Genomic DNA, 133,105 nt, shown 5'->3' on the forward strand with positions numbered 1-133,105 from the left:
TGCGAAGCCACCGATCAGCTGTAGAAATCGTCATCTTACGAACAAACAGTTCACGAAGCACAGACCAAATCGTCGTCAAGCAAAAATCGCCCATTGGAATGACTGTTTTGCGAATCGCTATAGTGATCACAAAAAGTCATCGTTATGCAGATTCATCATTTAGCGAGGTCGTCGTCTAGCGAGGTACCACTGTATCTGTCTCTTTCCTCTACAGGTGGTTATGAAATTTGAAGTTCCTTTGATGTTGGAGAACTGCTCAATATTGATGCTAAGACTTGGCACTGAGTAAGTACTATATAAGAATAAAGTTTGGATCTAGTGGTGGTAAGGTAATGGTATTCAATGCTATTAGGTCTCCAGCTGATACTGTTACTGTAATGGTTTATTTCTCAGATGCAACTGGTTTTGAGGTCTTATTTCTTTTTGAGAGGACCTCAATAATGAACAAGAAGTAGCCAAAGAGTGTAATGATGGTGATTTAGTTGCCTTCTCTTTATCTTGCTCATGACTGCCAGGAGATGGAGACCAGAATTTCAAATGTCATTTGGAGTAGTCATGTTTTCTATCCTATACAATGGGCTTCTTCTATCACAATAGCTACGAAATGTTTCTCTTGACTGTGCCCTACTTTCTCTGTAAGACCTAGGAGAAGGCCAACCTATGCTTTTATATAAATATGGAGACAGGCATAAAAAGGGGGCAAAAAGGTTCTTTACAATATCTTGAATCCCTAGAAGACCATGAATGACTATAGTCTATATCACAGTATTTGTGCGACAGAAAGGGATGACAGATCTTCCAAAACAACATTGTATCTGTGACACAGTGGAAAATTAAAATGGCTGCTCATCACTGACATCCTCATTTAGGTTCAAACCCAGAAGTACAGAGCACTGAAGGAAGGTGAAGATATTTGTGGTAGAAGAAGAAGGGAATCAGGAATATGGCTATGGCAAAGATAATAATAATAATTCAGTGCTGTCAAGTTGATTCTGACATGGTAACTCTTCCAGTATTTCCTTGGTAGACAATACTCAGAAGTGGTTCACCATTCCCTTCTTCTGAGACATCCTGGGACTGCAGCCAAATACCCAAACCACTGAGCTATCCAGCCAGCTCTATGCCTGCAAATGAAAATGAATTTTGGAGAGCCTTAAATGTTCTCTAGATGTCCTCTAGACACAGACAAACACAGAGGCACACAGAGCTGAATTTCCTGTCAGCTCTGATAGACTGATCCTGCATCACCATTATAAAAAGGGTATTTCATTCTAGGCCTGGGTAGGCTGCTGTAGAATCACTCTGATTTGGCTGTAAGGTGATTTACCAAGTAGAAAGACCACCCACCCCACTTTTTAAGAATGCCCAGCAAGGACACTGTCACAGTTTTACATGGTCTGCTAATTTATGAAGTTGGTTGTTGCAATGTGCTGTGTGGTGGAGGCAACTGGGAAGCCTCAGCTGATTTGTGGCATAACTCAGGCCATTACACAAAACCTGGGACAGCTCAAATGGAAACCATTACATAAACCTGGGATAGCTTCCCTGTCCTCTCCCCCCACCCCCCCGGTTAGTTTTTGGGCTAAATTCAAAATGTTGTTTTTGATTATTAAGCCATGGTCTGGGTTTGGAATATCTGAGGGAATGATTGAATAACTGTATGAGCTACCTCTATCCCCAGAATAAGGGTTTATTTTTGAACTGTTATGAATATCATCATAATCAGAGGCAAACAGCTAGAAATAGGGCTTTTTGGTGTCAACTTTCATTACATGAATTCTCCCCACAGATAAACATGCCAGATCTGGATGCAGAGATGGGAGGGGAAGTAAAGAGCCTTAAACTGCAGTTTGCTTTATTTTCAACAAAGTCATCTGGTAATTTCTTATGGGGTTGCACAGTTAAGCAGTGACAGAATAGCTGATGTGTCTGTTTGTTTCTTTGTTTAGTATCCTACTCCCATTAGTGTCACAACACTGGGTGGGTTACAATTCATAAAATAGAAAACAAAAATAAAAATAGAAATATTAAAGCCAATAGTAATAACCCTACAAAAGAGAGAGAGAGATACACTGACTAAATCCCAGAGCGGATGGAGGAAAAGAGGGGAGGGAAGAAGAGGAGTGGAAAGAAAAAAAGTGGGCGAAAGGTGGTCAGCTGGGTTCGGTGTGGAAAGCCTCCCTGAAAAGCAATGTCTTTAATTGCTTCCTAAAAGTCCACAGGGAGGGGGCTAGGTGGAGCTCCTCTGGAAGCTGGTTCCATAAAGTTGGAGCCATTGCAAAGAAGCCCCTACCTCTTGTAGAGTATTTATGGGCCTCTCTCGGGGTGGCCACCTGGAGGAGCCTCGACTGGTATGATCTTTCAGGTCATGCAGATGACATAAAGGACATTCTGACAAGTAATATGTGCCCAAACGATGGAGGGCTTTGTATGTGTGTGTCAAAACCTTGAAACTGATCTAGGACACCATGGCCAACAAGTGGAGACAAGCCAGAACTGGAGTGATGTGGTCGAATTTACTTGCACCAACCACCAGTTTGGCTGCTGCAGTCTGGACCCTCTGAAGTCTCTAGATCAGGTTCAAGGGAAGCCCCACATAGAGGGCATTGCAGTAGTCAATCTGGAAGATGACCAGGGCCTGCACCAAAGTCCTGAGGGAGTCTTTGTCTAGGTAGGGGCAAAGTTGGGCAGTTAGCCTAAACTGGTTAAAGGCTGATCTGGACACTGCTTTAATCTGGGACTCACCAGAGAGAGCCGGGTCTAGAAGAACGCCCAAATTACGCACTTGGTCTGGAGAGAAGTACCATCCAGCCTAGGGAACACCCCCCCAAACTATTGGAGGTCCCCCCAAGGAGCTAAATCTCTGTTTTGTCTGGCCTCAGTTTGAGCCTCTTAGCCCTGGTCCATTCCAGTACTGCAGCCGGACAACACTCCAGCATCTGGACAGCATCCACTGCAGAGGTGATATGATAACAGAGAGATCTTTGCCTTACACTAAAGGTCCTGGTGACTTCTCCCAATGTCTTAACATATATATTAAACAGCACTGGGGATAGTGCCGATTCCTGAGGAATCCCACATAATAGAATCATAGAAAAGTAAAGTTGTAAGGGGCCTATAAAGACATCAGGTCCAACCCCCTGCTCAATGCAGAAATACAATCAAAACATATCTGCCAGGTGATTATCTAATTTTTTCTTGAATGCCTCCAGTGTTGGAGCACTCACCAACTCCCAAGGTAACTGGTTCCACTGTTGTACTGCTCTAACAGTTAGGAAGTTTTTCCTGATATTCAACTGAAATCTGGCTTCCTTTAACTTGAGCCCATTGTTCCGTGTCCTGTACTCTGGGGTGACTGAGAGCAGATCTTGCCCCTCCTCTGTATGACAGCCTTTCAGATATTTGAAAAGTGCTATCATATCACCTCTCAGTCTTCTTTTCTGGAGGCTAAACATACCCAATTCTTTCAGTCTTTCCTCATAAGGCTTGGTTTCCGCTGATCATCTTTGTCACCCTCCTCTAAACTTGTTCCAATTTGTTAGCATCCTTCTTGAAGTGTGGTGTCCAGAACTGGACACAATACTCAAGGTGAGGTCTAACCAGTGCTGAATATAGGGGGACTAGCACCTTGCGGGGTTTGGAAACTATACTATACTTCAATTAATGAAGCCTAATATCACATTTGCCTTTTTTGTAGCCACATCACACTGTTGGCTCCTATTTAGCTTGTGATCTACAACAATTCCAAGATCCTTCTCTCTCATAGTTTTGCTGAGCCAGGTATGCCCCATCTTGTAACTGTGCAGTTGTTTTCTTTTTCCGAGGTGCAGTACTTTGCATTTATCCCTGTTGAATTTCATTCTGATGCTTTCGGCCCAGTACTCCATCCTATCCAGCTCATTTTGAATGTTGTTTCTCTCTTCTAGGGTAGTAGCTATTCTGCACAATTTGGTATCATCTGCAAGTTTGACAAGCATTCCCTGCACTCCCTCATCCATATCATTAATACAAATACTGAAGAGCACTGGGCCGAGGACTGAGCATTGGGGTAGCCCACTAGTAACCTCCTCCCAATTAGAGAAAGACCCATTAATCATCATCTTCTGAGTACGATTCTGTAGGCATCCTTCAGTCTCAAGAGACTATGGTAATGTGCTCTGAATAGAGGTCTTGGAACAGCATCTGGTGTGGCTGAGAAGGCCAATTCAAGAGTGACAGTCCCTTCCACACTGAAGACAAATACAATCTGTCCCCTGTCCAGCTCCTTGATTTTGCTGCTTTCAGGACTGCCTCTTTGCCTCGGCCTGCTGGACAAGTGTATCTTCAAAATTGAAGAGGCTATTATGTTACTTGCCTCCAGGCTGACTGCTCGGATGTCAAGGTTTCCCATCTGTTGAGGTCCATTCCTAAGGCCTTCAGATCCCACTTGCAGATATCCTTGTATCACAAGTATGGTCTCCCTCTGGGGCGCTTCCCCTGCACTAATTATCCATACAGGAGATATTTTGGAATCCGACCGTCAGCCATTCTCATGACGATTCTGTAGCCAATTATGTATCCACCTGACACTTGATCTATCCAGCCCACACCTAGTTAGCTTGCTTATCAGGATATCATGGGGCACATTGTCAAAAGCTTTGCTGAAGTCAAGATATACTACATCTACATCATTCTCTCTGTCTATCTGATCAAATTGATCTGATCAGGTGACCTGATCAAAAAACGAGATCAAATTAGTTTGGCAGGATTTGTTCTTGACAAATCCGTGTTGGCTTCTAGTTATTACTGCTTTGTTTTCTAGGTGCTTGCACAATGACAGCTTTATGATCTGTTCAAGTTTTTAGCTGGGATTGATGTCAGGATCCAAGATGGCAACACCTCCTCCCCTATGCATCTAGTGGTTCTAATATGTAACTGAAATCTGGGATAAAGATGAACTCCCTAAAAATGATATTTCCTGCTAGAAATGAGAGGTAACCTTTCACAAAGTATTGAGGGTCCCATCAAAAAGTCTTTATACCTGTTTGAGCTTAACTGATACAGTACTGGGAGAAGTGCCTGAATAAGTGGAGTTTTTAAAAAATGCAGATGTCGCTTGATAGCAATTTCACAACATGTATTGCCCTATATAATGATAACATGTCACCTTTTGTATTTTGGAAAATAAGTAATAATACAAAAATTTTAAAAAGGCACAATTACTTTGCAGCATTCTCTCTACTGTGGTAGAGCACATGTTTTGCATGCAGCAGTTCCCACATTCATTCACTGTCGTCTCCATTCAGGGCAAGGAAAAACTCCGAACCCCAGGACTTCTGCTGCTGATTGTCTACCTTGCTGGAAAGCAGCTTCCATAGTTTGAAAGTGATGCTTCTGTTAGGACTCTGCGGCGGAAAAAATATAACCTGGTCTGAGCTTTCAGGATATGATGAGATTGGGGGGGGGGGGGGGAGAGAATGTAAACAAACAAATAATAACAGACCTCTTGGTTCCCCCCCACACACACACACAATTGTACTTTTCTACAGAGGGATAACAATCAAACACACAAACATCCAGAGCAGCTGTTCTCTGCTTCCTCCGCTTTGGTGTACTTAGTAGAGCTCTTTCAGCACATTCCATTCATGCTCAGTATAAATAAATAGCAAACTTTTCCCTTTTCACTGCAAGCGTATTTGGCCTAGAATGAGCTTGCTTGGGTCACTGGACCCTGTGTGGAGTCTGAAGGATGGTGGTTTTTGGGATAGGGAGGGAGGGAGGAGCAGCCTGCCTGAGAAACTTGGCTGAGCCACAGACTATTTCCTCCCCAAATCTCCAGCTGCCAATTCAAACTCTCTCCCCCCCCCACCTTACTCTTTTCCAGAAGGCCAGTCTGTGTTTAGTGCAGGGAGAGGCTGCTTGCTTTTTTGCATCCGCTGGACCAAGGGAGCTGCTTTCAGACCAGGACTTTGAAACCATGCTTTACGTTCGGCCTCTGCTTTTCCTTTTCACACTGACTGGACTAGGATTGGGTAAGTGCCTCAAAGTGGCAAAGGGTCAGCATTCTCTTCTAAAAGAAAAGTAACTTAAATCAAATGTAAAAGGGAGTTCTTTTTTGCTCTGAATGGGTCGTTTTAATTGGTGAAGTTCACATAAGCCAAGCTTTCGTAGGGATGGACTCTGTTTAACTAACAAGCGTGGCTCACAGAGGTGGAAAACATAATTTTACAGGGCTCTTAGAAATAGGCAATACTGTACATTTATCTTTTGCCAAATTAGAGTAGTATGAACAAGGTGGCACATTGATTATAGTGCCATCTACCTCCGTGGATGCAAATGTTGATGACTGGTTTAGAAAACATTCTGTTGGTACAAAATCCTAAGTATCCCTGGAAACTAAACAAAAAGAACATTATAAATCTGTCTCTAATGTTTCCCCCCCTTCTCTGTTAATAATGCTTCATTCTCCAGGATTAGGTGCTTGTTATATCATGTAAGACATTTATTAATTGCAGGACGGGAGTAATTTGCAGAAAGTTAAACTCCGTGTTTGTGGAAATACTTTTACAATAATTTTCCATCAAACAAATGCTGTTATCAAGTAAAGGGCAACTGTAATCCTGTGCATTCTTACTTAAGAATAAGTTCTGTTCTTAGTTGTTAGTTCTACTGGGTCTTACGTAGTTCTGAATAAGCCTGCATAGCATTTTGCTGAATGTCTCATTTATTTATTTCAAGATAAGGTATATTGCAAATCTTTCGCACTGAAATGAATGAGGCATAAAAATGCTTGCCATTAATTAGATTCTGCTTAACCTCTGCAAAATAGGGTTTTTTGCCTTCTGTCACACAGCCCTCTTGTGGTACATTGCCCCCCCCCTCATCTTTTTCTGTATTGAACAAATAGATTAGTAAGTTGTGTGCATGCATTACATATTTGTTGAAATCTTTAGAAGTGAATTACTCTTAACCAGATGTTTAGATGAAGTCTTTCCAGGCAGCTGAGGGACTCACCTGCAAGACCAACTTGCAGGAATTCTTGCATGGAGGTCCTAAGGATGGGAAGGGAAAGCAAAAGAGTCCATTTCAAATGAAATGGTCTTTGAGACTTCTCAAATACAGCATTTCTTAAACTTGCATTCTGGATTGCAAAGCTACATAACAAAATGAGAAGAGCAAAATCGGATAGACCTTTTGGGTTTGGCTGCATAGAAAAGGAATATTATCTCTGATTTTCTTGACTCTTCTGCAGTTAAGTTGCACACCTAAACTAAAAAACAGTTTCCTTCTTTCAAGCCTCCTAGTGATTCATTTTACAGTTAGGTAAAACAGTAATTTAAACTTCCAATTAACACCTACTCTGTTCCATGCACTGCTAATTTACAATATTAACTTTGTCCTCAACCCTTCCAGTGTGTCTGCATTCACCTGCATATCAAAGTACTGTAAAAATAAGCTGTAGGTACTCACCAATAGTTTCCCACTGACCTCTGGTGAACAAGGTCTAGCCATTGCACAGAGTGAATGATGCAATGGTTAGGTTCAAGGAAATAATCTGTAAATGAGGAAAATTCCCAGTTCAATCAACTATCCTCTCAACCACAGTCCCAAATTTGCAATATGGGGATACTGGAGGCCTGTTTTACAGGATTCTGGCATGGATTATAGTGATATTTTGAGTATTCTGGAAATATACTATAGAACCAATCCAACTCCACTCACATACAGACTGAATACTGATTGTCTGATTAATGGCAGTGGACTAAATTTGTTGTTATGCGCGGTCAAGTCAGAACTATCTCATAGCGCCTCTAACAGTGAGATATTTAAGGAGTCATTTTACCAGCTTCATTCACCCAGTGATCTTCCATGGCTGATTAAAACCTAGTGGGGATTCAAACCTAGGCCGTCTGACTCCTAATCCATTGCTCTAATCACTGTGCCACGCTGGGTATATAAATGAAAAATGTACCAGTCACTATCGGGGGGAAAAAAACCCTTTTTCTTGAACACATACACTGGCAGATTTCTATAATCTTCTAACAAGTTACAAAGAGTTAAATCACTGATCACTGGACATAAGTGTCTGCTACAATAGTGCTTAGCCTTCATGGCTCTGAACAATTCTCTAGTGAAAACTAAGGTGGGTCTGGAAAACCATTTCTAAGTGATATGGGTGTGGGGCAGCAATTCAAAGGTTTATATTCCCAGTGTAATTACAAAACCTTGTTCTACAGTGTCCTCCAATTTCTAATAATGAGAACCAATCAGAATTTCATACCCAAAGTAACTTCACAAGAATGCCTACAATTCTGATTTTATGAGACAGAGGGCAGGTTTTCATTCAGGCAAAACACAAAGTGAATAAGCAGCACTTGGGTAGAGAGCTGACAACCTTCCAGTATTGCTGGGTTTTAGCTCTTGTGTTCTGATCTCATCGTTTAATGTTTAATTACTGTTTTAAATGTCTGCTTTAAATTGTTCTCAGGGAGATAAAGGAATCTCTTAAATCCATTGTTGGAAAAAAAGTAATGTATGTGAAGTACGCTGAGCACTCTATTATTACTACACAGTGTTACATTATTCCAATCCATCTCATAGGGAAGAGCAATTGAAGGCATTATAATCCTGATAAAACACTTCTATTTAATGTATCTGAACAGCAATTAGTTTTTCTTTGCACAAATATATAAATCAAGTCACAAAACGACTCAATTGTTTTTGAGTAGACACCCATAAGAGAGTTGCATTGTGTGTGGAAAACAACACAACACAGAAGTCCTCTCAGCTCTGTGGCTCCTGTGTTTGGGTTAATAGTGAAAGAGATTGTATCTGGCTGTCTTGACTATCAGGGTACACCTTCCACACCGATTGGCCAGTGTCAAAATTCCTGTGCATTGGGGAGGATCTCAGAGCCCCTTCTAAGGCAGTGCTGTCCAAAATATTTCTAAACAGAGGGGCTCCTGGTGCTGTCAATCAAAAACTGTTGTACAGTTGTACTGTCTTTCCTTGGGTGGGAAAGATGGAAGATGGAACTATATATATCAAAGACTGCATCTTCTAAACCTGCATAACTTTCCATGAGGGGACAGGACTGTTAGATGATGTGAGCCAGCCACTTCAGGTAGTAGATTTTGAGCATCTCAAAAGGGAAGCAAATAGTTAGCTTATTAGTTTGTTCTTGTCAAATTTTTATTGCTAGAAGTGGGGAAAAATACAAGAGAAATTTCCTAACTTAGGTACCCAAAGAACTTGGCTGGTTTCATGTACTGTGTACCTGGACACAGGGGATTTGACACAAGGAAGGGATTTGCTGATTTCCCTTCAGTGGGGAAATTACTTGGACCACTTCTGTGAACATGCATGCAGTTGCACTACATAAACCTTTTTGGAAATAGCCCTTTTTTTGCATAGGAATCAATTACGCCTTTTGGGATTTCCTGTCACCCTGTCTGAAATGAGAGTTCCTCAAAGAACACATGCAATGCCTGTACTTGTCTATTTGAAGAAGGGAAAGTATATTAGTGAAATTTCAATTTATATTTAAGGGAAACCTGTCCACTGTTAGTAATTCTTCTCATTGAGGAACTCCCCTGCCCATCTTCTAAACAGAGACTTCCCTAGAACACAGTTTGACCACCACAGTCTTAACAACAAAACTTAAAACAGGCAAGCATATAAACATTTGAAAAACACTTGAAAAACATTTTTCTGCATGAATCAAAAAAGCCTTTGTGTGAGAATGATCTCAGCAGTTTAAATTCCCTCACCACAGTCACAGATTTCCCCGCCCTTGGCTGAAATCCATTATTAAAAGTTTTTGTTTTCTTCAGATAAAATCCTGTGTTCCACCAGGCTAACTCACACTCAACCACAGAAGATAACCAAAGGAAACATCCTTGCCTGTCTGATGGTCAAGAGGAAAACATACATGCCCACACCAGATTTGCCATCATTTTACTGGCTCTGCTCCCATACTTTTCATCAGCAGGCTGACACGACAGAGGAAATAACAGATGAAATTTTCTTGGCATGGAGTTAAACTGATGGCTAGAACCTCAGTCACTAAAAGCATGTGAAAGATTTCTGGGAAAAGAAGGCAGGGAGAGGGAGAGGCTTTGGGTAGAAGAGAGTGTTGCAGCTGAGTAGGGTTGCAGGGCAGTAAGGTTCCATTCCTAGAGATTCCAGGGCTCCATATGATGTCACAGGAATGGGGCTTTGTGGTGTCAGAGGGCAGGGCATTAATCATGTCATAGAGGCAGGGCATAAAAGGAGTGGGGACCAAAACTACTCCAGGGCCAATTACGCTGGGTAAGATTAGGCATCCTTCAGTCTCGAGAGACTATGGTAACGTGCTCTGTATGGAGGACTTGGAACAGCGTCTAGTGTGGCTGAGAAGGCCAATTCGAGAGTGACAATCCCTTCCACACTGAAGACAAATACAATCTGTCCCCTGTCCAGCTCCCTGATTTTGCTGCTTTCGGGAGTGCCTCTTTGCCTCAGCCTGCTGGACAAGGGTCTCTTCAAATTGGGAGAGGCCATGATGCCTTGCCTGCCTCCAGGCTGAACCCTCAGATGTCAGGGTTTCCCATCTGTTGAGGTCCATTCCTAAGGCCTTCAGATCCCGCTTGCAGATGTCCTTGTATCGCAGCCGTGGTCTCCCTCTGGGGCGATTTCCCAGCACTAATTCTCCATACAGGAGATCTTTTGGAATCCAAAAAGATGGGTAAATGGTCACAAAATCTATATAAAATCCAGCTGAACTGAAGTAATATGGCAACTCAAAGCTGAGTGGGTTTTTAAAAACTTGTTTGTTAGGTGGCTGGGCAGGCAACAAAATGTGCCCTGCAGCTGTAATGGTTGTTGCCCTTTTCTGGCATGGCCAGTGTGTTCCCCTGCAACTCCCCTGTGGCATTGTTATGTCCCTGTGGCAACCCTAGAGCCCTCAATTGAAAAGGGTTCTTTAAAATATTGCCAAATAGTTCTGCTTCTAGTGTCTTCAAGAGCCGTTGTTTTTGTTGTTGTTTTGGAGGGTGGGTATCAAGAGTCTTGGAAGAATCCCCAAATGTCCCTTCCTTCCCCAAACAAAGACTGAATCAGGAAGTGCCTATCGGGGGACCTCCTGTTTACATTTTTAAAAATGGCTTAAACCAGCTATTCATGGGCCATCTGCAAGTTGGTCTGGATGCTGGGGAAAATATTTGACCGTCACATCCTCCCCACCCACCCGAGTTTCCCACATAGGCATACACACTCCCCACGCAGGGCTTATATCCAGTATAGTCTTACCACACACAAGACACGTCAGAAGTTTTTCGAGGCACAATTACTGCTACTGCTGCTGCTGCTGGGACTTAATGAGCTTCTCCCCAGACCCTGTGCCACCGCTGTCAGGTCATCTGCACCAAAAAGGCCCATCATGAGCCCTGACCCTGGGACAAACGTCCTGCTTCTGTCCAAATGGCACAAGTTTGGAGCACTCGGGCACCCGCTCTGTCCCCAGGCACCTTCCCTTGTTCGTGTCATTTTGAGGGACTGACACTACACAGGCATAACATGCACACAAACACCTTTGTGCGGAGACTATGAGTTCAGCAACAGCTAAGATGGGGAGGGATTCCATGTGATGTCACAGGAGTGGGGCACTGGTGGAATAGAAGAAGCCAAAATAAACATCCTTACCCAAGTGTGTGTTTGGAACTGAGTGGAGGTGGAGAAGGAGAAGGAGTGGGGAAGGGTAGCTAAACTCTAAAGACACCTCACACATAGGAACCAAATTCTCTCCTCCTCTAACAGTGCTCACCCTGGGGTGTATCTCCCAGCCTCGAGAGTCAGACAAACCCAGCAGTTCTCTAAGACTTCGTCTGGTGCCATGGGATCTAGCTAAGGTGCCCTCCCCACCTCTTCTCTCAGGAGGAGTCCTCTGCATCTTAGGATGTACAGTATGTACCTTCTGAATGTGGAACAAATCCAGTTCAGCCCAAGTTGCCTTTTTAAAAGGCAAGCAGCAGTCTCCCCTTCCTCAAAGCAGTGCTGTTATCAACAGACCTTAACACACAGTGCTACTGATGTATTCCATGGGGTGGGACCAGAAGCAATTTCAGGACTAGTCAGATGTCTGTGTGACTAAATTGTACATATACTGTATCAGAGATTAAGTTTTTTAATTACAGTGGACCCTTGACTTACAGACAGCTTGACTTACAGACTTTTTGAGTTACAGACTTCTCTGGCCGCAAAATTTAGGTTTGACTTGCAGACTGAGATTTGACTTACAGACCAGAAAAAAACCAAAATGGAACAAAAACGGCCTGTTATGGGATTAATCGGTTTTCAATGCACTGTAGGTCAATGGAGACTTGACTTACAGACTTTTTGACTTGAAAACCGCCTTCCAATACAGATTAAGTTCTCAAGTCAAGACCCCACTGTACTTTGATTAAAATAGCCTTTAGCAACACATAGTCTACACAGTACTTCTTTGTCAATTGGGGCAGTAGACCACTTTTGGCATAATATTCCCAGCTTCATAGATTATGTTTTATGAACTTAGGAAAAAGCATTGGCCCTATGCACTCCTTCTTACTGTGCTAGCTTTGGTGTAGAGATGTTGATACATTTGTGATGGGAGGATGGGTGAGGATATCTGAAGCTTAGGGCTTCATGACCTCATAAAATATGAAGCCAGGAATGTCGTGCTTGAACTGGCCTTACAGATTTCATTTGGAAGAAGACTTGATTGGTTGTGCTGTGTTCATGTCGTATGTCATTACATGTCCAAAATCAGACCTGTAATTCATTTTCCCTCCTTATCTCTTTTACGTAATAAATGAAAAAAACAAGTTAAACTGGCTGATGTTTTCCCAGCATAACAAAGAGCAAGAATATCTTAAACAATCGGGTCTTGTTCTGAATTATCTTAAAAGCAATGAAACCCGAGGGTAAACTGGAAAAAAACAAGAACAAAAATTGCCTCATTTTTTTCTTCAGTGGCCAAAGAAATTCCAAGCAGATGTTGGTATCGCATGTGGAAATAGTTATTCTAGTTGTGTACGCCTGATGCCTGCATGTGGCTTTGTATCACAGAGACAGAGAATTTCTCTCTTAAGTATAACCCAAGAATTAAGATAATTTCACAGGAAACATGTTGTCTATACATACGTTTTCTTCATCCATGTTTATTGTTGAACAGATTATTAGGAATATTGTATCTTGATCACAATGTTGGAGATTCAGGCTCAAATATTCATAAAACTGATGGTGATCAAGTGTTTGAAAAGTGCTGTCATATTTCCCCTCAGCCTTTTCTTCTCAAGACTAATCATGACTAGTCCTTCAGTTTTTCCACATAGAGGGCTTGGTTTCCAGTCCCCTGATCATCTTTGCTGCCCTCCTCTGAATGTGTTCCAATTTGTCCTTTTTAAAGTGCAGTGTCCAGAACTGGACATGGTACTCAAGATGAGGCCTAATCAGTGCCAAATAGAGGGGAAGTAGTATTTCACATGATTTGGAGACTATATTTCTGTTACTGTAGCTTACAATAGCAGTTGCCTTTCTTGTAGCTGTATCACACTGTTGGCTCATATTCAGCTTTTGATCTACAACAGTTCCAAGATCCTTGCATGCAGTATTGCAGAGGCAAGTATCCCTCATCTTGTAACGATGCATTTGGTTTCTTTTTCCTGGGTGTAAAGCTTTGCATTTATCCTTGTTGAATTTCATTCTGTTGTTTGATGCCCAGTGCTCGATCCTATAAAGACCTTCCCCCCCCCCCCACACACACACACATCTTCCAAGATACGTATTAGTTGTTAACCCAATTTTCTGTCATCTGCAAATTTGGTAAGCATTTCCTGCACCTGCTCATCCAAGTTATTAATGAAAATGTTGAAGAGCACTGAAACCTGGTTCCCTGATTGAGAAGATACAACCAATAAGGACCCTCTGAGTATAATTCTGTAACCAACTGTTTACCTACCTGACAGTTGTTCTATCCATCCCACGCTTAGTTAAATTGCTAATCATAATATCATGGGACACTTTTTCAAAAGCTTTGTTAAAGTCAAGATATATACCATCAGCAGCATTCCCACTGTCTACCAGGGAGGTTACCTGATCAAAAAATGAGGTAAGATTAATCTGATAAGATTTCTTCTTTACAAATCTGTGTTGGCTTTTAGTTATTGCTGCATTGTTTTCAAGGGACTTAGAGTCTAATTGCTTTATAATCTGGTCCAGATTTTCTCCAGGGATTGAGGTCAGACTGATTGGTCTGGAGTTCCCAGTTTCCTCCCTTTTGAAAATACGAAAGACAACATGATCTGTCCTCCAGTCATCTGGCACATCACCCATTCTCCATGATTTCAAGAAAAAAATAGGCAGTGGTTCTGCAAGTTCTTGTTCCTTCAACTCTTGGATGCAGTTCATTGGGCCCTGAAACCTAAGCATATTGAAAGTAATGACCTAGTCCTTGACTATTTGTCTGTCAGTCTTAATTTGCAACCCTGACCCCTCCACGTGTACTTCACATTTGCCTGAAGGGTCACAGACTGTCTTCTGGGAGAAAACCAAGCTAAAGTAGGAATTTAGTACTTCTATATTTTCTTTGTCCTTTATTACCCTTTTCCTATCCTCACTGAGTAGCTGAGCCACTATTTATTTTCTCAGTCTTTTGGTACACATGGACCTGAAGAATGCTTTTGTTGTTGTTGTTGCTTTCACCTTTTTTGTCGTTGTTGGAATTGTCTGTAATTGTGCCTTTAGAATTTCCTTTTTTAGAAACTACCACCCATCTTTTTATGATTTGGGTGCTTTCTGTTCATGGGTAGATACATAGGTCATTCATATGTTTCTTTGCTTTTAGCCACCCAGAGTGGCTCCCATATTTCTTTTGTTTTTGCCCAGTTATTTCAATCCAAATGCTCTTAACTTTGTATATGCAGCTTCGTTCTCAGCCTACAAAACTGTTTTGGGATTTTCTGTGTTTCTGAAAAGATTGCAGAGCCCTGTAACAAAACATTTCTTTTAAAAAATGGGCCTTTGTCTGGATATTTAAAAAAATCATAAACTGATTTAAAACTACGGGCAATCTGTCTTTTAAAGGAATCTTTACCACCCTATTGATTTGTTTGGCAGTGTAGATAACAAAGACACTGAGAAGATTAAGCTTGTACTCCATGTTTTGCTAATGTGGAGTCCCAAAAGCAGTGGAGGGGGAAATGGGGATGGATGTGAAGTGGTGGAATGTGAGCAAGAAATAGGGGAGCAAAGATCCCAGGCAGGGATACATTATGGCATGAGGACCATAAGATGCTGGGGGTGTCTGGGGAGGACAAAGAATTGCACCACAGCTGAAAGTTGAGGAGGGCAGTCATAGCATGACTGACAATAGGAAAAGTGGGTATTTTGGCATTTGAATGTATGGAAGACTGATTTGAAACAAGGGAAGGGCCAGTGGAAAGAAATTTGTCACACTGCGGATCAGATTCCTAAAATACAGATACAAAAAACCAATTTTTACAATGTTGCTTAGTAACAAACTATATAGAGGGGAGGTGTTTTGTACTATCACTCCCATCACCCCAGAGAGTACCTGTGATGAAAGTTACAGTCCAATGGTTTACGGCAAGCAAGCTATAGGGAGGAATGTGGTTAAAAACTGTTGTACCAAGTTACAAAGTTGTTGGCAGTTTACATTTTCATCCACTTGTTTCTTCCATTTATTTTATACTGACATCTTGAAAAAAATCAATAGTGGCTTCTTTCATATTCAGTCAGGAATGACATTATACAGATTTGCCCGTTCTCCCCTGTCTGACCTGGAAAACATTTCCCAAAGCCCACTGGTGGTTTACTTTTACACTCACTTTCATCCACATTCCCTGACTTCGAGACAAGTCAGTTTCACATAGTTTTGGTTTGCACTCATCGTTCTGGAGTGGGTGGGGGCTCCGCTAAAAACGTTTTAAGGTTTGATGCTTGGCCAAACATTTGAGGGCCTTTCCCCTCTACTTAATTACATCTCGTTTTTCTTTCCAGAAGGCCTTTAAAAGAGGCCTTGTTTTGCCATATATGAGGCAACAGCTTCCTTCAGATAACCACAAGGCTGAAGACAAAATAGAGAAAGCACTGTAAATAAATTGCACTGAAACTACAGTATTTTATGTAAGAGCAAGGATGCCCCTACCATTAGACAGAGTAAGGCAACTGCCCAGGGAAGCAGATAGTGGTGGTGGTGGTTGGGGTCGTCACTAATGGCAGCTCTTTGGCCATTCCTGCCGAGTTCCTCAGCCATTCTACGTTGAAGGACAGAGGTGAGTATACCACGTGGCTTGCCCCATGCTCCCCACACTAGTAGAGTAGCCCTGCTAGGATGAATAAATCATCTAAAACCTGGCTCCTCCAGCTTCTATTCTTATATTTGTAAACATATTCATTTGCATTGAAGCACACATGACTAAATGGAGATTGTCTGCTTTTTGTAGATAATGTCACTGGCAGCATCTTGATGTGGGGAGACAACAATGATTATTGTAATGATTTTAACGCATCAGGTTGCTGATAAAGACCAGTATTTTCTTCTGGTCAGTTTGCAAACTAGTGTACAAATCAAAAAGTGCTCTAGTTCCACTTTATAGCAGGAGGAGGCAGGCAGCCATTAGTGTAACTTTCTGAGGTACTGTACTCATTTCAGCAGGTTTTGCTGCTTCCATTTGAACCTTGCTTAGGGGATCTATGAGTGAATTTTCCCTAGAAAAGCCTCTATATTAATTTGCTCAGGCACATTCCTTCTTCTATATGGGGTCGTGTTTTACCAGTGATGTTTCATTATTTATTTTCTTTCTAAATAATAAAAGAGAACTGTCGGCTTTTGGGTTTTTTTTTTATGAATTAATGAAACAAATTCAATGCCTACTGAGGCCTTTCTAGGGGAAACAACTCACTAATTCCCCTGCCAGTATCCAGAGAAAGAATCAACATTTGTTGAACCTACAAGAAATAACCTGTTGATGTGAAGTTGCCAGGGTCCTTCATTCAATAGAATTTACCTGTGAACATACAACGAAAATGATATTTTTAATTATGTTAGATGTCTTGTAACTTCTGCTTCTAGCTCAGCATAGCAAAGAAATGTGTTCTGCTGTGAAAACACTAAACTTCATACATGTGCTGGTACCTTGTTTTAATCCAGGTTTAATGATTGCATGCAGTGAGGATAACTTAATGGGTAAAGAGTGTGAACTGTGCTTCAAATCTCTAGTCATCCTTCAGACTACTCATGGGCATGAGGCAACCTATCTAATATCTGTAGTAAAGATATAAAGTCTTCCTTCATCCCATATTACTATTGTGAATATTACTATAATCTCTGTGAAGCTGATTGAACACAGGAAATGTGGTACATAGGTCTTTTGAGTCATTTCTGCAGAAACATTTTCTTTTACTCTCCCTCAACCATCATGTAGTGGCAGCAGTTTTGCATATTGTACCTTTAAGTTGCACTAGGGAGGGAGTGTCACTCTGACTAATCATCCATGTTATAATGACCTTCTGGCTTCATTAGTGTTAGCTTCTGACATACAGAGCCTTTGGCATTTTAAACTCATTTTAAAATAATTTTTAATCACTTAACAACTATTTTAAATAAAATGTTTTTGTTGATTTAATTGTAAATCATTTTGATGGCACTTGTAGGCAAAAAGCAAAGGACAAAATCCTGTTATTTAACTATGCTACCAGAACTATGGTAGTTATGCCATATGTGTCAGACCTCTAGGAGGGTCCCCCAGGAGTCCTACAAAGATATATAGACCCTTTGGCAAATGTACACTTTATAGGTGTAATGCCCAGCATACCTATGCATGCATTACTTTACGTTACACCTGCACAAACAGGATTTTGCCCAATAAACATTTTGAATAAATAAATAATGTATAATCCCTACAAAGAACAGCAGCCAACTATTGTGCTACATCACTTCTGATGGATTTTATATCAACTCCCAAAAGCCCTGGTATTTTTGATGGCCTGGAATTATAGGAATTGTAGTCCAGATAGAGGGGTAATCCAGTTTTATATATTAAAGTAGACTAAAGAGATTCCAACTGTACTAAATTATGGAAACCTTAAGATTAGAGCTTTCAGCGGCTATTTCCAAAGATCAGGGATTTTTGGAATTCCTGCAGAATGTAACAAATGTAGAAGTTTGCTTTTAAATAATTAAAAGTTTTAATTTTTTCATTTCCCTTTCCCCCCCCCCCCCCCCACAGCTGCTGTGGATCCTGTCATTGACCACGGAGAAAGCTTAGAGCAGAGTTACTGGTGTGATGATCACAATACAATTCATAGGCGTTTAGATACCATCCAGGAGGTAAGACAATCTGGCAAAAGATTATTGCTTCAGATACCTAGGTTTCCTTGCTATTTGCTCCACCCTGGCCTAGAGCAGGATCCAAAAGGTCCAGCTTGAAGCATGGATCAGGGTTGGAGTCCAGATCCATGCACAACAGGTAATGCTTACACTAATTTCTTAATTTGAGGCAATTCATTTCCAAAAGTTACACAGTTTGGGTTATGCCAATATAAAATTTCAAAGGGATCATGGCCCATCTTTTAAGAACAAGCATCAGAGCTAATAATCTTGAAAACCACTCAAAGCCATATGGTTTCAATAACTTGCTTAAAACTAAACAAAGAAGACCAAAACTTAGTTCTTGCTGATCTTTGGCTCAACTGGCACACCACTCAATAGTGGGGTAAGGCACTCCTGGTCACAGAATCCACTTAACCCTTCCCAAGTTGCAAACTTTTAACAATCTAAACTGGAGGCCATTCGATGGGACTTTGATCCCTTTCTACAGATAATAGAGATAAGCTGAGATGTCCAGTGCATTGTCTTGCCCAGCGAGGTTAATTTGCCTTCAACCGGTGACATCCAATGAGGTGGACAGGGTGCTTGCGCGCTGTTGTGCCACCACCTCCTCTTTAGACCCTTGTCCGGCCTGGCTCATCAAAGCAGCCAAACCAGTAGCAACAAAATGGGCCACCGCAATAATTAATGGCTTTCTCCAGGACATGGTTCCCCCTGCCCTTAAGGAGACACTGATTAGGCCCATTAGAAAGAAACCTAATTTGGCGGTGGATGAAATTGGGAATTATAGGCCCGTCGCCAATGTTTCTTTCTTGAGTAAAGTGGTCGAGAGGGTGGTGGGCGATCAGCTCCAGGCCCTCCTGGAGGAAACCGATGTCCTTGATCTGTTCCAGTCGGGCTTCAGGCTGCAGCACAGTACGGAAACAGCATTGGTCGCCCTGCAGGATGACCTCCTGAGGGATGCCAACAGGGGCAATATGTCCTTGTTTGTCCTCCTTGATATCTCAGCGGCCTTTGATACCATCAACCACAGTATCCTCCTGGGATGGCTCTCTGAGTTAGGAATTGGCCTCGTTTTGGCGTGGCTGCTTCTTGGAGGACCATCCCCAGAGAGTGCAGCTTGGCGAGATGACTTCCACCTTGTGGATCCTCAGTTGTGGGGTTCCGCAGGGGTCGATCATATCGCCAATGCTATTTAATATCTATATGAGGCCGCTGGGTGAGGTCATCTGGGGTTGTGGGGCCCAGTGCCATCAGTACGCTGATGACACCCAGCTCTACCTCTCCTTTTTTCCAACTGCAATGGATGCTGTTCCAATCCTTGAACACTGCTTGGTGACTGTTCTAGTGTGGATGAGGGCAAATGGATTGAGGCTGAAGGCAGACAAGACGGAACTCTTGTGAGTGGGCGGCCTTGGCGTCAGTGGGTTGAGAAACACTCTCTCCTTTGTGGGGTGACTCTTCCCACGAAGAGTAGGTTCACTGCTTGGGCATCTGCCTGCACCCGGATCGCACCATGGAAACCCAGGTGGCATCTGTGGTCCGGGCAGCCCATTTCCATCTTTGGAGGACTGCCCAGCTGTGGCCCTATCTAGACATGGGGGCACTCACAGCACTGATTCAGGCCCTCGTAATCTCAAGAATAGACTACTGCAGTGCTCTCTACTTGAGGCTACCCTTGAGGCTGATGTGAAGACTTCAACTGGTCCAAAATTCGATGGCCAGATTAATAACTGGGGTGAAGAAATTCCAGCACATCTCTCCCACTCTGGCTCCCCTTCAATGGCTACTGGTTCATTTCCACATCGACTTCAAGGTTATGATAATAAAATTCAAAGCCCTAAACAGTTTAGTACCTTGGTACCTATTAGAATGCCTGCTCCCAGCCAGATCTGTCCCTAATACCCATTCTTCACAGGCAGGGCGGTTGAGGGCCTTGACCACGAAGGAGGCCCGGAGAGAAAGAGAAAGAAATCAAGCCTTCTCAGTGGTCGCCCCTCGCCTATGGAATAACTTGCCCATTGACATCCACCTGGCACCCTCACTGGATGGGTTCAAAAGAGCATTGAAGACCTGGCTCTTCTGCCAGGTATTCCCGGAGCATTAAGTTCTTGGCCTCCCTTTTACCATCCTTTTTGCCATCCTCTCCATCACCCCTTTTTACCACCTTCATTCCCATCTGTTTAAATTTACCCTATTTGGTTATGTACTAATTTATTTTTATCGTGTTTTAATATTGCTGTTAGCTACCCAAAGTGGCCTGGTTGCCAGATGGTGTGGGGTACTAAATAAATAAATTTCTTCACAGGAAATGCAGCCCAGCAAACAACTAAATCTATCTCTAGTTCCTGATTAGCTTGCCTACTAATGTACATCCCCTGCATCTTGTCTGACTTGAACATCACCTTGTTAATTCCGCATCCTGTTAGTCAGATGATGTTTCAGCATTTCCAGTCTGTTTGGCATAATTTGACAAAGGGAGATCCTGTAAATAATGAAACTCAGCCTCCAAACTCAAAGTGCTATCTCCCACATCTTCCTGTAAGTGTTTAAAAGCGGAACGTGCATACAAGGCAGGGCCCTAAGAAGCCTCATAGGCCAATGGCTAGAGAGCTGAGCAGTAGTCCTCAATACATACCATCTGGGACAACTCAGGCAGGTAAGACTGGAACTATAGTAAACCAAAGATGCTAAGTTGCCTCCAAGTACTGCCCAAACACTCCAAAAGAAACCATGGTCAACAATAACATATAAATAGGATAAACATAACTGGACAGCAGCAGTCATATGTAATACTAAAAAATATTTTCACATTGCGGGGATGAGCCTGGACAAAGCTTAGGCTCGTCATTTCCCCTCTTCTCTCCTTCCCTGTCACAGCCTTGGGGAATACATTAAAAGCTTCTAATTTTTAGAAACCATTACCTTGGAACTCTGAAATGAGGGATGACTTGTGGGCAGATGATGTTGGACTACAGTTTCCATCAGCTCTAACCAACTTTGTGAATGCAGTTGGTGACATCTGGGAGTAACATCTAGAGGTACACATTCCCTATACCTGAGCTAAAACACCTTAAATATTAACAGTGGTTTACTAAAACAACTCAGCTTTATAAACCATGGTTTGAATTTGGCTTATATGTCATAGTGTATCACCTCTCACTGCATAATTTCAGCTCTTTAAACTCCATTTTTCCCCAAACTGGAAGCAAATCTCTGGTCTCACTTCTGATGTGGGTTTTTTCAGGATTTGGGGTGGGCTCTTGGCCTCAGGGTAGCCTCAGGTGGACCCAGAAATACGAAATTGGCCTCTGAACATCTCCACTCCTGCTTTAAATTCGGTACTGTGTTAAGTATTATGCTTGAATGTAACAACTTAGCAGTTTCCATTTGTCCTTCACAGCTGAAAGTTTGAGTCTTGTCCACTAGTGTGTATGTTTAGTCGTTTATTCGTGTCTGACTCTTCATGACCCCATGGACCAGAGCACGCCAGGCTCTCCTCTTCCACCGCCTCCCGGAGTTGTGTCAAATTCATGATGGTTGCTTCGATGACACTGTCCAACCATCTCGTCCTCTGTCGTCCCCTTCTCCTCTTGCATTCACACTTTCCTAATATCAGGGACTTTTCCAGGGAGTCTTCTCTTCTCATGAGATGGCCAAAGTACTGAAGCCTCAGCTTCAGGGTCTGTCCTTCCAGTGAGCACTCAGGGTTGATTTCCTTTAGAATTGATAGGTTTGTTCTCCTTGCAGTCCAGGGGACTCTCAAGAGCCTCCTCCAGCACCACAATTCAAAAGCATCAATTCTTCGGCGGTCAGCTTTCTTTATGGTCCAGCTCTCACTTCCATACATCACGACAGGAAAAACCATAGCTTTGACTATTCGGACTTTTGTTGGCAAGGTGATGTCTCTGCTTTTCAAGATGCTGTCAAGATTTGTCATCGCTTTCCTCCCAAGAAGCAGGCATCTTTTAATTTAGTGGCTGCTATCTCCATCTGCAGTGATCATGGAGCCCAAGAAAGTAAAATCTGTCACTGCCTCCGTATCTTCCCCTTCTATTTCCTAGGAGGTGATGGGACAAGTGGCCATGATCTTAGTTTTTTTGATGTTGAGCTTCAGACCGTTTTTGCACTCTCCTCTTTCACCCTCATTACAAGGTTCCTTAATTCCTCCTCACTTTCTGCCATCAGAGTGGTATCATCTGCATATCGGAGGTTGTTGATGTTTCTTCCGGCAATCTTAATTCTGGCTTTGATTTCTTCCAGTCCAGCCTTCCGCATGATGTATTCTGCATATAAGTTAAATAAGCTGGGGGACAATATACAGCCTTGTCGTACTCCTTTCCCAATTTTGAACCACTCAGTTGTTCCATGACCAGTTCTAACTGTTGCTTCCTGTCCCACATATAGGTTTCTCAGGAGACAGATAAAGTGGTCAGGCACTCCCATTTCTTTAAGGACTTGCCATAGTTTGCTGTGGTCCACACAGTCAAAGGCTTTTGCATAGTCAGTGAAGCCTCTGGCTTTCTCCATAATCCAGCGCATGTTAGCAATTTGGTCTCGAGTTCCTCTGCCCCTTCAGAATCCAGCTTGTACTTCTGGGAGTTCTTGGTCCACATACTGCTGAAGCCTACCTTGTAGGATTTTGAGCATAACCTTGCTAGCGTGTGAAATGAGTGCAATTGTACGGTAGTTGGAGCATTCTTTGGCACTGCCCTTCTTTGGGATTGGGATGTAGACTGATCTTTTCCAGTCCTTTGGCCACTGTTGAGTTTTCCAAACTTGCTGGCATACTGAATGTACCACCTTAACAGCGTCATCTTTTAAGATTTTATATAGTTCAACTGGAATGCCACCACCTCCACTTGTAACCATGTTTTCTAAGGCCCACTTGACTTCACTCTCCAGGATGTCTGGCTCAAGGTGAGCAACCACATTATCTGGGTTGTCCGGGATATCCAAATCTTTCTGATATAATTCCTCTGTATTCTTGCCACCTCTTCTTGATGTCTTCTGCTTGTTAGGTCCCTCCCATTTTTGTCCTTTATCATGTCCATCTTTGCACAAAATGTTCCTCTAATATCTCCAATTTTCCTGAACAGATCTCTGGTTTTTCCTTTTCTATTATTTTCCTCTATTTACATTGTTCATTTAAGAAGGTCCCCTTGTCTCTCCTTGCTATTCTTTGGAAGTCTGCATTCAATTTTCTGTCCACTAGAGGGAAGTACAAAACCAGGAATCCTACTGCAAAGTTTGTAGGAAAATGACTTTATTTCCTTGTTCAAATTGTAACTAAATAATAATTTTAATGATGTGCCATCAAGTTGATTCCAACTTAGGGTGAGCCTCCCAGGGTTTTACTTCATTATTACATTATTTTCATTTGAAAAATATATTATCCTGTTCTACAACAAAATGGTGCTTTACCTATGTATCTGAGTGTGTTTAGCAGAGCAAAAAAGCAAGCACCATTTTACATTCCTGCACTCAACATTGTACTATATTTAAATGTTCATCCTTTTCCTGCCTGCCAGCCTCTGAATGTGCAATGGAATAGATAAAAACACTATTTTAAAAGAGATTTACAATTCATTAAAAATCTATTTTTTGTTAAGCCCGTTTAAAAGATCAAAGGGCTTGTGAGATAATCCAATCTTGGCAGCCCACCAAGAGCTGCACCAAGATGGAGTCTGCTTGACTTCCCTTCCAAGGGGGTTCCACAGCCCAAATGCTGCTATAGAGAAAACTGTTACCCTTCTCACCTCACAGGATGTTGGGACATGCAGTGGGGCTGCCTTTGATGGAAAGTTGCTCAAAACCAATTCCTTGTATTGAGCTCGAAAGCATACTGGAAGTCAATGCAGCATATATGGTCTCTGAAATGCACGGCAGACAGCACTCTGCTGTATGGTGCACTACCTGTAGCACCCAGACCTTTCTCCGGAGAGGGTTTTAAATGCAAAATTGCACGTTTGCTCAGTTTTTTTCAGCCAAAGTAAAAAACAGTACAGTATTCCTTTTTTCTCTCTCTCACATACCAAGAATGTAGTGGTTGTGAAGCATGGGATGGCAATGCCGAAGGAGAGGGATAAGAAGAAATGGAAGAGAAGAAATGTTGTACTGCATGTGCCTATCTAAGACTTGATATAAGACCATCAATTCTAGGCTCTATAACTACCTACCTGCACCTCTGTCTGGTGTGTACGGTCACCTGCCACCTCCATAGTCCTTGACAGCAATGAACAGGGATGTGCTCAGCGAAGAGAATCCTGCTTTTTTTTCCTTGTGGGGTCTTTTAGGGGATGACGCCCTAAAAGACCCCACAAGCGTCTTTTTCATGTCTTTTGTGTACCCTTGCCCTTGCCATGCTATTTGATTAAAAAAAAATTCCCAGGTGATTTCCCGGGCATTTGGATGGAGAAAGGTGAAAGAAAGAGAGGGAAACAGGGAAGTTTTGTGTATCCCTCTTTCTTTTAAATTCATGTTTAACAGTCTGTTTGTTTGTTTGTTTGTTTGTTTTTGGAAATTGACGAAAGAATACACACACACACAAAAAGGAAAAAAAAAGAGCCTCTTTTGTGTTTATTTACACAAATGTCCCGCCCCTGGTGATGAATTTGCAAGAAAGAGCAAAGAATAGCACAGACACCACCACCCCTTATTTCTGATGATCACCAAAGCTTAGTGTACTGGAAAACACTGGGAAATGGCTACCATCTCTCCTTTTCAACCATGATTAACTATCCACCAGCCCAAGAGGCGCTGGTGGAAATAAGCCTGTTTCTGCATTGAGTTGCTTCAGACGGCAAATGAAGGTTCCCACTGTGGAGGAAATCCCCATTCATACACTCAGAAAGCTGGCACGTCACAGGGAAAGTTAGGCTATCATCTCCTTTCCTTGACATGCTACTTTTCAGCATTAGAGGTTTCATTCTATGAAGGAATATTCACAAGCCTGTTTTTAGTAAGAAATCGATGTTAGGTGTGGATTAAGGTTTTCTAACACAGGCAGCTAGCTCAGTGGCTCAGTTGAGTATCCAAAATACAGTATTTTCTCATTCAGAGGAATGGTGGATAATTTGAGGGTTAATCATCAGGCCTTCTATAACACAGAGATGGCTTTTAGTAAGATTTATGATTCAGAAGACAAGCTTATGGATATGAATAACTGCAACATTGCCCTCAAATTTCTCTCTCCCTTTGTTAGCAAGCAGAAAAAACTGTTGACCATCTGGACTCTGAAGTCAAGTCATTGCTCAAAACTGTCAGTGAAACAGCATGGAGTGTCCCTCTTACTCCTGGAACTCCCCTGATGGATATTTTTGAAGGTATTAGTCTTATGCATATTACTAGCTATGTCTGGGTAGAACTTCTGGATTTTGTATTACTACTGCTAACTTCTCACTAGGTATGGTTGATGTTAATTATAGGAGAAAACCTGTGGAGAGCCAAAAATTCCCATCACTAATTTCAATCTACAAGTGATTGTACCTTCAATATTTTCAACATCAAATGCGATTGTACCTTAAACATGGCACTAAAACCTCATTTTCCTGTATTGTCGTTTCTGTTCAGTCCCATATGTGTGTTCTGCATCTGCGTCAGTTACATTTGGGAAGCTTCAATAGCTAGGCCAAAACTCTGGCAGAAGCTCTACTCTCACACTCCATTTGGACATGCAAGAGGCATGTTCAGTCGAATATTCTGTATTTGGTAGAGAACAATATACAGTAGGACCACTGTATCCATGGAGGATACATTCCTGGACCTACCATGGATGCCGGAAGTACGTCGTGGATAATAGCAAACCCTATATAGTCTCTGGTTCCCTCTAGTGGCCAGTAATACATCTTGGAAATGCATATTTCTGAGGTTTTTTATTTAATATTTTCAGCCAGCAGGTTAAACTATAGATAATGATCACATGCATATGGTGGTCCTACTGTAAATGAAATTTCTGGTTGGTTATATCATGACCTTTCAAGGCATTCATCCCTCATTCTAACAACAATGATATATCTGTTCTGTGCACATTGCCTACCATCTAACATTGCTCTAGTTCATGAAACAAGTTTTGGTCTGGGAGTAATCTGCCCTATTGGGGAGGGAGTAGTGATTTTCTTGTAACTCCCACCCTTATGCCCTGCTCTATGTGAATACTGTATCATCTCTCCTCTCTTCTGCTAATGGAAAGGCAATGCTGAAATGCAATGGTTTAGCCACTCTGTCAATGATCAGTATTCTTCTCTAAGATCAATGGTTTAGTGGCCTGTAACCACAACTTACCTTTCTCTGTCTTTCTAGATACCAGCTGAGCTTCAAGAAGATGAGAAGAAACACAACAATAAAATTATTACGCTGTGTATTTCACCCACATTTGGATCTTTGTGGTATTTTAAATTAAACTGTATATTTAGTCATCAGATGAATAATGTTTTGTAACAAATTCTTCTATGTCGTTGAATGAAGTTCATTAATGACCAATACAGAAAGAGTCAAAATAAAAAAGAGCACCTGAAGAAATGTAATTCATTGAATTAGATGGCTTTAATGAAATTTTAAACATGCTCATATATCATTAGGTGTTTCACCACAAAGTTAAAATAACTATCTCAGCAGCCTTGTGATGAAGCAATGAAAAAGAGGAAGGAACCTACAGAAACGACCACATGAAGTCCTTCTTTGCCTGGTGCATGAGACCTGCTCAATTTGGACAAAAATACTCCTGGTCCAAGTCCAGCTAGCAAGGTTGAAATTTGATCAGTCAAACAATGGACTGATTAGCATGTCCTTGGCCAAGTATTGATCAGATACATTAGTTCTTTAAACTAAGCACTGGAAGAAACAGAAAGGACAGGTGCAATCATGCCAGTTATAAAAAGGAATGCTCCTGTTGTCTTCTAGAAGATGCCAACTTCTTCCAGCAGCTCTACAAATAGGTATCTAGATCATATGGAGGCACAGTAGATGTGGTGTTAGTCTTATCCACCAGGCCATTGTGACCTCTGCCAGTGTAATGATGGCCCATGGGTGTTTCTCCTCTTGAATCCTACCCTAATGCTAGGCAACGTGACTCACAATTCTGTCATTGTGTGAAATGTCCTGCCTTAAGGATTCTGGTTGGCTAGTGTGGAATCACAATGTTGTATTTGAGATATTGTGGTCTGATCCAGCATAGCTGTTTTCTTCTGTTCTAACTGAGAAAGGACAACAGCTTTCTGGAGTTGCTGGTCAAGTTCTGTTTACTCCTGACTAAGGTACGTGTACACTCCATGCCTGCAGGGCTGGGGGACGAGTGCTAGGTTCCAGAGCATGCGAATCCATGAAGGAATAAGAAGAGGGAAGCTGCAAGGCACAGAAGAGTAGTCTTGGCTTTGTGAGTACTAAGCAATATTTGCCAAAGGCGAATTGGCCAGTCAACAAACCCAGCCTTTGTGAGAAAAGCAGCTCAGAGGGAAGAATTAAAATATTCTTCCACTAAAATAGGTAAACTTAAAATACTGAACAGTGAAACCTTGTTCTATTTACATAATGAAAATAATTCTTCAGCTTCTTAATCATGGAACACTTTATAAACACAGGCAGTTTTGTACACCAACTCTAAAACTACAGCCCAAAGAGTTGGTTTTAAGACAAATAAAGAAATGGTGTGTAAATAAGCAGGCGTAGGATGATGCATTCTTTCAAGAAAAATGAATCTAATGACTAGTAGAAGCCGTATGTGAATGAGGATGATATTGGGGTCCCAGAGCATCATCCTACTAATGCTTGATTATGGATGGCTTCAACATATTATTATGTGTCTTTCCAAGCTTTGCACAGCACAATGGTTAGGGATGCTCATTCCCCATCTCCCTTATGATACTGATCAAAATGCCTTGTGTATGAAAAAAACATTGCAGTGTGGATGTGAGTCCCAAGTCCCTCCAGAACATGAGAAAATGCTATTCTAATGTCTGCTCAGGAGTCCCGTGAGTCTTCCTAATGCTGCATGTGCAGTTTCTGAATGAGCAACAACATTTGTGCACAGAACCTCCTGAGTTATGATATACTATAGAAAACCAGTATAATCTAGAAATGAGGAACAGAATGTATTAACAGGCTGGCAAAATTCAAGCTATGAAGCTTGCAGCACAAGTAGCATCAGCAACTAATGTTTGTGGTATTCCTGGAGAGTAGGTGATAGAAGGCCTGTCAACCTGGCTATAGCATACGACCAGACCTAAAAGTCTGGTTTGCCCCTGCCTTCACTCCTTTTTGTCAACTTGTCGTTGGTATCTAGCTGGCCACTGCTGGAAAGCTTGGCTAAGTGGACTATTAATCTGTTGTAGCAGAGTTCATATGTGGGAATCCTCCCCAATTAAAACTCAGAGCCATGCCAGAGGACAGGAGAACTGGGAGAACCCCTGAACAGATTGCTAGAATGGCATTTCCTAAGGCTCCACATTTCACTCGCAAAAAAGGGGGGGCACTGGTCTTAAAGCTTCCAGAAGAGCTGATCAGTGGAAAACATAACACAGAGATAGATCCCTTGTTTCTAATATATTATTCTGGCACTTTGACTTTCTTCTGAAGCAATAGTTTGGGAAGAAAAAAAACATTACCAAAACTATGGGTAGCCACAATGGAATGATTTGTGTATGTGTTCACATGTGTCCTATTGCTATTGTTCGAGTGAGAACCCACAGCAACATCTGCTAACAAAGCATTTCCTGCATTTCTTTTGCCATTTTTTACCTTGAATGATCAGCTGTAACAATCTGCTTTTTGTTTTTTTGCTGTATGAATAGAATTTACATTTACTACTTCAATTATGTATGTAGCACAAACCAACAAAAAAGCTACTCCAGAAAACTTAGAAGACCAATACATTTATTTGTAAAAATCTGCTTTTAAAAAAAGTTACATATATCTGATTTTAAAAGGCACAGTTCAGTAACCACTGAAAAAGCAAGCTTTGCAATGCACTCCAGTGGATGGCATTCCAAGTCTCTTGAAGACCTTTGGCACTATCTACTCAAAAGCTGAGCCCATTTAGGAAACAAGGACTTGAATGGGACACTTTAAACATATGTTAACATTAGACTAAATAGGGACATTTTTGTGCATATTTCTGCAAGGGAAGGGTACAATCTAGCCAATGATAAATATGGAATTCCCATTCGCTTCTGTGCAAATCCAAATCAAGGTGCTTTGCTCTATTCTAACAATGCAAATCGAGCCTTTGGTTCATGCACTGAGTTCCAGAGAAAAAGCTCAAACCCTCTTCTGCCCACAAAGTAATGAATTATTTAATTGTGGATTTTCTACTAGAATCAAACAAGATACAATGCCAATAGTGACACCATGAAGTCAATCAGGTTGGGGGGGATTATTAGTAGTTGCCAGTTTGAAGCCAACTTTCAATGAAATCAGAGTAAGCAAGGAAAAAAGGTTTAACCCTTCCCCCCCCTCCATCATGGTGCCTATGAAAATAATATGTTATCATGCTTTTAGATCAAGAAAAAAAGCCCTCAACTCCAAAAACAAAGCTGATCCACTTCCTCATGAAGTATTTAGTACAGCGGTGCCTCTCAAGACGAATGCCTCGCAGGACAAAAAAACTCACAAGACAAATAGTTTTGGCAATGGGGGGGGGATTGATGACTCGCAAGATGAATGTTCCTATGGCCGTGCTTCGCAAGACAAATGTTTTCCTTTTTTTTTCTTCCTGTCTCATGTTTGCAGATTTTTAAATGTTTTTCTATTTTTGATTGAAATTTTTGAAATCATTTGCACAATATGTATGGCTTTAAAGAGCACTTAATAAACCCTTTGTAAACCAAATTTGACCTTGTTCTGACTTTTTTTGCCCATTAATTAATTTCAATGCATTCCTATGGGAAAACGCGTTTCAAAAGACAAATTTTTCACAAGACAACATTAACCGCGGAACGAATTAAATTCGTCTTGCGAGGCACCACTGTGTAACATGTAGTCTGCAATTTCCCTTGTTGTTTAAAATGGATGAATTCCAAGATCAGGTACCTCTCATATTGAAATTCACATTGTATTCACAATTCATTTGTTATTGTTTCCCTATGTTATAAGGCAACTTAAGAGCCAGATTTAGGCTTATCCTTGGTAGTGGGACCCTCAGTAGTGCGTAAGTAGGACCTGCTTTTCAGAAAAGGCACTTGCAACTCAGACTACAAGAAATATGCTAATATAAAACCTGTCATGCATCACACGAACAGAAAGATAAAGAATCATCTTGCACACAAAACAGGATTTTTTCAAAACAAAAAGCTATTCATACAACATATTTTTCATATAGATTTTTCCCCCATAATGGGAAAAAAATACTATTCATGATCTATAACTAACCAGTGCAGCAGCCATTTATCATTGCAACTTTTTCTGCATTTGTGCACAACTAAAAAAAGGAAAGAAGATAAGAAATTTTCACCAAACATGACACGGTATTGGAAGAGATTTGACAGCGTGTGAAATGATAACATAATGCCAGCTAGCATTATTTAAAAAAAAAAAAAAAAAACAAGAACAACCCCCCAAACCCATAGTTGGCTTCTCCTAGTCGTTTCCACCACAGAGTTTGAGCAAGATTTTCCGATAGTCTCCTGAAGTGTCACCCTGGAAATAAAATAATAATAAAACAAAACCAGAAGTGAAAAAAAAACCCTACAGAAAAATGAAGTTGTGTTAGAGGTGAATGTGAGAAACCAATATGACAGATGCCAACAAAATGGACTTCTCCAGGGAGCCCTGTCAGAAGCAAAGCGCGCAAAGAACTCCATGGTGGCCTAGATGCTTTTGTGTGGCAGGTTTTAGAGAATGTGACTGAAGGGATTCCCTGAAGGGACTCCTTGGAGAGTCCAGAACTAATGGCCTAACAGAGAAGACGTCCGCAGGCCTGCGTCATCTATATGCAAATCCACCAGCAATTCTAAGCAGAATCATTTGGATTCTTGAAAGGCCTAGTTCCATGGTATTTTTCCCCCTCTCCTATACAAAAACATCTTTTGTCTAATTGCGCTATTTTCTCAGGAGTACTAGAATATCTTTTAAAAGACACAAACACATAGTGAAGCTGGAGCCTGATTCAGGCATTCTGAACTAAGTAACCGCAAGAGAGGGACTGCTTTAGCCCCACTGCCCTCTGTCCTCGCAAGGCAGCACATCTGAATGGGAGGAGTCCGTGTTGCGCATGAGGACTCTCCACATGAGCTGGAACCAGGACGACTTCCCCAGGGCCTTGCACGTAGGGAACAGATGAAGGGGCAGGGCTAATGAATGTCCCCTTGTCCATTTTTTACATGCTTCCAAATGCTTGAAAAGGGCTTAAGTTTCTCAAGAATCCAAAGACATGATTCTACACCAAAACTCCGTAGTGGAAGCATCATCTGAGGAGGAGGACTGGAGCACAGCCACTGGATGCCACATACCTCTTGCTGACAGCTAACTCTTCCTGTTTGTCTGCCTTTTGATTGACAACTGATGGTAAGGAGGACAGCCACTGCTCATCTCCAATGGATACACTTACCCAAAACCAACAGCCCTGCCCACCACTGCCATACAGACAAAGGACTCCATATCTGGGAGAGGCAGTAGCTCTCGTTCTCTTGCTAGTCCAAAACATCTTCTAGAGTAGTCACGTTTTCTAAATCAGGAATGTGTAACAGTGATTATAGCTGATGATGCTGTAGCTTTATCATTAACCCAGCTAGGCCTAAAGCACCTAGTGGTAGCTTTCACAGCTTACTGTGATGCCAAGTTGTTGTCTATCAGTTTTGCAAAATCAGAAACGAGAGTTTTTTTTCCAAGCTTTGAAAGAATTTCCACTGGACAATTTGGAATAATGTTCCAGAACAAGTTAAAGAGTTCAGATATCTGTGGTTAAACTTCAAGTACAATTCTCGCTGGAGTGCCCATTATAAATATGCACTTAATCTGGCTAACTATAGTATGTCGGCTGTTGCTCACTTTTCTTACATCATCAATGATCACCATGTCCCTTCTGCCATTTGTTTATTTAAAGCAAATCCTATGGCCCAGCTACTCTGTGGTATCCCCATCTGGACCAGTGTATAAAATCTTGCAGTAGAGAAAATATAAGCCAGTTTCTACATTGTATTTTACGTGTTAACTGTGTAGAATATGCAGCCATACATCTTGAATTTGGAGCAGGCCAATTGGAAAGTAGAGCATAGATCTAGACCAGTGGTTCTTAACCTTTGTTACTCGGATGTTTTTGAACTGCAACTCCCCCAGTCAGCACAGCTGGTGGTGAAGGCTTCTGGGAGTTGCAGTCCAAAACTCCTGAGTAACCCAAGGTTAAGAACCAGTGATCTAGACTACAAAATTCTGGCTGCACCTCCATTTTTAGGCGAGCATCCTGGTTATGTGCACTTTATCCTAATGGGTTCCTATACTAATGAATGGTTGCTTTTGGTCCAGCATAAAATTAGATCCATTGGCATTCTACATGACTCTATTCTAATGCTTGGACAACAAGCGTTTAGAATACTGTCCCAGAGACTATATGATACTGATGGACAGGAACTGTTTTCTCCAGCGAACAGAACCTGCTCTATGTTGCAAATGATGTGTTATACCATTATATGGATCATCTGCAGCTTATTTAACAACTCTGAGATCACCCCAGGCTCACAAAGTATTTTTTCCTAGATTTAATGATTTGCCCTCAGCATTATTCCTGGGTAGATTTTTGGGAATTCCCCAGCAGTAGACATATTGTCCATGCATGCCTGGTGCGCCTGAATTTTTGTCCCGTGTCCTTCTCTATTATAAGTTCTAGGAACAAATAGAAAATGATTTAATTCATCTCCTCTTGCAAAAATATTCCAGGCTATCCTGATGAGTAGTTGGTTATGTATTGTCTGTCAGACAGGAACCCTTATGTTACTGCTCAATTCGGCAAACCTTTTTTCCCTTGCTGTAATGTGAAGAAGGAACTACTTATTGGAAGATGCTTGATAACTTTTCTCTCTTTTAAAAAAACGTTCTGTGTGCAAATTGGATGATGTGTATTTGAAGGGTTATACAAGCATAATAAACTAACCAACTAACCAGCAATGATGATTACAGGCTGCAATTCTAGTCAACCAGCTCAGAGACTGTCATGCTAAGTACACACACATGGACAAGGGGATGAAATGTACCCCACAGGACCTTACCGTGATGTCTGTGTAGAGAGATTTGCCATACATTCTCTTGTATTCTTGACGTATGTCCAACAGATCAACCTCACTGCGTGACACCATGATCCGAATAAGAGTACGATCTTTGGTCCCTGCTCCCTGAGACACACACAAAGAGAAACTGAGTATGAATTTGTGTCAGAAGACAATCCAGACTTTACAATATATAGTGTTCACTGTCCCAAAAGCCAAGGCTTTAAACGGATACTCTATGGTCCAGAAGTCTTAATACTGAGGTTTTCTGTAACTACTCTCCAGCCTTCCTGAATCAGTGCTCCCCAAATGTGTTGGATCACAACTCTCAAAATCCCCAGCTAGCACAGGCACAGAGGTGATGGGGCCTGTAACTCCACATATCAAGAGAGAGAGAAAGAGAGAGATAGCTCTGTATGGGAGAATGGCAAACAATTCTCCAGATATCCCATGTGGCTTCACTTCCTTCAGACACTACCTATAGAAATGGCTTTTCCAGGCCAAAGAAGGCCGTGTAGCAACTGTTAAAGGGGCTTGTAGTACATAGTTTGGACCTAAACATACAACCCAACCAACATCAGTTGGTCCTGAACTCTGGTAAAGTGTCAATCTACTTGAGTAGCTGGCTCCATTCAAGCACAGAAATCTGTGGGATTTCAGATTACTTACCTTCATGGCCTTGTACAGCCTCTCCGCAAAGAAAGCAGGTGTGCTTTTTATACACTTAACTGCAAATGAAATTGAGACAAGTGGTTATTGGCATCCACTAAACCTGCTTGTAGATAATGTAGCAGCTTCAGAGGAGATGGGATTTCAAACTATAATATGTACGTAATATGCTATTCAAACGGCATCTGACCTATGGAGACTCTAACACAGTTTTGAAGGTAAGTGAAATATTTAAGGGGTGGTTTTACTAGTTTCACACCCCCTAAGAATTTCCATGGGCAAGAGAGGATCTGAACTCAGGTCTCCTTAGTCCTAGTCTGCCACTCAATCTGCCACAGCATACTAGTTCTCCTAAATGATTATACTTTCCATTTAAATAGCACAGTATTCAAAATCCTCTACTGTTATAACCCTAGCACGAGCAATCCTGGAAGCTGAACTGTATCTCTCATCATCCCCAGGCAGCGTATCCAGCATTAGGTTTGGAAAGGTTGAGGGACTCCACGCAAGATGCGGAATGATGGCTCTGCCATACACATACCAACAATTATTTAACCAAAGAGAGAAACTACACAATCTAATTTTCAAACAAGTTGCCAATTACAAAATCAAAACCATACCACCATTTGTTTAGGTCTGCTTTATCTAAACAAATATCTTTAAAAAATGAGATGGGCAAATGAATGAAACCGAATATCCGCCCCCCAACCCTTCCATATCATATTTGAAGTAAGTGCAACAAAGAAAGATGGTAAGCACACAGTCATGCAATCCAAACAGATACTGTTTTGTTTGGCCATTCCATGGAAGTGGAAAAAAATGAATGCAAATGTTCACTGTAACCTAATACACATCAAACAGCAGAGTTTGGACATCTTGTGTACATGAATCGAGAGAGATGAATCAATTCAAGACCAAATACTGCAAGGCAATGAATTTAGGCACACAAACTGCAAGAACGCTGCATAGTATTACCATACATACAATCCTGAAAGCTTCAATGAAACAAAAAAGAAGGACATATTTCTAGTTAGACTAGGCAAGCAGGACACAAAAGGGGTAAAAGCTATTTTGAAAGACAACACACTGGGCATTTTCACTGTACATCTGAAAAGTTAGAGATTTTTCTTTTCTTTTTTTTTCCCCATTTATCTTGAGTGAGGCTGATTAGTATTCCTGTGTTACAAACAAAAGGCTACAGGGGAGAGATTTTGTAACTTCCCTAAAATTTCTCAAGGACTTCAAGGCAAATATGAGCCCTCAGCTGGCAGTTCTTGGTCCATGGCTAAGGTAGGCTGTTAAACGAGAAAGCTATGTGGAGCCAAGGTGTCTAATTTACACTAAAACAGAGTGGTAGGGAAGCCAAAAGCTTCCAAAACAAAATAATAAGTATCAAATACAGAACTGCAAATCAAAATATAAGCCAGCACATGGACATCTTCAATATTAATCTTCCAGTTTTTAAATTATTAAGCAATGAAGATCCAGTTGCAGATGCACGCATGGACCCCATGAGTTTCTGCTCTGTGTACTGATCACTCTGATGGTGATTTCTGGAACTCAAATATCTAGAACTAGGCATTTCAGGTTTTTCTCACATTTAAAGAAGCAGGCAACAGTCCACAAAATGCCAAATAAAGCTTGCTAGTCTTTTAGGTGTCACTAGACTCCCTTGTTGTTTGTGTTTATTTCAGTGCTTCTTATAAGACAAGCAACATTTCGATCTTGGCAGTATAATATTTGTTAGAAAGGGAATTTGTAAGAGCAAAACACTACTTGGAACCCAATTAAGGGATTGTTAATCGTCAGTGTGTTCTACAGAGGGCCAAAGGGTAGCGGTGAAAACTGGAAGAGCTTTAGACACGCAGGTTAACTTGGCGTCTATTTTAAGGAGGGAGTTCCCAAGATAGGAAGGGGGAGTGCAGGTATCTTTTGGGGGCATGATTCAAACCAGAGTCAAAACACAATTCTCTTCATACTTTGGAGATCCACTCACCTACTGCCAGCATGCCAGATTCAAGATCTCCAGACATCTCTCTGCTTATGCTCTTCTCAATGTCACGGTTACACATTCGCTGGTATTCACTGAAAACTAGAGAGGGGGAGAAGTTACTCTTCCGTCTTAGACACTCTGAACCCAAGTCCCAGGGTTGGCACCTCAGTCGTAGTCAGTCCACTGACACCACCCCCACCACCACCCCAACTACTTTAAAAGATGAAGCAAAAACATGGATTGGCAAATTGTACACTCTAGAAGAGCAATGGGAATTGGAAACACACCTGCCCAATCTAAACGAGGGCATAAAGAACGAGGAAAAGCCATAAAAGTGTGACAAGGTACAAAGGAAAACAAGGACTGCTTTGTTAATTTATCAGCGTGCAGAAGAAGGTAATTTAAGTTTATTTATTTTATTTATTTATTTATTGGACTTATATACCACCCCATAGTGCTTCAAGCACTCCCTGGGCGGTTTACAAGTTAATTATGCAGGCTACACATTGCCTCCCCAGCAAGCTGGGTACTCATTTTACCGACCTCGGAAGGATAGAAGGCTGAGTCAACCTTGAGCCGGCTACCTGGGATTTGAACCCCAGGTCGTGAGCACAGTTTTAGCTGCAGTACAGCGTTTTAACCACTGCGCCACGAGGCTCTTAAGTTGGTGCAGCCCATCTCATTATTTCTACAGGGAGTATACATAAGGCTCAAGGTGCCCAGCCTTCCTTTCTACCTGGTCAGAGCTGACTGCAAACTTCTATTACAGGTCAAGCCACTTGAGAAGAAAAAGAAACCCAGTTGAGTATCTGATGTGATGAAAGAGGCACAGCACCCAAAGCTTCTTGCACTGGGTGGAGCCTAATCTTATGGACTCTAGACATAAAACAGTTTTGTTTTTTTATTGCACGCCACAACAGAGGCATTTATAGGCCACGTTACCTGCTCTGAGGTGAGCTCTACTTCTTGCACACAGAATGGCATTGAACTTGGACTCGTCAGTCCCAAGTCGATTCTCTCCTGCCGCGTACAAGGCCTAGAAAGAACACAAAGACCGCAGGCGCTCATCATCCAATTACTTCAGCTTAACTACTTCCGGAATTCGTGCTCTGCTTTCTAGACAAAGGTTTATTCCTCTTTAATCGTTCAGGCCCATGGCCTAATGAGCTTCCACTGACTGGAAAGTCCCGCCACTGTGATAAGCATTGCTGTTGCTCTAGCACAGGGAGACTTTCCTTCGTAGGCATTGCTTGTGCAAGTGTCAGGATCCTGCATTACTATGCAGGCAGACTCTCTCCTTAGCAGAAGCTCAAAAGGACACTCATCTCATTCTCTCATCCTGGTATTCTGGGACTGTGGCTTACTGCACCACTTAATCTGGCCAGGTCTAGGCAGTTCTCTCCTTCAGAACATGCCATACAACTTCCCCTTATGTGTCCTGAGCAGCGTATCCCTCGGCCTTAACCTCCTATCACTGGTGGGGAAATGCCCAGCATAAATGCCCAGCATAATAATGACATCAGGTTCACCCTGAACATGTAAGCCCTGTGTTCCTTATATCTAACGTCAAGCCAACATGTTTTATAACAAATATTTTCAGTTGTGAAACAGTTTCTCGTAAGGTAACTGAAAAAGCTGTGGAAAGTCTCCAAGTCTCTCTCTTTGCACTTGGACTCAAAGAAAAACTGATGGGCTTCTAAGATGCCTCTGATAAAGGGCTGTGTGTCTTCTTTTCATGCAATTCAAAGCAAATTAAAGTCTCCATAAGAGGAACTTAAAAAAAAAATTAAAAAATTCAGGACAGTTTTAATATAGTCACAATTTATCTGAAGGACAGCTCCAAAGATGGAACAGCTGCAGGTTAATTTTACAGTGTTATAGATATACACACAACTATCACCGTCATTGCTGCTGCCTCCATTGCTGCTGACTAACAAAACGACAACCAAGACTAGTTTTCAGTGCAGTTTCAAAGGCATACCAATTTCCTCTCCCCATTTTTTTTAAAGGAGCATTTAGTGGATGGGTAAATATATTCAATGTGAACAGTTTTGGAGTTAATCATGCTTTTCCTCTAAAGATATATATTAAAAGAAAAAACTAAGCATGGCAGGGAGCAGCACACATTGTCAAAACGAAGATTTTTTTAAAAAAATTGGAATTTAATATCTTTCTTTTAAACTCAGTAATTTAGGCATATGCTGTACCAGTAGTTTAGCTGTGCAGAGTTAAAAAAAAATCATTGGAAAATGTAGAAGGTTAATGACACTTCTCATACTGACCTGAGCATCACTTTGGACAAGTGACATGTTCACATTGGTACTTTCATCTCTGTTTCCCTGAAAAGAAAAAGCAGCAAGAATCCCATCAATGCACGAATTGCAGCTTTCATAGCATGGTACACAATGCCAATAGCAGTTCTAAAGAACAAAATGATACTAAGGCTGATTCTCAAGAAAAGAGAGCAAAAGATTTAAGTTCTCCATATGATGTCTGATTTGTCAGGATACCAAGACTTAAAAGTGGAATGAATGCCAACACGTTGTTATTCTATTTAACTTCTTAAAGAACATCTATATCTATGTTCCGAAGAACAAAGAAAATGCAAACTGCAAATTTATAACTAGATTTAAAAATGAAACTGTTGGAACCATGATTTACGAGTAAGAGAAGAAGCCTCCTTGAGTCTCAGGCATGATTTGATCTCCCCTGTCCTTCTCCACCAAAGGAAAAAGGTTGGAGCAATCCACTTTCTAGCTTAAACTAACTGCAATTTTTTTTATTATGTCCAGACTACCAAAACAATGGAGAGCATTTGCATCCAAGCACCTTCTCTGTTTCAGCATCCAAGCAGAATTCTTTCCACTGCCCACTGCAGTCCACTGCAACAGTCCACTGCAATGTTCTAAACGGGTCTCCAATTTATAGCCGAAATCCCTCCTTTGTGGCAGCACAGAGCTGTAGGCTACTTGCCCTTTATGCAAGCCAGGAACTTACAAGGTTGTGAGAAATTACAGGAAGAGGCCTGTTAAGGTACAAACAATCTCTCTCTTCCTCTACCTCTCCCAGTCCCCACAAGCACCTACTTCCTGGTTACATTTACCACATAATGCCTGAAATCTTGTTGCACAGTTACACAAAGGGCATAACTTTGAAAAGTGATTTGCCTTAATTTAGAAATTTCCCCAGACATTATCTGTTGCATACTAAGCTGCATGACTACTGAGATTTCTTCACTCAAGGCAACTCACCTATTACATAACTGTGTAATAAGATTTCAGCCAATGTGTTAGAAATGTGTTAAGAAATCTCATGTATCAATTTTTACCTCAGTGGTAGAGCCATCAATATCTTTCCAGTACTCTACCCATAGAAGTTACAAATGTAAAAATATTTGAATTCCAAATTATTAATATAAATCGTTTTATTTTTTTTCCTTTGGATAAGTATGATGACAGAGTAATAATAATAAAAACAGCATAATATGACAGCTTTTAACAATCTTATACATACCTGAGCAAGTGAAATCAAAAGCCTCTGGAAATGTCCAGATGTGTCACTTCTAATGGCTTCTTCCAGCGTTTTCTTAAATTCTGCAGAAATCACATAGAAAAAACTAATTTTGTAGATGGATTACAAAGGAGAAAGGATAAACTACATCTATAAACATCATGCAAAAACATACATGCATATCTGCCTTGAAGAAAGGATATCCATCCGTCCGTCCGTCCGTCCGTCCGTTTGTGTGTGTGTGTGTGTGTGTGTTTTTCTTTTTCTATTTAACATAGCCCCATTTTAGGTACTCAGTGATCTGATAGAACCACAACAGGAAGAAATACTGAACCGCCGCAAAACCAACCTGTTTTGTAGGCTCTACTGATTTCCCGAATGTGGTCATTGCTACGAGATGCCAGGATCTCAATCAGGCATGCTTCATCAGTGCCAGCACCCTAAGAAAGAAAGAAAAAAGAAACTAATCTCAGTACCATACAGATTTCTCTGGCCTCTTTTACAGAAACAGAGGAGGTGGCTGAATGACATCACCATTTCAAGACTTCACATCTCCCAAGAGCAGTGCTGGCCCTACCATGGGGCCAAATGAGACAACTTAATATTGCAGCAAATGCTGGGTGAAGCTTTGCCAACTTTATCTAATTTATTTTATTTGTTTCAAATATTTTGATGCCACTTAAAAAGGACTCAAGGCAGCTTATATCATTAAAACGACAATATGTAAAAGCGAACTTCTTCCTAACTCTCTGGTCAATTCTGCTCTGCTAGCCACCTATGTATACTTAGTATCTAGGGAAGCCATATGGCCCATCCTGCATCCTTCGAGCTAACCTGCATGTTTTAACACCAGTGAAGGAGGATTCTATCCCATCACTAGACTTCAGACAAGACCGGGCAAAGATCACAAGGGTTCTCAGGTGGGTCAGCAGAGACCAGAAAAGGGTGAATTAAAATGCTCATTTTAACTGGGAATACTAGTTCAGGGCTCCCATTCAATGCTATTAGAAAAATCTACAAGTATCTACCATTCCCTACTCCCACCATGAAAAGAAGGGAGTGAAAGTTGTTTATTAAAAAATACCATCAGGGCAAAGTGCAGCAGGAAAAATATATACTTAGGTCAGCATCCCAAGATGCAGTGTCCTACACAGGTTTTGAACCGCATCCCAGGCCAGCTCCAGCCAAGAGCCCTACAAGCGGGGTTCTAAGAGTTGTAGCCTCACACATTTGGAGGCCGCACCTGGAGGAACGCTGAACTAGGGCAAAGAACAAAAAGCAAGTCTGGCTGCTGAGCACTGTCTGATGAGGTTCAAATGGTTAAGCTTAGGACTTGTATGAATGGTGGCTTGGAAAGAGGTCGGAGGGGGAGTGACAGAGAGAGGGAGGACCAGGTAAGAATAGGGAGGCGTGAACCTTTTCAGCGATCAATTTTATTTGCAACCCTACAAACCTTGATGGCATCTTTTATTTCATGAACATCAAACATGATAGGTGTCTTCATCATGGCCAAGATTGCCCTCTCAAAGTTGCCCGAGAGCTCAGATTTCAGATCCTTGATCAAATCCTGTTTTTAAATTAAAACAAAGAACCTATTGTAATTGTACAATGATATACAGTGCAATTAAAGAATGACATAGTAAGCATACACTAAACATTCACAGCATGTCATAATCAATCTTTCTGTTCAAGCAATACCAATAATTCAAGGCTGCAATCCCAAACAAATGCAATCCTATACACAGGGCTGTATTTGTGCACACACCCTATTGAGAATATGTGTGTATATTACTCAGAATTCTTCAGCAGGAGACAAAGGCTTATTTTGTACCTCTTGGGGTGTTCTAATGGCTCTAATAAATTTGGCACCAAAATAATTCACCACTCTGTCACTCTAATAGTGACACTCCTCTTTAAACTCCCACACTGACTTCTTGACTGCTTCTGGACCTTTGTCCATACCTCCCAATCCCTTCATGACCTTGTCACTCTTACGTTTCAATACATTTCTGCCCATGAGCCAGATTCTCCCAGCTCCAAGCCCCTCCCTTCAGAAGAGTCCAACCTCTCTTTCTTGCTGCCCTGCGTCTTTGAAAATGCCTGGCAGAGCACCACAGTAACAGGCCCTCTCCTATGTCCTTCAAATCTCTCATCAACAACCACTTTTCTCAATGACTCAACCTCTTATTGGCCATCAACCATGTTAAGTCAGCTTCATGCTAACCCTAACCTGCCACAAACTCCTCCCTGTCTATGCTCACCTTTACTTCCTTCCTATTCCTCCATGACCTGGAGTACTGCGTACAGTTCTGGTCGCCGCACCTCAAAAGAGACAGAGTGGAACTGGAAAAGGTGCCGAAGAGAGTAACTAAAATGATTACTGGGCTGGGAATCTCCCTTATGAGGAAAGGCTACAGCATCTGGGGCTCTTTAGTCTAGAAAGGCGCCTGAGGGGGGACATGATGAAGATGTATAAAATTATGCAGGGGATGGATAAAGTGGATAGAGGAAAGCTCTTTTCCCTCTCACACAATCCTAGAATCAGGGGACATCCACTCAAATTGAGTGTTGGGATAGTGAGAACAGACAAAAGCAAATATTTCTTTACCCAGTGTGTTTTTAGTCTGTGGAACTCCTTGCCACAGGATGTGGTGATGGCATCTGGACTAGATGCCTTTAAAAGGGGATTGGATAGATTTCTGGAGGAAAAGTCCATTGCAGGTTACAAGCCATGATGGGGATGTATAATATTCAGGCTTAAAAGGAAGGTACCTCCAAATGCCAGATGCAGGGGAGGGGGATCAGGAGACAGGTATCTAGTTGTCTCCTGTGTTCCTAGAGCCGTCTGGTGGGGCCACTGTGAGAAACAGGAAGGTGGACTAGATGGGACCTTGGCCTGATCCAGCAGAGCTCTTCTTATGTCCTTATATGATGTCTCCTGTGTTGTGTTTTAGGTTGTAATTTCCTAAAGGCAGGGATCAATTCTCTTGCAATCTGTGAAGCACTGTGCATGCTAAGGATGCTACACAAATAATATGTAAGTACTATTATTTCACAGGACGGTGAGATAATATAGGAAGACTTACTTTTCCATAGGCTGTCTTGAACGAGAGTATAATCTGTTGCCGTTGCTTATTTGAACGACTTCCAAGGCAGTCTATGATTGCCTGCTCATCGGTGCCTGAAAATACAAACAAGGACATTAAACAATTAAAATCACATGCTCCCAGATGGGCTGGTGCTAACACAATCAACCAAAAGGCACTGTGCGGGTGTTTTGACTTTCCTTTATCAACTACTTACTAGAGAAAGAAAAGAAGGAGGAGGAGGAGTGGAAAAATATTGGAGGGTTACAAGTGAAAAACAGAACTCTCTGGATCAGAGCTTGGGAAAAAATTACTTTTTTTGGACTGCAGCTCCTAGAAGTCCTGAGGCATGTACAGCCATGTGCTGGCTGGAAAATTCTGGTTTGGGTGCTGCAGTCCAAAAGTAGAAAATTCTGGTTTGGGTGCTCTGTCACAGTCGATAAAAGAGATATTCTCACTGCATGATTCTCACTGCAAGGCCTCATCTGAGAGCATCTACAGCAGGGGTGGGCAATTAATTTCTATAGGGGAGCCACATGAAAAATCTGAACTGTGTTCGGGGGCCGAACCAACTTTACTTAAAAATACTGTAAAATAAAACAGTGATGTTATGATTGTTTTTATTTTAAACTTGTTAATCTTCACAAATACTAAAGAGGTTTTTTTTTTTTTTTGCAGTATGTTAAAGATGACCAACTGATCAACTTTAGACAGAAAGCTATAAATGGTTTTGATGTTCAAAACTGCTCGCAGGCTGTATGTGGCCCTCGGGCCACACTTTGCCCAGGTCTGATCTACAGCCTATTCCACATGCTTATATAATTAAAAGTAACCTCCTTCATATTTTTCTCCTGCTACCTTAACAAGTATTGAGCAGCACATCTTACAATGGTAGATCCATTAAATAAATAAACAAAAAACATTTATTTATTTAAATAAAGTGTTTGTTTGTTTGTTTGTTTGTTTGTTTGTTTGTTTGTTTGTTTGTTTGTTTGTTTGTTTGTTTGTTTGTTGGAAGGAAGGAAGGAAGGAAGCAAGCAAGCAAGCAAGCAAGCAAGCAAGCAAGCAAGCAAGCCTGGGTACTATATGCTTTGTGCACACTGGATACAAAGTAAATATGGCATTTGAAAGCAGAATAAAATCTTGTGGGAAAGACAACAAAATATTGTAAAAGACAGAAAAAGAGTTTTATAAAAAGTTGAAGTAATTCTAACTGTCAAGATATTGTCCAGACATGGCAGGGGATCCTGAATTTTTATCTCATGTCCTCCTATACGGTAAGTTCTATGAAGAAATAAGGAATGATTTAATTTGTCCCCTCTTGCAAAAAAAAATTCAAGGCTATCCTGAAAAGTGATTGATTGTCAGACTGGAATCCTGAGGTCACTGCAAAAGTTCCTATTATTTTCTTTGCAATAATACAAATAAGGGCCTACTTATTGGAAGATGCTTCACTTTTTGTTGCTTTTTAAAAAAGTTTGGGTTTTCTGTATTGTTTAATTAATTTAATTGGTTATTATGTATTGAAAAGGTCATATGACCATAATAAATGTACTGATTGATTAGTTGAAATATATAAATACGCATTTTATTTTAAAAATCTAATAATTTTTTAAATAGCTAAAATTCTATATCCTTAAGAATAGCAAGTCACTAGAGTCGGACCATTAAATCAATGGGAATTTTAGCCAACCAAATCCATGCATTCCATTAATTCCAATGGGTTTACTTTAACTGTGATTTACTATGCTAAGGTAAGTCACAGTTAGTGTAGGCCCATTTGAATAAATGGAACTTATAGAGGAGATAACTTAGTAAACCCTCAATGAGCCTACTCTAGTGTGATTTACTCTGTTTAAGCATACAGGATTTTGGCCACTGCTTCAAAGCCTTATCAATTTGGGGGGCAAAATTAAATGTTGTCTGGGAAGCCAGAAGGGAATTTAAAAAGGACCAGCAACTACAGATATTTTGGCATATATTCTGCTCAAAGAACTTCTGTTCAAGGGCAAAAGAAGCATACATTGTTGTTTCCAGGTTTGCTTTCAAGACATCTGTAGCCACAGCTGTGACCTGCAACATTTTCCAACAGTCCTTTAGAGCAGTGGTCCCCAACCTTGGGCCTCCAGATGTTCTTGGACTTCAACTCCCAGAAATCCTGGCCAGCAGAGGTGGTGGTGAAGGCTTCTGGGAGTTGTAGTTCAACAACATCTGGAGGCCCAACGTTGAGGACCACTGCTTTAGAGCAGTGGTTCTTAACCTTGGGTTACTCAGATGTTTTTGGACTGCAACTCCCAGAAGCCTTCACCACTAGCTGTGCTGGCTGGGGTTTCTGGGAGTTGCAGTTCAAAAACACCTGAGTAACCCAAGGTTAAGAACCACTGCTTTAGAGAAATGCTGTTGAGAAAAAAAGGGCAGTTTTGATGGGACAAAGCTGCTGTCTCGTTATTTTAAGAAACCAAAAGGAAAAAAATATATACATACATGCACACGCACACGCACACACACAAACCCCACTTAACCTGGAATTCAAGCACTACTCACCAAATCCCTTCATGGCTTTCCGTAACACTTCGGCATCCCTCAGGGGGTCAAACGAGGGGGCATCATGGATTGTGCCTCGATGTCCAGACTAGGTTGTCACAAGATAAAGAGATGCATCAATGAAAACTTAACAGTTGCTAAATCCGAGACATCTTTATAGCCACATTTACAAGAGATGTGGCTATAAACAACAACAAAAATCCCAACCCCTTCTGTTTGACAATTGAACTCCTTATATCTTGATAACCACTTTATTTAGATACTTTAAGTTTCATAAACGGCAGGTGAATAGGATTTGATGGTTGAGACAGAACAGTTTATAATGTTTCTGTTCAACATTTAATGGCATTTACCATTATGTGAAAGCAGGAGAGTCATTAAGCCCCCCCGCATTCACTTGTCACCTGCAAATGGCAAACCTCTCCTTCCCTTTCCAGCTGTCCTGCCACCAACTGGGTTTCCGGAGCCCATGTGTGCTGCTGATGAGATTGCGCCCCAGCTGTACTTTGCACTAAAAGAAAGAAGGCCAGTAAATTAAAACTAAATTCTTCAACTTACTGCTCCAGGATTAATCATAGGTGTTGCCGGTCCTGGATATGAAGGCACAGAAGGGTTGACAGGGGCCCCAGGAGGGAAACTTGGCATGGGTTGCTGCCCAGGATATGGCACCGGCTGGGGCTGCTGTCCTGGTGGTGGCATGGGGCCGCCTGGATATGATGGGTAAGATGGCATCCCCGATGGTGGGTACCCTCCAAAGGAAGCTTGCTGTCCTTGTGGAGGAGGTCCAAATCCGCCCGGGGGAACAGAAGGATAACCACCTGGGGCCTGAGGGTACATACTTGGTGGCACATTGGCCCCGCCAAACGTTCCCGACAAATTAGAAGCCTGCAACAACAAACAGACCATCAGGCCAATGCTGAGTGAAAGCAAACCTACACCCAATAATACATAACTCTTACACAGTATTTTAGAGGGCGAGGCCTGTGCTCCAAGTTGGGGTGAGGGGCAAATGGCCTCCTTGAAAGAGAAACTGGCCATTTGAAGCAAAAAAATAAAATGGGGAATGGAGCAAAGCAGGGAATTAGGGGTCACAGGGGGTCCACGAGTCTTGCTTTGCCTGCCCTTTCTGGACCACGTTCAGAGCACTGTGCACATTATGAAAAAAATGCAACCGCCTTCTAAAGAGGCCAGGTAATATCTAATGTTGAAGACAATATCAAAAGAGCATAGCCTCCCGGAAGTGGTTCACCCTTCCCTGCTTCTGGGAGCATCCAGGGACGGTGTAGGTTGCCCAAGGCCACATAGGCTGGCTCTTCCAGGATGCACAGTGGGGAACTGAACTCCCAACCCCAGACTCTGCAGCCAGATACCTAACACACCGAGCCAGCCAGCTAATGAGAGCTCAGTGGCTTATTTAGCTGGCGCAGAGCCAGACAGAGGTTTGGACTCTGATTCCCCACCGTGCCTCTTTGACAAAGGGCTGGACTCAGTCATCCATAGGATCCCTTCCTGCCCTGAAGTTCTAAGACGATGATGATTTTTCACTATTTGAGGCAGCACTGCTTCTAGACACAAAATCATTATCTTGCCTATAGAGGCTTTCACGCTCAAGAGTTCATCAATACAATGCAGTCATTCTTCAGGAAACCTATATTTGGAGCTCAAGCCAGAGAGTATAGGCAGGGTGTTGTTACAAGTGGGTATTCCTTCAGCAGTTGGAAGCATCAATTTGTCATGGAACAAGCCTTCTCACTTCCATTTCTTGCAAATGAGTTTGCTTCGTCTGGTGGTTGCAGTTCTTCAAAAAGCAAACCTCAGGCTTCATTTGCATCAGGGACTGTTTAAAGTGAGAACCTTCTCAAACTTTCTGCTTCTAACAACACGCTTTATGAGCAGTGTCTCACAATATACTGGTGTACAGCCTGATGAAAACTGGTATAGGTCAAAAGCTGTTTGTTTGTTTGAGAGCTCAGTGGTTTCAATATGTGGCTATGGAGCCAAAGCTTGGGAGTTCAGTTTCCCACTGTGCATCCCGGAGAAGCCAGTCTATGTGGCCTTGGGCAAGCTCCACAGTCCCAGGATCCCCCAGAAGAAGGAAACGGTAAACCACTTCTGAATATTCTCTACTTGGAAAACCCTGAAAAGGGTTCTATAAATCAGGATTGACTTGAAGACACAGTATTTGTTTGTTTGCTCATGGTGATCTAAGATGGACAGCCCCAGGACTGGGCAGGGAGTTGGACTTGATGGTCTTGTAGGACCCTTCCAACTTCACTTTTCTATGATTTTATGATTTCTATGTCCCTAGAAGAAGGGAATGGTAAACCACTTATCTGTATTCCTTCTACCTAGAAAACCCTGGAAAGGGTTGCCATAAGTCAGAATTGACTTCACTGCATACAATTATCTTGCTTTTGGACTGTGTAAGGACCATATGGATTTGGTTTAAAATTTTTATGGACTACGGAAGATACCCTGAAAAGCCATCCATAACACCATCTAGAAGACAACATGGACACTTAACATCAGCCAAGCCGGACCGTAATTGAAGAAGACACCTGCATCCAACCATTAGGTAATACTATTAATTTGGCTTCATTGGCTCACAGCTGCTGATAGGGTCAACACCCACCACTGGCAATATGGTGACCCACAAACAAGACCTCAGCCACCTATTTATATCACCAAGGTATATATATATATATGTGTGTGTATGTATATAACATTTGAGGAGCTTCCACTTAATTTTATTTTGAAAAGGTGGTATGCATCTGTAGAAAGTCTGTTATCTCTGTCAAGTTAGCAGGTGAAACAAAAACAAGAAAACAAGGAAAAAAACATTTAACTTAATTTTATCTTTACTGTAAACAACTTTGAAACCATCCCCTGAGAAGCAAGGTCCAAATGCATTGTTGGCCAAAACTTTATTGGACAACACAAGAAATTCATATGTTTAGATCCTCCTCTCACGAGGAAATAATAAGCCCCTGCTGCAATTCTCATGGCCACACATGCATGCACACGTACCAAGCTGGCATGTGCATACGCTCCCGAGAATCACTGCAGTAAATATATTTACAAATTACCCCCCTGCGAGAAATGAATTGAAACGTACTACTTTGTTTACATTATGCAACAGGATTTTGGCCACTAACAAATTACAATACAATAAAATAAAATACAAGACAGAGGCAATAAAACTTGATTAGCTTCACTGGAAATATCCACCAGGTTTAAGCTGAAATAGCTTACCATGCCCGACATGTACTCTGGGTTGAATTGATTCGTGTAGTTTCCAATATTTTCTAACCCAATTGGAGGGGGATTGGCAGGAGGATAGCTGGAGGCTCCCCATGGATTACTGCCTGAAATTATAAATAAATAAATAAATAAATAAATAAATAAATAAATAAATAAATAAATAAATAAATAAATAAATAAATAAATAAATAAATAAATAAATAAATAAATAATCTAACAATAGAAAAAGTAACCTTTATTTGTTAAGTGTATGCATTCTTATTCCAATATTTTCACTATAGTGGTTGAAATGCTTCATGCTGGCAGAAGCAGGTGCTCTGTCAGGCAGCTTGGAAATTTTGATTTTAGATACTGCAACATCTTGCCTGGCAGGTACTGGAAGTTTGAATTCTGGAAAGTAACTTGCCAAACTCTACCCTAATGAGCAACCTCTATAGGTTTTGGTTCAATTTTTCATTCATAAATACGTCTACCTCCATCATGATTCCCTGTCCATGAACCACCCCATCATGGTGGGTCCAACAGAAACAACAGGTCATTAGGCAAAAATCACTCTGCATGTCAAAGGCCAATGAGCAGCTATTAACAGCATGTCATCCATTTGTAAATAACGTTGGGTATAAACCACATGGCAAAAGACATGGGAAGAGGTACCTCTCTCTTTTGTTTTACACAAAGCAGGAAAAGCTCTCCAGCTCCCACCCCCATTTCATGTATTTTAATATTTGAAGCCTGTCTCTGAATACAGTTCCCTAGCCGTCACAGAAGTAACCACAATCAGGAACATATTTAAACCTTATTTGCTTATGAAACCAAATGTAGAATGGAGTTTTGCCACGAGCCTGGAATGCCAGGCTCTAGTACTTGACTGCATGTGGCACAAAACATCAATTCCTCTGAAAAACTAGCATGCCGGGAAAAACACACTGACACATCAAAAGAAGAAACTCCCCAGAGCCAATACACCCATGTGGATACACAAAACACAACAACACATCCCCAAACACATACACATAACAAGGCACACGTAACGCAAAATGTATCTCACAAAAATCTAAGGCAGACTATCTCTTCTGATAATAACAATGGACCCTTCACACACATACATTGTGTTGTGAGTGAGGCCAAGCAGGCTTTTTTTTTTTTTTTAAAGACCTTACTTTCAAGCAAACCTTCTCTGGTATTTTGCTGAAGAAGAGCATTTGAAGCAGTCAGAGAAATTATCATCCCTGTCTAGAGTTAGTCTTGTTGGATGGGCAAGGATGTCTCTGGGTGGAGGAATGAAGTCCTGCGATAGGATGCCCATCGTTCCTCCATCTAATAGTTTTCATAGACATCCCTAGCTATCTGTCATTTAGGAAATCTGGGAAAAATAGCATATTGGGAAAATAAGTGTGAGAAAAAGACATTTTGGAAGATGCCAATAGGAAATATACTACTGGGGTCAATGTGACAACCTACGTACATGCCATTGTCTGTAAATCCCAATGTTTAGTTTAGAATTAGCAATTTAATTAACAATTAAAAATGCTAAGTCCACGATTGAAATGTTTTCAGATTTAAATGTTAACAGCACTGGACTGAACCAATCTCCCTGTTTCTAATATTTAATGATAACAAATTAATGTTCACATCTGATGTTCCAAGCTCTGGTCCAAAGCATAAAAATTATGCTCCATCTTTGAGGTACAGTGGTGCCCCACTTGATAATTACATCGTTAGACAAGGAAATCTCTTAACAATGAAGTCACAAAAGCGATAGCAAAAGCGATCGCAAAACAATGTTTTAAATGGGAAAAATTGCTTCACTATGATCGATTCCTTGCTTCGGGAACCGATTTTTCGCTTTACGACGATCAGAAATCAGCTGATCGTCGGGTTTCAAAATGGCTCCCTGCTGTGCTTATTCCTCACATTACAGGCACCAGAAAATGGCCGCCCTATGGAGGATCTTCACTGGACGCTGAGGTATTTCGCCCACTGGAATGCATTGAGCTGTTTTCAATGCGTTTCAATGGGCTTTTTCATTTTGCTTGACGAGGATTTCGTTCTACAGCGATTTTGCTGGAACGGATTATCCTCGTCAAGCAAGGCACCACTGTACAAGGTTATTGAAGTAAATCAGCTTTATAAAATACAGTTGCAAGTTGCTTCTGTAATCCAAGACTAACCACAGTTTGTCCAAGTTCACATAAAACAATACATGGAAGTTAGATAAAGCTGGAAGTGAAAGCTTCTCATCATCCTATCACAGCTACACAAAGAGAGGGAAAGGGGAAGACACATGAGCTCAAAACCTAACTATAGCATTATCTCCAAACAGGTCCCTGTGAAAGCTGTAACAATGTCTTTTTTAAAAAAAGGAAAGATGGCCCACTGACATTCCAATTATATAGAGTATTATATTTACAAATTACCAATCCCTATATTTTTTAGGGCATGACATAGTTCCAAGCTAAGACCAAAACAAAAGAGACTGTAAGATTTATTTAATCTTGGAGTGTCTGTACAGGGATGTCTATGAATCTGTAGCAAGCACTGCTCTGTTCAGCAACATTTTGTCTACTGACTAGCAGGAAATATTTGACAGAGAAGTTTCTCCCAATCTTGCTGCTCAAGAATCTCAAGGGGGTGAAGGGAGACTAAATGGGGGGGGGGGAGGTTATTCTATACTCATTATTCCCTTCACCCAAAGCCTTCAATTACTCCATTCCCTCCATGCTGTCCTTTCTGATCCCCCAGCTTAAGTAAAAAAATTAGGCTTACCTGGAGCAGAAGGTGGGTACCCACCTGCAGAAGGCGGGTACCCACCTGCAGAAGGTGGGTATGCACCTGCGGGGGGATATCCTGGATAACTCATTCTGTAAAGATGAAAAAAAGAGAAAAACTGTCATTTTTTGTTTAGTATACTATAGCTTGTTAATGGCATGTACAAATACATAGCAGTTGAAAAACTAAAGCTGCCAGGGGTCTTTGACATTTTACTACTGAATCAGAGCACACTGGTGCTTCGCTTGACGAGGATAATCCGTTCCAGCGAAATCGCTGTAGAGCGAAATCCTCGTCAAGCGAAATAAAAAAGCCCATTGAAATGCATTGAAAACTGGTTCAATGCGTTCCAATGGGCTAAATACCTCATTGTGCAGCGAAGATCCTCCATAGGGCGGCCATTTTGGGTGCCTGTAAAGCGAAAAATCCATCCTAAAAACAGTGGGGAACCATTTTGCACAGCAGGCGGCCATTTTGAGAGCCGCCAATCAGCTGTTTTAAAAACATTGTTAAGCGAAAAATTGGTTCCCGAAGCAGGGAACCGATCATCATTAAGCAAATTTCCCCCCTTAAAACATCGTTTTGCGATCGCAAAAGCGATCACAAAAACCTCATCGTCAAGCAGATTCATTGTTTAGTGAGGTAATTGTTAATCGAGGCACCACTGTATAATCTAATACAGTATTAATTCCCAGAGCAGACAACGTACTCCATATCCTACTGTGGCCAAAATTCTGTAGTTTAGTAAGTCACATTAGAGTAGGCCCGCTGGATCAATGGGGATTTAGTGAGTCAATTTCTTCATAGGTTCCACTGATTCAAAGAGGCCTCCTCTAACTGTGACTTACTTTAGCAAAGCTACAGTTAAAGTAAGCCTTCTGGGATCAATGGAACTTATGGGCCTATCCTAGTGTGATTTACTACACTAAGCAACAGGATTTCGGCCTGTAAGTCTCATTTAAGCCTAAATGTGGATTCATCGTGCAGCAATTTATTCCATAGGTCTACTCGAGGTGTGCCTACCAAAAGGATTTAGGCTACTGCAATCAGTGGGATATACATTCTAAACAAGTCCCTTTCATTTCAATGAGTCTGCTTTCAGACTAACATTGGATTTGGGCTTTGGCAGAAATTTTTGTTCCACTCTTCCTCCAAAGAACTTGGGACAGGTAGAGTGGCCCCTCTATTATCCACCTTTAAAAAACCCTGTGTGCTGCTTATATACCACCCCATAGCACTTGAAGCACTCTCTAGATGATTTACAAGTTAATTATGCAGGCTACATATTGCCCCCCCCCAAGCAACCTGGGTACTCATTTTATCGACCTTGGAATGACAGAAGGCTGGAATTGAACCCTAAGCCGTGAGCTTAGTTTTAGCTGCAGTACAGCAGTTTAACCACTGCACCACGAGGCTCCTTAATCCCTCTCATTACCCGTACAACAATCCTGAGAGGCAGGTTGACTGGGGGACAGTGATTTACTCAAAAGCACCCAGCAAGGTATGCATACAAGCAAGTATTTACACTGGGCTCCCCACTAAACAACATTATTTCTAATGTACTATATTTCTACATGACTGATGTCTCATTAGACCAATTCTGCCCATCAATAGCAATTTCATGATTTTGGCAAGCCCAGATAATCCATCTATCCAAACACTACCAGAACCACAAGGGCCACAGACACACAGGACCACAAAACATACGGAACATTCAGCAACATATTTGCAATCACTGGTAAAATAAGGAGGCACCTTACAGAAGGGCCTTTTCATGCGCACAACTTAATGCCATGTCTTCTGCCCTATTCAAGGGTTTCACAGAACTTTGTTACAAAGTCGCATATGCCCATGTGGCAATCGTGTTGAAACGCTTCCCGTGTACTACTGTTTTGCTCTTTCTATATATAGAGAGGTACACAAAAACATAACTTGCCCTTTGTTAGCTAAGAAGCCAGGGTGTTCAGCTAATTTCTAGGCATCTTTTCTTCGTGTGGACTGAGATAAACAGGTAACACTACAGTCAGCTAAATTTCTTAGCAACAGCAATTAAAATTAGGTGAAATATGATTTTAAAATAGTAACCTATAGATTTTCTTGTTAAATTTTGGCAGAGGTATCTGATGTATATGCATTTATTATCTTGATTTTAATATGTTGATTTTATATCTTTGTAAATTTTATATTCATCTTGCTAAGGTAAATGGCTAAAACAAATATATATAAAAAAGAATGCTAAGGAGGCACCCACTTTTTAAATATGTGTTACAATTCAAAGTATCCTCTCTATGCAACTTGGATCTTTTGAAAATAACATGAGCAATCACTCTTATATCCAAGCAAATGTGTTTTGATAACACACTGTAAGTCAACAGAAATTCAAATGCACCAATTGCTTACTTGGGAATGCAGTTCTCAAAAAGAACCACCTGTACACATTACACACCCAATAACATATTTACCATCATTTTCACAGTAGGGAATAGCAGCCACTCCTTTATTTCCACAATATACACTTGGTGGCCTATAACTGTCTGTTGCATGCAGATGTTACATCCATATCTGCATATATTAAACATTTTTCAACAGGTTTCTTTTAAAGGCTGTTGAAAACAAAATGTGCAGTTGGGCAAAACTGTGCAGTTGGAAACTGGCAAGTGTGAAGCTGGAGAAGTAGAGAGAAAAAATGAGACAGATTAGGCACATCTGTTAGTCAAGAATTTAGGCGACAGGCAGTGTAATGTAACAGTTTCCAAATGCACAATTTTGTGTCCAGTGACATGATTTTTAAAAAACCCTACTTGTTTTTGGTGCAATGTCAAAAAGTAAACATGAGCGACTACCCTGACTTGTGTCATTCAGGAAGCGTCTCCCACCATTAATAAAAGCTCCCGTACTTTATTAAAAGTTCCCTTTCCCCAGGCAGGGGGACAAAGTCACTTCTACTTTTTACCATTTTTATGATTTCTGCTTTTCAAAGCCATGACTTCCAAAAGAACACACATGCACTGCTATTTTTGCCAGATTCCACCTCCCAGAAATACACTATAGGGAGTGACCCACTAGTGGAAAAAGAGAGCTTTCCCTCCTCAGCGGCACACCCACATATCTGTTCCATTAATAACCAAACAAATCCAAAAGAGCAAATCTGTCGTGATATACTTAGGTTCCTCCATCTCTAAAATTGTAACGCCTTGAAGGTTACAACTAAACTGCCACAATATGCTTATTCACACCCACTGAATGCCAGCAAGTAAAGGGCTAATAAGAGGCACAAGAGAAGAACTGTGTTGAGACTTGGTGGGCAGCAAGGTTTATTGACTTAGCTACCTACCTGACTTTGGAATTCATTTCACAAGCAGCTGAAAACCGAAGCTGTCTGCTATGTCAACTTTCCAACCGTTCCTTGGCTCCAGGAACTACATTAATATTAAGAAGACATATTCCAGTTTTTCAGAACTGAGATGCTCAGAAGTTATTCACTGCATGTTGGAGGAGTAGCAAGCCAGCACAACTTTCAAAGTGTTTATGCTGCATACACAGATGGGTGATTACAGAATTTTTTTGGGGGGGGGAAGGATGGGAGCAATCATACAAACACTCTAAACCTACCCAGCCCAAAGACAAGTGTACAGAAAAGGGTGGGGGGCAGGCGGGCTGGAAGATGTTGGAAGCTATAGTCCAATGGAGTAACCTTTTCAAACTCTGGTCGCAGGACGCTTCCATCCTCTAGTTCTGCTGACTGTTCATTGCTTCTGTTGCAATTAACTGCAAATGGAACTAAAATGGAGGTCCCCACACAAATGGTGGTCACCCACACACTGTTTATGATCCAGCAAAGGCCTAGGCCAAAGTCTCACCTTAGCCCATGTAAGTAATATAATATCTACTCAAACACAAGCTTCATTCAGAAAGGATCACTTCTAATGGCAACAGAAAGCCCCTTGGTTGCCATTTCTGTCCCTTTTATTACATCCTAGTGATATGCTATCTTGGGAACAGAGATGAGTAGTCCCTGATTAGTCTACTAAATGGCTTCTTTGAATTGCCCTGGTGCCCATTATACACACAGCTCTTTTGCCATCTAAAATAAGCAAAGAGAAATCACAGTAAGAGAAAACAAGGCGCGGGGGGGGAGAGCCTCTCCCTCCCCTGGTATTTGATTCCCGTCTCCTTCCAGTTTCCTTCATCTTCTGAATTATTGCAACTAACACAACAAATGATGATATCCGGTATGATCAAAAGATCAAGACAGCATTTGAACAGGTCACCGGCCTCTTCCTCCTCCAGCACTCTAGATTTGTTTTCCACTGGCACCACAAGGACACCAAAGAGAAATGCTGCCAGCTTCCAAACACCAATTTACAGTCTGCTTCACTATGTCCTCCCTTTCTTACAGAGTGAAGGATGATCAACATGAGAGTAGATATTGCAAAGAGCACATCATTAGAAGCAGAAATGTCTGAACTGCCAAAAGCATTTGGCTCAATAAGAGCTTCTGAGTTTGCAAACCAGCTTTTCTGAAAGCGAACATGACCTTCATTTGCAAGTCTGCTTTGCCAGACACAAAGCTCTGACAAAATTACATCACAAGAACAGAAACAGGAATTCAGCTTCTAATGACACATGATCTCTCGCATGCAGTTTGGCCCTTGGTTGCCACCTTTGGGAGCTGACTTGAGCTGAGCTGAGCAGAGAGCAGGAAAGGGAATTCCCCACTGCCACCACTTTACAACTGGAGAAAGCAGGATCTCTTTCTCTCTTTTTATTACTTTGGGGTGCGCTTGGTGATCTGGCCATTCTGCAGCCTGGCCTTCCTGCTAACCACCTGCTCTTATGGCCTGCCAAGTACTCAACCACCTCTTGTGAGTGCATCTGACTGATAAATACATTTTGAGCATCAGTTCATTTGCAACCTGGGACCAGTTACGCTGTCAAACATGAGAAAAAGGAAAAACAGTTCATCCTTGTCAACAGGATGCTGTAGGGGAATTTTATGTTTCACACACAGAAATTCCAGCTCCAAAGAAGGGCAATTTTCATCTATAGCATGTTCCATGGAATGGGTGGAAAAGAAATTCAGATTTCCTCCTCATTTGCCAGTTTTCCCAGATGAAAAGAGAATACTCTTTTGACTGTTTAACAAAGGCTAATGCCTAGACCCAAAATGTAGATTAGGTGAAACCCTTTGTTACAGGCGTGTCAGCTATGATTGGGGGAGCTGTCATCAGTTTTGTCAACCTGGGGTTCAAAACTGACTATAGCTCCCCGAATCATAGCTGGTGGTCCCCCCCCCCCTCTCTCTCTCTCTCTCTCTCTCTCTCTCTCTCCGTGTGTGTGTATGTGTGTCCCAGGACTGAAAGAAAACAAAATGAAAAGACTAGAACTGAATTGCAAGCACATGATATATGGATAGCAAGCACCTGACTTGGTGAATCACATACCAAGTCGCGCAGGCCCACCATTATATCATCAAACTCTCATTTGAAGCTGAAATTGGTTTGGTGCTCACAACTTCAAATCTGAATTACCAAGCAGCACACTTAACAGTCTGCAGTTCTTCAGCAAAAATTCCAAAGGAATAACCATGTTAGTCTGTTGCACAGAAACCAAAAACTCTGGATGTCTCCTTGAAAACTAACAGATTTATTCTGCTGCCTCTTGCATTCCATGGCGTCTTGAACTCACTTGTACTACTTTTCCTTCACCCTATACCACTAGTTCCCAGCCATGGGTCCTCAAGAGGTTCTTGGATTGCAATTCCAAGAACTCATGGCCAGCACTGCTAGTGGTGAAGGCTTCTGAGAGTTTTAGTCCAAGAATATCTGCGGACCCAGCATTGGGAACCATTGCCCTATACACATGTGTACATCAATGTGCCTTTTAACTAAGGATAACATCCACGTTTCTAAGGGAGTTTAAGTGCTTTGCTTTTTTTAGGGATTTCTGTCTTGAAATTTGGGGACTGTAGCTGAAATTGAGATTTTTACATTCACTCAGTGGTGACATTCTAACCACCATCTGAAAACCACAGTTAAAATTATGCAGTCATAATCAAAACAGAAATTCTCAAATAATTAACCACATTTGCAGGCTTCCCATGTCTTTCTTTATTGTAACTTCCTAAAAATTAACAGCTTTCAAAAAGTAGCTTGGAATTTTTTTAAAAAAATGAAAGGGAGGAAGGGAGGGAGGACAGTAGGTTGTAACAAGTAGATTAAAAGTTCATGAAGCAAATAAAAATATATACAATAAATAGCTGCTTTCCAGGTTGTTTGTGTGCAAGGAAGAATTGTGCCCAGAAGACTAGTCAAGGAACTATACAGATGTTGGCTCCTACCTGCCCCTTTAACAGCACATATAGTTAACAACAACAACAACACTGCAGGGCTGAAAGAAACTTTATGAGTCCAGCCACTGTCAAGAAGGCACAGTGGGGAACTGAATTATGTTGGCATCAAGTCAGATCACAAGCTTCTTGTTAGCATTACTAGTTCTGAATTTAATTCTCCAAAGCTGGGGAAATACAACTCCGGGATCCTATACTGTTCGTGTATGAGAGAATGCCCCGGGGCATTGTGAATGACTATCATACAGGCCACCAGTACAAAAATTGCTTTCTTTTTCATTTGGTTTTATCTCTTCCTAAACCTGAGTACGAACTCTGCAATCTAGAACCCAGGTGGCTGTTGTCAATCCAGGCAGTCTGCCCATAAATGAGTGCTGCAACACTTCAGTATTGGTAAGAAAGACTTGCATGCTAAATCTCACACCTTTCCACTGCCAGGAGCAACCTGCAATTCTGAACATGGTGCAGGCATCTCACCAAACATAGGCTAGGACATCTGCGGCAAAAGCATCCAAATCATGAAGTTTTCTCCCAGTACTCTTAATGAGACAAAATCTACTAATACTGGGTAATAAGTTATCAAGATATTTCAAAAGGAAATCTCAGAGAAGAGGAACCTTGGAAGTCAACTCAGGAAAACCACAAATTTATCACACTGCAGTCTGGGGACATTGTACAACCCTAGCTAGCAGTCAGCAACAGGTTCATACTTCCACTCACAGAATCCGGCATGAAAATAATACGTGAATAAGCCTTTAGATCACTGCAAGGTGGATAAAAATCAATTATCTTTTTCAAAGCTATCAAATTGATTTAAACCATGATTTAAATGTTTTTTTAAAAAATCTGTTTTTAATTTAAATAGCCAAAAATTCAATTTCTGAAATTCAAATCATGATTTAAATCAAATCTACCCTGCACCACTGATTTTAAAGGAAAAGACCCTTTGAAGAGAAGAGGATAGAAAATCAGGCCCTATCCCAACAAAGGAGACAGCAACCAAGCACCACTGCCGTAGTCAAATCTATTTCTTATGCACAGTTGGCATCTGAGGTGGGTAGGGGCAGCTGTTACCCTTTGCAAGGGAAAAAAGATTTCGTCCTGGTCCAGTGTAAGATTTTGGGCACAGAGATAATACTGGGGCCTCAACAAGTGCAGTAGAGTGGTTGGTGTGTTGGACTGTGACTAGCAGGATAAAGGCTCAAATCCCAAACCAGCCATTAACCTTACCTTGGGAGTACTGTATAAATAAAATCACCTCTATGTAAATAAGCAATATATAATGATGAAATTGATATAATTAAACACACATTTATAAAATAGAAATGTAATATTGATTGGGTTTAAACATAACTAAAACACAGTATAAATACATAATAAGTATTTAAGCATTATAAGAGCAGCATTCTGCTTCACTGTAAAATATCTGGGGGAAGCACTCAATGGGGAAAGGTCTAGAAATTTTTCCCCCTCTATTGCAAAACTTTGGGGGAATCCTGACTACTACCCAACAGACCTCATAATGCCAATTTCTGGATAAGTCATAATAAACTTTTGTGTATTAGTTGTGTGAAGGGAACTAGTGTTGATAAGACTTGTTATTTGTTTACAAAATATGCTTGAAAAAGCCTTTCGAAACTTCTTAAAAACTGAGTGTGTGAACTGATGGTCACTTTTTCACCTATGTCCGTTTAAATACGAGCAGATCACCCTTTTAAAAATAAAATGATCTAACTTCTTAACTGCTTGAAATGTTGACATTTACTTATCAGCAGATATGAAGAAAAAGAAGCTTAAAAGAGAATTTTCAAATTATTCTAAATGTTTTATAATTGCTTAATGTTGTTTTATGGTTTGTAACCCACCCAATGTCTTTAAACACTGGGAGGAATATAAATTAACAGGCAGGTACTGTATATAAATAGGTGGGTAGGTAAGGTAGATAAGATACTAGTTGCCAGCTTTCCTTATTATTATGAAGTGATACATATTGCCTGTTCATTTAGCCCACCAAACAACATGAGCTCTGATGGGGCTTTTCAGATGAAGAGTCAATATTGACAAAGGGCAGGCAAAGCAAACAGAAGTGCAGAAGTTGTCAGTGCAAGTTCCCCAAGATGGCAAAGAAAGAACGGATAGGACATGTTGTCTCTGGTGTGCTGGGCTCATATATATGCTCTACAACCTTCCTGTTACTTCAGTTTTCTGCCCCAGCATGCAACTCTGACAGAATCAGGAGTGGCCGGAGGATCAACGTGCTATCAGCTTCTAAATGTGAAAGGAGTGCCTCATTTAGATTGGTTTCCATTGTACTAATCTGACATATAATGGCCTATACTCAGTTTTATTGACAGCTGGAATAGATGTACAGTATTTCTGCTAGGCATGACTAACAAGTACTGCTCTACAAGACTAAACTTGGATTTAGCCCAACACAATCATTATTTATTTCTTATATCCTTATTCATGACAGCAAACTTCCCCCTTTTTTCAGTAGTGGAAGATGGCAATGTGGCCAGACATGGTATTTGCTGGTCAGCCTATAGCCGAACAGTGTATGAAGTCAGTGTGTACCCCAATTCCAAACACACAGCATTGGCCCATTATGTGCCAACTCAAAATAACGGTCTGACCATCAGCAGTACCATTCTGCAAGAGATATACCGTATTTTTCGCTCCATAAGACACGCCTTTCCATAAGACGCACCAATTTTTTAGGAGAAGAAAACAGGGAAATATAATCTGTTTTCTTCACTCCATAAGACGCACAGACTTTCCACCCCCGTTTTGTGGGGGAAAAGTGTGTCTTATGGTGCGAAAAAAGCCAATTGGCAGAAGTTTAGGACAACGTTGGATGGAATTATATTGAAGATATGTCTGGTCCCAGAGGCCTATGAACAGTTCATTGCAGCACCGAAAAGATCATCCCAAATGTCCATACCCCCAAGGATGCAAAAACAAATTATCTCCCAGTCACCTGAATATGTAAATGTTTTTCACCATTTGAACGAAACCCTGTCAATGAAGAGACCATGTTGGGTTGGCAGCAATTAATTTCTTCAGTCTCAGAGACTGGAAAAGATAAATGAATAAAATTTATGGAAGAAATAAACACTTCAAGAAACAGTCAAAAGTTTTGGAGATTATTAAAGCAGCTTAAAAACAACCCAACTAAAGGCCCTACTCATGTAGACATTTCAGCTCACCAACTGAAGGAGTGGTCCCTACCGCCTTGAAAGAGGCAGTAATTTGGCCACTCCTTAAAAAGCCTAACCTGGACCCAAGGCTGGTGATTAACTACTGACCAGTGGCAAACCTCCCTTATTTGGACAAAGTGTTGGAGCGGGTTGTGGCCGGGCAATTCCAGGCACTGCCGGATGAAGCGGATTTTCTGGATCCATTTCAATCGGGTTTCAGGCCAGGTTTTGGTACGGAGATTGCCTTGGTCACAGTGTAAGATTACCTTTGCCAGGAGAGAGACAGGGGGAGCGTGACCCTGTTGATACTCCTGGACCTCTCAGCGGCTTTCGACACCATCGACCATGGTGTCCTTCTGAATACGCTGGCTGGGTTGGGAGTTGGAGGCACCGCTTTACGGTAGTTCCGCTCCTTCCCGACTGACTGTGTCCAGAGGGGGACAGCTGCTCTGTCCCATGGCATTTATGTCATGGGGTTCCTCAGAGCTCAATACTGTCCCCCATGCTGTTTAACATCTACATGAAACTGCTGGGAGAGGTCATCAGGAGGTTTGGGCTGCGGAGTCAGCAATATGCTGACGACACTCAGCTCTACCTCTCGTTTTCCACCAATCCAGTTGAGGCGGTTTTTGTGCTGAACACGTGTCTGGACCTGATAATGGACTGGATGAGGGTTAATAAATTGAAACTCAATCCAGACAAGATGGAAGTGGTGTTAGTGGGTGCTTCGCTGGACAGGCTGGAGGGCCATTTCCCTGCCCTGAATGGGGTTACACTCCCCCTAAGGGACAGAGTCCACAGCCTGGGGGTGCTCCTGGACCCCAGTCTAATTCTGGAAGGCCAGGTGGACTCGGTGGCCAGGGGCGCCTTCCTTCAGCTGCGGAAATTGTATCAGCTATAGCCCTACCTGGACGAGCGGAGTCTCATGACAGTTACACACGCATTGGTAACATCTCGTATAGATTATTGCAATGCGCTCTATGTGGGGCTGTCTTTGAAGACGGTCCGGTGACTGCAACTGGTCCAGAATCGAGCTACGCGGCTGGTGAGTGGTAGGGCCACTAGGGGACATATCAAGCAGATTCTGTTTAAGTTACATTGGTTACCAGTTGCTGCCCAAGCCCAATTCAAAATGCTTGTTTTGACATATAAAGCCCTAAACGGCTTGGGCCCTGGATACCTGAAGGACCGCCTCCTTCCATATGAGCCTACCCGGCAGTTAAGATCTAGCCAGGGGGCTCTCCTAGAATAGCTGTCCCTCAAGGAGGTAAGAGGGATGGCTTGTAGACAAAGGGCCTTTTTGGCAGCTGCCCCCAGACTATGGGACACCATCCTGAGGGAGATTTGTCTGGCGCTGACGCTGATGACATTTCGGTGCCAGGTCAAAACCATCCTGTTCCAGAAGGCTTTTAATTGAAATAATATCAACTTTTTAGAGTTTTTAGAGTTGATATTATTTTTTTTAGAGTTGATATTATTTTTAGAGTATCTATTTTTAGAGTATCTATTTTAATTGCATTATCTTTTTATTGTATTTTAATTGTTGTAAGCCACCCAGAGACCTTTGGGTAGAGTGGGCGGCATATAAGTTAAACAAACAAACAAACAAACAAACTGCTCATTAATGGCACATCTCTGAGCATTACCACAGGAAATAAAGTAGTGATTCCCAACCTTTTCTGAGTTGTGATTCTTTTTTATAATAGCTAAGTAGCCTGCGATAAAAAGGCATTTTTAATAGAATAAAGTCATCCATTCTTAGAAAATAGAGGCTTCTTTCTCCCTCCAAAGGGCCTGCTTTTCATAAATACAAATACACACTAAATTTAACATTGCACTTTGAAAGGTCAAAGGGGAAATTATTAAACAAGGACCACATCACACATCAGGCGACATGTGACACACACACACACCCCAACATTATAACAGAAGTAAGTAGTGGACAGGCTGGCTCATCCCAAAACAGACTGACTAGATGCGGGAAGAATTGTATAGCACAACTCCTACATTTAACACAGTACATGAAGGATGACTTTGAAAACCAGGAAGATCATGGAACTAGCCTTCGTTTATCTCTCAGTCACCTATGGCACTGTTTATTATCAATTGTTGCTCTGTGCCATCAAGTCAGAAATTATAGTGACTCTAATAGGCTTTTCAAGGTAAGTGGGGAATTCTGAACTCATGTTATTCTATCCTCTGCTCCAGTGGGTCCCAACCCTGGGTTACCAGATATTCTTGGACTGCAACTCCCAGAAACCCTGGCCAGCACAGCTAATGGTGAAGGCTTCTGGGAGCCCAGGATAACACCTGGGTTATCCAAGGTTGGGAACCACTGTTCTACTGATCCTCCTCATCAATTACTACTCCAAAACTTTATAATCTAATTAAGGATTGTAAGCTAAATAAAGCAATAGAAACCCCTTGCAAAACTGTAGATTTTCATCAGCTTTCAAGGACAATGCAGCCAATGAAGGAGACCATTTGAAAGAATAATCTGCTCCAAGACAGTGTAGTGGGGTTCCTATTTTGTTCAATATTTACATCAATGACTAACCACTTCCTCAAGGCACCCAACATTTCCTTTATGCTGATGATCACACACTTGCTCCTCAACAAAGCAGGTTTCAGAAAATCTTATAACAGATGCATTAGAAGAACTTGGTGGATATTATGGTAGAAATCAACTTAAACCCAACCTACCAAGACTCAAATATGTGCCATCGAGCCTAGAAACAGGCAGGCATCTTGAAAACTATCATATTCCTAGAAGGGCATCCAACTGAACTACTGTTTTCCTGCAAATACACAGGTAGCACTTTGGACTGTGTTTTGACCTATAAGAAACACTGGCAAAATACAAAGCAAAAAAGTATCTGCAAGGAACAATATCCTTCGAAAGCTACTGGAAACCAGTTGGAGCACACAACACTAAGAACTACAGCCTTGATCATATGCTGCTTTGTAAGCAAATACACCATCCCTGTGTGGTACAAATGCAAAACAGGCAGATGTTCAGTCCATGCAAAGCAGATAGACTCAACGAAAGCTGCAGAATCATTACTGGATGCTTGAAGCCAATCACTATTGTTAAAACCAATTACCTAGTATGTCATATCCTGATCTGAACAACTGATTCCCCTAGGAGTCTTATAAGATTTACAGACCTCCCAGGTAAAGAGAACAGATTCTATGATTCATCACAGTTGACATTATCTCAGTAAAGGGTTAATACCAGAATGAAACCAAATAATCACAAGCTGTTTATAAACTCATCTGGGTATCTAATTTTACTTGTCTTCATTGTTGCAATAATTCCAGTCAACTCCAGAACTTGTTAATTCTATGCAAATTCTATTTATACACATCACTTCTTAGTTCCATGCTTAAAAGTAGAAAATCCAAAAATTCTTAAGGACAGTCTTATAGTTATGAGGAAAAAAACTATAGGGACATATACTTAAATCCAAAAGTGATAGAGACGTGCACAGGGAAGCCACTGAAATCCACAAACACCAGCAGAGCTTCAACAAAAAAGAAAGTCTAAAACTCAACAACGCCTGGCTCCCAGCACTGAAAAATACAGCCTGCAAAAGGTCAACGACCTCTACCCATCCACAAGGGCCGGTGATCACTGCACACAAAAGACCAGCTAATGACACCCATCAATCACAGTGACAGATCATCTTTCCCCCTTATCACAACAATACACCAACAACAAAAAACACGCTGATCACCATAATCACCCAATCTCCTGAAAAAGACAAAAGCTGATCTCACAGCTATAAATACTCAACTATCCCACAAACTGCACCAGAGCACAGAGTTCTGACTCCTATCCTCCTAATGTTTTGCCAGCCACAGAGACTGGCAAAACATTAGGAAACCCTCAGAACCCGGCCAAACAGCCTGAAAAACCTACAACAACCATTGGATCCCGGCCGTGAAAGCCTTCAAGAATATATTCACCCATCTTTATCCATGTTATTCCCAAGATTATCTCCTGCCTGCTCCCAGTCCGTCTGCATCTTCCCACTTGTTTGTAAAAAGCAGGTGGCCATGGTTTTTAGGAGATACACTCTGGGAGATGATCTCTGGGAGATATCCTCACTCCCTCTGAAATGTTCCATAAACATGATAGAGGTCTCTATTTAAATACTTTTGACGTTTTAAGATAAGTCACAACATTGTGACTCAGAGCTTTAGCTCTCCCCTAGCTTCTAGTAGAGAAAATGTCCCTTTAATACCATGTTTGGACAGTACATCCTGAATGGCTGTTCCATGTTTTTACATTTAAAATGTTTCACTCATAACCACTACAGAATATTCTATGAGTTCATTCTCATTGTCACCACATTAAATCAAGAAACTATTTATTTACTTATTTTGAGGCTAAAGCCTTATAAAACGAACAGCACATTTGTTTTTCTTTTTTAATTGCTTATCAAGAAGCAATTACTTAACATTTATCTTTTTTTCCCTCCCTTTACAATGTTCTGTAAAAGCAGTCTTCTGTACAATATATGGTTATTCTCATTGTTCAGCACAGGCTGGCACATCTATTTTTTTATTAGCTTTTATTTTAAACAAACGTAACTCAAGCGGAAAAATAAATGGCACTCCATTATTTTTTGTCCACATAACATAAGCATCATTTGCTTTTTCACGAAACTCAATGAACTTGCTTATGCCACTATATTTTATTAGTTCTCCATCACAAAGAAAGAAAGAAGCCTGCTGTGTCCGTAGGACCGCACAACACTACTTGTGTCTTATAAAGGTGAGACGGATGAAGGTGGCCAAACGTGAGAGTATCATGCGGGCATCTTAAAAGGCACAAGACTCTTAGCAATTCTGACCTTTGTAACACCAGAAACAGAATCTTCTCTCTGCTCTTGACTCACAAAGGAGTATGTTCATCTGCAGCCTTGAACTTTGCTTTATGACACATCTTCCAGTCATGAAAGATAAGTAACTGTGATAGCAGTGCAAACTCTCTCTTTTTTGTTAACAGTGCATGTATTTCCAATATTTAACAGCATCAGTCTTGCTAATCATCACATATACATGGGCATGACATAATTAGAGGATCACTAAATTATTCCAAAGGGTGTTTGCCTTCTACAAATTGACATCTCATTTTAAAATATTGTTTGGTCAGTGATATTCCAGTGATATTCCTACTCCTTTCCTTTCAAGCTATACTGTATTCTTTCACTTTGTTGCACTAATTAGAAGGGAACAGTTCATTACCCATTGGCAGAACAGGTACTTTAAAACCTGATGGCTTAGAAAGAGAAATCTGTACCACACAGGCAGGTGCAGTTTCTATTCAGTTTTGTGGTAACTAGATAAAAATAACTAGCTATTTGCAGTGAATTTACAACAATGAAAGTGGTTAATGCCGTCTTGCAAAAATTTCATTTTGCGAAGCAAGTTTTCCCATAGGAATGCACTGAAATTTAATTAATGTGTTCCTATGGGGGGGGAAAGTCAGAAAAAAAGTCACTTACCCGGTAGTAAGACTGAGTAGATCGAGCCCCGCTCCTCCTTGGTAGCCTGGGAACAGCCTTGGTAGCCTGGGAACAGCCAGACTCTAGCCCCAAACAGCTGACCATCGGGAAGCAGCAGAGAAGTGGCAGCCATTTTGAGATGCGACCACATGGCTGCTGCCTCTCAAAATGGCTACTGTCTCTCCAAAATGGCTGCCACCTCTCTGATGCTTCCTGACTGTCACTGCAATATTGCAAGACGGCCCGTCTTGTGAGGCACCAAAAAACTCACAAGACTCGTTCGTCTTGCGATTTTTTTCGTCCCGCGAGGCGTTCATTTTGCGAGGCATCACTGTAATTGAAACTTAATGAGGGATTACTACACTCCTTGTACTATTCTGTGCAATTCTTCAAGTTACTTTTTAAATTGTGGGAATGGCCCTCAATAAAATAATGAATTAGATAATCAGATGGTTCCAAAAATGGCTTGTTCTATTGTCTGATACTGAGGTGCTGATACTGAGGTGATGAGAAGGTGGATGGAAATATTTTTCTGTCTCACAATTCATTGGCTCATAGCAGTGACGGTGAACCTTCTTGAGCCCGAGTGCCCAAACTGCAACACAAAACCAACCATGACCATCCCAAAGAGTCCACACTCCCCACTCCACCTCCAGCTGCAATCCGTAAAGGCACAGATGGCAGGAGCTGGGTGTTTCCATGCCTGTCGTCCGGGAGGGGTGTGTATGGGTGACGGCCACTGCTGTCTTGGCTCTCTCTCCCTTCCTAAGAGTTCTTCCTGAAATCTGTGATTGGAGGACAGATAAGTATTTCCCAATTGTGACTTACGACTTGTGTGCCCACAGGGAGGCCTCTGTGTGCCAGCTGTGGCACGCGTTCCGTAGGTTTGCCATCGCTTATAGCATTCCAGCTACTTTTCAGTAAAAAGAAAAGTAAAATAAAATTCTTCTAAAAATTGTAAGTATAAAGGTAACCAACAATAATGTAGGAGGAAGGTGGCTTAGAACCATTATTGTAACTAACTACTTTTTTACAACAACATTCCAAACTCTGTTTTCTACTGTTTTCCTACTAGGACAAAAAGCTGACTTAATGGAAGCAAAAGGTGCCTAAGTTTTGGGTTTTTCTATGGGTTAAGATTTTCTCTAAGCCACTTCTTCCTAATACACCTAAACAAACTTTGCACCTTGGGCTACCAGGAAGATCCATAGCATCGCCTATCCATAGCATAGCCTGGGTAAAGAGGCTCTAAGAACATTCTCATTGTTCAGTGTGCTCAGATCCATCTCCACACCAAGAGACATGGACACACACACATGCACTGTAGTTTGAGAAATGGGAACTGGAGGCAAAAATAAGAAGATCAGGACATGGACTTACCCAGTCCTGTGTTGAGGCCAGAGCAACTGCTGGTGGCTGCCGGGGGGGGGGGGAGATGGTCACCGTCACATGGCGAGCGGCAAAGGAGCCTGGGATGGCCTGCGCCAGCCTGATGATACCACCCCCTATGGGGATTGGGCCAGCCCAGGGCAAAGGGTGTGAGGCTGCTTGCCAGCAGACCTGAGGAACAGGGTTTTCAGTCCGCCAGCACAGTTTAAAAGAAAGGCAAGCCGAGGCTTGGAGTTTGAATCTGCTACTATGAAAGCAAGCCTCCAGTTAATTCATGATTGCTATCCCAATATTCTTTGACCAAACTCCGGAAGGCAGTGGAAGACAGGAGGGCCTGGCGTGCTCTGTTCCATGGGGTCACGAAGAGTCGGACACGACTTAACGACTAAACAACAACATCCCAATAGTCACATCATGTGGTCAGAGTTACTGGAAAGGCGGGTTTGGCACGGAGCTCGCGACCCCAAGCGTTTGGACGTTGCCCAACAAAAAGTGACCAGGGCAACCGGTCATTTGGTAACAATTTGGGAAGGTACCTGGATCAAGCATGTGAACATTTCTTATAAGATACAGGCCTTGTATTGGCAGGACGGAGTTCATTTATCAGACATGCGGCACGAGGGGTGGCTAAGGGACGTGACAGAGGCCACTGGAAATTGGTTACAGCTGCAGTTGTCTGGTGGGAGATTAGTGGGGGCTCATCTCTAGTGGCATTTTCAGGCATTGGGAAGGATCCAACCAGTTGCTGGACAGCAGGCGGCGACCTGCATGTTCATGTGGGTGAGAAATCTCCATGTGGGAACCTGGGTGGGGGACCTGGATCTGCCCCACCTCGGCGGGGGGATTTTCCCCCACCCTAGGACACAGGGGAGACATGGAGTGGCTTACGTCTACCCAAGGGAACTGCCAAGGGAACTGCCAACCCAGAGGGCTCTCAAGGAGACAGCGGATGGCATCGAGAGGCATTCAGGTCCCCCGATAAGGTAGATCCAACCCAATGCTTGGCCAGGACGCCTGCTGCTGTGATCAATAAAGTTGTGGCCTCTTTTCTCCAATTATGTTGTGTGTGTCAGTTAATTCAGTTATTTAAGGACCAGCCAGCTTAGCAGTAGGCCATCAACTGGACAATGCAATAAAGGTTTTTTTCTCTATTTCCACCTACTGCATTCTGCTTGGGTAGGAAAGAAAAATCACATTCTACTTAGGAAAAAGCACAAAGAGTCGGACATAACTCAACAACTAAACAACAACAAAAGGAGAGTCTTCAAGGTATGTTTCATATTTAAAGAGTGTTTTTACCACTCCCAGTCCTCAGTGTGTTTTCATGGCTGAGTACAGGATTTGAACCAAAATCTCTTGAGCCCTACTCCACCATTCTATCCTCATACCACATGGGCTCTTGTTAAACATGGAAAATTTGTGGTATGCAAAATTGGTAGGAGGATAGCACATTACATTTGCCAGAGGGAACTGGAACTGGGAGCGGGTGAATTTTTTCTAATTGTCATGAGAACCTAGCGTTCCATCTATATCACTTTTGCATGCCAACTAAGATAAACATACTGCTGGTGAGTAAAATGGCTCTAAGTAATATCAGATGGGTGGATTTCACTGCTATTTTGGAGTAATGGGAGAAGTGAGGAAAATTGCAAGAAGACCTAGTGTGCTTTATGTGTTTCTTCTAATACTGCTTCTACTAGCCTCGTGGCGCAGTGGTTAAAACGCTGTACTGCAGCTAAAAACTGTGCTCACGACCTGGGGTTCAAATCCCAGGTAGCCGGCTCAAGGTTGACTCAGCCTTCCATCCTTCCAAGGTCGGTAAAATGAGTACCCAGCTTGCTGGGGGGCAATGTGTAGCCTGTATAATTAAAATTGTAAACCGCCCGGAGAGTGCTTGTAGCGCTATGGGGCGGTATATAAGTCCAATAAATAAATAAATAAATAAATAAATAAATAAATAAATAAATAAATAAATAAATAAATAAATAAATACTACTACTGCCACTAGGCCAGCCCACCAAAGGAAGGCCTCACTCTGCCTTGGACTCTTTTAAACATGTCACTATTCCTGGCAACTGAACAAGACATATCCGCTCACTTGCCTTTTTCCTATGCAAGTCCCAAGCATTTAAGGGAAAGTACTTAGTCAACTTTGATCCATTCCTACATTATTTCTCTAGGCACCTGACTTCTCAACTTCCACTGAGAAAACAGAAGGGAGTCACTGATAAAACATTCTGACTCATACAGATTGTGGTTTTAAAATTGCATTACAAATTGACTGTAGTAGGAACTGGTTCCCTAAACTCAGCTATTAGGGTTGAAATGCTCCAAATCCTGCTTACAATCTCATGACTATCACTTCAGAATTGCTAGATTGCAAGCAATATTGCTGGCAGGAAATCCTATCTAGACATTTCAGTGCTGCTGCTGTTTGCTATTCTAAATGTTAACTTGCCGAGGGTGTAGAAAAGAAAAAAGTAACATTCTGAAACTGTATTTTGTTCAATTCACAGGCAACCCAAATGCAACTCTCTGCCCTGTTTCTCATATCCTGTGAAATCTGGCACCTTTGATCGTTGAGATTTTATCATTTTCCTGAACTGAAAAGCTTGCAGGGTGGGGTGAAGGGTGGGAAAATGAACCAGAGAAGCACCCTCCTGCAAGCAGCCTGCCCACTCGCCCATGGTCCCATGTTTGCAATAAATGCAATTAAAGGTATAATTCCAAAGTGTTACCCGTAGGCAGGTGGTTTAATCCAGAAGATTTAGACAACAAAGGATGGGAAAAAACAAGATTTAAAATCTGAGTTACATTATCACGAAATGGGATGTGAAATCACTGACTGAATGGTTTCTTCCCTGGAATTCACACATGGGATTGCAATGTATGCATCAACATAAAATTGAGAACATGAGGCCTACATTCAGTCCCCAAGGAGGGAAAAAGGGAAATTGACTGAATCCTGAAACTGAACACCCCAGTACCTCGTGGGTTAAACAAAGAAACAGACTTTCTCCCTTTATTATGATAACACTGCTGGTTATCTCCCTGCCTTCATCTTTAGGTACAGCTGTGTACAAATGCCTCCTTTCTCAGTGTCTGCACTTTCAAACACTTTCAATCAGTTTTGGAGCTGGTATAGACCAAAGAAAGGTGCAGAGGTCATAAAGAAGCTCAGTATATGCATTATATTCTGTCTAGTATACTTTATCATGCCTAATGTGCTTAGTATAAATGTATGCATTTATGTAAAGTGAGAGTCCCAAGCCGAGTATATTTTTGTTTCAAAAGAAAATGTGAATGATTCAATATCTAGCATGTGGTTTTGTGTTGTGCTTAGCTCCTGAAGGCTTCGCCGAAACACGTTGAGCCAGAGCTTTTTAACGACCCATTTAAAGAATACAGAATAAAGAACCTGATTCTATTTTCTACATCCTGAGACTTCATCTCTCATTTATAATCTGGACTTCTGTGGATGTCCCAGTTCCTTTTTTGTTATTGTTATACCCTGAAATACCCCATCCCATACAGGAAGCATCCAGCCTGCATTTTCCAGTATTTCTAAATACATTTTACTCTTCCCCGGGGGCAGGGGGCTGCTGTGCTCACTTTCTCCTACTGGCTTCCTTCACCTCTCAAAAGCAAAATTGTTATCACTTTAGCACAGCAAAAACAGTTGGTAATCTTACTCAGAATTTATGAGAGATGCTTTGGTCTTCTCTTACAAGAATGCCGTATTACCCTTCTGCCTCTCCTTCTATCCAGCATTGCATCTCTGTAGAATACTGGATAGAAGTCTCCTCCTCATTCAGCAATCTTCAGCAGTGACACTGAGATAGTGCTTTACATTTGGTCTCCATCGCAGTAATATTTTCCAGTCACTTATCCGGGTAGTGAGAAGGTTGAAGTCTCTCTCCCCAGCAATTTACTAGCAGAATCAAAATGCAGAAGTAATGTAGGTGTGTTGCATGCATACATGTGATGTGTGTGCACTCTGAGGTCACCCTGAGGTTTTTATATAACCCACGAAGCCATTCAACAAATGATCTTTTTTCCATGCTACATTTGCCAGTTCAAAACCCATAGACACTCTGATTGATGAACAGTGTTAATTACTGAAGCAAAAGATCACCACAGAAATCCCTTTTGTTGGACTGCAAATTTCAGTAGTGCACAAAACCCTAAGAAGGGCTTCTTAGGGGAAGATCATACCACCTTGATAAGGTGCTATGGAAACAGGCAGTATTTAAAATAACATTTTTCTAGAGAGACAAAATTTCTGACATTTTGAAACCATGCAAAACAAACATTTCCCGTGAAATTGTTAAAAGGGGGGGGGGGGGGAAGCTTGCAGAAAAACACATGCAATACTTATTTTCATAACAAACCTAAACTTACTTTAATGTTTTAGCACCACAATATAGTTAGCATATGGTAAACTGTAAGAATGGTACAATTTGCATGTTTATGAAATGTAAACATCTAAAAGCCTTAGCTTTATACAACCAAACCTGTGAATATACCTTATACAAAAGAGAATTACAAAATACAGCACCCCATGGGTTGCAAGGCATACGCAACGAAACCCCCGCATAGGCACCTCTCATGAAAAGGACAGAATCTCCATGGTGCAGACAGAAACGTATTTTGCATGTCAGGTCTTGCATGGCCAGAATATGCATGTCAGGTCTTGCATGGCCAGTCTACAGCATGCTCAGGAATCTTTGTTCTGTGGTTCTGCAGACTGTCGTATACAAATCTTCACATTTCAGAGTTCCTGGAATTTTGAGTGAGTCCCGTGTTCCACACACTTCAAAAAAGAAAATAATGTGTTTCTAGGTTTCCCAGTGGCAAGAAATGTAAAGGCTTAGGGGTGGGGGACAGAAAAGAACTAGAGAAAAGCTAACTTTCTTCTGGCTTTTTCCAAGGACATGTTTTTAGGGGGAAGCCAGGGGAGGGTGGGACGTTCAGTTTCTTCCAGTTTTATTCCCTGGACCTGCGCTTCTTTACATTTACCCCAAGCCCTTCAGAGATTTAAACCAGCACTTTGCCTGGAAATGTCCCAGAAGCCAGTGTAGATGCCTTACGTCTAGATCTGTTTCATGCATGAACAAAATTCGACAGTCACTAAATTGGTGGCTGTATTTTGAACAGATATTTCTAAAGCACTTTCAGAAGTGGTCTGCAGTGCACAAACCACATTATCAGGGCACGGATAAGAGGCGCACAGACTGCGCTGGGAGGAAATGCAGCCCTTGGAAGGTCTGGTGTCCTTCCCAACCCTTCCCAAGCTTCTCCCACATGGTGAAATCCCCAATACAGTATGTCCTACCACTGATTTGAAATAGCAGGACCTCTTTTTTGGATCTTAGTGATACTTCAAGGAGTCAGTGAAGTTCCAGGTGGGAGTCCCGGACAAGCTGCTTCCTGCACATGTCCACTGAGACATCTTCATCCCTACGCAAAGACAGAGGAGGGGAAGCAAACCTCTCTGTTCTCAACAAGGATTTGCAAGAGTCAGATGGGAGTGCTCTGCATCTCCCTTCCTTCTCCCACACAGGGAAGCCTCAAGCAGCAAAAACAATACAGTGGTGCCTCGCTTGGTGATGTTAATTCGTTCCAGCGAAATTGCTGTAGAGCGAAAACGTCGTCAAATGAAATTTTGAAAACCAATTGAAACGCATTGAAAACCGTTCAATGCGTTCCAATGGGCTGAACACCTGCTCGTTCAGCGAAGATCCTCCATACGGCGGCCATTTTCTGGTGCCTGTTAAGTGAAAAAGCCTTCCTAAAAACAGCAGGGGGGCATTTTCTTCAGCCGGCGGCCATTTTGAAACCCAACGATCAGCTGTTTGCTGATCGTCGTAAAGCAAAAAACTGTTACCAAAGCAGGGAACCGATCATCGCAAAGCGGAAAAACCCCATTTAAACCATCGTTTTGCGATGGCAAAAACCTAATCGTACAGTGATTTCCTCGTTAAGCGAGGCACCACTGTACTTTGTTTCCTGCCAGGAACCTCATGAAGCCATGGAAGGATGCATAACAAGAATTTATGCAGGCTACACATTGCCCACCATCATTAGCCAGCTGGGTACTCAGTTTACCAACTTTGGGAGGATGGAAGGTTGACTCAGCCTCTGGCTGGTTACCTGATCCCAGGATCAAACTCAGGTCATGAGCAGAGTCTTCACTGCAGTATTGCAGTTTAACTAATGTACCACAAGGTTCCCTACAAATGAAGGTACAAATTAATCTGGATCCAGTCCACATTTACGATTCTGTATGTATGTTTGCAGACTCGATTCAGTGGACAATAGTCCTCACACTGTATATTCTTCCACAAATTATATTTAAAGGTTTTAGGAGCAGTTTGGAATAACTGTACTTAGTACAGCATACTAATATATGGCTGTTTCATTTTAGCTGGACTCCTGACTTCAACATCTGGTGGCAAATTCTTTAAAATGCATACAAGTGCATTAAAATTAAACTTCTTGAGACACAGAAGTTTCATTATTCAGTTTTCTGGATGCCTTGTTGCACTATGGTGGTTGGTTTTCTTGTTTATACTTGCAGGTTTTTGTACTATTATTGGCAATGAAAAACAAACTTAAAATAAAAGTGTGTGAAATTGATATTATTGACATTTTATAAAATATTAACTAGTATTCTAACAACCAGAGGGATGTCATTTTGTCCTCTTGTTCTTTTGGAAGTTTTATTGCTCCTATTTAAAAAAATCATTACCAGAAACCAGATTGCTTTCAGTACAGTTTCCTGATTTCCTTTCGATAAGAAATTAGAAAATACAATTTCTGTCAAAATCAAAGCCATTTTAAAAACAGCAAGGAACGTACATCAGAAAACAATTAACGAGTGACTCATAGGACCCTGGCAAGTTATGAAGCTGTATGAAATTCTTTAAACTGGAGGAGAATTACATTACTGTACCTAATAGCAAAACCATGCATCTTATTTTAAAAGTGGAAACTCCCTTATTGAACAAATAAGACTGTTCATTCAAGGTAGCAGTCTAAATAGAGGCCTTGTATCCACTACAGTTACTACAAGCCTGGTTTTCTTTTTGACCTAATGATGTTACTGAAGTTACCCTTTTTAACTTTCAGACACGGATTCCCTGTAATTACTTTTAGACTAAAAATACATGCCCCAAAGTTCTACAAATCCCTCAACACAAATATACTTCTGGGGTAGAATGAGATACATAATGTTTTGAAATACAGTATAGAACAAAAATGTCTTGTGTCCTGACATTTACAGGATTTGCTTCTAAAGCTTTTGGTGATGTAGACTATTTTAAAAGGGATTTAGACCAAAACTCAGAAATATTACTGCTTTGGCCATGTTGGGGGGGGGGATTCTAGGAACTGTAGTCACAAAAAGACACTTTCTCAAGCTCTGGATTAGACATATTCATAGGGAAAGGCTACTAAATGGTCCTTGGTCAAGATATGGTATTTGCAGGAACAAAAGCAGCACACATCTACCTTTCAAGCGGGGGAGTTAAGTTGGCCACAGCAGGACATAGGCTACTGATCAGGCTAGGTTTCTAGACTGATTCTAAGAATTTTTATTCATTTTGCAGCTTTTTGCAGGAAATATTAAAGACACATTAGCCAGAATCCTATAGAAGGAAACAAGGAATGTAAAGGCAACTGTGTACTGTATATGGCCTTCCCCTCTGAGCTGCTATCCATCACAACATTGGACATGTGGCCAGGAGTGCACATGAGTGACCAGTAGACAAAAACAAAGATAAGGCCATGTGGCCCCCCAAATTACACAAATATAAGGGTGGCTGGCACCTTATATTGTAATGGGTTTGAAAGAAATGGAACACGTTATATAGAAAGAAATGCAATGAACGGCAAAGCAAACAGGTAGAATTATTTATGCGAGACGCAAATGCAAGATTCTGGCTATTACCCAAATTTTCTTATTACCTGTACTATCTTTCCTTAAAAGAAAAGGAATTATGACAGGTTGAAAAGGTTAATAATATTTTCTCTGTATTTTTAAAATTCAGAACTAAAATGCATAATGTACATCATGCTCTTAGATCACACACATTCAATTCCCTCTTGCATATTTCACCATTGTCTTCAAATCAGGCAGTTTGTAGGCCCTGGCCTGGGGCACAGGTCCAGTGGCTGCACCATGGTTTGGTTGTTATGTATTATCCAAGCCCGTGTATGCCTCTGAACATTTTCCAGAATACAAAGGTGAATCTTCCTCTGCAGATGAAATAATGTAGGAAATATTTCCTGTAGGTGTAAAGTTTGAAAAATATCTAGCATATTGATTATGTATTTCTGCATCCTCAAGGCCTGGTCTCCTGTTTAGAAAGCGGTTGGGCAATGTGGAGTCTTTTGACATACAAAGACAGAATGTTCCATGTGGAATTTGGCACCACCACAAGAGTTTCATCATACTACAGAACATCTATTCCAATTTAGTTGGAAAATTTCACACAATTGAAAGAGATGTTCATATTGAAGTTCAGAATACATCTTTTACAACTTTTGAAAACTCCCCACACACACACTTTTTTCCTTCTTGCAGAACAAACTCATGCACAAATTTCCAAAACATCTCAACTGAAATTTGTTAGGCAGAAATCACATAACTATAATTTCAAAAGCTGATTCTAGACCAGTGATTCCCATGGAACCAGTTGTTCCATTCTTTAAAAGGACATGGGGCATAACTGGGGGTGATATACTAGTAACATACAGTACTTAGCTGGGTGTGAAATTAGGATCTGTGGGAACATCCACTCCCACAATCTTTCTCTACAAATGACTGAGTTTAGCCCTAGATGACATTATCACTACACTGATAGTTTTGTGCTAGATTCAGCTAGAACATCTCTGCATTGGGGAAAAAAGAGATAAAAATCAATATGAAATAGAAACAACTGTGATGAACTACAGCAGACTACAGTACTATGTTTCTGCAACATGTATGTACGTTTGTACATGATTGAGAACTTTTAAAAAACTGTCCCTTTTCCCTAATCCCCTGCAACACTTTCAGCAGCCTACCAACTTTATAATGAATCATAAAAGGAGAGCTGGAGATCAGAAGAGGGCCGGATCAAAGAAAAGGGGCTATGGATTGTGGTGCAGATTGGACCATATCAGATTGAAAGGCTAGTGTGGACACGGACACCAAAATAATCCATGGTCTCTCTGTCATCACTTAACCCAAACAGAAACATAAAAAAGATCAAGCCACCAACGTAATCACAACCAAACCCTGGGATGCAGGAAGTTAGAGAAGTGTGTTCACAGGCAAGGTGAAAGGGAACCAGAGAATCCCCAACTTTCACTCTAAAAATACAGATGCATGGATGTTGCCATGGGAAGGTTCCTAACTGCTTGCTAAGGTAGTTACTAGGAAAGAAAGAAGAGTAACTTGCGGGGAAGGGTCAGCAGGCAAAACCCGAAAGATCCTCCATCATGCTCTGCCTGCCCATGCATTCTCCTGTGCAAATACTACCCCCAGCTGTCTTCTCAACTAGCAAAACTACCAAATGAAGAAAAAAGTAAATAAAGCAAAGCAAAACACACTGGGAAGATTTTACAGGATGAACCTAGTGTGTGCACATGCGCATGAATGTACAGGTGCATGTTGTAAGGGAACAAGCACCCCACCCATGCCTTCTAAATCCACTTTGCACTAGCGTTAAAAGAGGACACGGGGCACAATCCCAAGTTTCCCTCATAACATCTTGGCCTGCCTTGAAACACTTCACAAGCCCTTTTTGCTTCAAGTCTATTCTGCCACAAAGCTGCATCCCAAAATAATCCTGGGTGCAGCAGCTGCTATTGCTTGTGCAGAAAACATCACAAGGGGGTTACAGCTGTTCCTAAACCAGATTCATCTGCAATGGAACAACTAGAAACAGGATAACAGAAATAGCAATGTTATTAGGAACAACTACAGGAGATTTAGACAGGAGGTGTCTTTGTTGTGGGTTCAGCCACTGAGGAAAATAAGGGGAAGGGAAGGAAAACAGTAATATTTAGAACACCTTCCCTGACTCAAGGGAAGTATTTGACACCACAAATACATGCTGATCACTATATAAATAATAACATAATAGCACTTCAGTTATCTAACATACCACTTTCACTTTACAACCTTAAAGAAATCTATAAAATTTCATGTAATGCACACTCTAAGTTGAGGTCATCTAAATTCTGTGTTTAGTATGTACTACATATCAGCAGTAAAACACTATATATAATTTCTTATCTAACTTCATTTAATCTATATCTGCTAGTCAGAGGGGTGTAATATTCCACAAGAGATGCTGAATCTTCCCTATCCCACTTCTGTGATTTCCACATGCACTGCCCACTTGATTACAAAGAAATAGTCGGTCGAAATGACTAGATAGGCGGGGTATAAATACAATAAATAAATAAATAAATAAATAAATAAATAAATAAATAAATAAATAAATAAATAAACAAACAAACAAACAAACAAACAAACAAACCTTTAAGGACTAGAAACATGACTCCCAAAACTTCCCACCATTTAATCCCATGGTACCTTATCCCGGTAACTCTCCCAGCAACTCAATGCTTCTCAAAATGTCTGAATGTACCATGTAATGCAAGAAACAGTTCCTAGTTTTGGTTTAACTTTTTTTATAACTCCATGCAAGTACATGGGGAAATTAATCCTTTCTGATTTAGACTATACTTTGGTTTCAAAACCTGAAAATAATTCAGCCTTCTAAGGAGATGATTGGCTTAAAGAGTGAATTTTGACAGACATCCTGCAGGGATAAAATAAAGCACAGACAATTGTCACTCTAATTAAATGTAGGCTCTCCTTGTAGCAGAACACAGCCCTTTAACTTGGGTTTCCCATAGAGGAACATTTGAAATAACGAGTTCCCTCTGTGTGTAGGCTGGGTTGCCTTCCTTTTTCTCTCTTCAGAGAAACATAATAACCATACTACATTAGTCCAAGAGTCCATCAAGTCCAGCATCATCTCCACTGACAATGAAGCTTACAAAGAAATCTTGGGCTAGACATTGGGCATGCTCAGATGTCACAATAAGCCAGGCTGTGTTTAACTTTACCTGAATAAGACTGTGTGCCGTTGGTGCACACATATCAGCCAATTCTCCTCCTGTAGATGGGGAACTCAATAAATTGCAGACCTTCTGATCATGATCTGTTTGTTGTGACACACTAACCTGACACACCAGCTTCCTTCTAACCTAACAAGTCAGAGGACAACTCCTATATTGTTTACAATTACTTTTCTGGCTAGAAGAACAGAACCATAAATGGAAGATCTATGGTTTATTTAGTTGTTCTCATTTGCTTTGGTAGTAGTCAACCAGAAGGTAAGAACATACAGCACTTATTAATATCATTAACCAGCTTTCCCATGCCTGATCGCTTTCTGTCAACCTAACCTACCTGACAAGTTTGTCATGAGATTAAAAGGGGAGGGGGGAATCAAGTGCACACTGTCTTGAAAAACATATAAAAATGTAATGAAAATAAAGAAACAAATACTTCGGCAACCCTACCTTACAAGGCCATTATTTCTGAAACAGGAAATGGTGGAAGAAGTATGGAGAATGACTGCAAAAACACTTGACAGTGCCCTGGACTAGTTAAAAGCATAAAATGCAAATTCTTATTTCTTATTAAATTGCTTTGGGCAAACAACAGTCCCTCAGCACTCCTCAAGTCCATTACAAGAGGTTAATAATGTTGGCTTTCATTACAAGAGTGTCATAAGGATTACTGTTACTAGGCGTGTGTGACACCCGTAAAGCAAGCTGAGCACTAGAAACCCATCATAATTTCTGCTAAACCGTCATAATTACCAAGGCCCTGATGCAAATATTACTTATAAGCCACCTGACAACACATTTGACAGTGTCTTATAGAGGAGGCCAGAGAAGACAGATAATGACAGGGCCTTGCCCTCCAGGGCCTTTCACCCACCCACCCCTCTTTGGGTGAGGCTGAAAAGGAGGAACGCAAGAGGGCAGAAATTGTTGACAAAAGGTGCGTCACGAAGACTTCTTCAGGGTACCTTTGCAGTTAGGAGGAGAGGAGAGACTGGCAGAGCAAGGGCTTTACTTTCCCCCGTCGGCTCATATGCCAGTGAGGAGCACCCCTGGCACTCCCTCCCTCTCTCCCTCCCTCCTTCTACCCAGCTCAGAAACGACGCCCTGGGCGGGCAGCGCTCACTCCCCGCAAGTCGCACCCGAGAAAAAGGAGTTTAGTAAAGTTGTTCGGGAAGCTGGGCTACTATAACTCCCAGAACGCCGCATAATCAAGAGAGGAACTCGTCGACGTTCCTCGGGGCTCCCTCGTTTCTCGTTACTCCGTTACTCCGCTACCTTTATCCCCGCTGGGAATAAGGGGGCCGGACCAGAGAAAAGATGTCCCTTAGCTCGTCAGACACGCTTCTTTCTAACTCATCAGCCTGCCCCCAATCGAGCAGAGAAGCCCCACCGATTGCAGGCCCTCGCCACGGAAGAAACATGCCTAGAAGGCGACCTCCTCGGGGTACTAGAGGCGACCCCCCCTCCCCATCTTGCCCTTGCCCAGGAAGATCATAATTCCCGCAAGGGTCCACAGCAGGGCCCGGAAACAGCGCAGGGTGTGTGTGTGTCTTTCCCTTCGGAGGCTGCTGCTGCCATCGCCGCTTACCTGGCACGTACGCGATCAGGAGACTCTTGCGGGGACCTCTCCTGCTCCTGCCCAGCCCTGTTCTGATCGCTTCCTTATTTCCGAGAAAGTAGCATAAAAGCCTAGCCAGGAGAAGGAGGAGCTGAACGCCCTGCGGAACTCCCTGCTTCGCCGCCTTCTCGCTGGGCCCACCTCCTGAGGCGGGAGGGGGGGGAGAAGCATTGAGAAGCAGGAAGAAAAAAAATAACAAGTTTGGCCGTGGTTATGAAAGACCGCCCCACACGCTGAGACGTTTCCCGCTTAGACGTGGCTATCCCCGCCCCTCCTGTATATTTTTAGCTCCGATCAAATTGTTCTGGTTGCGAAATCCGACTATGTTATGTTCCCAGGCGATTGCAGGCTTAATATAGGAAAGGCGTAAGGTAGATACCCTACAGGTTAAGCTCCCTGTCTGGCCATAGTTTAGGGCTACACGAAAGTTGTACTGAAGGACCAGCCCTTGCCGGGAAACAGTCCCATAGATAGAGTGCGGAGAAAGGGCCGAAGATTATTTAGTATTTAATTTGTTACGAATGTATTTTTCGCTTTCAGAGGCAGGGAAAGGTGCTCACGAACTGCCTCCTTTGACAAAATAAAGTGACTGCCTTTGGGTACTACAGTATGCGGGAAAACCTGTTGCTCTGTCTCGGGTAATAAAAGGTCTTAGACTCTAGGATTTTAGTAAAGCCCAAAATAAATCCAGTCTTCTTTTACTCTAGGATCTCTACCTGTTCTCACTGGTTGTCCTCCCAGTGATGGAAATCCTGCGTTTCATCAGAATCTAAACCTGAGCACTTTTGAGAAATGTTACAGTAATTGTGCCTCTCAAGGTTAGGCTCAAGGTTCCCTTTCTCTGATTATGGATTTCTGTGTTTCCCCTCCTCCTCTCCCCCCCCGCGTCGATTTTTATATACTGTATTTGCTACCCATAGGAGTCCATAAGGGAAGGCAGGATATAATTTTGTTATATATCTATATACGAGAGCAGTGCAGCACAGAGGTTCTTTAACAAAAGGATGGCATAGATGGGATACAGAGCAAGGCAGCCCCATAAAGGAACAGGTCTGGAATATCATGAAAACTACAGGAGAGAGGGGGGAGAGAAAGGTTTTAACCGGAGCTTCCTTTGGGACCTGACCGGACGAGCGTGCCTGCTGACAGAGGGAACAAGAGACCATCTGCCGGCCACAGCCCACTGGGTGAGAGGCAGTGGAACTGTGGTTGGGCCCCTGTTGGATGCCAGCTCTTTCTCAAGGGAGCTGGCTCAACCTTCCCCTGTGCTGGCAGGATCAGGCCCTGCTGCTCCCGGCTGCCTCATCCCCTACCAACACCGGCCACCTGGCCCAGGGGGAGAGAAAGGTTTTAACCGGAGCTTCCTTTGGGACCTGACCGGACGAGCGTGCCTGCTGACAGAGGGAACAAGAGACCATCTGCCGGCCACAGCCCACTGGGTGAGAGGCAGTGGAACTGTGGTCGGGCCCCTGTTGGATGCCAGCCCTTTCTCAAGGGAGCTGGCTCAACCTTCCCCTGTGCCTGCAGGATCAGGCCCTGCTGCTCCTGGCTGCCTCATCCCCCTCTCAACATGAGCTACATGGCTGGGAGGGAGAGAAGGGGCTTTAGAAAAGTTTTATTTTATATATGTTTTAAATGTTTTTAAATTGTTATTAATTGCCATCAATGAAGAAGAGACCCACAGTGGATCTAATGGAACAGGAAGGGGGGAGGGTGTTGGAGGGGGCAGCCATTGAGGTGGTGCTGGGTAGGGGAAGGAATGGCGGTGGGGGTAGGACATGCCCGCGTAGGAGAAGAGAGGTTAGATATCTTACATCTATCCCCTCTTCTAGTTCTACCCCCAACCAGATGGTATCAGGCGACCATATCAGCAAACCCTCGAGCCACACGGTGCTGTTGATGAACGCCAGGTCAGTACAAAATAAAACTGCCCTCATCCATGATGTAATTCTGGATGAGGGGTCTGACCTGGCGTGCATTACTGAGACCTGGGTGGGAGAGGAGGGTGGTGTTCCCCTCTCCCAGCTATGTCCGCCTGGGTACTCAGTCCAGCACCAGGGTCGCTCGGAGGGTCGGGGAGGGGGAGTTGCTATAGTCTATAGGAGTTCTATCTCCTTGACCAGGCTTCCTGTCCCTTTGAGAGCAGGTCTCGAGGGCCTGTATTGTGTGTTGGGCTCGCGAGACAGGTTAGGGATTCTGTTGGTGTACCGCCCACCCTGCTGCGTACCAACAGTCTCCCTGCCTGAGCTGACAGAGGTAGTCTCGGACCTGATGTTGAGGACTCCCAGGCTGTTGGTGCTGGGGGACTTCAACATCCATGCCGAGGCTGCCTTGACTGGGGCGGCTCAGGACTTCATGGCCACCATGACAACCATGGGGCTGTCTCAATGTGTCATCGGTCCGACGCATGAGAAGGGCCACACCTTGGACCTGGTTTTCTCAACGGGACTGGAAGATGGTGGTTTGGATGTGGAGGGGCTGGTCGTGACCCCATTGTCATGGTCAGACCACTTCCTGGTCAAGTTCAGTCTATTAGCGTCTTCTTCCCTCTGCAAGGGTGGGGGATCTATTAAGATGATCCGCCCTCGGAGACTAATGGATCCAGATGGATTCCTGAATGCTCTGGGGGATTATCCGTCTGATATGGTCGGCGCTCCTGTCGAAGCTCAGGTCACCCTATGGAATAGGGAGATGACCCGGGCGGTTGACACGATTGCACCTAAGCGTCCTCTCCCTGCTCGCCGAGCCCAGACAGCTCCTTGGTATACTTCTGAACTGCGGGCGATGAAGCGAGAGGGGAGACGGCTGGAGCGCAGGTGGAGGAAATCCCGCTGGGAGTCCGATTGAACACGACTTAGAGCCCATTATCGGGCCTATTTCGTGGCAATACGGCTGGCGAAACGGCAATATTTCTCCAGCCGTATTGCTTCCTCAGAATGTCGTCCAGCAGAGCTGTTTCGGGTGGTCCGGGATCTTCTTCAACCGGGAAATCCGGTGGAGGTCCCGGACTGCTCATCAGCTCGCTGTGATGAGTTTGCCATACATTTTGAGGGAAAAATCGCTCAGATTCGCAGTGGGTTGGACTCCACAGTTACTGCAGAATCAGAGGATGTGTCCAGTGCGCCGTGCTTAGGTCCAGTATTAATGGATGAGTTTCAATTGTTGAGACCTGATGATGTGGACAGGGTGCTTGGATCTGTCCGTTCTACCACCACTCCGCTCGACCCTTGCCCATCCTGGCTAATTGGAAGATCAGCCAGGGGGGTTCGCACCTGGGTCCAGGAGGCCGTGAATGCCTCTCTGAGAGAGGGAGTGGTCCCTACCGCCTTGAAAGAGGCGGTGATTCGACCACTCCTTAAAAAGCCTAACCTGGACCCAAGGCTGGTGGTCAACTACCGACCAGTGGTGAACCTCCCTTATTTGGGCAAGGTGTGGAGCGGGTTGTGGCCGGGCAACTCCAGGCGCTGCTGGATGAAACGGATTTTCTGGATCCATTTCAATCGGGTTTCAGGCCGGGTTTTGGTACAGAGACTGCCTTGGTCGCCCTGTACGATGACCTTTGCCGGGAGAGAGACAGGGGGAGTGTGACCCTGTTGATACTCCTGGACCTCTCAGCGGCTTTCGACACCATCGACCATGGTGTCCTTCTGGATAGGCTGGCTGGGTTGGGAGTTGGGGGCACTGTTTTACAGTGGTTCCGCTCCTTCCTGGCTGACCGTGTCCAGAGGGTGGTGCTGGGGGACAGTTGCTCTGCCCCATGGCATTTATGTCATGGGGTTCCTCAGGGCTCAATACTGTCCCCCATGCTGTTCAACATCTACATGAAACCGCTGGGAGAGGTCATCAGGAGGTTTGGGCTGAGGAGTCAGCAATATGCTGACGATACTCAGCTCTACCTCTCGTTTTCCACCAATCCAGGTGAGGCAGTTTCTGTGCTGAACTCGTGTCTGGACCTGATAATGGACTGGATGAGGGTTAATAAATTGAAACTCAATCCAGACAAGACGGAAGTGCTGTTAGTGGGTGCTTCGCCGGACAGGCTGGAGGGCCATTTCCCTGCCCTGAATGGGGTTACACTCCCCCTAAGGGACAGGGTCCGCAGCTTGGGGGTGCTCCTGGACCCCAGTCTAACACTGGAAGCCCAGGTGGACTCGGTGGCCAGGGGCGCCTTCCTTCAGCTGCGGAAATTATACCAGCTACGGCCCTACCTGGACGAGCGGAGTCTCATGACAGTCACACATGCACTGGTAACATCCCGCATAGATTACTGCAATGCGCTTTACGTGGGGCTGCCTTTGAAGACGGTCCGGCGATTGCAACTGGTCCAGAATCGAGCTGCGCGGCTGGTGAGTGGTGCAGCTGCCACGGAACATATCAAGCCGATTCTGTATAAGTTACATTGGCTACCAGTTGCTGCCCGGGCCCAATTCAAAGTGCTTGTTTTGACATATAAAGCCCTAAACGGCTTGGGCCCTGGATACCTGAAGGACCGCCTCCTTCCATATGAACCTACCCGGCAGTTAAGATCTAGCCAGGGGGCCCTTTTGAAAGAGCCGTCCCTTAAGGAGGTAAGAGGGACGGCTTGTAGACAAAGGGCCTTTTCGGCAGCTGCCCCCAGACTATGGAATGCCCTCCCGACTGAGATTCGTCTGGCGCCGACGCTGATGACATTTCGGCGCCAGGTCAAAACCTTCCTGTTCCAGAAGGCTTTTAACTGAAATAATATTAGCTGTGGGTCTGATGGCAATTTTAATTGTATTTTAATTGTATTTTAATTATTTTATCTTTTGCTGTATTGAATTTTAATTATTGTAAGCCGCCCAGAGACCTCTGGGTAGTTTGGGCGGCATATAAATTGAATAAATAAATAAATAAATAAATAAATAAATAAATAAATTTACTATTAAATTCTCCCCATCAGAAAGAGTGGATAGTGAGATTTTCTGCCTCAGGAGCCAAAATAATGTGGTTGGCTTTAGGTGCTGGGGCGCAGTTTCCTGCCTCACTTTGGGAAGCAGAATTGCTTTGTCCAGCTTTGTAGAGGTGGCTTTATTGACTACTGAAGCCGTGGAAAAAGAGATTTGGCTCAAGGAAATAAAAATCTATTCTGTACCTACAGGATGCTATCACAAACTATACCCCTACAAAGAACACACATTTAGAGAGAAGAAACCAAACAAAACTGAACAAATTGTTTTGTGGAAATATAACACACAATGGACCTGTTTTGTTTGTCATCATCATTCCAGAAACCGGATTTGCCATGAGGGATAGATAATAAGGAGCTAGAATGACTATTGGATGTTAGGGATTTGTTCCCAGCAACATATTTAAATGCAACACAGGGTGAGTCACATGGCTTGCCCTGCCTCCTGAAAGCTGTCCTCCAGCCTTCATGTGTAGAGGAAGATGCTCTCCAGATGTCAGTGCTTATCATGAGCTTCAAGTGTCAATCTCATTAGCTTCTGTATGTGGAAGGGAGCAGCATTGTCTTGTACTTTGGCTCAAATAGCAAAATGCTTCAGCTTTATCCAGGAACCTCATTGTGTCTAAATAAACCACACCCCATGGACCAGAGCACGCCAGGCCCTCCTGTCTTCCACTGCCTCCCGGAGTTGGTTCAAATTCATGTTGGTTGCTTCGATGACCCAGTCCAACCATCTCGTCCTCTGTCGTCCCCTTCTCCTCTTGCCTTCACACTTTCCTAACATCAAGGTCTTTTCCAGGAAACACCTTCCTTAAACAGATTCTATTTATAAACAGGACACTCCTTACCCAAAGCAGTGTTGCAGTTAGTGGTATGGGGCAATCCCCTGTTATGTTAATATCCTTGTGACTGCATGTCATACAGAAGTTGCAGCATTGTTTCCAAAGCAACAGGAAAATGTACTTCCAGAGAAATTGAAACTGGTATGACACATACCCTTTCAACTGTTTTTTTCCCCTGCAGGGCAGAGAATGAATGGAGGTAATATGAAAAATATATATTATTGCTACAAGTTTTTATTTCACTTCTATATTTTATCGATTACATTTAAATGTAACTAGCCACAGCTCTTTTCAGTGGTTCACATGTTGAGAACATGGTAGCAGAATTAGAAAATAAACTAGGATTAAAGCAGCAAAACCAAAGTAATGTTAAAATATTATTCTAAAAGCCCAAAGGAGAGGGGGTGAGGGATGATGCCAATGCAAAGGGAAGGGGCCACAGACATTTCTTTAGATAAGCAAGGTCTAAACCATACCAGTAATGAAGAGCCTTGTGACTGTCCGGATATGGTTAGACTCCCAGTGCATCAGTTCCAGCCAGCGTGGTTGGTAGTCACAGATGCTGTTGCTCAAAAACATCAGAAGTCCACAGATTCTCCATCACTACTAGGTTTTCAAAATGTTTCCAAGAACAATCAATGTGTTAAGTATCTAGCCATTTCTTCCAATGAATCACTTTGGATAAATCAATTGAACTAGCAGGTGCTCATTTCTTTTATTTAGTTGCTTTGTATTATAATGTTCATAAATTTTTGTGCCACCTTTCACTCCTAAGTAGAGATATCAAGCCAGTTTATAAAGCAAAGTACCACACTTCAAAAATTAGCATTTAGGGCTGCAAGTCAGTCTCATTTCAGTCCCAGACGTTTCAGAGTCAAACTCTGAGAATGGAGGAAGACCCTGTAACTCCCTAAGGTTGGGTCGTTATTACAGTATAGTCAGACTAATGACCATGGAGTTGGCATTGCAGCAAGGCCCAGAATTTTGGCGTGTCTATCAAGACCCCTGTTCTGAGAACTGCTTCTGGATGCAGTGAGCTGACTGGATGCGTAGACAAGACCACTTCAGGGATTCTTGTGTGTCACTGCTGTAACCTTCCAGTAGGAAATCTGCAAGAACTGTTCAGCGGAAGCCATTCAATGACAATTTACCCAAGGTAAATGAATCAACTCTGTTTATTCACTCACAGAGTTTTCGGTACACCCAACAATGATGTGTGGCCTGAGGTAGAATCCTGTACGAGGTATGAGGGACTTGAAGTGCTCCAGAAGTGGATGAGCTGATTTAAGAAGTAGATGCCTGCCCAATTCTGTACAGTACAGAATTGGGGCAAGGGTGCAGAACTCCTTCTGTGTCAGTTGATTCTAGAAACAGGTATACTATTAACAAAGTAATGGAGTAACCCAGAATTCGGGGGGACACCATGTTTTAGTGGCTACTGCACATTCCCATCCCCCACCCCACCCAGCTCCCCCAGTCAACTTGTGCATGCCACTCGTCTCCTACTCTTTGCGCAACCATCCAGATCTCAAAACATTTCAAGATATTTAGAGAAAGGGCTGAAAAACTCATCTTGTATTGCCATAGTTTTAAGCACTGAAGCCAACAAGATACTGTAATAAAAAGTGAAATCTGTTGGGAAGCATCACATAAAGAAATATTAAGGAAGTTTACAGATTCCAAGGGTGGGGATCAGTGGCCACAATCCAGAAATAATTAATTCAAATGAAATGAAAACTTCCTATCCACTCCATTTCAGTTTCCAAGGCTCACTGGGGCTCCCTTTTGCCCTGGGGGAGCCTATGGGTGCCTTGGGACAGAGAGGGAGTATCTGATCCCAGCAGTGCCAATTTTTGGCTATTAAAGGCTCCCCCCCCCCCATCCTGAGACTTTCAAAAACTTCCCCAGGAAATCAAAAGGGAACCCCAAGGAGCCTCAGAATCTTAAAGGGTTGTGGGATTATGAAACTTTTAATTCATTGAAATAAATTAAGGTATTTATGGCACACAGATCCAGTTTATGCCAGTGTAACTATACCAATAGGATTTTCCCCAGTGTGCCAATACTGTATTTCGAAAATAAAGACTGAGAATTTCCCAGTAGCTTTCCTACTCTATATTATATGCCCCTGCTCACGAGTATAAGACCTTACACCCACAACTTTTTACCAGGCCAGATACTATCTCAGAGGGGCAAGGGCTATATCATTAGTAGCACGTTTTGCCAGAGCAGAGCCTGGAAAAGTTACTTCTTTGGACTAGCTACCAAAATCCTCCAGAATATAACACTTCACATTTAGAACCAGCTGTAAGCTGCCTGGAAAGGTGGGGTAAAATATTTTAAATAAATAAATAATATTTCATAGGAGTTCTTTTGACTTTTGATCTCTGCTCCTATAATTTCTGGAAGGAGAAGCAAATCGCAGTCCGAGGACCAATAGTATTTCATTCTGAAATTTTAGAATGTGTCATCTCCTATCGTTCACTTATGAGTCAAGGCTTCCTTATACTATCTCAGATTATTTGCTCAACTAGCTCAGCATTGCCTGTTCTGACTGGCAGCAGTTCCCAAGGGCTCAGGCTAGGAGTTTTCTTATTACCTTCTTCCTGATCCTTTTAAATGGAGATGCTAGAATTTGAAGTTGGTGCATTCTACATATGTAAAACATATGCTATCCCTTGTAACTGCAAAGACTCATGTATCCACATGGCGTTCTTTTAGAGGAGAGAGTATTGGATTTCTGTGGTATTGCTTATGTTTTTTAGTATATTTCTTTGATCCTTTTTAGTATTTGTATACTCATTGTTCTTATTTAAATGATGTATTTTAATGATGTAGACTGCCTTGGGTCCTTTTTAAGGAAAAAGGCAAGGTAAAAATATTTGAAATAATTAAATAATAAAATAACAGCTATTAATCCCATTATATGCTAATGAATAATCATTAGCATTAGCATTAGCATGTAGCAACAAGCACACACGCTAAGTTACTTCCAACATACAGTACTTTTAGACAGGGCCCCAGAATTACAGTGGTGCCTCGCTAGACAGTTACCCCGCATGACAGTTTTTTTTTGCTAGACATTGACTTTTTGCAATCGCTATAGCGATTCGCAAAACAGTGATTCCTTTGGGGGAATTTCACTGGACAATGTTTGGGCCCTGCTTCGCAAACCGATTTTCTCTAGACAACAATTTTGACAGCTTCCTCCGCGCTCACAAAACAGGTGTTTTCGGGACCTAAGCTTCACAAGACAGCGATTTAAACAGCTGATAGGCAGTTCGCAAAGCGGCTTTCCTATGGCCGATCTTCGCTAGACAACGATTCTTCCCATTGGAACACATTAAACAGGTTTCAATGCATTCCAATGGGGAAATGCTTTTCGCCAGACAATGATTTTGCTAAATAGCGATTTTGGTGGAACGGATTATCATCGTCTAGCGAGGCACCACTGTAATTGGTTTAGGGGGAATGAGGCCAAATAGCTCCCACAAGCCTCACAGCAACTGCAAACTTTTTTTTTCAGTCATGATACCTTCTTTTTGAAGATGGGTGTGACTCCCAGAAAGGTGTGACTCCCAGAAAAGCTCTGAGTATTCCTTGTACATTCCAAGTGGCAAATGATCGAAACAAGATTGAAGGTTTATCGCTCATTCAGAACTTTTGTCATTAAGCTCAGGATGACACTTCAAGTCTGGAATGAAGGCACCAGAATGCGCTGTAATAGTCATTATAATAATTTCACCAAAGGCTCTTGGATGACCCAGATTATTTAAATCCTTTCCAGTCTCACTTCCAGGTTCTGAGACTGAAGCAGCCTTGGATCTCTTTGTTGATGACCTACACTGAAAGACAATCAGGGAGAATGTAACTCTTGATTTTCTTGGGCCTATAAGAATGTTTTTAAACCATGGAACATGATGTTTTTCTGGGTCATCTCACTAGATCTTGATTTGTTGGTGTTACAATGGCTTTAGTTGTACTCCCAGAAGGTGATGTGGCTGCCATTTGCCTCTAAGGCCATGAGTCACAGTTTCCCCTTGCTCTGCATCTTGTCTCTCATGTTTTTAAAACTCTACATGAAACTACAGGGAAAGATTGTTTGAATACAAGGGCACAGGTGATGCCGGCCTCTTCCTCTTGTTTCTGTTAACAAACCCTGGAGGGGCAAAACAAATATCTTGGAGAAGATCTGGGACAGATGAGGGCAAAACAAGATTAAGTAACTCATACTAGTCACAGGACTTGTCTACACAAGATCATTTGGAGTAGGCTGGTGTGGGCTAAATGGAGTTGCTTAAGGTTGGGTAGAGGTCAGATATGCTATTTGGTATGATCCTTGCATCCGAATGGCACAGGCACCTCAGGTGACCCTATTTGGTCAAGCTCCTTTAGGAAAACATGAGAGAGAGAAAACTCCATCCTTTCCCTCTCCTCTCTCCATTTAGCTCCTCCTGGAAATTTTCAATTTTTTCCCCAAAGTGATGCAGCAGCATTGTCCTAATTCAGTTTTTTTTAAAATTTTACTTCTTCTGCCTCTCCATGGAGCATAGGATGTTTTTAATTTCCCAATATCATGGAATGGCTCTATCTTCTTAATCTACTTAACAATATGAGAAATTGAAAGACAAAAGCAACTTTAAAGCCATAACCTCCACTTTGGTTTGTTTCTAGCTATTGCGCATGCAGGAAATTAACCAAAATGGAGCAATCCTACCCACACCAAAAAAAAGTAGAAGCCCCTGACTGAGACTTCATCGATTATGATGGAGCTCTCTACTTCTGCCCCAGGTCTAGGATGGAGAAGGCAAAGGACTAGTCTGCTCCCTCTACTCAGGAGTTAAGATTAACTGAACACTTTTGGAGTGAATCTGTGAAAGTAAATGTAACAAGAAGGCATTATTGTGCACTCTGAGATATTGATAAGGATAGGATTAGAAGTATAGACAAATTATGACGTTACAACTTTCTGGATATTGGTAATGGTCTAGCTGAAGTACATTCATGGCAAAATAATACCTAATGATATATTATTCTAGCTTTGACACTGCATTATATAACATGCCTCTTTTCTCCATTTCAGAAAGCATTCTGCTGTCACCACTGCATCCACAGAGGTGGCTGACAGTTATACACATGTCTCTCACATACATATGGAGCTATTATTCTAGGGAATTGTATTGACCAGAGAAGAATCAAAATGTATTATTTGCTGTGAGAAATAGGAAATACTCAACACATACATCAAATGGATAGATAAAATGGAGTTCCATAAATCAGACTCTGCTCAGAGTCTGGAATCTTAACTGCAAGGGTATACTTGCTATGAATTTAGAGTTGTAGGTCAACATCTGGAATGCCAATGGATACCTATTCCCTAAAAAACCAAATCAGTGTGAGATCTGACTGCAGGTGGGAGCACCCCACATGATCAATCACACACACACCCTCAAAAATAAGGGTTCCGTTCTGCATGGAGGTCTTCCTCCTATAGAAACAGTTTTTCCATTCAACTTTAGCTTTCTACATGTGAAAACTGAGATGGAGGGGGTGGGGCTATCTTGCTCCCTCTGCTCTTATGTTAAGGCTGACTCTTTCATTAAGTGTTTGAGTAGGATTTTAAGATTTATCCATGAACAATCCAGATGAAGTACAACACTGTTTTGACACAGCTTACATATCACCATCTGGATCAATAAAGTTCCAGTTCAAGGAATTCTGCTTGATTTGAGTTGTTTCGACTTGTTCACCATCTTCCATGCTCTCAGTCAAAGATGAAACATAAAACAAAGTCCCAAAACTTTTGTAATACAAAATTCCGAAGCAAGATCCATCACTGTGGGAAAGATTTGTAGAGAGTGAGCAGGTTGAAAACTACTGCTCTAGAAATGAATATATGTATAGGGAGCCCTCTTGCGGCTGAAATGAACTAATTTTGTGCTTATTTGTCTGGGCATTCTATGTAAGAATAAATGGGTTCTTTTATTAAACATAATATTTTGATTTACAAAGGAAAATAAGGTTTGCAATCTATTTTGCATCTGTTATAGCTTTAAAACTGACATATATTATTAGGTATAACCTTTCTAGCCTAATGCCAGACACAATGGTCTCAAGTCTGTGACAGCTTATGTCTATTAACATTTCTTAGTCTTTATGATGTTGCAAGGCTTTGCTGAAACAAATAAAATACCACTCATCTTAGCCATACGCTGCAACCACACTGTGATTTCAAACATATAGAGATGTCTGGGCGGTTGGTTTATTGTGAATTCCACATTGTTTTCTGTCTCACAGTACAGTGACATGTAGGAAGATTAAATAAATGAAGAGAAAAATCAGAGCCCCCCCCCCAACTCATTCTTAGCAATCCAAAACAAAACTCATCCACTGCAATAAAGAAAACATCACGGGGTGTTACTGTCAGCACATCACTGTTGACATATGTCCCTGTATTGGCATATGGATGTTACATACAGCACTGATGTTACCTGTCTGTCATGGGTTTGGAGGGAAAGTTCCATCCTATGGGGAGTGGAAGGCGGGACATCAGGAGGAGGGGCTGTACTGTATATATATGTGGAGTTTGTGTGGAGAAGTTAGGAGAGCTGAAGGAGAGCTGAGAGAAGAAGCCGGTGTGGGAGTCTGTGTGTCAGACAGGGTACTACTGTGTGTCAGTCAGTACCAACCTGATAGGTTCAGGTGTCTGTATGGTTAGCCAGAACTGATAGGTTCAGGGTCTGTGCTTTATTTAAAGGTGTTCTGTGTGAACCAAACTGGTGTATGTATGATTGAGACTAAGCCACGTTACTGTATCTTATTCACTTGATCATTTTATTTTTCCCTGTGTGTTATTTAAATAAACCTTATTCCTTTGTTTGTTAAAAATCCATTCCTGGTCTGTGTGACTCCTTACAGGGAATGGTTGGTGGCAGCTTAGTGAAACTGTGGCATATCCCAGTAGGTCTGGGGTTGTCACAATGGATTCCCATGCTAATCCGCAGAGAGAGAGAGAGACAGAGACAGAGACAGAGAGACAGAGAGATTCGCTATACAGAAGGGCTTGAAACTTCAAGAATGGCAATTCTGAAACTAATGTGCACAGTAGCAAACGATTTAATCTCAGCAGCCTCCCCTGAGTGAAAAAAAAAGCACAGCCGGCAATTTCTCAAGGATGTATCCCAGAAGACAAAAACTGTCCCTGATCATTTGAAATACACTTTTGGTGTGTGATTATGATGACTGTGAGAAAGCATACTTAGATTTTCTTTCTTTGCTATTGAAAGAAATAAGATCGTATTCAAAATCTATTCCTCAACGGTTTTGGCCCAGTTCCAGTAACGGAGGGCACTTTGGGCTCACCCTCGGAGTTGACTGCCTAACCCACTACAGTCGCATAGATGGGATTCTCTGTGACAGCTGTGTGGTGTTGCATTGGTTCTGTAGAACGAAAAGGCTGTTAAACAAGGCCCCACAAAGCGCAGGAATGTAGTTACATTTTTTGATCTGTTGACCTCTTCCTTCATACAACTTCAAAAATGGGCAGTAAAGCAAGGGCAGTAAAACTGTCATGGAGTTCTTAACAGCAGTGGCATTTTAAACTAAAAATAATACTGGATACAGCCCATATCACATTTATTGCAAGCACATAAAGGTGAACATATCTGGGCCAAAACAAAATGATAACGTAAATGTGGTTGGTTCATTGTTGACTGAAAATTGTGCCAAAAGATAACCCATTATCTTTAAATCCAAAGTCAGATGTTATACTGTACTAGACTACTTAAATCAGTAGCACCAGACAGGACGCAATCTCTTCATTTTCTTAATTGGCTGCGTACAGTATTTTCATTCATTTCAGAAACTGACAGAAGTTCAATTTTTGTGATAGCTTAATGTCAACCAAACCAGCAATTTAATCTAAATTACTGAGTTTCACTCACACTTTGCTGTTCAAATACTATAACAATATTTGAAGCTACGAGCCTGATTCAATTGTTTCATTCCATCTGTTTCAAGGTTTAAGTATTTCAAATGAAGCCAGAGATTATGCATTATGTTAATTTTGCTAATAAACAACCCTTTCCCACAGTGATGGATTTTGCTTGGAAAGTCTGTTCTGCAAAAGTTTTGGGGTTTTGTTTTATGTTTCACTCTTTGACTGAGAGGATGGAAGAAGGTGTACGAGTTGAAACAACTTCAAGAAGACTTCAAGAGTACACTTTCTTTAACATATAAAATGGGGAAATTCCCACAGGGACTGCCACATGGTCAGGTATATGCTTTGGAGATGGAGATTATGGCATGAGATTGGACCACTGAAGCAACACAAACTTTAGCATGATGTATTTTGTGCAATAATCCATGACTAAGAAGTAGTTTATCATACCATTAAGAAAGTGACAAACAAAGCTACATCAGGATTCTGGATTAATTCTCTGTTCAGATTTCTCTTCTGCAGTGTTGAATGCTGCTGCAAGGAGGGTGTTTGTGATGTCATCAGTGATGGAACTCAGGGTATCTCCCTCCACTCCAAGCCCATCCTCCTTAGTGCCTTGTGTTCCAATTGCTATTTATTTCTACTTTTGGGGCCCATTGAGACTTGATTTCCTGTTTTCCCTTGTGCCCCCATTGTCAGGGTTCTGGGATCTCCTCCCTTGCAGCAGGAGAATGGATGTCATTGCTACTGATTTAAATGTGATGAGGGGTGTGTGTGTCTCTCTTCTTTCTTTATCTCTCTTCCGTCCCTACCAATATTCTTCCATTGGATTAGTAGTACATCCTCCTCCTGCTAGTGTGGAAATTTGGCATTTTAATCACACATTGTTATTGCAAAAGATGGGGAGAAATAGGTTGTTGCTACATCACTCTAGCAGTTAACGTCACCCAACCAGAAATACCTCCTTCCACCTCTTTCCTTCCTTGAAGATCACCCTTTAGGCAAGTCCGTAACACCCATGTTATCAGCATGCTTAATTATGTTGCTGTTATGGGGTGAAAGTTAATACTAGGCTACCTGTGTGATATCATGTTGTTATGTCACAATGTGGCATGGTGCCCTCCCACCAGTGGCAAGAGAATTTACAGTTGATCTGGGTTGGACTTGTGCCAGTAACCAGAATTCTGTAGAAGGAGGCAGAGCAGAGAGCAGTTGCCCTTCAGGTCACAAGGTCATGGTGCTGGAGGCAAGAAGGGATTTTGGTAGTCCTGTAGCATGGAGATAGAAATAATTAAGGTAGAGAAAACACACACCCCAGGTGTTGCCTGGTATTTTTTGGTGGTTGTCTGATATCAAGCAAAGCTGGGGGGGGGGGGCAGAACATAGCAGAGAGGACAATATCTCTCAAATATCAATATCAAAGATGATAGCAACCCAAGGTATGACACCTAACAATTGAGTTATTCCAAAGATAAAAGAGAAAGACGAGTGTCTGGATTCCCTTTGTGTTACCAGAAATAGTTGTTTCTCCCAATTTTCCCCTTCCCAAAGAACCAGAACTAAGACAAATTAAGAGTGGTTATGGGACCTTAAGAGCTGGGTGATTAACTCAATGAGTTGGGTATTTGGCTGAGGAGCTATGGGTTGGAAATTCAATTCCCCACTGTGCCTCCTGTGAGTAGAGCCAGCCTGTGTGGCTTTGGGTAAGCTGCGCAGTCCCAGGATTTTCCCAAAGGAAGGGAATGGCAAGCTACTTCTGAGTATTCTCTACTTGGAATAGGGTCACCATAAGTCAGAATTGGCTTGATGGCACATTGCTGCTGCTGCTGCTGCTAGTGCTGTGTTTAGTCGTTTAGTCGTGTCCGACTCTTCGTGACCCCATGGACCAGAGCACGCCAGGCCCTCCTGTCTTCTACTGCCTCCCGGAGTTGTGTCAGGTTCATGTTGGTTGCTTCGCAGACACTGTCCAGCCATCTCATCCTCGGTCGTCCCCTTCTCCTCTTGCCATCACACCTTCCTAACATCAAGGTTTTTTCCAAGGACTCTTTTCTTCTCATGAGATGGCCAAAGTACTGGAGCCTCAGCTTCAGGATCTGTCCTTCAAGTGAGCATTCAGGGTTGATTTCCTTTAGAACTGATAGGTTTGTTCTCCTTGCAGTCCAGGGGAGTCTCAAGAGTCTCCTCCAGCACCACAATTCAAAGGCATCGATTCTTCGGCGGTCTGCTTTCTTTATGGTCCAGCTCTCACTTCCATACATCACGACAGGAAAAACCATAGCTTTGACTATTCGGACTTTTGTTGGCAAGGTGATGTCTCTGCTTTTCAAGATGCTGTCAAGATTTGTCATCGCTTTCCTCCCAAGAAGAAGGCGCCTTTTAATTTCAGGGCTGCTGTCTCCATCTGCAGTGATCATGGAGCCCAGGAAGATAAAATTTGACACTGCCTCCATATCTTCCCCTTCAATTTCCCAGGAGGTGATGGGACCAGTGGCCATGATCTTAGTTTTTTTGATGTTGAGTTTCAGACCGTTTTTTGCACTCTCCTCTTTCACCCTCATTACAAGGTTCTTTAATTCCTCCTCACTTTCTGCCATCAGAGTGGTATCATCTGCATATCGGAGGTTGTTGATATTTCTTCCGGCAATCTTAATTCCGGCTTGGGTTTCTTCCAGTCCAGCCTTCCGCATGATGTATTCTGCATATAAGTTAAATAAGCTGGGGGACAATATACAGCCTTGCCGTACTCCTTTCCCAATTTTGAACCACTCAGTTGTTCCATGACCAGTTCTAACTGTTGCTTCCTGTCCCACATATAGGTTTCTCAGGAGACAGATAAAGTGGTCAGGCACTCCCATTTCTTTAAGAACTTGCCATAGTTTGCTGTGGTCCACACAGTCAAAGGCTTTCGCATAGTCGATGAAGCAGAAGTAGATATTTTTCTGGAACTCTCTGGCTTTCTCCATAATCCAGCGCAAGTTAGCAATTTGGTCTCGAGTTCCTCTGCCTCTTCGGAATCCAGCTTGTACTTCTGGGAGTTCTCGGTCCACATACTGCTGAAGCCTACCTTGTAGGATTTTGAGCATAACCTTGCTAGCGTGCGAAATGAGTGCAATTGTACGGTAGTTGGAGCATTCTTTGGCACTGCCTTTCTTTGGGATTGGGATGTAGACTGATCTTTTCCAATCCTCTGGCCACTGCTAGTGCTACTGGCCTTTAAAGAAGATGCTGTCGCATCTGCGATTCTAACTTTGTATTATTCAGAGTGATTCCTGATTGAAAAATTCAGAAAAATTGTGAGGTACTGCTATCTAATATCACATGACTGGTTTCCCTCCATTTTAAGGATGTATTTATCCCTACCTTGCTGCCCCACAAAACCTCTGAACAACTGACTTTTGGTCTACAATCTTGTCCATTCGTTAGAGCAGTGGTTCCCAACCTTGGCTCTACATATGTTCTTGAACTAAAACTCCCAGAACCCTTCACCACTAGTGGTGCTGTAGTCTTGTAGTCCAAGAATATCTGAGGAACCAAGGTTGGGAACCATTGCTTTAGAGCCACCTCACACACAGAAACCAAGCTTTCTCCTTCTCCAATGTGCTTTGCCCTGAGATTTGTTCCCCAGCTAGAGAACCAGAAAAGCATAGCAATTCTTTTAGATTTTGGTCATTGTCCTGAGATTTAGCAATGATAACCAAGAACTCTGAGGATGCCCCAGTCACATGGGTCATACCACCTCAGGGTCATCCCTTTTGTTAGTTCCGTTACTATGGTTTCATGGAGCTGAAAGCTTTGCCGCAGGGATTCACTGTTTGAGAACATGCACAAAATCTGGGGGATTTTCCCCCTCCATTCAGAATCCAGAGCACCCCTGATATTGTTTCCAAATGTCCAATATTCTTCCACAGAAGGCAACACACTAATTTTATTAACTTCTTTATGCACCAGGGAGAACCTCAGTTTCTATTGTTAGGTGCTGTCAAGTCAGAATTCACTTATAGCAACCCTAATAGGGCTTTTGAGGTGAGATATTTGAGTTGTTTTACCAATCCCCTCCCTGTGAGTTTCCATGGAATCAAACCCAGATCTCTTGAATCCTAGTCCATTTCTCTGTCCACTACAGTGTACTCAGTTTTCTATTACCTGTTCATATTATATTGTTTTCATTTCAATATACAGGAACGTTTTCTTTATAAATAGCTATAAACAGAGGTAAACTAATAAATCAGGGGTGGTCTACTGAGGGAGACTTGAAACCAGTCTGCTCTGTAGGTTCCTGGCTGAACCTTTTTATCCACTGCATAACGCAAAGATGTTTTTATTTAATTTTATTAAACCACACTAAATTTCCTTACACTCACTGTCCAAGACTCATTCATAATCGTTATGTGTGTAAATAAAGACATAGGAATGCTAATGCCATTTTCTCACATAGATGCTTGTGGCAGGAATTCTTATCTGTGCAAAGCCTATTGTAAGATTCTTACTAATCCAAAATCCATATTTATCTTTAAATCCAGGCAGGCTACATGGCAAAACACAACAGATAGGGAACAATCAATGTAGTATTAATTGGAAGTTAGGGCAGGGTAAGGGAGCTGTCCATATGTGGAAATACAGTTTTTGTGATTCTGGTTGAAATTTCTGTCTGATCCTTCAAGCAAATTCCTAAAGCAGCATAAAAAAATACAAATAAATCAAGATAGGTGATTTTTTAGTACTGTATTCATGTCTTTATTTGTAACAGTGATCAATAGAGTGTTAGATAATGTCTCCCACTGAATTTTAGACCCAGTGATACAATACTATAATTCAGAGCAAAATAAGTGTTATGTAACAGAATCCTGCCAAGGACTTCATTAAATGTGAATCCACCAAAAAGATATATACTGTATATCTTTTTGGTGGATATATATATATATATCCTGCCAAGGAGTTCATTAAATGTGAATCCACCAAAAAGATATATATATATCTTTTTGGTGGATTCACATTTAATGAACTCCTTGGCAGGATTGTGTTACATAACACTTATTTTGCTCTGGATTATAGTATTGTATCACTGGGTCTAAAATATATATATATATATATATATATACACCAAACTCTTCCTGCTAGTGAAATCCTTATTAGTGTAATTGAAACCACCATCTCTGATCAAGAGACCCTTCAGTATAAGGGAAACATTGTAGTTCTAAAGAAAGGCCAGCAGAGAGCACAAAAGCACCCAGCCATGGGAAGAAAGGGAACGTTTTGATAGTGAGTGGGTTCTCTTAACTGCAACACTGACACTTGCCCAAGACGATCCACCCTCCGTGCTTTTCTACATTGCAAACTTACAGCAAACTCTGTTACCCCCAGAGCCTCCTTCAGAAGATGTGAGATATATTTTACAAGCTTTGGCTCATGTTGTGTATACGTCACTCCTTAAACGCCCGTGTTTTAACAAGCATTTGCTTGGTGCCAGCAAATGCTTGGTCAGGCCATGAGAACTGGGTAGTTCCTTGGCCTGAGTTGAGGGTGTCTGATTCTTTGTCAGAAGGAGCAGTCATACTAAGAGAGCTACCTTGTATGTGTTCATGATTCCATCCCTGGACTCAAAAATACTTTATTTGCTTCTCTCCTAAGGGAAAATGGGCAAAAGGAGAGAGAGAGAGAGAGAGCAATGCCTCCCCCTGCATCTTCCTGGAGCAATGCCAAGCAGGTGTCTTGAGAGGGTGCCACCCTTTGCCTAAACCACCATCAGGATGTAGCACTTTCAGAGGCTCCTTGGAATCTGAGAAATCCACCTTCTAGTCCCCTCTGGCAGTGAAATCACTGTCTCTCAACCTGGCCTACCTAACAAGTTTTTTGTGAAGACAAAATGGGGTAAAAGAGAGCTCATGAGGAGGGATGGCAATGGAGAACATAAATCCTCTATCTAACTCCATGAAAGGAATCTGTAGCAGGGATTTGTGAGCACTTGAATGGGCCCTCAGAACTACAAACATTGTAAGTCCAACCATATCAATTGTATCATTAGCAACTATATCTAAAGGGTTCCTAGCATTATCAGTCCAAAAGCATGGTGCAGCTATTGTGTGTGTGTGTGGGGGGGGGGGAGAATCCCTCCTTAAAAGAATTCTACCATTTTCCATAAGATGGAAAAAGTGGTGGGAAGTCGCAAGAGCACTCATTAGGTGAACACCTGGACACCCTCCCAATAAAATTAGGTAAATAAACTAGTGCAACTGCACAATAAAAAAAATCTCATCTAGGAGCACCCTGGATTCTAAGAAAATGTAATATTTTCCATGGGTCTCGCCAGCTTTCACCAGGAACAGTGTAACTGAAGCCCTTATGAAAATCACACACTCTACATGCCTCAGCCTGAGAAATAAAACACTCACTGTTGCCCATGGGAGTATGATGATTTTATTACTAAGGCAGATAATAGTTGGGGTAGGGGATGGTTTTGGTTGGAATCATGGCTGAGGAGGGAAGGGTTTGTTTGTGTCTATGCTTACTTATTTACTTATTGATTGATTGCATTTTTTCAAAAATGCCACCTTTTCCCAGTGAAGGGATTCAAGGGAGCGCACACATGATTAAAAACAAAAGTATTAAAACAGACTACAGAAAACCATTTGTGTAGGTAGACTAAAAAACATGTATTAAATATATTAGAACAGATAGTTTGCACCCAAGCCATATGGGGCTTTATAGGTTACAAATTCTATTTTTGAATTGAACTGGCAGCCAGTGAAACTGCTGTAATGAGGGAGTTATATGGTCCATGTAACCAACACCAGTCAGCAGTTGGAATGCAGCATTTTGTACCAGCTGAAGTTTCTAAACAATCTTCAAAGACAGCCCCACATAGAATGCATTGCAGTGATCTAAACTGGATGTAACTAAAGAATGAATAACCATTGCCTGGTCAGATGTTTCAAGACCAGGCACAACTGGCTCACTAGTTTTAATCATACAAACGCACAACTGGCCACAGCTGAGACCTGGACATCCACACTCAAGGATGAGTCCAGGAGTACTCCTAAGCTGAGAATCTTAGTGTTCAGTGGGAGTGAACCATCCAGCACAGGTTGAATCCTTGTTCTATGATCTCCCTTCTGATTACTCAGGAGCACTGCTGTCTTATCTGGATTGAAATCCAATCTGCCCTCATCCAATCCATTACCAACATCAGACATTTGTTAAATATCATTTTCAGGTGTGTTCTGGTACTTTATGTGGAATAAAAAGGGTTGCAATTAATCCATTTTTCCTTCCCAATGCAATTTTTTCAAAGATAGGTGCCTCAGTAAGAGGTTTTACAATTTGAGCCCATCTGTAATAATAATATTCATGTGTCATCAAATCGATTCTGACTTCTGGTGACCCTTTCCAGGATTTCCCAGGTAGAGAATATGGAAGAGGGTTTACTATTCCCTTCTTCTGGGAGTGCCCTGGGGCTATACAGCTTGTCCAAAGTCACCTCGGCTAGCTCTGTTCATAGGAGGCATAGTGAGGAATCAAACTCTCAGCCTCTTACAGCCAACTATCTAAATCACTGACCTACCCAAGCCAGCTAAGCCCATGTTCACCTCCCAATAGACAGTCAGAAAACAAAACACACAAAGGAAAGGAAACATGAAGGCACATATAGTGTACCTACAAAAATGGATAATTCCCCCTCCCCAAATTTTCTTCAGAGAGGTAAAGCATCAAGTTATGAAGAGGGAAAGGGACAGAAGGGGTGTCATTTTATGACTTGCAGCTCCAACTTCCAACCAGAAAATAACTGGGGCCTCAAACTGCCTTATTTTATTTTATTTAAAATATCTTCGCCCTACCTTTATCCTTAAAAAGGATTCAAGGCAGCTTACATCATTAAAATACAGTATGTAAAGCTAACAACGGTACGTATACAAATATTTAAAAGGCTCAAACAAATAACACACTAAAAACTGATAAACAAAAGCAATGCCAAAACACATTCAAAGCAGTAAGTTACAAAAATCTATTCAAAAACTCCACTCAGGCAACCAGTCACTAAGGGAAAGCTTGCCTGAAGAGAGAGGTAGCCACTTGCTTGAGGAAAGACAGCAAAGATGTCTGGCCTCCTGTGGGAGGGAGGGCCCAACTCTGGGACCAACAACAGAGAAGGTCCTCTCCTGTTCTCCCACCCAATGCACCTGTGAAGTTGGTGAGACTGAGAGAAAGGGCTCTCCTAAAATCTTTGCAGGCATTTCTTATTTTCTTGGTGCTCCCATGACCCAATATATTTCTGTTCTCTGGAACTCATTCCAGGCTCCTAAAGGAACTAAAGGATAAGGTTGTGCGTTTTCTGAGCTTTGGCAAGGCATGGTTTGAACCCAGTAGCTTTCATGACAAAATATATTCAGGGATCACTTAAAACAGAAAAGAATCAAACTTTATTTTCAAAGCTTGAGCAAAACAGAAGCAAAGCTAGGCTCATGGACTATTGAATGTTCAATTTCTACGTTGTTATCTCCTGTAACCTTTCCCTGATTTGTTCCATTTACCTTTACACCAAACCACTCAACTCCCTGTTCTCTCACACACACACCCAACCGTCAACAACAACCACCTCTTCCTTCTCTCTGATGGCTACTCTACTCTTTAACCAACTCCCACAGCATCCTGATTTGTACGAGAGGCTGAGCCTAAGAAAGGATGGGCACCAATGACGTCCTTCATAGCGCTGTTACCTCTTCTTTCTATTGCAAATCACAGCACTTTTAGAAGACATGTAGAAGGGCAATAATACAGAGGAGGAGTGCTCTGAGAGCTTTTTAAGTGGAGTACTGTGACTGCAGCAGGCACCACTCTTACTGTGTGCATGTGGGTGTTTAACTAACTGCCACACAACACAGCAAAGCTGACAAAATAAGTGGGAGATTAACTACAAATGTTGCTCTTCCACAGGAATCAATGCACCTACCTGTCTGTAACCGTGCAATTTAGGTATTTAGTATCACCTATGTGATATTCCCAGTGTGGTATAGTAGATAGAGTGATGGACTAGGACTCTGGAAAACAGGGTTTGAATCCCCACTTGGCCATGGAAACTGACTGGGGTGGAACTGGTAAACCCACTCCTTAAATATCTCACTTACTTTGAAAGCCCTACTAGTGTTGCTATAAGTCAGTTCTGATTTGACGGCACAGAACACATATGTGTGATATAAATATGCAAACTGTCCACAAAACAATAGGGCAGGAGGAAGCAACCATTTGTAGTCCTCATCAAAACTGACTTTGAAAGCATTTTCCCCCCTGGTTGTTGTGGGTTTTTCGGGCTCTTTGGCCGTGTTCTGAAGGTTGTTCTTCCTAACGTTTCGCCAGTCTTTGTGGCCGGCATCTTCAGAGGACAGCACTCCCGTGTCCTCTGAAGATGCCGGCCACAGAGACTGGCAAAACGTTAGGAAGAACAACCTTCAGAACATGGCCAAAGAGCCCGAAAAACCCACAACAACCATTAGATCCTGGCCGTGAAAGGAAAGCCTTCGCAAATACATTTCCCCCCCCCCACCTGAGCTATTATTCTGATGTTTTACAAGCTTCTAGCCCAAACGTACTTCTAGGGTATATATTATTTCAGAGAGATCCCATCAACCTACTTCTTGGAAATAACTTACTATAAGTGGTGAGTAACTTTGGATTTTTTTTAATTGTGAAAACTATGACATAATTTCATTAGATTGAAATTATAATATTAACAAGAGAGCACATTTACATTTTAAAATAATTGTTATGGTTACAGGAGCACAGCCTCATTAAATGATAGAGAAAGAATGTTATGAATATCAAATGCTGATATGTTTCATGTTACTATCTTTTTTCTTTAAATATTTTTATTTTAAAAGTTTAAATTATGAAAGCGACAATAATAATCATGCAATGGTATAATATGTGTTTGCAAGAGTAACAATACAACACTCCACCTCTCATTTGAAGCTTATCACTGAACAGTATTAAAGCTAAAGGAAATGTTTTCCATTTGTTATCTCTCAGTTCCCTGAAGCTTCAGTCTATTGTAGTAAAAACAGAGATTAGATATTCTGTTGCTATGTTTTGTTTTCCTTTACAGCTTTTTGAAGCTTATCACTGAACCAATGTAGTCCAAGTAATGGAAGCTTGTAGGGGCCTTTCCTTTCCATCTGTGTCTGGTTAAGAATTTTGGTTGTAATTGAATGAAATGAGTGAGGGAAGGAAGAGTTCTAGTTGAAAATTAGGATTCTTGGAAAGACAAAATGGAAGCATAAAGAGTTGTTTCAGATCATGCTAGCATGTGAGCCATAATGAGAATGAATTACAGACCAGCAACTATAAAGAATGTAGTATTTCAAGAAATCTAGTACCATATGTGCAGCTTATAGTTACATTCTTCCAGGGAAATGTGGCATAGCATGCTTTGACTGAAACAGACAAGAGGGAAACTGAGGTTTCAGACACTAACTTGCAAAATGTAGGAAGACATGAAGGCCTGTTTGCTCAAAAATAAATCTCACTATGTTCAGTGAGGCTTACCTCCCATGCAAGGGTGCATATGATTAGAGCCATAATGAGATTTAACTTTCAAAATGTGCTTATAGCTCTCCTCTGGCTTGTTCCCTCTAGAGATAATCCTTTCATGAGAAGCCTTGTCCAGAAAGATGATATGCAGCTCAGGAAATTAAACACGGGGGAATAACTTGTTAAAAGTTTAGCCTGGTGTAACTATGATAAGTATGCTACTACAAATAGGTTTCAAAAATTACTATCAGCCTCTTCTGTGATTCCAATTATTTCAATTTGCAAATCAAAATAGAGAGTGACCTGGTTAGCAAAGAACAGACAAGTAAAAACCATTTAGGGCATGAGAAGGGAGATGCAGCCACAACTAAAGACAAGGAAGAAGCCCTTATCCTGCTTCTTTAGTCATCATTAACACGTGTGCCTTGTGCAAGCTGCACAGTCTCATGAATATCTAACAAGACTGAATTCAGATAGAACCAATGATTTCTTTGATCAGTTTCAAACCCTACAGATGCTTTGCCTGACATGATGATGATGATGATGATGTGCCATCAGACCAATTCTGACTTAAGGTGAGCCTTTTTCAGGGTTTTCTAGGTAGAGAACACTCAGAGGTGGTTTACCATTCCCTTCTTCTGGGAGCACCCTGGGAGTGTGCAGCTTGATCAACGCCATGTAAGCTGGTTCTACTCACAGAAGGCAGAATGGGGAATCAAAACTCCCAACCTCTGGCTTTGCAGCCAGATGCCTAAACCACCGAGCTATTTTATTTTAAAACAATAAATTTAATTGACAAATTAATAACACTTATGCAGTGAATTAAGGATTTTCAGGTCTCAACAGCAACAGCAATTAGTCCCCCAGTTTCTCATACCAAACACCAACAGATTAATTTGCAAACCTACTGTTCCAAGCTTTGGGTCTAGCAGATGTTTTGGGGTATTTCTGCCTGTCAGTCACCCAAAGGTGTTTTGCAATCCAAGGACAAACAGCAACTGTTGGCCTCTGGCAAAGCACAAAGGCTAGCCAAGTTAGTTTGACACCTAAGGCAGAAATCCCACCCCTTTGGAGTTAAAAAATACAATAATCATACATTAAGTAAATAAGAATTGAATGCCCATTCATAACACCCTTAATAAGTTGACTGACTAGCAGGGCAGGCTGGCTTGTCCTAATGTGACATATTTCATTAAGGGTCACCTTTGGGTAGAAGTTTCTTCTCTGGCACACTGGCCTTGTACATGTTATAGTCAAATTCGTATGAATAAGTACTCCCTCCACAGTTTCCAGTGACACAGCCCAGCAAAACAAATATCATGTGAAGAAAGATGCTAATAAAGGGTTATCCCCTTGTTGGCGCATGCTATGTGCCCTTCCAGAGTAGCCCCACTGAACAGCAGTTGTTGTGGAACAGAAAATGTGCCTGACAAGGGATGGTGACAGAAAGATGCCGTGAGCAGTGCAAAGAAAGGACAGAATGGAAAGTATGAGTGGGTAGGCAACAGGTGGAATCCTCTCTGACAGCATCTTTATGTACTAAAGTGTAAGATGTTACACCTAATCCCACCCCAACTCTGCTTTATTGCTTTCCAACAACTGGCTTCAAACCAGAAAAGGAAGGCTTTTCACTCCCGAGCTCACAAACACAGATTGACTTCAGTTGGGAGAAATGCCCTATTTTTAAATATGACTGTTTTGACAGTTGCATTTTATTTAAATCTCACACATCTTTCTGATCTTTGGCAAAATTGTCAAATTGAGCTAATGTTTGGCTCCAAACAGGCATGATTCGATTGTTTTTCTCAAGAATTTTTATTAGTGTTGAGAAGGGGGAAATAGTGAGAGATATGAAAGTGAAAACAAGATGAAGGAGGTTACGGGGGTGCAGAGTTCATCTACACCATATTAAGCTTTTTGTGTTCTATAAAAAATTTATTTAACTGATATCTATACAAGGCAATACTGTGTCTCAGAGGCTTTAAAAAGGCAGGGTGTACCCCCGATCCCTCCCCCAATGTACTGCCTTTAAACAATGTGATCCTCGAATCAAGGGGGGCTTGGCAGCACACACCTCAGACCTTGAGGAGTGGAGAATGGAACTCTCCACTGAGATCTGTAGGGAGTTGGGGGCACAACCCTTGCGTGGGGGGCCAGGAACATCAGGCCACGAGGGACAGGGTGGTTCGCCCAAACCACAGGGAAGGACTTCACCTGGTGAAGGCTCCATTCACCACCAACATTACTGGAGCTCTGTGGTGACCTTGGCACTTGCCTTAGAGGAAAGACAGCTGGCTGAGGAGGATTCGGCAGAGATAATGGTGCAGGAATATCTGGCTGAGCCCCCTCAGCCCCACCAGTCAGATCCCCTCCATTACTGGGCTAGGAAACTAGTCATATGGCCGGAGTTGTCCAATGTGGCCATGGACCTCCTTTCCACCACCACCCCACCAGCGTCCAGAGCGAGCACGTGTTTTCCCATCTCAGAGACATACTCCGACCACACCACTCATGTTTGGATCCCATTAGTGTGGAGAGATCGTCATTCATTAAAGTGAACCTTCCCTTGTGGGGCTTCCCCTCACTGAACCCAAAGAGGTAGTACTGTCCAATGACAGTCTCTCCCTTAACACACCACCTGCCTGCCTGCACCCGCTTGCCTACCCACCCTCCAGTCCTCCTGGAAAAAAAAGACCTGCCTCCTAGCCTGCTGGCCTGTAAATCTGCCCCTCAGTCAGAACTCCAGCTGCTGATTCTAGTCGCCTCCTTGGGCCAAGTTCCAACCAAGTCGTACCTGCCTGCCTGCCTGCCTGCCTGCCTGCTGGATCAAGTCAGACCAGCAGACCAAGAACTGTTGAACTCCTGCCTGCCTGCCTGCCTGCTGGATTACCTAGTCCTGGCGAGCTGTTTGTTCCACCTTTTGCCTGCCTGCCTGCCTGCCTGCTGGGCTAAACAGTCCCAGCAGGCTGTTTGTTCCACCTTTTGCCTGCCTGCCTGCCTGCTGGGCTAAACAGTCCCAGCAGGCTGTTTGTTCCACTTTTTGCCTCCCTGACTGCCTGCTGGGTTATGTAGTCCCAGTGGGCTAAGTTTGTTCCATCTTCTGCCTGCCTGCCTGCCTGCCTGCCTGCCTGCCTGCCTGCCTGCCTGCCTGCCTGCCTGCCTGCCTGCCTGCCTGCCTGCCTGCTGGGTTACATAGTCCTGGCAGGCTAAGTTTGTTCCACCTTCTGCCTCCCTGACTGGGAGGAGAGAGCTCTTGCCTGGCATTGGTTAAACCAGATCAGCTTGGCAATCTGAAGCCAGGAGATATGGTAATGGAGTGACACCCAGACAGCCTTTGGTTGTGGCAGACCCAGGCCGGCCCTCTTGGCATCCAAGCCTAAACCCTCTCTTGGAACACCCAGAGCCTGTCCCCACACCCCCAAATGTGACAAGAGCCAGACAACCCTCTTGGGGCAGCCAGAGCCTGTCCTGGCATCCCCGGACATGACTAGAGTGCCAGCCAACCCTCTCTTGGCACATGCAAAGCCTGTCTCCATCCCCAAACGTGGCAAGAAGGTCATCCTGTCTCAGCTCCGCAAAACCTCTGAGGGCTATCTTTATCATATCCGGGCGGTCTCAGCAGCCAAGTTGCAATCCCCCCCCCCAGCTTTCTAGTTCTAAACGAGCATCTTTGTTTAAATGTTCTCAGCAAGTCTAGTTAGACGTTGGTGGTGAGTGACAGGTGAGTTTCCTAGGCCTGTCTCAGACCCACCCAAAACCTGTCCAGGCATCACCCCATCACACGGCTTCAGATTGCAGAGCATCTGTTTCCGACAGCCCCACAGCCCCTGAATTAACCGCCGTTAGTAGGACCAGGCTTGGACCCTTTTCTCCTTTTGGTGCTACTGATTCCCCAAGAACCAGGCTCTGCCCCCCGAGTCTGTCCGGGCGTACCCCGTACCAAGATGAACAACAACAGCAACAACAACAGCAGCACCTATAACAAGCCCAGTGGCTCAGCAGCACTGCAGTTTAACCCGCAGCGCTACTGTCTAACTTGCTGCCAACTTCCTCAGTGCCCCGATGGGCCCCAAAAGAGCCTGCTTTCCGGCTGCTGTGTGCTTGAGTGCCCGATGGGGCAACACACTGTACTTTGTTGCTGCCAACTTACCTCAGTGCCCCGATGGGCCCCAAAAGCCTGTCCAGGCATCGCCCCATTGCACGGCTTGAGACTGCAGAGTTTATCTTGTGCCATCAACAACCACCATCCCCTTTCTTCATCAATAACAAAACAAACAAACACCATTGCACGGCTTCAGATTCAGACTGCAGAACTGATCATCTGGTTTTCCAAAGCTGTCCTCCTGGCTTCCCCGTGCCAAGAGGGCTGGGCCGACCCAAGCCCTTCTTGGTAGTCAAAAACAGCACACCTGACTAAATAATGAATTCTTTCTGGAGGCTTCTGTTTCATATGCCACCTTGATGGCAAATGCCACCATCCTGCTCATCATTGTTGAAGATTTCTGCCACTACACACCCAATGGGCAAAGCCTACTTTGCTGCCAATTGCCTCAGTGCCCGATGCCTATTAAGACATGCTTTCTCGCCTACTTTGGAGCCAACTACCTCAGTGCCTGATGCGGCAACACACTCTACGTTGCTGCTGCCAACTTCCTCAGTGCCTGATGGGGCAAGACACGGTACTTTGTTGCTGCTCACTACCACAGTGCCTCATGGGGCAACACACTCTGCTTTCAGCCCCATGCCAACTCAGTAGGTAGGCAGAAGTTGGAACAAACTACCCAAACAAATCAGCTCACCAGCGGCCCGGTGGATTGACTGCTGTAGTAGCATGGCCGGGTTCTTCCCCACCCAAAGCCTATCTGCGCATCACCCAAATGTGCTAAGAGGGCCATCTAACCCTCTTGGCTGGCACACCCAGAGCGGGTCCCGGCACCCCTGAACAAGCGAAGGGGGCCAGCCAGCTCTCTTGGCAGACCCAGACTGAGCAGTAAGAAAAATGAATAAATAGCTGCTCTTGTACAACTAAAGTGTTGGGTGAATCGACAGATTCGTCGATTCATTGAAGAATAATTGTATATTTGTATTTGTTGATTTGTTAACCTTGATGAATAACGGATCAAAACGAATTGCCATTTTAAAAATTTGTCCCCATCTCTAATATTTACTGTAACCAAGTGTGGCCTCTAAGTGGTAAACAAGGAATATCCCATGATTCAACTGCCGATTCACATTGTGCCTTGTGATGCTGTCTTCTGCTCTGTTGTATTGAGAAAGCAATAATATGAATGAGAAAAAAGTGAATTTCATACCACAGATCAGTGGCTTGCAAAATTCAGACTGTGAAATTCAGTTCTGCTGCAATACTACACTTTATGACAACAAAGGGGGGCCATTACATTCCCTCAGCCATTAAACTGTTCCACGCAAAAGCAGTAGCCCAACTACTGTATGGCTCCCAATTTGGCCCCTTCACAAATATTGAAACCCTAGAACGTGTACAATCAAAATTCCTGAGGGCAATATTAGGAGTCCCCAGGGATGTTACCTTGGGAGTTAGTGAGTGCTCCAACACTGAAGGCATTCAAGAAAAACTTAGACAATCACCTGGCAGATATGCTTTGATTGTATTCCTTCATTGAGCAGGGGGTTGGACTTGATGTCCTTGTAGGCCCGTTCCAACTTCACTTTTCTATGATTCTATGAGAGAGAGAGAGAGAGAGAGAGAGAGAGAGAGAGAGAGAGAGAGAGAGAGAGAGAGAGAGAGAGAGAGAGAGAGAGAGATGCCTGCTGCTTTGTATGTCAGGCTTGAAAAGTGAGATGAGGGAAAGAATGAATGAGCAGGAGGACTTGAAGGACAGAAAAATATGTGAGAAAGGAAAGGGTGGAAAATAAGGCATGTCTGCACTACACAGTTTTATTGTTTTCATTCCTCTTTGATTATCATGATTCCAATCCCAAGAAATCTTTGGATTTGTAGTTTGGCGAAATACTATGAGAAGATTGGGATTGAGAGTTAATTTTATAGTATTAACTGACAAGTCAGGATGCCTGGGAATTGTAGTTCAGTGGAGTGGACAGGAAGTTCCTATCACATAATTTGAAGTATGAACCATGTGCATACTAAAATCACCTTCAATCCACTGCAATTTGCATTTAATCAATAGCAATTGTTGATGCTGATGACATCATCCTCATTGTACAAACAGAGCTGCACAATAAGATTTCATCTATGGAGGTACTGCAGAATATATACAATTTTAAAGAATATGTATTAATCCATTCTTAAAATAAAATAACCCCATGATGCACACCGTCAGAGTTTTCTTAGTATGCATGCCTAGTTGTAGATGTTTAGTAAGGATGTTAAAAGTGTTTTCAGAGTGTACAAGCACTTGCCATATACAGCCTCAATAATCCTTATAGCAACCCTCAAATTCAGTCAGGTCAGCATGACTTTTACTGTTTTGCAGCTATGCTTGAACTTTCATGTAATTTTATATGTCTCAAGCAATACAGAACATGGCAACCCTGAAATAGAGAGAGAGAGAGAGAGAAGATGGTGGTGCCTAGTAAAGGTAAAAGGAGAATTAAAGGAGAAGCATGAACAAACGTAAGGTGAAGAAGAGCCAATAAAATATAAAAAATAGTGAGAAAGAAGAGAAATAGCACTGAAGTAGGGGTGGGATCAGACTGTCTGAACTGGGTACTTTTACAGGTCTGAAATAATACAAGAGAGATCATCTGTCCGTTTGTCTGTTCGCTTCTGCTATAGTTTCAAGACTGTGAAACCTAGATACCCTAAAGTTGTCATGAATGTTGAGTGTTCATCCTGAGGTTATTTTTTTTAAATGGTTTAATTAATTAAAACTCTCTGTAGCCTGAAGCATCACTTCAATCAGATACCAGACTGCTTATGAGAAAGAGAGTTTTTTTTTGGGGGGGGGGAGTAAGAGGATTTCTCAAGAGTTGGTATCTCCTCAAGAGAAGAAAGGATTGAGATGCTTGCAGCTGCCATTGGTGGGCCATTGGAGGACCTGATATTTTAATCTTCAGTTCTCTTTCCCACTGCTGGAAGACTACTGGTTCCATATCTTGTGGTGAACCTTGTTTGTTCTTTATTCAATATGTGTGTATATACATTGGAGTTGGTGGAGAATGAATGAATGAATGAATGAATGAATGAATGAATGAATGAATGAATGAATGAATGAATGAATGAATGAATGAATGAATGAATGAATGAATGAATAGGCATCTGAATTTGAATTCCTCCTGTGGAGTATGTAGGGAAGATGTAAGAGAAAGACTGCATGAGATGAAATAGGCAGAACATGCTCTTACTATTCTGTCCAGACATATTATGAGACACCATGAGTAGCCACTAATGAATTTGCTTGCCAATAATCTCCAACTTTTCATATTCAATCCTTGGCAAGACATTTCAGTCTTACAACAAAATTTAAGCAACATAGAAAGCGGAGAGCAAGAGGGGTTTTCTTTACACAAGATTAAGGTGAGAAAGGGGTCCCACTTCTGAATTCCCAATGGGGAAACTTCTAGATAGTGGTCTTAGCTGGTCACAAGAAGCACAAGTATAAACTTTTGCTAAACACATATGGGATGCTCAAAGGCTTTCTGAGTCCAATGAAATAGCCTTGATGTACATTATTTATATATTTCAGTTTCAACATTAATTCCCAGTATCCATTTGAAGAATGTATTTGGGCCAAGCAAGCCAAGCATATTTGTTTATGTTTGGACAAGTCCGCTAGACCAGATGACTTTTGTCCTGGAATGAAAATGGCTGTAGGACCCTCATCCGAATCTATTTCCAGCTTGGATCAGGGCCCTATTGCTCCTTGTCATCAAAAACTACAAATTTATTTAAAATAAAACAAAAATGAAATACACTTGGTTAAACACGAGACTAATGCTACCTGTTGTCTGGCCCTTTGTGCAGCACTCACAAATATTGCTTAGACACAGAAAAGTAACTGGAACTGACATCATCCGACCTGAGTCACTGATTAGGGGAGCGGGCATAGCCATTCAATCAACTTATTTTTTCTTCTCAGCCTGCTAGGCCATGCCATGCCATGCCATGTAAAGGATGGATGTTGTCATAGTTATTTGTTCTGTGTTCAGAGACTGAAAAGGCATACAAAGTTCAGAAACATGGTGGCTGTCAATGGACCATTGTTCCTTGCCTTTCTCTGTAATTCATTGTGCCTTGAGATGGTGTGGCGCAAGATTGATTGGATCTCTCCAAGAAACAAGGCTGCCCTTCTTCATCCCAGTAAAAACATGCTTTTCATGGTTTAAATTCAATCAAGGCACTTCAGCTACTGAAATATTTCACATTGCTTGGTGATTGTGGACCAATTGCTGTGAGAGCAAGAAAGAGTAACAAGCACAGGAGTGGAAGCAAAAACAGATGGAGAAGGAACTGGGAAGCATTGCATGACTTAGGAAGAAAATTCTACATTTCTGATCTGCTCCGTTTGTTTTCTGTGCATTTCCAATGAAGTCTTGCAGTGATTTGTGTGTGTGTGTGTGTGTGTTAATTTTCCCCCCGCAGCCGGAACGTATTAATTGCATTTCAAGCATTCCTATGGGAAATGGTGCTTTGACTTATGACCATTTCGAGTTACGTCCATCTTCTGGAATGGATTATGGTTGTAAATCGAGGCACCACTGTAATGGAATATAAATTGCAATCTGGTTCCTATACTGTGTCAAGATGTGAACATTTATAAGTATGGAGTGTTAAAATAATTAAAGGAGATTAAGAAAAAGTAGCCCTGAAAAGGAAAGTGCTTTTAAAATTGAGTCTTGAACAATAGTTTACTACAGTTGTTGGGCAAGGTCACTAACAATCATGACAGCTGAACTATTTGTATTACAATTTTTAAATATGGAGGTGGCATTTGAAGGGCCTGCAACTTGCACTCTTTATAGCTTGTAGCATTTGTACCTACAATACTTTGTAGTTCAATACCTTGAAGCTATAATATCCTGGCATTCCAAGACCCTGGTGCAACAGGCCTTTATTCCTCCAAGCTTTGCAGAATTTTAGTCAAAACAATGATGTTATGATCATAGTAAAAGCTTGCCAGATATTAAGTTACAGAATCTTGAAGCTACAAAGACTGCAGGAACAATTCAGAGACGTATTGAAAAAATAATTCTTTGATCTCCAGGCCCCTGAAAATAACTTCTTTACAGACAGGGAGTAGGGATGTGTGAACATCTAAAATAATTATAAATATAGGGAGGTAAATTACACACACACATATTCAACAAAAATTCAAATCATAATCACAGCTTCATGCCACTTTGGGCACCAGACATCAATGAACAGCAATCATGTAGCAGTGCAACAGCAGGATTAATTTCCAAAAGCCACCAACAACAAACAACATGGATTTTCCTCCATAGATGCAAACTCCTACAAAGCTAGCTTGGCCAGCTGAGATGATTACATAGAATTACTTTGTGTGTGTTCTATATATTGTATTTTTATTCTACTGTATTTTGAATTAAATTCTGGTTTAAGTATTTATGTGCAGTTTAAGTTTAGTTTTCATATATTTTCAAGCATTTGTGCCTACAGTTTTCCATAGCTGTAAAATTGTTATAATTTATAACAACTTCAAAGTATTTTTGTGCTTACAGTACAAAGAAGCAATGTAGATAAATAAAGCTTGTAGAATTAGACAAACTGAATACAGCACTGAGCAGGGGGTTGGACTTGACAGCCTTATAGGCCTCTTCCAACTTCATTATTCTATGATTCTATGATGTTGCCCGGAATTATTGCAAGAGTGAAAAGACGCGTACCTTGATACCCAGATGAATTACGATATGATTGGGAAATGATTGTCTGATTTCATTCTAAAATTAATTCTTTTTGGGGGGGGATAAATGCCAGCTGTGATGAACATAGACTTCTGATTGTGTTTTGTTCCTACGAATTGACAACATCAGCAGTGTAATTTACCTTAGGCATCTTGTAGCTCTTCCATGTAAAAAAATAAGGAGATGGACCTCCGCACAAGTATAGGTCATTCTATTGGAACATGTAATTCTTTGAGAATTTAAAGGACTGCTCTGAATCTCTCCAGAAGGATCAAGGAAGCCCCTCTCCACATTCCATATCAGTATCTGATACTGACATGGGCTAGAATTCTATTGGTGATTTATGCTGCCATAAAAGAAATCACAGGGACGTGGTGGCGCTGTGGGCTAAACCCAGAAGCCTGTGCTGCAGGGTCAGAAGACCAAGCAGTCGTAAGATCGAATCCACGCGACGGAGTGAGCTCCTGTCGCTTGTCCCAGCTCCCGCCAACCTAGTGGTTCGAAAGCATGCAAATGCAAGTAGATAAATAGGGACCACCTCGGTGGGAAGGTAACAGCGTTCTGTGTCTAAGTCGCACTGGCCATGTGACCACGGAAAGATTGTCTTTGGACAAAACGCTGGCTCTATGGCTTGGAAACGGGGATGAGCGCCGCCCCCTAGAGTCGGACACGACTGGACAAAAATTGTCAAGGGGAACCTTTACCTTTACCTTTAAAAGAAATCACATAAATCTTGGCAGCAAATTGCCTCTTGTTCACAAGGCTGGTTGCATTCCTGAGTGTTTGCCCAGTTGTGATTGGCACACACCCAAGAGAGCTCTTGGTACTTTCTTAATGAGTGACAATTTGCTGCCACAGCTTCTGCAATTTCCATTATGCAAGTGTAGATCATCAACAGGATTGCAGCCATTGATATTAATAGATTGTTCTGGCTGTTCTGAGACAATGGGAATTTGTTTCTGAAATTGTTCGTAGAACTCATTGTGTGAGGAGGTAACTCTTGGCTTCCTCCATTTTCCCTCAGGCTGGGAGAGTGTACGCCTTATACACTTTCTTTCCTTTGAACATTTGAGATGTGACTCAGAAGTATCAGTCATTCACACATTGTTCCCCCCCCTTCCTCTCAGAGAATGTCCAAAGCCCAGCTGTGAAGCTTATTATTAGAAATCAACTAGGCGCCTATGTCTCAAATCTATACTTGTCTTACTAAGTTGTTGTGACTGACCTGTACCTCAAGTTCCCCCATCCCTCTATAATGTGTACTTAAACTTAGTCCATGTCCTGCCAACATTAAGAGCCAAGATGGTGGTGGTGTATGTTTTGCTGCCTTTGCTTTGCATTACCAGCTGCCACTGGTGGGAACAAATGAACACATTTGTAGTGGCATTGGAACATAGATAAATTGGTGCAGACTTTACAGAGAGGAAGGAGTGGGTCACTGTGAGAGTTCGTTATTTGCCTCCCTTTTTGACCCAATAAAACAGGAGTCATTTTTAAACCCAAATCCAAACTGTTGTTTATTTCTTTAGCCAACGGCAAAACGTCTTTTAACGATTCATGCTGTAACTTCTCTTGTGAGACCAAAGGGGCTCGCAAGGGCAACCAAAGTTTGGAATCAAAAGGGTTCAGTGATTTAACGTCCCAGGGTCCAGCAACAAGGGGATCATAACTAGGAACACCGGCTTCTGTTCCCTCTTCTCTCAATAATGGCAGGGTTTCATTATCCCCGTCTTCTCCCCATACTGAGTCTCTCTCTCCCATGAGTGTCCCCATGGTCCTGGAGGTACATCATCCTCCGTGCCTCCTCAGCATGCCATGCCCGACGTTCCTCTGCTTCCCGGGCCACTGCTTCTTTCTCCTGTCTTCTCCTCCACTCTCTCGCCTCAGACTCACCCCAGTACGACGGACGTTGGGGAAGTCCCTTTCTACGGTGATAGTCTGCCTCCTCTCTCGGTACCTTCACCCTTTCCCATTTCCCAGTCCATGGGTCTTCCACCCAGATGAGTTCCCAGCCACCTGGTATATTGTCGTGGTCCCTATTTATAATCCCCATTCCCGCCTCTGCCATGGACCTCCCCTTTTTCTCTTTTCCCGCCAATTCTTTCACCGTTTGAGTTACTACCGTCAGACCCCGCATACTTGTTTCCAACTCCCAGGTGTCTATCCCCTGGTGTACTTTCCTGGGAGGTGTCGGCGGTGGAGTGGTCTGTACCTCTCTGGAGGTCCTACATGGGGATGGCACTCCGACGAGAGCTTCTATACTCTCGTCCCGCTTATCACAGTCATGCATCCCCAGTGTCCCTAGTTTGTTTCCCTCAAACCCAGGTCCACCTTTGGACACGACTTGCTTATTACTTCTTTCACCAACTGCCACCAATGGATCTTGATCCACTATTTACCATAGATGTTGCAAAGACACATGTGTTCAAATATAATTGAGTATTTATTATTTTGGTGTTAAATCAAATAAGTATTATTCATAGATGTTTTATTATGTTGCACTCATTGTTAGGGTATTAAACAAGTTTCTTTATGGGCATCACTTTTCATATTAATAACTGTTAATCACTGGAATACTGTCAGATGACTGTCTATTTATTATACTTCTATCTTTTAACTATTCTTTAATCCACAAACCAACTATACCACATCAACTTTCCCTTCTCTCTCATAAAAACTCTCAAAACCTCAAACCCCAAGTGCTACTTGGGGCATTTAAAAAATGTATGTGTTGAACCAGCCTCAGTTATTCTGGAACTGGGGACTCAAGCACAGAAAATGGCCTAGCAACGACTTAATGAGGAAAATGCTCCGTTAGCTTCTTTCACAGAGAATTATACAAGCAATTTCTGAAACATGTTCCAACTGTTTTCAATGGCATCAGAAGACAGAAGAGTATGTATATGTTGGAGAAGAAACTGGTGAGAGAGAGATGGACATGCTATCTTGGTTAGCTCTGAGTAAATAAACAAAGCCATTTGCTTCCCACTTTTGAAAGAGGAGAGGCAGTCATGCCCTTTGCAGTTGATAAGTGACATGAGGGCCTTTCCTGGATTGGATCCAGATGGAATCATGATTAGAACAGACCCCTTAAAACAAGTGGACTTGTTCCTTACTTATAACTTACCTGTAGTTACACTGAAGTAAAGGGTAGCTGTGTGGTACAAACAAACAAACAAACAAACAAACCAAATGCAAAAAGAGGCAATACCTTTATAGACCACTAAACAATCATACAATTCACAAGGCATGCCTCTCTTAGATGTTTTTTTCTCTCTGAAAAATTGAAAAACAACAATGGAGTGTGGAACAATTCTTTTACAATGATAAATAATATGTGTATGACATGGTATTCAAACTATGTAACATGAAGACTTTAATGAAAGACTTCTGAGACTTTATGTGTTTAAGTTCTCTCTACAGATGTAAAATTTCTGAAAATTTCCATTTTTTCTGGGAAAACAATGGAAAAACTTTTTTTTAAATGATTTAGGGAATTTTACATCTCTACAAGTTCAAGGAAATAGGAGTCTTTGTAGCCTTAAGTTCCCTTGCACTTATTCAGATTTTTCTCTAGTGGTCTATAATTTTCTGTAAAATCCAGACAGCTCCATGCATTCCTCTCCAATACAAATATATTCATCAAACTGCATTCACTTTTTTCCTAGAAGTGCAACCCACAGGGACTGTAAATTAACAAGGCTTTACTCCCGCCCCCAATTTGCAATATTGTTCTTCAATCAAAACCAACTTTGGAAACTCCTTTTATGATTTATTTTGTAAATCAATAGGACTCTATTGAAAAGCAGCATATTTGATGTAAATTGCATGTTGATCTGTTAGATCTTTCACCTGTCTTTGACACCATCACCCATGCTAGTGTTACTGATGTTCCAGTGTCCTCACTTTTCCTTGGGCCTCTTTTCCTCGATTGGAAGGTCTTGGATGGTGATAATGAGGAAGGCTCTTCACCCCTTTTTAACCCTTTACCCCTGGGATATAATAAGAATGGGGAATGAGTGACAAAACTTGGAAGTAATTAGGTGTAAATCATGAAGTTGCAGGCAATCAGTTATTCTTTTTAATAATAAGGGCAAAGCCTAGTTAAATTTCAAAAGTAACACAATGAAAGAGAACTAATAATGATTACCTGCCATGAAATTGATTCAGATTTATAGTGACCCTCCTCAGGGCTTTCTAAATACACAGTAGTCAGAAGTATTTTTATTAGTGTGATAAGTAATGCTTTCAAATAATTTTTTCTAATTACATTTGAAGGGCATTTCTGAGGCATTTTGAGCAGAATTTCTGATGCTTCATACCATTCTCCTATTAATCCTAAAAACTAACCCCACCCTCAACCACAGAAATACAACAGGCAACCATCCTAAAACATTAAAAAATGCTTTGCATCACATTACATAGAGATTTATGTTTTAACAATATTCTAAACATTCATTTAAATCTTTTCTTCTGTCTTATATGCTGGTGTTGTGGATGTCGGTTCTCCTGCTCTGTCTGACATGGTTAGCCACAGGATGTTGATAAACTGAATGAAGCTGAATGTAAACATTTCCTGCTGTTTTCAGACTCACAGGGTTTAAGTCACCTCAACGAAAATAAGACTAATGGTATACTCGGTGACTTGTTAATGCTTCACACATGCATCCAAAGTACCATTATTAAAAGGGAAAAAACTGACTTTGAAACATGTGTATCTTCTATATAACTGGTGTGCTGTGCATGTATTCAATGATGAGGTATTGTATTTGTATAGTACAGGGCATCTGAGATACCAATGTTTGGAAAGCTCTCTTACTTGGATGAAGCGAGACTGCTCATTGCTTTGTGTATCCTTGGTTCTTTGAGTAGTTGTGGCAATGATTAGATCTCAACCAGTTGTTTATACATGCTCTATTACTGTAAGCTTTGAAAACACCATTGCTTTTGCATAAGATGGTGTTTCTAGTCCTGAGGATTAATTCCATAACTCAAAGGTGTTTTAGTCTAGGCCAAACCCTATTCTTGGCAGCAAATCTAGGCTTCCACATCTCTGCTGCCAATCATGTCTGGTCTGCTACTGAACATTTAGTTCAAACAAAACATCCAGGTCCATTAAGAGATATTGCTTTACCTCACACATCTGGCATAATGGCAACACTTACAAACCTGTGGGAGAACATCTCATTCCCACAGGATGCTCTGGCTTCAATCCCAAAATCAACACATATCAACAAAAGAACTTTAAAGAGAGGTTGCAGTGTACAGTTGGTTAACCATAATTTATCAGCAAATTTCATTTTATTCAGTTAGAACTTAACTTGGACCATGAATGCTTATCTGACTACAGAGAGAAACAATCTACCTTTAAATCAGCTTATCAAGATAAATATAAGATAGTATCTTCCCCAATATTGAAATCCATGTAGTTAGTAGGAAAAATTGTACCAGTGACTGTTGTGTGAAGAGGCCATTTTGTTGTTATTGTGTATACATTTGGGATCTGCACAGATATTCAACCTACTCCTTCCTTTTATACTTCATGACTTTTGAGTTTACAAACGGCGTCTTCCTGTCACCATGTAGATATATAAATATGTACAGTATCTGTCAACACCATGCATCTGAGAAAGTAGGCTGTAGTCCATAAAGCTAGTTGCCGCAACAGAAGTCTAAAGCTTTTGAGGTATCAACAGACTCTTCATAGTTTTGGTTAACTAAAATCTCTTGCACCAGTTTGGATTATGTTATCAAAAGTTTGAAGTTTGTCTTTCTACGACAATGTGAGTGATTGCAATGGAAGGCAAACCTCTCTCTAATTCCATTTTCTTGTATATAATATTAATATAAAAAAGTATGGGTAATCATTCTTATTAATTTATACTGTTTCAACTGTCTTGAAAAGTTTTAATTGTTTCCATTTATTTTAAATATTACATGTAAGTATTTTAATGGGTCAGAGACCGCAAATAAAGATTGATTGATTGATTGATTGATTGATTGATTGATTGATTGATTGATTGACTGACTGACTGACTGACTGACTGATTGATTGATTGATTGATTGATTGATTGATTGATTGATTGATTGATTGATTGATTGATTGATTGATTGATTGATTGATTGATTGATAATTCCATCCTCTTTTCATTGTCTCTTGCTCTGGTTTATATGTCTGGCGTGCATGCCCCTTACCATTTGCAGAAATCCACCACATTAACACATACCAAAGCCTTAAATATCACATTCAAAAGCATATAATTACCAGAAAAAGTGCATCATTCTAATAATTATGTAAAACTTCAAATTTGGTTTCTATAAAGTGAATAGGAGCCCCCTTCCTGTTTTCCATAATAGGCTGGCCTGGGGGGGAGGGTCTTATGTCTCCCTCATTATCTGACTAGCTACTTGAGCTCATCCAATACTTCTGAAGATTAGCAAACTCAGAACTTTTTTCAGCTTGTGAAATGGATGTTACAACAGAGAGGTCATCTTCATTATCCAACACCAACTATAGGATTTTTTGCTATATTGTAATTTATGTTCATGGCTAAGTTGCAGAAGAACAGGCTAGCTCATTGGCTTTCTATAGAGCTATGTAATATACAACAGTTGGTACATATTACTGCTATTACGAGCAGACTCTATCTTGACTATGTAATCCGTATGATTATTAGTTTATTTGCCTGTCTTATATAGTTGGTTTACATTTACTGTTTTGGTGGATACTCTTTTTTCTGGTTTCTGTGTTTGTGCATTCCCTTCATTTCCCCCCATCAGCTGAAATCCCAACAAATAGTCTCCTGGCTAAAGAAAGAGGACCAGTTATCAATGTATATTTACACAATTGTGTGTCTGCGCATGTCTATAATAGTGCAGACTGAAAATATACAAATGGGCTGGATTCAGGAGTAACACAAATACAGCAACGTCTACTGAGGAATTTTAAAAGATCTCAGTTTTTCACAGCACTAATAAGCCTTATTTGAAATCCATCCTGTATCAACATGGCAGAAAACTGAGAGACTAGAGTCTGTGTAGTGGTTTTCATTGAAAATATTTTTTCAAAGTTAAACCTAGTGGTAAATTAGCATAGGCTTGGAATATCAAGTCTTGGACAGACACTGAAAAACCACTAGCACATACATGGCCAAGCAAACCTCAAATGATCTTAACATTTTCTGGCCACTATTGAAACGGTTTGGTTTTCATTAACCTTAAGCTTAATGATGTTCATTCCACACATCTTGGCGCAACAGGGAGATTTTGTCTTTAACCTTCCCCATTTGCTCAACATTCAGGAAAAAGAGAGTGTATTGTTTTTGTTCTCTTTGACCGTCCAAAGTATAAACATGGAAGGACGAAAAACGTACAGATCAAGCAGCTGAGTAGGCTCCAAAGACATCCAATCTTTAAAGTTTCTGTTTTCCATGTTTATAGTAGGGCTGTAACATTTGCCTTTATACATAAAGCAAGTATGGGTGTGAAAACAAATCACCAAAATGCCAGTCTGCCAGAATTACTTACTAATAAAATCAAAGCCTGTTCGTTAACCAGTATTGGTATCGGAAATGTGAGGAAACTCCAGATTACCTTGATGCCAACACAAATAAACCAATCCCACCCATGAATTAATAACAGGGATGGTCCAAGACATTTTACTGAGTGAGACAAAGGACACAACATTTACCAAAGCAGTCAAGAAACTTTTTACCACTGGCCATCAGTGTGTGCTGCCTGAACTGATAGCTTCAGTCTGACCAGTGATAGGACCAGCATGGTCTGATAGATTTGAAGGTAAAAGATAGCAACTCACAGACTAAACTTTGGGTTTCTGAATTTCCTAAGGCTCAGACTTCCAACCTTTGGAAGGTTTGAGAGTGGTCCCCACAAGCACAGATGTGGATCTGAAATCTCTCTCTCTCTCTCTCTCTCTCTCTCTCTCTCTCTCTCTCTCTCTCATGACTTCCATTACAAGATTGTTGCCCTATTTTCCACAACTTTTCAATAGATTATATTTTGCTGGTGCTCACTTCCCACTCCTTCTGTCACACAGTGTATATTGCCCATGAAGCCTTGATTCTAGCTCCACAAAGATGTATTGTACATGGCTGTCCAGAGGGTTCTTTCTTTCTTTCTTTCTTTTTTTGCCAGAGGTAGAGTAGCAAATCCTCACCCCCCACCACCCCATGGCAAAGAGAGGGTGCCACATCGCTAACTAGACTAGTTGTGTTCTGCAATCTTCTTTGTTTTTTTCTTTTAGGTAGCTAGCTATGCTGAACCTTCATGAAGCTTAACACTGGCAGGGGGAATGGAAAGAAGAGAAGCTGGTAGAAGTTTTGCCTACTCATGGAAGGTCCTCCATATTTCTAAGATTGACTGTGCTGTGTAGTGCACACCCATACCCACATACCAGGGTATAGCTCTTTGTGTCTTCCCCATTTGCAATTCCTCTGCAGTCTGGAAACATGAAAATACCTGCACAGATTCCAGTACAAATCAGTTTAGGCCATCTCCAAACAAACTTGAGGTGGGTCAGTACCATTCCGTGCAGCAATTATTTGAATACACATTTGATCAAACACTAGCTTTTTTTCATTGAGGACGTTTCCCTCTAGTGACTAATTCTGATATTGCCCCTTGGAAATACTGAATAAAAATACAAAAAATGAAGCAAAACAATATTTCTCTTGCTGCTTGGGACAAGGAAAGGACAAAATTAGCCTCAAAATGCCTTAAGATTGCTTCAAAAAGCAACTTCTAAAACTAGAAAATATTAATTTTTATACATAAAAATTGCCTTGTAACTACTCTGTGCATTGCTTTTAAAACATAACTTGGTTACATCTTCATTACAAAAATATTCTGATGAGATATACTGCATGTTACATGTATCTAGTTTATTCCAAGCTTCTAGTTTATTACAAGCTCTGCCTTAAATATTGGGGAAAGGAATTAATCAGAAGTAATTACTTCTTGTCAGTGGCTGCTTGCAAGCCCTTCATCTTACATAGTACACAACAACAAACAATCAGAATGATAGGCCTGAGACTGACAACAATGTACTTTACATCAATGTAATTATGCTATTCCAAGTAAATAGCTGTAACCAGAGGGTCAGCTGAAGGAAGGTCAAGGACTGCAGGAAAGGCCTGCAAAATCCACATGACCTCCTCCCAAACCCAGAAGGGGCTCATAAAGCACTATTTATACCCCTTGTTGCAGTCTCTCCTAGCAGTTGCAAAATGAATACACAGACATATTTATGTCAAGCATGTGGGGCAGCCCTGGAACTTGATACTGTAGAGTTTCTGTATAGTTCGATGTCAGATGTTGAAGCAATTTTGTGGGACTGCCTGGAATGCATGTTGTTGTGGCAGGATTTGTGCAGGGTTTCCTGGAGGATCTAGCATGTGCCTCCTCATAGCCTGATGTTAAATAATTTTGAATGAGCAACACAATTGCAATCATGTGGATGCATCAGATTTTATTAATAATTGTAGTGTATTAATATATGAAGATTGCTCTGAAAAAGTCAGCTTCAATATTTGAATACAGTGGTGCCTCGCTTAATGGCGATAATCCATTTCAGGAAAATCGCCATTAAGCGAAAACATCGTAAGCGAAAATAAAAAGTCAATTGAAACGCATTGAAAACATTTCAATGCATTCCAATGGGCTTAAAACTCACTGTCCAGCACAGATCCTCCATATGGCAGCCATTTTCGCTGCCTGTATAGCGAGGAATCCGTCCCTAAACACAGCGGGAAGCTATTTTATTTACCAGGTAGCCATTTTGAAACCGCCGATCAGCTGTTGAAAAATCATCGTTTTACGAAGAATCGGTTCCCGAAGGAGGGAACTGATCATCGCAAAGCGAAATTCCCCCATTTAGACCATCGTTTTGCAAAAAGATCATCGTAAAGCGGATTTGTTGTAATGCGGGGCAATCGTAAAGCGAGGCACCACTGTATTTTATCTTCTGCCATTGCAGAAGAACAAATATACAAGCTATACTTGCAAATGTATGTACCTTATGTTGCCCATCATTAAGAAATCTGTCTGAAAAATATGGGTACAGGTTTGCTTTCTTTCTCTCACTCAAATATAATCTGTACATTTCGACATGACAGCATAATTGTAAAATTCATTTTTCCGTTCAATTATTGATAGAATATACTTCTGGCACCTGTGATTGGATAACATTAAAATGTACAGTATTGGTTCATAATAATTATGACATTCAACGCAAGTCACTTGCATATCCTTTTGAACATCTTAAAAGAAGTACTGAAGTATGAACAGCTTGTGGACTGAAGTAGGGGTCACTTCCCCTCAACATTTCAGGGGAGGCACTTCCCTGCCCTGGCTCTGGTCAAGAGACACCTACATATCTAAATATAATTCTAGCCCATGTATTCTTTGAATAGCCCCATTCATTTAATTTTAGGTTTTGCTTTGCTTTATGCCAGTGGGCAAATACATAATTAGAAGAAATAGTTACCCTCTTTTCTTTGATGCATTGAGATACAGAATTATCTTTACAGTATAATATCTATATATCTATATCTATATCTATATCTATATCTATATCTATATCTATATCTATATCTATATCTATCTATCTATCTATCTATCTATATCTATATATATATATGGCTCATATAACTTCTTAGTTGGTATAACACTAAGACTTGTCAGTAGGTTAAAAACTCTTAAATTAACATATATAGATTCACTACTTACATATTACCTTATATAATCTCATTTTAAAAAAAAGTGGTGCCAAGATCTTGCTCATAGCTAATCATATGCACTTGTTCCATTTTGAAACCATAATACAGAGGGCCAGGTATGTTTTGGAAACAATATGTATTCTGATACCAACTTTCTCCCCAACCCCAACCCCTGCCTATGTTCCAACTGTGAAGATAATTCTATGCTCTCTTACACATGCTGGGAGCAAACAGGATAACAACGCAGCACCTTTCTATAGGCAGGGCTGGCAGATAAGCCAACATGAGTGTTCTAATCTAAACCACAGAGTTATGTCTGTATCACATTGCACAGAAGGGTAATTGCCATATTATTCTCATTCCACTACTACAGTTACCAGAGACAGGCAGCATCAGGGATGTGGTGGGAAAGGGGTTGGATTTATATGGTATCCTCTGTTTTCTCAAGGCAGAAGCAATCATTATTAATAGTAATTGGAAGAGGGAAAACTTTAACTATGGAAAAAGTCAGAGGACACAGAAATACTTTTTTGTTACTTCATGAAATTTGCAAACCAGCTTGCTTTGTTTTGTGATGATGTTCAAGACTTAAGCATAGGATTCCTCTGAAGTCTGATTTCTTAAATACAAAGGGCTACCTGAATTGCATCTCTGCAGTACTAAAATGCTTTCAGCTCTAATCTAGGCCTATTTGTAAAGTCTGTTTCTGCCCTCAAATCTTGTTTCTGCAAAATACTGAAGGAGAGGCCCAAACCTCTTCCCTCACATCTGTCACTCCTCTCGCTCCATCTGTACAGCTGCATTACACTAAGTCTACAGACAGTATCAAGATATAAACACAATTAATTAATTAATTAATTAATTGGGGGCCTCTTTCTCCCTGTAGAGGGACTCAAAGCCATTTACAATTGATTTAAAATCACAAATACTAAAAATTACAAATAAAAGTCACTCTATTAAGAAACAAACACATCGGTCATTATAAGGTACTAGGTAAAATCCCATTAACACAGTTTTAGAAACTCATTTCCGAAAAAGAGAAAAGGACAACTCTAGAAAGGAAAATCATCACTCTGATAATATGGTGGTATAGTGCTACATACAGTGATGTCTGCAGAACATACTGCACAAGAATGGAGAATTTGATAATAGGAACTCTGATTAAAAGGCAGTTGGCACATGAGGAAGCATGAAGGACAGAAAGAGGAGGGAACGCCTCTTATCTTCCCACTACTCATGTACTAGGATTCCTGTACTCTCATGATCTATCATATTAGCAATCCTCAAACAAGCCTGCCATCATCCTCTACCCCATCACCAAAAAACCCAAACCCCTTTATCTCTCACACACACTCACCTTTCTCCTTAAAAAGGACCCTTTAGCCTTTTTGCCCACAAAGGTTTCTGCAGCCCAGCAAAATTGCTCTTTTCTGTAAGTGTACTTTTAAAAGAAAGGGCCGCCAGAACTGTAGACAATGTTCTAAAGAGATTTGTGTATTGTGGCTGAAGTCCTGTTGCTTAGTGTCATAGGTTGCACTCGAGTAGGTCCACTGAACTGGGCATTTGGTCAGTCAACTTCTCTGTAAGTTCCACTGATTTAAATGGGCCTGTTCGAGTTGTGACTTCAGCCAGTACGTGTAGCTAACAGCATCATGTTACTGTCACCTTTTGAAGCCCCACTTTGATGACATATCTAAAAATAAATGGCCAGAATCCTATTGGTGCTTTTGTAAAATTTGCATAACTTGCCTGAACTAATTTATAAGGTACCGGATTACATCCTAATTACACAACTGGGCATGTAATCAGGCATGTTGCACTCTGACATCTCATAAACTAGACACAATTAGCTCCAGCAAATTGCACCATCTTTACACAAATGCTAATAGGGTTCTGGCCAGAAAATTTAAATGAAGAAAGTAAGAGAGCAGAACTGCAATACTGCATGCCTGTTTGTCTTCATTTAACAAGATTGTAACCATTTCTAACCCATATTAAAATGCATGATTCATGGAGTGCCTCTTTCAGATCCTTACCAGCAGAATCTTGTCTACTTTATTGCTAGCATATTTGTGGGACTTCAACATTACTGCAAAATCATCAATAGGGTGCTCAGCAACTTACTGTTGTTACAAGATCTACCATGTTTTGCTCCAACCAGCTTTATGGTCTCTGTTTCTAATATCCCGTGATCGGATAGGGAGGCGGTTAACAACCTGCTCACATATGGGAAATACATCCATTCATCTTCCAAGTTTATAGCTGCTGGCTTAGTAGTATTTTCTACAGTCTATTCTGAGGCCTAGGTCCACTTTAAAAAAACATAAGTAAGTGTAACTTTGGTTTCTTAGGAGTGTATTTTCCTTCATTCTTTTCCCCATGCATGTCATTAAATGCATCTCACATACCAAGGACAGAGTTTCCAAACTAATCACAAAGCCAAGAGAAAAATGAAAGTCAGTCATTGTAAAAAATGCATTTCAATCATGACTGGGCCTCCCATTCCCCAGTCCAACTTTAAATAACCCAGCACTGAAAGACAGAAATCCTGTCTAGAGGAGAGTAGAAAAACAAAGAAGAAGAAAAGATATTATAAAGGTCTGGAAACCAAGCCCTAGTAGGGAGGGTTGAGGGAGCCTGGTATGTTTAGCCTGCAGAAAAGAAGATTGAGAGGTTATATGATAGCTATCTTTAGAGATCTGAAGGGCTGTCACATAGAAGATGGAACAAGCTTGCTTTATGGTGCCTCACAGGGCAAGAACTGAGCCAAAGTGCAAGGGATGGCTGCAGCAGAACATCTCTTGTTGTTCACAATAAGGAAAGAGGTCAAGAGCTCTTGGCCTACATTCTAACTCTAATGAAAATGCACTAACAATTTGTGGAGAGGAATGGGATTATGGGCTATGCCAAGGACCAAATCTGAATGTTATCAGGACCACATTTGATCCCTGGCTATTCAGTTACCAAATTCTGGCTTATATTACTTAGACTAATTCCTGATGATACCAGAAAGAGTATGCAGAACTATGATGTCCACAGACCCTTGCTATGATTTCCAAACTTGGTAGCAGCCAATGTTCTGACCGGTTTTTCTATTAACAAGCCAGAAAGAGAAGTTAGAATTTGTATTATGGTTTCTCTCTCTTGATAATAGGAAACAAGCCAGATTATCAGCAGCAGCCATGCTTGGTAATCACACTAAAGTAACATGTTTGGTTAGACATGCAGCAACCCATTGCTCATGTCCAAAAAACCTAATGTTCCTAGTATTTAAGCTTATAGTGGTGTCTCAATATGGCCAAGACAATAAAGTCACTGCAAAGTGATGATGCAAGGTGACTGGACAAAAGTTCCCAGTAATGGCAGAAAGAGGTACTTTGGACCAAACTGATTGCAGCCTATGCTAGGGCCACAGCAACCACCAGCAGTCCTTCAGGGTTGGTAGGAAGAGTTCCTACAATCTTAAGGCATCGAACTTGCAGAGTGCGGGTGACATACAAGTGGAATAAACAAACAAACAAACAAACAAACAAACAAACAAACAAACAGAAAAAATAGAATATGCCTTTGGTGAATTCCTTCTATCAGTGAAATTTGATATTGGATCAGAACTGTGTATAAGTAGTGTGTTTTGCAATCAGCCCTTCACATGAAACTCAGAGCACAGCTGCTTAATTCTATATGCTTTGCAGCATGATTTCATTAATTTTGTTATCATCTGAATGGATAACATGTTTTAGCTCAAAAGACCCAGAGAAAGTAGCTGGTATCAACATAACATAAACTTTGAGGTGCGGTGTGGATGATTTTGATGTATTTTAATAAATACAGAAAGATGCACTGGCCAGAATCCTGTTGCTTAGGGCAGTAAAATCCACTAGAGTATGCCCATTAAATCAATGATAAATTAGTGAGTCAACTCCACAGAGTTCTATGGTGTACTCTAACTCTAATTACTGTAAGGTCCATTTGAATCAATGTAGATGACTCACCAAACCCCCATTGATTCAATGGACCAGCTCTAGTCATATTTACAACACTAAGCAACAGGACTTTAGCCTCTATGTTATCATGGTGCATATTTGTCATGTGAATTATGCCAATATACCATTATGCAGCTTTGCCCTTACCCAGGAAAATTCCTGTGGGCACTCTTGGTCTGGTAACTATATTATGGTCTTTTGGCCACCAGGTGAAGAACTTTTCATTCTCCCAAGCATATTACACATTCTTTTAAAAATTCTTTTAGATAAAAGTGGTCAATGTCCAATAGTCCTGGGGGTACACATCACCATCTATTAACCTTAGAAGGCCATATCTGCACCCACTCTAGTAACCTTCACCTTCCAATTTGTTTCCCTACAAGTCCCCTTGTACCTTTTCATGGCTAAATAACACACACACACACACACACACACACACAGAGAGAGAGAGAGAGAGAGAGAGAGAGAGAGAGAGAGAGAGAGAGAGAGAGAGAGAGAGAGAGAGAGAGAGAGAGAGAGAGAGAGCGCTCCAGTATCTTACAGATACTTAGGTTTTTGGTTAAAACTTATATCTGTCATATAATATCAGTCAATGTTTTTATAATTTTGACCGTACCTAGTGTTTTTGAATGATGATGATGATGATGGTAGTGAGCCACTTAGTCAATTCTCACTTATGGTGACCCTTTTCAGGGTTTTCAAGGTAGAGAATACTCAGAGGTGGTTTGCCATTCCCTTCTTCTGGGGGTGGTCCTTGGACTGTGCAGCTTGTCCAAGGCTACATAGGCTGGCTGTACTCACAGGAGGAACAGTTAGAAATTGAACTCCTGACCTCTGGCTCCACAGCCAAATATTTAAAACACTGACCTATCCAGTCAGCTAATGGCAAAATACATACATAAATTCAGGTATGGCTAGATATTATTGTACATTAATTAGACAATAACATTTTACTCTTGGTTTTACTTTAGTTTCATGTGTAGAAGAGTTTTTATTTTTGCTTCTAGTTTTATCATCCTTTTATTACGTGCTATCTCTGTTATCATTTGTGGTTTGTATTTTAAGTGTTGTAATCTTTTATGCACTGCACAGAAGACGTCTGCAATCAGACAGTTTAAAAGTACAGGGCAGAAACAAATATATAAATAAAAGATTGCCTATTATTTGTATTGCTGTATGCAAATACTTCTTTTGCTTCATCTTGTCTGAACTAATGTTTGCATCTGAAGAGCTTATTTTTAAAAGAAAAACTCCAAAAGGGCTACATTTTTCAGAGGGAATCCCAGTCCAGGACACTTGCTTGAAAACCTCCCATACTAGTTAATGATAAAATAGCTATGGCCAGCTTTTTTAGCTATTAAACTTGGGGATAAGACCAAAATGAGATAGCACTTGATTTATCGTATACTGTATTTAATGCCCCCTTCATGGATTGCGGCCTTGTCGTGGCGAAGGGGCTTGAGTAACTCAGAGAAGCTATGGGCTATGCCATGCAGGCCCACCCAAGAGGGAGAGGTCATAGTGGAGAGTTCTGACTAAACGCGATCCAGCTGGAGCAGGAACTGGCAAGGCACTCCAGTATCTTTGCCAAGAACGCCCCATGAACAGAAACAAACGGCTAAAAGATATGATGCTGGAAGATGGGCCCCTCAGGTCGGAAGTTGTCCAACATGCTACTGAGGAAATCTTTCTGATATAATTCCTCTGTGTCCTCTTGCCACCTCTTCTTGATGTCTTCTGCTTCTCTTAGTTCCCTCCCATCTTTGTATCATGTCCATCTTTGAAAAAAAAATGTTCCTTTAATATCTCCAATTTTCTTGAACAGATCTCTGATTTTTCCCTTTCTATTCTTTTCCTCTATTTCTTTGCACTGTTCATATAAGAAGTCCCTCTTGTCTATCCTTGCTATTCTTTGGAAGTCTGCATTCCATTTTCTGTAACTCTCCCCATCTCTGTTGCATTTTGTTTCCCTTCTCTCCTCTGCTATTTATAAGGCCTCGCTGGACAGCCACTTTGCTTTTTTGCATTTCCTTTTCTTTGGGATGATATTTATTGGTGACTCCTGTACAATGTTACGGGCCTGTATCCATAGTTCTTCAGGCACTCTGTTCACCAAATCTAATTCCTTAAATCTGTTCTTCACTTCCACTGTGTATTCATAAGGGATTTGGTTTAGATTACACCTGACTAGCCCAGTGGTTTTTCCTACTTTCTTCAGTTTAAGCTTGAGTTTTGCTATAAGAAGCTGATGATCAGAGCAACAATCAGCTCCAGGTCTTGTTTTTGTTGACTGTATAGAGCTTCTCCATCTTTGGCTGCACAGAATATAATCAATCTGATTACGGTATTGCCCATCTGGTGATGCACATGTGTAGAGTCGCCTCTTATGTTGCTGGAAAAGAGTGTTTCTGATGACCAGCTTGTTCTCTTGACAAAACTCTGTTAGCCTTTGCCCTGCTTCGTTTCAAACTCCAAGAACAAACTTTCCTGTTGTTCCTTTTATCTCCTGACTCCCTACTTTAGCATTCCAGCCCCTTATAATGAGAAGAACATCTTTCTTTGGTGTCAGTTCTAGAAGCTGTTGTAAGTCTTCATAGAACTGATCAATTTCAGCCTCTTCAGCATCAGTGGTTGGTGCATAAGCTTGGATTACTGTGATATTAAAAGGTCTGCCTTGGATTCGTATTGAAATCATTCTTTCATTTTTGAGATTGAATCCCAATACAGCTTTTCCCACTCTTTTTTTGTCTATAAGGGCTACTCCATTTCTTCTGTGGGATTCTTGCCCACAATAGTAGGTATGATAATCTTCTGAATTCAATTCAACCATTCCCGTCCATTTTAATTCACTGACGCCCAGGATGTCCATTTTTATTCTTGCCATCTCCTGTTTGACCACATCTAATTTCCCAAGGTTCATAGATCTTACATTCCAGGTTCCTATGCAGTATTTTTCTTTGCAGCATCGGACTTTCCTTTCACTTCCAGGCACGTCCATCCACAGCTGAGCGTCTTTTCGGCTTTGGCCCAACCACTTCATTAGCTCTGGAACTACTTGTACTTGTCCTCTCCTCCGCTCTTCCTCAGTAGCATGTTGGACAACTTCCGACCTGAGGGGCCCATCTTCCAGCATCATATCTTTTAGCCGTTTGTTTCTGTTCATGGGGTATTCTTGGCAAAGATACTGGGGTGGCTTGCCAATTCCTACTCCAGGTGGATTGCGTTTAGTCAGAACTCTCCACTATGACCTGTCCGTCTTGGGTGTCCCTGCATGGCATAGCCCATAGCTTCTCTGATTTACTCAAGCCCCTTCGCCACGACAAAGGAGCAATCCATGAAAGGGACAGTGGAGTTTTTTTGGCAGTCAAATGAGCCAGGAAATGGGGCAAAAGCATAGTGTAAAAGAGGCAGCAGTGGAGCAACTTGGTCTGGATTTCAAAATGGAAGGTCACAGCTTTGCAACATAGAGGTCCTCCAAAGTACCACCTGAATCCTGAACGAACTGGGCGGGCGGAGGCAGACAGGGGTAGTGTCAGCCCTTGGATGAACATGCTAGGTCCTTCTGAGCTCAACTTTGCATCCTCCAACAGCATACTTCCTTCGCATTTCTGATGCTAGATTGGACTTGGGTTGGTTGGATGGGCATGTACATGATCACAGACTCTCATTTAATTTTTTTTTTACTTTCAAAATACATCATTATTTTCTGCAATAAAAACTATGC

General features: G+C 41.7%; 2 protein-coding genes across 5 annotated transcripts; one reads left to right on the forward strand and one right to left on the reverse strand.

The window, feature by feature from the left end:
• Positions 1–5,815: 5,815 nt before the first annotated feature.
• PLAC9 (placenta associated 9) lies at positions 5,816–26,869 on the forward strand. Its single transcript, XM_020802538.3, has 4 exons — positions 5,816–6,011; positions 18,249–18,349; positions 25,554–25,674; positions 26,651–26,869. The coding sequence occupies exons 1-4, from the start codon at positions 5,957–5,959 to the stop codon at positions 26,659–26,661; spliced, it is 288 nt and encodes a 95-aa protein (XP_020658197.3). The 5' UTR covers positions 5,816–5,956; the 3' UTR covers positions 26,662–26,869.
• Positions 26,870–29,201: 2,332 nt separating this feature from the next.
• Positions 29,202–80,797, reverse strand: ANXA11 (annexin A11). Of its 4 annotated transcripts, XM_078391047.1 has the most exons (16): positions 80,545–80,639; positions 75,940–76,079; positions 51,370–51,464; positions 48,595–48,707; positions 45,901–46,227; positions 45,343–45,430; positions 42,799–42,893; positions 41,166–41,279; positions 40,062–40,152; positions 39,716–39,795; positions 38,485–38,541; positions 37,145–37,238; positions 36,206–36,301; positions 34,210–34,268; positions 33,544–33,666; positions 29,202–30,979 (listed from the first exon to the last, which is right to left on the reverse strand). In XM_078391047.1, exons 3-16 carry the CDS (start codon positions 51,461–51,463, stop codon positions 30,920–30,922), a joined length of 1,491 nt encoding a protein of 496 aa, XP_078247173.1. In that variant the 5' UTR covers position 51,464; positions 75,940–76,079; positions 80,545–80,639; the 3' UTR covers positions 29,202–30,919. The 4 variants fall into 4 exon arrangements, with proteins under 4 accessions (XP_078247173.1, XP_020658176.3, XP_072851135.2 ...); XM_020802517.3 differs by lacking the exon at positions 75,940–76,079 and having other exon boundaries at positions 80,545–80,797; XM_072995034.2 differs by lacking the exon at positions 75,940–76,079 and having other exon boundaries at positions 80,556–80,731.
• Positions 80,798–133,105: the final 52,308 nt, after the last annotated feature.

This window comes from Pogona vitticeps, chromosome 3, assembly GCF_051106095.1.
Source record: "Pogona vitticeps strain Pit_001003342236 chromosome 3, PviZW2.1, whole genome shotgun sequence".
NCBI classification, from domain to species: domain Eukaryota; kingdom Metazoa; phylum Chordata; class Lepidosauria; order Squamata; family Agamidae; genus Pogona; species Pogona vitticeps.

What these genes read in the sequence shown, in the direction of transcription:
- PLAC9 (XM_020802538.3), top strand. Translation starts at nt 5,957, where the DNA reads ATGCTTTACGTTCGGCCTCTGCTTTTCCTTTTCACACTGACTGGACTA. An exon ending in ACTGACTGGACTAGGATTGG is followed by an intron (nt 6,012 to 18,248) that starts GTAAGTGCCTCA and finishes CCCCCCCCACAG; the next exon opens with CTGCTGTGGATCCTGTCATT. An exon ending in GTTTAGATACCATCCAGGAG is followed by an intron (nt 18,350 to 25,553) that starts GTAAGACAATCT and finishes TCCCTTTGTTAG; the next exon opens with CAAGCAGAAAAAACTGTTGA.
- ANXA11 (XM_020802516.3), bottom strand. Translation starts at nt 60,724, where the DNA reads ATGGTGAAAAACATTTACATATTCAG. An exon ending in GAAAGCCATGAAGGGATTTG is followed by an intron (nt 42,894 to 45,342) that starts GTGAGTAGTGCT and finishes TTGTATTTTCAG; the next exon opens with GCACCGATGAGCAGGCAATC. An exon ending in ATCTGGCATGCTGGCAGTAG is followed by an intron (nt 34,269 to 36,205) that starts GTGAGTGGATCT and finishes TTTCATTTGCAG; the next exon opens with TTAAGTGTATAAAAAGCACA.